Source organism: Budorcas taxicolor, chromosome 3 (assembly GCF_023091745.1).
Source record: "Budorcas taxicolor isolate Tak-1 chromosome 3, Takin1.1, whole genome shotgun sequence".
NCBI classification, from domain to species: domain Eukaryota; kingdom Metazoa; phylum Chordata; class Mammalia; order Artiodactyla; family Bovidae; genus Budorcas; species Budorcas taxicolor.
Genome location: NC_068912.1, coordinates 34,795,787 through 34,905,735, shown reverse-complemented (window position 1 = coordinate 34,905,735; position 109,949 = coordinate 34,795,787). Strand labels below are relative to the sequence as shown.

The following is a 109,949-nucleotide window of genomic DNA, read 5'->3' as shown; positions in this document are numbered from 1 at the left end:
GCAACTGCCAAGAGAAGCTAGAGGCCTGAGAAACTCTCCCATTACACACAGGAAAACAGGTTCTGTAATTATTACCATTATTTTTGTGTCTGCTTGCAAAATTTTAAAAGGATGTTTTGCTGCCAAAGGACAAGCTACATCCTTAGAATTGTAAAGGGCCCCTTACAGGTAGCTGGGAGGAAGTGGACCATCTTCCCATGTCAGTATTCAGCTCTGTCTTGAAATCCAAAGACGTATCCAAGAGGTTCCGATCAGAACCCAACAGAACATTTCTCTAGAACCCAATTTGATTTACTGAGTTCAGGTGAACCTGTGTGGGGCCATGGCTGCTTTTGCAGCTATCCTAACCATTATGTGCTCAGCAATAGCTCACAAATCACCCTCCGAGAACACTTTGAGCAAACGCAGCCAGCGCCTCACAGTGACCTGGCCCTGAGGAAACAGCTCAGTCATCCCCTAATAGGGATGAACAGCAAAGTGCTCACCATGCTGACATCTATTCCCTGTGTGGTTTACTTTATCATGAAGTCTGAATTTGGTGCCAAAATGCTGGCCTGACCTCACTAATATCTCTAGTTTAAGAGAAGAAGATAGCTATGGCTGGGGTGACTGTTAATCTGATGAAATCAACTAATGTCTATAGATGGAAAAACCAAGACTCCTTAGTGATGGAGTCCAAAGATGGTCAGGGAATCATTGTTTCTGGCTGGTAGGTGATGTTTGTTCTATTTACCAGGCCCATTTAGTGGTAAAACAGATGTTACACATGATGTTATGTATCAGAGGACTGTTTTCACCTTTGAAGAAAAACTGTGGGGCCATGTGGCTGTGTCAGTCTCTTAACCTCGTCCCCATTACCCTCTGGGTTTAGACCTCTGCTAGCCTCTATCAGGGTGTATTTGGCCCAGAGGCAGAGGAAAAACAGGCATTCTTGCCACCAACACTTCCCTGCCTCCTTCCACTAAGGACCTTACCACTCAAATCCTGAACCACACACTTCCAAGATCCACCCTACTGACTGGAATGAAAATAGGGGCTGAGAGTTGGAGGCAATGATGCAATAATCCAAAATCTTCTTACTTCTCTATATGTGTGTTGTTAAGAATGTGCCTAGATTACAGTTAGGAGCTTTAAGTACAAGATCCAATGATACTTTGAACCCATAAATCAATACTCTCAACACGAAGCAGTAAGATGACAGCAGTAGCCAAAGAAACTCACCTCCATCCTGGGATCTCTAGAAATCAAGCAGTGAGCTGCTTGAAGGCTCTTGCAATACAGATGAGCAATCCTGTTATTCTAAATCATCTTTCTTCTTTCCTCAGTAGTTGAAAGTTGGCTGCAACTGAATAATAGAACAAAGTCTGAGCTTCAAAATCATGCCGTGTCTGCTGCTTCTGGGTCCCTTTGACTGTAAGAAATCAGCTTTGAAGACTACATGAGGAGCCTCTGATGTGATCTAAGCTTGTCATTTTTCGTTGTCTTTTAAAAGCATTCAAAAATACTTAGACTCTGTTTTAATTTTCAAATTTTCTCTATTCCTAGCTCAAGATTTCTATTTACCCAAAGCAAATAGGAAATATCTCGGAGTAGTATATCCCAGGCCATGCCTGGGATAGGTCAGGTAGTCATGGATTTTGTATCCAATGTATGGTGTTTCTAGATTAAAATATTTTCAAAGGTCATGTGATACAAGGCTCCCGCTGCTCTGGCTGCATTTGATTATGCTCTGGTAGTCCTTATCCGCTAACTCTATCTCAGAAATGTGGAGTGCTCATGAATGCAGTGTCTGTGGCTGTAACTACACACCATCCCGCATGGCCGTCCGGCTTCATCTTGCTATTGTCGAATGGCAGAAGGAGAACGCTGCGACCAGCCCAGTCCTCCCTCGAGAGCCGATGTATTATTCACAGTCAGTCTTAGTGGTGTGGGCCTTCCATGAGTATATGTGAATCTGATGACCAGCTGCTACAAGTTATTTATCCTGAAACTATTTTAAAAGAACAAAAAAAATCCTTTGAAACTGAGCAAACCAGTCTCTGCAGAAGCTTCCTGTTGGTGTTTACCAGTAGCCTTGGCTTGTTTTTCTTGCCCGTTTTGGGTGAGCGCTGTTTTTTTAATCTAATTTTCCCATTGACATAGCCATGTAATCAGCATAGACTGTTGTTGATTTGTAAACAATGGACCTTTGCTGTGCTTTCAGAATATTTAGAAAACTCTTGCCAGTTGATTTTCTAAAGATAATTCTCATGACAAATTTTAAAGCATACTTGAGTTAAAGAAGTATAATATTTTTTAAAATATCTCATGCTTTCCCTAGACTTTCTAGCAGTAGTTTGGCAACCTCTACCTAGAGATAAAGAAGGGCCAGAATATTTTAAGAAAATTCTTTATCATTTGTTTAAAGACTTAGCCTTTTCCCCACCTTTCACCTACTTTCTAAAGGAAGAAAATTCACTTGAAATTGTAAATGTTTTAAAGAATATAATGTCAAATACATTATGTACTAATGCTTGATCTATGCTCCTCAAAATAATTTCTGAAAGTTAAGATTTTGATGAAAAGTATAACCTTACATTTAAAAAAATCTAAAGTATGAAAAAAAATAATAAAAAAATTTAAAAAAATTTAAAAATCTAAAGTATGAATACCAAAATCTCTATGTGGTAGGATTACAGGTAAATTTTATTTTCTTAATAGAGCAGTCCCTTCATTCCTTCTCTAGGGGATCTTCCCAACCAAACCCAGGTCTCCTGCATTGCAGACAGATTCTTTACCATCTGAGCCACCAGGGAAGCCCTTCACTTATTAAACAGATATTTATTGAAAGTACCTAGTAGGTGCAATGAGCTATGCTAGGTCCTAGACTGAAAAGGAAATGTAGAAAATGGTTGGATATGTAGATTTTCGTCCCTGACTGAGCTTGTAGCTAGACTCTGTTACTTATTAGTTGTGCAGCTTTGGACAAGTTGCTTAACTTCTCTGTTCCTCAGTTTGTCCTCTGTGAAAAGGTGACATTAATAGCACAAGTAGGGTTGTGAGGATTGTGGGAGTTTTGTGTTTTTTTTAATTATCACTTACATAGTACTTATGTGCCTTATACTGCTCTAAGCACTTTACAAGTACTAATTCATTAATTGCATGCAAAAGATTTAGAATATTTTGTGTTATAAATGGTGGTAAGTACTATGAAAGATACGAAAAGAATGTAAGAAAGGACAACTTTCCTGAGATAAGATAGGCAGGGAAGAACTCTCTGAGAACATACTTTTCAACCTGGAGCCTGAAGGATGCAAAGCAGCCATGCAGAGAGCTGGGGCAGAGTGTTCTGGGCAAAGACCAGAAGATGGAAAAAACTCTGTGTGTTGGGAAAGCTGAAAGGACCTAGCTTAGGTGATGAAAGTGAAGATGAAAGAAATGGATGTTTTCAAGACAGTGACATATTTGGGAGGAAAAATCAACAGAACCCAGCACTGTGCTTGTGAAGGTACTTGAAGGTGAGATAAGAATTTGAATTTTAAATCTGTTAAAAACTAAACCCTTGTAGAAAAATAATAGCACTATTTCCCTTTCCCTTTTCTTATACTGATTAAAAACACAAAGCTTTTATTTTAAAAAAATATTTATTTTTGGCTGTGCTGCCTGAGGGCTTTTTCTGGTTGCCAGGAGTGGGGTACTGTCGAGGTGGAGTGCGTGGCTTCTCATTACAGTGGCTTCTCTTGTGGAGCACAGGCTTTAGAGCACGGGTGCAGTAGTTGTGGCTCATGGGCTTAGTTTTACCAAGGCCTGTGGGATCTTCCTGGACCAGGAATAGAACCCTTGTCCCATACATTGCCAGGCAGATTCTTAACCACAGGAACCCAGGAAAACTCACAAAGCTCTTTAAATAGTTCTCAATTAGACTTCCCCCAAGTACCTGGTGGCTCAGAGGTTAAAGCGTCTGCCTCCAATACGGGAGACCCGGGTTCAATCCCTGGGTCAGGAAGATCCCCTGGAGAAGGAAATGGCAACCCACTCCAGTATTCTTGCCTGGAGAACCCCATGGATGGAGAAGCCTAGTAGGTTATAGTCCACGGGGTCGCAAAGAGTCGGACACGACTGAGCGACTTCACCACCACAAGTAAAGTAAATATTGCCTAATCCAATGTTAAAATGCCAAATTGTATTGGGCAGTTTTAGTTGCTGTATTAAAATACTGGAAGTGACACCATATACAAAGTAAATAATACTCAACATTTAGCTTTTTATGATAGGCTTATGTAGGCTTGAAAAGTGAAAAATGTTAGTTAATTAGTTAAGACTCACAACACTCAGGTGACGTATCTTGTCACCCTCTCAAGTAACATCATTATCTCAGAAATGGAACTTTAGTATAGTGCTGAACAATTTAGGACAGGAAATAATCACCTACTCAAAAGATAACAGAACTTTGCATCTAAATAATACTTTTTAATCGAGAGTATCTAGCCACATTACAAACTCTAAGAGACTTCATAAACACTCTTGGAGATTTAACAGATATCTTCCTTTAACCTCATGAAATAGGTTGAAGGAGAAGAAGCAGTTTAGCCAAAATTCACAGCATGTCATTAGCAAGAGAGTTTAGTTTCTTCAATCAAGTTAGGTGGGAAGTAAAGAAAATGATTATTTATTGAGGGTATACTATGTGCTGGGCCCTTTGTGTATGTTGTTGTTGTTCAGTTGCTAAGTCATGTCTCTTTGCGACCCCATGGATGCAGCATGCCAGCCTCCCCTGTTATTCACTGTCTTCCGAGGTTTTCTCAAATTCGTGTCCATTGAGCTGGCGATGCTACTTAGCCGTAACCTCTGCAGCTCCCTTCTTTTGCCTTCAATCTTTTCCAGCTTCAGAGTCTTTTACAATGAGTTGGCTCTTCACATCAGGTGGCTGAAGTATTGGAACTTCAGCCTTAGCATCAGTCCCTCCAATGAATATTCAGGGTTGATTGCCTTCAGGACTGACTGTTTTTTTATTTTTTTACTTGACAATACTGTATTGGTTTTGCCATACATCAACATGAATCTGCCACGGGTGTACATAAGTTCCCACTGACTGACTGTTTTGATCTCCTTGCAGTCCAAGGGACTCTCAAGAGTCTTCTCCAGCACCATAACATGAAAGCATGAATTCTTCAGTGCTTAGCCTTCTTTATGGTACAACTCTCACATCCATACATGACTGCTGGAAAAACCATAGCTTTGACTAGACAGATCTTTGTCGGCAAAGTGATGTCTCTGCTTTTTAATATGCTATCTAGGTTGGTCATAGCTTTCCTTCCAAGAAGCAAGCATCTTTTAATTTCATGGCTGCAGTCACCGTCCGCAGTGATTTTGGACCCCCCAAAATAAAATCTGTCACTGCTTCCACTTTTTCCCCTCTATTTGCCATGAAGTAATGGGACTAGATGCCATGATCTTAGTATTTTGAATGTTGAGTTTTAAGCCAGTTTTATCACTCTCCTCTTTCACCTTCATCAAGAGGCTCTTTAGTTCTTCTTCACTTGTATCTGAGGTTATTGATATATCTCCTGGCAATCTTGATTCTAGCTTGTGATTCATCCAGCCAAGAATTTCCCATGGTATACTCTGCATGTAAGTTAAATAAGCGGGGTGACAATATACAGCCTTGTCGTACTTCTTTCCCAATTTTGAACCAGTTAGTTGTTCTATGTCCAGTTCTAAATGCTGCTTCTTGACCCACATACAAGTTTCTCACAAGAAAGGTAAGGTGGTCTGGTATTCCCACTTCTTGAAGAATTTTCCACAATTTGTTGTGATCCACACAAAGGCTTTAGTTTAGTCAATGAAACAGAAGTAGATATTTTTCTGGAATTCTCTTGCTTTTTCTATGATCCAATGGATGTTGGCAGTTTGATCTCTGGTTCCTCTGACTGTTCAAAACTCACCTTAAATATCTGGAAGTTCTCAGCTCATGTGTTGAAGCCTAGCTTGAAGGATTTTGAGCATAACCTTACTAGCATGTGAAATATCATTTGTGTATATCATCTCATCAATTCTTTCTTTGCCCCCCAAAGATAAATACTGCATCTCCCCTCCTTTAGGACGAGGAAATGAGCTCAGAGGAGCAGCTGTGATACGTCAGTCTGATTCTGCATCCAACCTGCTTCCGCTCCTATTAGATCACGTGTCACAAAATGGAAGAGAAAAGAGAAGTGGTCAGATTCAGCATTTAAAAAAAATTTTTTTAACATGAATTAGCCATAGGTGTACGTAGTCCCCTCCCTCTTGAACCTCCTTCCTACCTCCCACCCTTTCCCACCCCTCTAGGTTGTTACAGAGAGACTCAGCATTTTTAAAAACAGGATTGGTATTTTTATCAGTTTCCTATTGCTGCTATAACAAATTTTCACAAATTTGTTGCTTAGTGGCTTAAAGCAACAAAAATTTCTTATCTTTTGTTTCTAGAGGACAGAAGTCCAAGAATAGGTTTCTCTGGGCTAAAATCAAGGTCAGCAGGCTGTATTCCTTTTACAGGCTCTAGGGGGGAATCCCTCCCGTTGCCTTTCCCAGCTTCTTAAGGCTGTCTACATTCCTTGGCCTGTGACCCCTTCCTCCATCTTCAAAGCCAACATCAAAGCATCTTCAGTCTCTTTTTGACCCTGTTCCTCCTGCCTCCCTCTTCCCTTACAAGAACCCTCGTGATTACAAAAGGACCCCACTCAGATAACCCAAGATAGTCTTCTCACCTCAAAAGCCCTATCTTAATCACATTTATAAAATCCCTTTTGACATGTAAAGTAGTATTTTCAAGATTCTAGGGACAAGGATGTGGACATATTTTGGTTCCATTGCTTTGTTTATTACAGTACTCTTATATTTCAGAGAATTCTTAGAAAACTAAGATCTATGCCTCATCATTTCTTCCGCAAACAGTATCTCATAGTTCCAGGGGGGATTATTATCCCCAAAGCGTCTCCTAATGTGAAGCAAATTTGTTATCCCATGGAGCAAGTTTGTGGAGATACAGTAAATACTGAAGGAGAACATAGGTCAAAGTGGGAAGTTTTTTTAAAAAATAAAAAATGGTAACTATTGATACATGAAATCACATGGATGAATCTCAAAATAATTATGCTATTTGAAAGAAGCAAGTGGCATTAGTAGTAAAGAATCCCTCTGCCAATGCAGGAGATGTAAAAGATGCGGGTTCAATCCCTGGGTTGGGAAGATCCCCTAGAGGAGGGCATGGCAAGCCATTCCAGTACTCTTGCTTGGAGAATCCTTGTGGACAGAGGAGCCTGGTGGGCTACAGTCCATGGGGTTACAAAGAGTCTGACATGACTGAGCATCTGAGCACCAGCACCAGACCAAAATAAAAAAAAAAAGAGTACATATTTATGTAAAATTCTACAGTAAGCTAACTAATCTATGGTGACAGAAAGCACATCAGTGGTTGCCTAGGTTTGAGATGGAGGTTGGGGGAGGGATTTCCAAGGAGCACGAGGAAATCTTTATGGATGAATATGGTGACTGTATTGATAGTTTCATAAATGTATATGTATGTCATATAAACATCAGACTTAACAAACTGTGCACTCAAAACGTGTGCTGTTTGTGATTTGTCAGCTATACCTCAATAAAGCTTTTTAAAAAATTCATGGAAAGAAACTTTAAAATCTACCGAGGCACACAGGAACTTCATAAGTGAGGTTATAGAGTCAGGGAGAAACTGTGTCACACTGCCATGACCTTATCTATACAGCTCTTTAGAAAAATTTTTTTAAAAGTTTGGTGAGTGAATGAATGATTGAACAGATTTTCTGGAAGCTGTATTTTATTTTTTATTATTTTTTGATCATGATATATGGCGTGTGAAATCTTATTTCCCCGACTGGGGATTGAACTTGTATTCCCCTCATTGGAAGTGTGGAGCCGTAAATACTGGACTGGCAGGGAAGTCCCTAGAAAATGTAAACATCACATTCAGATGTTGTCATTTCAGGATGATTGAAAATTTGCAAGTATACCACATTTAGGAGTTTATTTTGCATGTTCTCCCAGCTCCTAATCATGGCAAGTGAGGCCCTTGGTGAACTGTGGCTGCCCCTCTCTCCAACCTGCCACACCTCGACTTGAAATTCATGCTTCAACGATGCCAAGCTCTTTACAGGTGCCAAGCTCACTGGGTATATTATGTCTCCATAAAATGTGCTGCTGCCTCCTCAGCCTGTAAAATGTCCTTCCTCCCTGGCCTCGTGGGCCAGGAGAGGTCATCACTTCCTCCTCTGCCTCCTCTGCCCCTTGTGTAAGCTTTCTTAGTTGTGCTTTCCCACCGTACGGTCAGGTGTTGTTTCACATCTGTCTCTGTCACTAGCCTATCTGTACTCCCAACCTTGATACATAGCAGACTCCACAGTTACTGCATGGAATTAAAATGCCCCAGGAGACTTCCCTTGTGATTCAGTGGCTAAGATTCCATACTTGCAATGCAGGGGGCCTGGATTCCATCCTTGGTCAGGGAACGAACAGTTCTGCATGCCACAACTAAAGATCCCACATGCTGCAACTGAGACCTGGCAGAGCCAAGTAAATAAATAACTTAAAAAAAAACCACTCCCAGTATGTCATAGAGACAAACATCAGCGCCATTAAAATGTCTGTAGGAAGGACATCTAGCAGAAGAGGAGTTTGGATGTTGAGAGAGGAAAGGATAAAGAAGTCATGAAGTTGGTGGCAGTGATTCTTGCAGCCCAAACTAGAGAAAAATTTTCTCAGTGGGAGGCAGAACCACTCAGGAGGTTTCAGAAATGTGCAGGGTATTTTGGGTCATCATAGTGCCTGGACTAGGGGGGAAGAAGTTGCTGCTGGCATTTATTATCTGGAAAAGTGAAAGTGAAGTCGCTCAGTCATGTCCGACTCTTTGCAACCCCATGGACTGTAGCCTACCAGGCTCCTCAGTCCATGGAATTTTCCAGGCAAGAGTACTGGAGTGGGTTGCCATTTCCTTCTCCAGGGGATCTTCCCAGCCCAGGGATTGAACCCGGGTCTCCCGCAGTACAGGCAGATGCTTTACCATCTGAGCCACCAGGGAAGCCCTTATTACCTGGAGACCAGTCTGAAAGAAAGGGACAGAGCAGTCTTGTACATAGATCAGTCACATCCAGTGCCGATAGGGCCTTCGTTAAGGAACACTACTCCAAAGGTAAAAGTGTTTTCTCGGTGAAGACTGAAAACACTCCTCTTCCTTAGTGCTTCGGGTCAGAGTGAAATGATTCAGTGAAGGCCAGGATCCTCTCCCCCAGCTACAAGCACTCACTTTCCTTGGCCCCGGTCTGCCTCACGGACTGCTGAGCTCCACTCTGCCCACCCCTGCACTTCATTTCTTCTGCTCCTCCAACAGCCCCACTCCTTTCCACCTTGGGGACTTCCCTTCATGCTCTTCACTCTACTTAAAAAGTGTCTGTTCCACCTTCCTTCTTTCCACCTGCTTCTTTCTTTTTTAAAAGAATGTTTATTCTGTACTGGAGCATAGTTGATTAACAATGTGTGTTAGTTTCAAGCGTACAGCGAAGAGATTCAGTTATACACGCAAACTCTTTCCCCATTTAGATTGTTACAGAATATTGTTCTGTAATATTCCATTGCCTGTGCTATACAGTAGATTTTTCCACCTGCATAGTTCTTACTGGTCTCTTAGCATTCCTCTTCCTCCAGAACCTTCCCTCATGTCCTGCAGTAGTTCTGGTTCATGTGATATGAGCCTTCAGAGCACTCTGTGTGAAACCATTTGGGTGGTGTTTCGGTGGCTCCCAAGAGCTCTGGTACCGTAATCCTTTATGTCTCAGTGTGGATAAAATTCAGCGAGAGGTAAAGTGATCGATAAGAAGGGATCTATTAGAATTGGATGCTTGTGAAGCTTAAAAGCAGTCTTTTTCAAAATCAAAGGAAAAGTGGGGAGGAGGAGAAAAGCTCTTTCTTGAGTAGACATCATGCCTCCATTATCAGCTCCTCCTCCAGGCTGAGCAGGACAGTTTTCTTGTCCCTTCATGGTCAAGCTAGGTCCACAAATTGTTTTTTATGTGTTCAGAGGGCATGTCCTAGGGATCATTAACTTAGCTCACTGGGCAGGATGTGCCTCTCATGCCACCATCGTTTTATTGTTTGGGGGCATGCCTTGTGCCCCTGCTGCCTCGTTTTGTGGCTTAGCAAGCCTGCTTGGTTGTGTGTGCCTCTCTTGGGTAATCATTAACTTACAGGGCCTCCCATAATTTCTCTACTTACAATCCCCTAGTGGGGTTAACTGTGTAATCACCTGCTTTATCCCTTTACTCGGTCCCTCTCGTATCTCTTTAATGACATTGATCACAATTATGAAATTTTGGTGGAAGAAAGGAGGGAGAGTGAGGAGGAGGAGGGGAAGGAAGGAAGGAGAAAGACCCATTTGGCTGTTTGATAAGAGGGGAAAGAGCACACATGTTAAGAAAAAAACCAGACTCTTAGCTCACTACTCGTTAACTGAGGACCTTGACTAACTTTTCTGAATGATCGAAACCTTGGTTTTCTCATTTACAATATGAGGATAAAGGGTATTGGTGGGGATTAAATGAGGTAAATATAGAGAATGGTTTGCTCAGTGTCTGTCACATGGGGAGGTTCTCAATGATTGTCCAGTCTTCTTTCCCCTTCTTCCTCTTCTCTAGCGGAAGGACATATACATATCTAAATTTAATTGAGAAAGTTGGACTTAAAAGTTAGCCTTTATACCTTGCATGACAGCGTGGAGATATCTCTAAGCCACCTAAACAGGTTCAAGGGACTCTGAGAACTCATGAATGTCTTAAAGCCTGATGGTCAATGTTACAGCCTAACAGCAGACCTGGAGGCTGCCAGTTGGCAAAGCAATCAGTCAAGGGCTCTTACTTCACATGGTGCCATGTGTGAAAGAAGCTGCAGCGGGTGGGCAGCTGTAATCGGCTGTGAATAGAAGCAATGAAGGGAATTTACAGACACTAATGTGGAGTCGTTGCTCAATCTTCTTAAATTCAATATTCTTAAAAGATGTGCTCTTTTCTGCACAACCCCCCAGCAAGCGAGCTGGCAAGTATCTGTAGGATGATTACACTCAACTTCTTGGGAGGAATTTGAGCTAACTGGGAAGTAGGGCATCTCCAAAAGTTAACTGAGTCCTTTGTGACTCTGATTTCCCGGTCCTACTGAGGTCCTACTCAACAAAATGGAATGACGGTTTGGAAAGTGTCAGTGACACCTGTCTGAGGTGGAGTCTAGTTATTATTAAAGGTAGAAGGAATTCTAAGTGAATACATTTTAGATTTGCATGATTCCCTTCTCAAAGGGAATCTCTGGGCACATTTGCAATCCCATAATTAAAACTGATAACAGCATTATAAAACATGGGTATTATCTTCAGAGGAGAACTTCTGAGTACTCATACTATCCCAGAGACAAATAAACTCTTAGAAGTCAGGCAATAGGGGAGTCATAAGAGTCTTGCTTCCTTTCTAAGCAATCCACCCTCCTAAGTGACCTTCGGGAATAATAGGGTAGTAAGTTTCATTGTGCAGCTTCTTTCACACATGATGCCATGTGAAGTAAGAGCACTTGACTGTTTTGCTAACAGGGAGACTCCAGAACTGCTGTTATGCCACGATACTAACCATCTAGCTCAACTTTAGAGAACCCCAGGAGTTAACTCTGTTACAGACCACAGTTGTTTCCTGATTAAAGCCCTGAAAACCACTTCTCTTTCTCAGACAGGCTTCTTACACTTACCTTCTTTCTTCCACAAGCCCTAAAGGTTGCCAAACTCACCTGTCTTTACCAATCCTGTCCTGATTTAAGAGAAAAAGTTTGGCATCCTGCGGCTCCCTCAGTCCAGAAATGGTTGGTCATCCCAGCTTAGGGTGCATTCCCTCACCCCCGCCAGACTCCGAAACTCTGTGATCCCCTCACTCCTAAACTATTAATCCCATTTCATATCTAAGTAATTTTTATACAAAGCCACCAGAAGGAAATGACAGAGATGTGCCCTTATGGAGGGGATATACAAATCCATAATAATTTTTCTTCATTTTTAAACTTAAAAATATTCCTGTTTTTCTTTCATAGAAAATGTGAAAGTAGCAAAAACTGTAGAGTCAGAATGCTTCAAATTCTTTCTTCAAGTGTCAGTAGCTCAGTTGTGTCAGACTCTTTGCAACTCCGTGGACTGCAGTCCTCCAAGCACCTCTATCCATGGGATTTCCCAGGCAAGAATACTGGAGTGGGTTGCCATTTCATTCTCCAAGGAATCTTCCTGAGCCAGGAATCAAATCCAGGTCTCCTGCATTGCAGGCAGATTCTTTACTGTCTGAGCCACATGTTTTATATTGTTGGGGTCATAATATACAAACAGTTTTGCAACATGCTTTTTTCCACTTAACACCAAGAATATTTCCCTGTGTTATTAAAAACTTTGAAATAAATACCTTTTAAAAAATAGTTATATCCACTCTATAGCTATACTGTAATTAATCATTTCCCTAATGACAGACATTTATGTTGTATCCAGTTTTTCAATGTTTTAAAATAACCTAATAGTAAACATTCTTGCTCGTATTTTACATTATTTCCTCTTGAAATAATTCTTAGGTGAGAAAGTATTAGAACAGAGTATAAATATGTTAATGCTCTTAATATATGTACTAAATTAGTTTCAAAAGGCATATATTCTCATCAACAACCTGGGAGTGATATGTTGATATATACTCTGCAACACTAAATAGTAACAATTAAAAAATCTTTGTCAAAAAAGTAGTTTCAGTGTTGTTTTAATCTGAAGTACTTTGATAACTGGTGTGGTTGGACGTTTTTCATATGCTTATTGGCCATTTTTATTTCTTTATTTGTGCATTATTTCAGTTGTTTGCTCATTTATCTATTATCTACAGTATGATCAGTTATTTTATTATGAGTAACTAAAAAGTAATGAACATATTATAAAATGTTAGAACATTAATATTTATAGTTTTATTACGTGCTCTGTTTAAAATTTTTATTTATTTATTTATTTTTGTCTGCACCAGATTGCTGTGCTTTGCAGAGGCGCAGAGTTTCATTGGCTTTGGTTTGTTATAGAGCACAGGCTGTAGGTACGTGGGCTTCTGTAGTTGCAATGCATGGGCTCAGTAGTTGTGACTTGCAGACCTTGGAGCTCGCAGACTCCAGTAGTTGTGAGTATGGCCTTAGTTCTCCATGGCATGTGGAATCTTCCAGGCCCAGAAGTGGAACCTGTGTCCCCTACATTGGCAGGGGGACTCTTTACCACTACACCACCAGAGAAGTCCATAACACGCTCTTTAAAGAACTCAGTCCAATACACTGAGAATATCTTTCTATGCCAACCAGCCATAGTTTTTAATGGCTACATGATATTCCATTATATGGATTAAGAAGAACTATTTTCATCAATCCTCTGGGCATGTAACTTGTGTCTGATGTTTCCATATTAAAAATGATTGTGTGATGAATGTAATGAACATCTGGTTCATTTATTTTGGGCACTTGTCCAATCATTTATGTAAAATCCTAAAAATGGAATTATTTGGTCAAGATGTACAGAGGTTTTTTATATGTATTACAGAATCTCCCTCCACAATGGTAATACCAATTTCCAGCCCCAACAGCAGCACATGAAAGGAGTAATTTCACAGACTCTCACCAACAGTATTATCATCCTTTAAAATCTGCAATATAATAGGCAAAAAAGATGTCCCATTGTTTTAATTTACATTTATTGAAACACTAGTGAAGCTGAAGTTCATTTGTGGGCTCATTGTGGTTTTTTGAATTTCCATTGTAAAGTGTTGGTCCCTGTCCTTTGCCTTTTTATCAGGTTGTTGCCTTTCTTTTTCCTGTTGGGTTGTTTCATTCATTGTAAGAGCTCTTTAAATACTAAGTATTTAGTACCAACCCTTTGTCAGTCACATATGTCTCCATTTACCATTTTCCTTTTGACTTCACAAGAGGCAGTATAGGGAGAGACTATACTGGCTCTGCTATTTACCAGCTGTGGTGGGTGCTATATAGAGGCCCTATTCAGAGGCCCTTTACTAAGTAAACATTTCCCATCTGCTGTGAGACTGGCTCCTAAGGATTACAGCTGCCCTCCTCTCTGGAGTTTGTACTAGAGGGAGCTGCCATACCTGGGGAAGTTATATTTCGGCCCATCCAATAGAACAAAAAGTCAGCACCCTTCTCTAAAGTGAGGTTTATGCTCTAGACTATAGAGCCCTCCGTCTATGAATCGGACCAAGGCTAAGATTTCCTTGGAGTTATTCTTGCTCAGTTCTTTTCTGTTCCCTATCCCTTTCACTGCTCTTTATAGGTTCCTCCTGTAGAGGTCTCAATAAATCCTGTGGCTCTAAATCTCTGTCTCAGGATCTGCTTCTAGGGAAGCCAATCTTATATTCTGTAAAATGGGGTTAATATTAGTACCTACTTCATAGGGTTGCTGTGAAGATTAAATACTAATTAAAACAATAGTAACAGCAAAAAGTATATAGTATTTATATGCACTAGGTATTGTCCTAAGCAATTTACATGTATTAATTCATTTAGTCCTTATGTCAGTCAAGGTACAGGTATAATCCTTAAGTATGTAAAGTGCTTAGAACTGTGCCTGGTGCATATTTAGCATCAATTAATCTTAGCTATTATTATTGATTGATTAACTCTCCATTTCAGATCACAGATTAAGCCTGTTAATAGGCTGTTTCCTCCTGCATTTTGAAGTCTCCTTCCCATGCCCCTTTTCTTAGGTGTTCCTTTAGAAAGCTCTTTCCCCTTAATTTTTTCTGCTTTATTCCAGAAGGTAGAGCTGCCATGCTTACATTCTTGCTGAGGAACCTCCACACCCATCATTCTTTCTTTCAGTAAAGGGAGCACTGTTATTATTCTCTGATAGATTTGTTGGAAATGGAAGCAACAGGTGTTATCTACCTGGTTATTCAAATTTGTATTGATTCAATGGTGTCATTTATAACTCAGGGAAAAGTCCGGCTATCCAACTTCAGCTTTAAAAAAAAAAAGCTAAGCTTGATCTATCCTGAAAACCCCGGAGGTTTAAGGTTATACACACTCATTGCTCTCTTCCTTCTGCAAAGCACTGGAAAAGGTCAAGGAAGCCTGTGTTTCAGGGGGTCATCTAGAAATGTGCAGTAAGAACACCACTGCTGTTTTCCTAGGATCCAGCATAGTGTTTGCCACACAATAGGCACTTCAACCTATATGTTATTGAATAGATGAATGATTGAGTTTACAAGGTGAGAAAGAAAAATGACATCAATTAATAGTTGTTTATATGTATTTATTAATATTTACCAATTAATATAGTCACCATTTCCTTCCTGCATCCTTAACTATCCATCTAAGATCATTTTCCTTCTTGACAGAGAACCCATACAGCTTCAGTCAGTGAGGCTCTGTAATGGCAAAGTCAGTTTTTGTTTACCTGAAAATGCCTTTATTTAATCCTCATTTTTGAAAGATATTTCCAGTGGTTAAATAACTTGAAACTGACGGTCATTTTCTCTGACCATAATATCAAAGATATTCTTCTTCTGGTTTACTTTTTTTGCAGTTGCAAAGTCACATGTCTGCCTCATTTTTGTTCCATTGGAGGTAATTGGTCATTTCTCTCTTGATGGTTTTAAGGTTACTATTTTGTTTTCAATGCTCTGCATTTTTGTTATCTCATGTCTAGGTGTAAATATTTTTTTTAATCCTGCTGAAAGTATTATCTGGTTTTCTTATCTTAAAATTTTAATCAGACATGTATTAAATCTTCTCACTCTACCCTCTGTGATTCTTTTATTTGAAAAAACTAGTTCAGTTCTATCTTCCAATTTGCTGATTCCCTTCAGCATGTCTAATCTGCTGTTAAACCTGTCAGTGAATCCTAAATTCTAATTATTATGGATTAAAAAAATTTTTTTAAGTCTAGACTTTTTTAAACCTGCCATTCTTTTTTGCAGAACTTTGTTATATTTTCTTTTATCATATTAAACATACTTATTTATAATCCATGGCTATAATCCATTTCAGTTTTAAAGTCTTTATGTATTTGATTCTGTTATCTGAGATTTTTAAATTCATTTTTGAGGTTTTTTTTTTCTGTTAATTCTTATACAAGATGTCTTGTCTCTTTGTATGATTTGTAATTTGACTTAGAGTTCACTTTTCTTGTAAGTTTTTCTGTAAAAATGTTTGGGATATGGGTTAAGTTGGTGTTACAGTCAACTTGGGTTGACAAAATACCATAAAGTAAGATGCCATAACACCTATTCCTCCTAGTTCTGAAGCCTGGTAATGCAAGATCAAGGCGCTGGCAGACTCAGTGTCTGGTGAGGGCCCATTTTCTGATTCATGGAAGGCCATCATCTCACTTTGTTTCACATGGTAGAGGGGTGAGGTTGTTCTCTGAGGTCTTCTTTATAAAATTCTCTATGCTCATTCACAAGGGCCCCACTCTTAGGACCTAATTACCACCCAGAGACCTTATCTCCAGATACCATCACACTGAGGATTAGGTTTAAACATGAATTTTGCAGGGACACAGACATTCAGCCTATAGCATTTAGATTTCTCTAAACGCAACCTGGTTTACCTTTGCCAGCTATGTGAGAGTACCACCTCCATCCTACTGTAAGGCTGCTTATAGGTAACTTTCTCTTGTAGTCTTCTGGAAAGAGGCTGAAGAGACCTTCTGGGGGATCCTGACTTTATGTGTGGAGTCTCTTATGAAATTTGTCATCTTGGCAGGAACGTGGCCTTTGTTTCTTCTTTCTATGCCTCATGAGACCATGACAACTAAAACTCTAATTCATCTGGTTTAGCCAAGACAAAGCTTGGTTTCAGCATTCTACTTATCTCTTACTAGTTTTTGGCTTCTGAGTAATCAATCCTTACTTTCATGCTAGCTTATAATAACAAATTTTCTATTTTGTAAAAAAATATTTAAAACCATTTTAAGTTGCGTTCAGTCTGAGAGTGGGACTGTTTCATTACTGTCAGAAATGGAAGTCTACAAAGTGATTTTCTTCCAATTTTTTATTCTGAAAAATTCCAAATTTCCAGAAAAGGTAAAACAATAATATACGAATAGTATAGTACAAAAATAGTGTGTATATGCTATAGTTTAGTATACATACTACATATATATACACATATATATGTATAGTATATAGTATAAGAATAATATTATACAATAGTGCGAGAATAGTATCTCTCTCTATATATATTGTTGTTTAGTTGCTAAGTTGTGTCCAATTTTTTTGCTACTCCTATGGACTGTAGCCAACCAGGTTTCTCTTTCCATGGGATTTCCCAGGCAAGAATACTGGAGTGGGTTGCCCCTTTCTTCTCCAGGGGATCTTCCTGATGATCCAGGGATTGAACCTGCATCTCCTGCATTGGCAGACAGATTCTTTACCACTCAGCCACTAGGGAAGCCCTACACATACACACACACACACACACACACACACACACACACACACACACCGCCATATATCTTTATCTAGACACACACACACCTCCCCATATATCTTTATCTAGACCCATTTGTTAATACTTGGTTTGGGTTCTCTCTCTTTTGCTGAGCCATTTGAATATAAGTTGCAGAAGTCATGGCTCTTTACCCTTAATATTTCAGCTTGCATCTTCTAAAAATAAAAAACTCTTCTATATAGCCATAATTCCATGTCATATGTAAGAAACTGAATGGTAATTCCATAATATTGTCTAATATACAGTCTATATTCAAAATTTCCCAGTTGCTTTTCAACTGTCTTTTATAGTCACTTTTCTTCAACTCTCTTTTTCTGTCTCTATCCCCTACCTGCCTCTGATTTAGAACCCCATCAAGATTCCTGAACTTTTCCTGGTCTGTTTTTTGTAAACAATAATGCTTACCAAGAGTCTGGGTTAGCTGTCTTACGCTGCTGCTGCTAAGTCAGTTCAGTCGTGTCCGAGAGAATGTCTCAAATTCTAGATTTATTCCATAGTACTTTTAAAAAATATATAAACAGATGAAGTTATTCCCATGTTTAACATCTCTTACTGGCTCCTATAACATTTAAACAATAAAGCCCAAACACATTTCCCTGGTTTACAAAGGCCTACTGGAGCTGTGGACCTCCCTGTGGCTCAGACGGTAAAGCATCTGCCTACAATGCAGGAGACCCGGGTTCGATCCCTGGGTCAGGAAGATCCCCTGGAGAAGGAAATGGCAACCCATTCCAGTTCTCTTGCCTGGAAAATCCCATGGAAGGAGGAGTCTGGTAGGCTACAGTCCATGGGGTCACGAAGAGTCGGACACGACTGAGCGACTTCATTTCACTTCACTTCACTGGAGCTGTAAGCTCTCCTCAGCCCCCTTCCAGCTTCTCAAACACACAAAGCTACTCCTCACATTAAAATTTAGTCCTTGCATTGGAGGTTCCCTTCTGCCTAATGTGCTCTTCCCCGAGTTGTGCTGGAAACTTGTCTCTTTTTGATTATTAAAATCTCAGTTTGAATACTGTCTTCTCAGAGTGGCCTGTCTTACCTTGACCCTCAATGTAGGGCTGTCATTCAGTCACTCGCACATTCCCCTGCTTTGAATTCTCCTCATTGATATCATTCTTATTTATTTTAATTGAATTCCAGGAGGGCAGGGCTGTGTTCTGTCCTGCTCATTACTATATTCCCAGCACCTAGGGCTTCCCAGGTGGCGCCAGTGGTAAAGAACCCTCCTGCCAATATAGGAGACACAAGAGATGCGAGTTCAATTCCTGGGTTGGGGAGATCCCCTGGAGAAGGAAATGACACCCCACACCAGTATTCTTGCCTGGAGAATTCCATGGACAGAGGAACCTGGTGGGCTACAGTCTGTGAGGTTGCAAAGAGTCAGACACAACTGAGCTGTACACACAGAGAAAACAGTTCCTAATACATAGCAAAAACTCAGTAAATATTTGCTGAATACTGTGATGAATAAGCTGAAGGCTGAGGGCTAAAAAGAAGCCAAGCATTTAAAGAGCCCGGGGAAAAAACTTGCAGAGGGAACTGACAGGGAACGCCCTGAGAGAACCCTGAGGCTTAGTCTATTCTAGGATCTGAGGAAAGTCCTGTGTCCATGGAGGGAAGTGAACCCTCTGGAGGGAGAAATTCAGGAGAGTGAAGAGGTGGGCAGGGGAAGATGGAGTAGGGTTTTGTGGGTCATGGTAAGGATTTAGATTTTATTTTAAATCAAATGAAAAGTCACTAAAGGTTTTCAAGGAAAAGAGTGATATAATCTGATTTACACCATTTAAAAGATATTCAACTTGAGTAAGATGGAGGTAACTAATATGAGTGACAGAAAGTCATACGTGTAAGAGAAGACTTCAAAGGGGAAAATGAGGAAATGATGATTCATTTTGGACATGTTGAATCTGCTGTACTTCCTTTGTGACTTTCGAATCAATACCCCAAAAAGATGAGTAAGAAGGGATTATAATACCTGAAATAGTTCAGTTCAGTTCAGTCGTTCATTCGTGACTGACTCTTTGCAACCCCATGAATTGCAGCACGTCAGGCCTCCCTGTCTATCACCAACTCCCGGAGTTCACCCAAACTCATGTCCATTGAGTCGGTGATGCCATCCAGCCATCTCATCCTCTGTCGTCCCCTTCTCCTCCTGCCCCCATCCCTCCCAGCATCAGAGTCTTTTCCAATGAGGCAACTCTTCGCATGAGGTGGCCAAAGTACTGGAGTTTCAGCTTTAGCATCAGTCTTCCCAATGAACACCCAGGACTGATCTCCTTTAGGATGGACTGGTTGGATCTCCTTGCAGTCCAAGGGACTCTCAAGAGTCTTTTCCAGTACCACAGTTCAAAAGCATCAATTCTTCAGCGCTCAGCTTTCTTCACAGTCCAACTTTCACGTCCATACCTGACTACTGGAAAAATCATAGCCTTGACTAGACAGACCTTTGTTGGCAAAGTAATGTCTCTGCTTTTGAATATGCTGTCTAGGTTGGTCATAACTTTCCTTCCAAGGAGTAAGTGTCTTTTAATTTCATGGCTGCAATCACCATCTACAGTCATTTTGGAGCCCCCAAAAATAAAGTCTGACACTGTTTCCCCATCTATTTCCCATGAAGTGATGGGACCAGATGCCATGATCTTCGTTTTCTGAATGTTGAGCTTTAAGCCAACTTTTTCACTCTCCTTTCACTTTCATCAAGAGGATTTTTAGTTCCTCTTCACTTTCTGCCATAAGGGTGGTGCCATCTGCATATCTGAAGTTAGTGATATTTCTCTCAGCTTGATTCCAGCTTGTTCTTCTTCCAGCCCAGCATTTCTCATGATGTACTTTGTATATAAGTTAAATAAGCAGGGTGACAATATACAGCCTTGATGTACTCCTTTCCCTATTTGGAACCAGTCTGTTGTTCCATGTCCATTTCTAACTGTTGCTTCCTGACCTGCATATAGGTTTCTCAAGAGGCAGGTCAGGTGGTCTGGTATTCCCATCTCTTTCAGAATTTTTCAGTTTTTTGTGATCCACACACACAGTCAAAGGCTTTGGCATAGTCAATAAAGCAGAAATAGATGTTTTTCTGGAACTCTCTTGCTTTTTCCATGATCCAGCGGATGTTGGCAATTTGATCTCTGGTTCCTCTGCCTTTTCTGAATCCAGCTTGAACATCTGGAAGTTCATGGTTCACGTATTGCTGAAGCCTGGCTTGGAGAATTTTGAGCATTACTTTACTAGCATGTGAGATGAGTGCCATTGTGCAGTAGTTGGAGCATTCTTTGGCATTGCCTTTCTTTGGGATTGGAATGAAAACTGACCTTTTCCATTCCTGTGGCCACTGCTGAGTTTCCCAAATGTGCTGGCATATTGAGTGCAACACTTTCACAGCATCATCTTCCAGGATTTAAAATAGCTCAACTGGAATTCCATCACCTCCACTAGCTTTGTTCATAGTGATGCTTTCTAAGGCTCACTTGACTTCACATTCCAGGATGCCTGGCTCTAGGTGAGTGATCATACCATCGTGATTATCTTGGTCATGAAGATCTTTTTTGTACAGTTCTTCTGTGTATTCGTGCCACCTCTTCTTAATATCTTCTGCTTCTGTTAGGTCCATACCATTTCTGTCAGGTCCATACCATTTCTGTCCTTTATCGAGCCCATCTGTGCATGAAATGTTCCCTTGGTATCTCTAATTTTCTTGAAGAGATCTCTAGTCTTTTCCATTCTGTTGTTTTCCTCTATTTCTTTGCATTGATCACCGAGGAAGGCTTTCTTATCTCTCCTTGCTATTCTTTGGAACTCTGCATTCAGATGCTTATATCTTTCCTTTTCTCCTTTGCTTTTCACTTCTCTTCTTTTCACAGCTATTTGTAAGGCCTCCCCAGACCAGCCAGTTAATTCAAGTGTTTATAAGGTAGGGTATTTAGGGTAGTGATATTTAGGGTAGTGGTTGACAATAATGATAATAGGTACCATTTATTGAGCATTCAGGTTAACCACTTAAAACTTACCTCACTTAAGTATCACAACCACCCTTATTCAAAGAGGATCTACTATCTGTGTTTTACATTTGAGGAAACTAAGGCTAAAAAGGATAAAGCTAACCCATTCAAGAAGAAGGAAATGGCAATCCACTCCAGTATTCTTGCCTGGAGAATCTCATGGACAGAGGAGCCTGGCGTGGGATCGCGAGTCGGATACAACTTAGCGACTAACCCACCAACCTGTTCAAGGTCAATCAACCAGTAAGTGGCAGAGACAAAACTCAAATCTAGGTTTAGTTTGATGCCAAAGCTGTTATTTTAGCCACTTTTCCGTAACGCGTTCCTAATAAGAGGAATGTTGCTTGAATCACTGGTTACGGCCATCTTCCAGAGAGATACTGAAACTGGAGTTTTCTTAACACATTCTTAAGCCTGTAAAAACATTTCAACTTCATTTCAGTGGAGAAAGATATATTTGAGAAATAATCCGATTAAATTCATCAGATAATTAAACCAAGAGAGACTATAATCTTAATATTTTTGTAAAGAACAAACCCATTTTTCAGTTAACTTGATATGAAGAGGAAATGAGCGGAAATAAAGCGTATTTGGAATGGAGCTGCTTAAAACGCAGCAGAGATGCCTTCCAATTTTTCTGGGAACCAGCGATTCTGCAGTCAACACAAGTTTGCTTTTTTAACAGCTGGGAACACCAGGAATTGTCACAGCCTCAAGAACTGAGGCTGCCTTGTTCAAACTTTCACACGGGGCCCTCTGTTCCTTACACAGAGCCCTCTTTTTCTAAACATCCCACAAATGCCGCTGGGAGACAGCCTCTGGGCCGGCACCAAGCCTTCAGGGCAGGAGGCACTTGTTTGGGATTCCCGTCTTTCAGTGGTCTTTCTGGTCTCGGCCAGACCCGTCTGAAGGACGCTTTGTGGACGATATTTTTTCGCCCACTCGCCAGTGCCTGAAGAAGAAACGGGAGGGCAGGAAAGTATTAATAACTTCGGTTTGGTGGTTGAGGACAGACCCTTGAGCAACGGAGGGACTAAGAGCCCACAGGCCCCCCCTCAACCTGACACGCAGAGCCCAGCCCAGCCCGGGGGGCGGAGGCAGCGCGCCGATCGCCCCGCCTGCCGCCGGCCATTGGCGGGTCCGAAAGACGCGGGGCGTTGTCGGTTTGAATGGGCGCGTCTGGAGCTGGGCGCAGGCGCAGACGGGGGGCGCGGTAGCGCGCGGGCGGCGCTGCGGGACCCTGGCGTGGCGGCCGGCGCTGGGGGCGGTGAGGAGGGATCGGGACTTCTGGGCCACGTGACCTGGGGGCGGGGGGCGCGCGCCGGCCTCCCGCCGTGCCTCTGCTTGGGGACCTGCCGCGGGAGCGGCCGCTGCCACCCGCCTGTTGCGCAGGTGGCCGCTGCTGCTGCGGCTTCGCCGTCTCCGCCGCGCTCCCTGCACTCGCCGGCCCCCGGGAGGTGAGTTTGGAGGGGCGTTTGTGGACGCCAGACGGAGGGAGGTGACAGGGAGCGGGGCGTGTGAGTGAGTGGGGGGCGGGCTCTGTGTCCACGGTCAGGGGGCGATCTCCTTTGTTCGCGTCAGGAGGGGGCTGGAGTGGTCGCGGGGACGCAAGTCGAGAAATCAGAAATTCGGGGTGAGGAGTAGCCCGCTCCGGGTCGAGCACTCAGTTTCTTTCAGGTTGGACATTTAAAAATTAGAGTACATCCTAAGGGCTTTCTTCCCTAGTTTGTTCATTTAATAAAAAGGACAGTACGATATGAGGACAACTTACGTATTCTGAGTGTGAGTAACAAAAGCGCGCAACCCCGTGGAATTAAATCCGAGAAGGATGGCGTTTCTTGAAGTGGTGAGTTTGCTGTCTAGAGCAGGCAGCCTTTGTCAGACACCTGCGTTTACCATATTGAAGTTAATGGACTCTGGGGAAATCAACCTGTCGCTTTACCATAGAAATGGATAGTTGCTGCAAAAAGTTTTAGTAAGCATTGAATGTCAAGAAAGCCCTTTCCTGAAAATCTAGAGTATCTTGGAATAATAAGAAATCTATAGTTTCCTTGTTTAATGGTAACCAGTTAGCTCATTTTTAAACTGGTATCATTTGAACTCTTAAAGAAAACGACTAAGGGTGGAAATTTTATTTGCTTTAATGTATAATATAACCCTCCCGTGGAATTAAACGAAGTAGATTCTTGGCTTTCCTTTCACTCGGCTTGTATTGGAGTCTCTGGTGGCCTGTGTGGGAAGCTGAATTTTGAAGCTGCCACTTTAGAAGGGTGCAGGGAAGATTTCCGGCTTGATAATCACCTGTGCGATTACCTGATAAATGCCATTTTTGCTTGGCTTGTCGTTATTCAAGAGGCAGCGTTGGCTGACCGTTTAGAAGTCACTAATCTTCGTTTAAAGGGGGCAGATCGCTTTTGGTTGACGTGTGAGTGTGAGTGTGTGTGTAGTGTGGAGGCTCAGGGGAGGAGGGACAGCTTACCTTGAAGTTGATACAGAGTAAAAAGTTATGTGTTACTGTTTTAGAAGGCATTCCCTCCAAATCCTCTTTGGCTGGATAAGCTGTTTAGTTGTATTAACTTCTGTTATTAAATCAGACATGCAGTGTTACAGTGTTTTAATATAAATCTCAGACTTGGTACTAGGCTAATTAAAACAAAGATAGAATATAGTAGTTTTTAAAATGGCCTTGTTCTTAAGCATAAAATGCCTCTAATCTACCTAAAAGATAAAAACTTTGTAATTAGATCTCTGGAATTTTAAAATTGAAAACATGACATAGATTTAGACTAGCATTCTAAATCTAATAGACATGTGATTTTTAAAAATAACAATGGCAATTATGATTATTTCTACTATATTGAGTACTTTTGTTAAGTACCAGAGCCAGGCATTGAGGTGCTTTTTGTGAATCGTATCTCTAATCACCAAGACACATGTTGGATAAGTTTCACTATGCCAAATCAACCCTGAGAGTTTAACTAGATCATTTAAGTAGTAACTAGTCACTGTGCAGAGATTCAAACCATGGCCAAGTCCCAGCTGCTTCTGTGTGTTTCTTTAAATCTCCAGGTCTCTGGATTCCATTTGTAGAGACATAATCCCACTTTTAAGATGCCTGTATATGATGTGTTTTGCTGTGAACTATGCAGAAATATTTCAGCCCTTCTCTTTGGACAGCTGTTCTCCTTTCAATACTTTATAAATTACATAACACTTTCAATATCCTTCTAATTGTCCTTATAAAAACAATAAAAATATAAGAGTAAGATTCTTCCTGAGTTATTTACATAAATATAAATATCCTTTTTACGGTGGAGCAGAAATGTACTCAAGTCTGGTTTTCTCACTACCATACGATTCTTTGCCTCTTTACAGTTCTTATCTTCTTCAGGCAAGAAATCAAAAAAGTTTGTTGGACATTGATTCTGTGCAAAGCAGTTTGCTTGGTGTTGTGAGATGAGGAGAGAAGGCTTTATTTTCAATAATGGTTTCTGGAGTTTTTGAACTAACTTTCTTCTGTCTGTCAGTTTATCTTCCTAACACAGGTCCAACTTTTCAGTTCCTTCTTTGAAAAAATCACAAGATTTCTCATCATACAAATACAAGGCCAAATACTCCTTCAGCCACATGTATATTCAGAGTCCCTCACAATTTAGTGCCTTCTTAGACTTCTCTTTTCTGACTCCTAACCCCAGAAAGTGGCACACTTTCTCTACAGTCCCACCCCCTTTGCTTTTGTGTGAGCATTTCCCCGTGACTAAAATGCCTTTTCTCAATTTACCTAGTAGTAAGATTTACCCATCCTTCAAGTTGCAGAACAGATTTCCTTGCTTCAAAAAAACTTCTGTTAGTCCTTTTAACTTAGAATTATTCTTCCAATATCATCTCAAAATATTACTGAATTGAATAGAAACATTTTCACACAGAATGATGATAACTTTTGGAAGGAGAAAGCAGTTATATTTTCCTGTGAAGAATTCTGAATTCAAATGCTCTAGGGATTCTTTTAAGGCATATATAATCATTTTACATTTGGGATTTATTTCTCCTTAAAAATGTGTTTGAAACCAGTTTTGTCATTTCGGAGTTTTTCTGTTAAGAGAACTGATTCATTGTCATTTACTAATTCAAGAACAAGGCTCAGTAGAAGGAACCACTTCTTTTCTCTTTCACTATTTAGTTCTTCATGTATTAATTGGTTTAAGCTGATGGCTGACCAACATTGGTAGTAGTAAAAGGCTGTGAGTCATATTTTCTGGTGACTTGGTGACCAGTTTTTCTCCAAGTTATGTTCTCCCCGTTGTTTACAAGTAAGTATTTCTTTTTTTTCTGTCATAGTATTGTGTTCATAAGATGATGTTTATTTTGTAGTCTTTGAGCTCCTATTAATTGCATTGTTTATCCAATAACTTATTTATTAGCAAAAGGTACAGATTGGAAAGGACAAGGATTAATGTATATATTTAGGGTATTTTTATTTTAAGGAAATCGGGCTTAATGTGAATCATAGGGTTTTTGGATTGCAGACAGTTTTCTTGTGATTACCTGGCCTTATAACCTGAGTAGTCATTTGTAACGTACTGAAAATATAATTGGAATTGATTGAATTTAGAATTTAAAAAAAATTATCATTGTGTCTTCTATATATAACCTTGATATTAAAATACTGTTTTGTATCCAATTTTTCATGTTTACAGTAATTAACTAAAGGTCACTTATATGTTTAATTGAAACTCCTCCAAAAGGTTATTGATTTTACTAATGATTAAAAGTACAGTATATTCAAAATTTTTTATAGGAGGGAAAATTAACATTATTTCTAAACTCTGGACTTCACTTTGAGGAGAAATAAGACCAAGTAATAGGGAGAAAACTACTAATTTTATTCTAATGAACACAGATGAGACTTTTCTCCTTTAGTTGGACATATTTATATTTTTAAATATAAGTAAGTAGTCTTGTTGAAATAGGATTTTTGATTCATTAACTGCTTTGCAGGGGGAAAAGGTAACCAAGGTTAGAGCTGTTGCATAAAAGAAACTTCCTTTGGTTCTTGAAATTTTTAGGCAACTACCTCATATATCCCATTCAGCAGTTTCAATGATTAGCGTGGTCACTGGCATGATTCCTATTGGCTCCATATATAATCTAAAAATAGATCCCCTTTCTAGTCTATCACCTTCCCCTCAGGAAAATATTCAGTATTCAGCTTCTTTCTGTTTTATCATGGGCTGCCAAACCCTAAGACACTTAGGAGGCTGCCTGTGCAGTAATGATCGTATCTGTAGCGCTTCATGTAGAGACTGTTGGAAACTTTTGTTGACTATGAACATTCAGCATGTCTCTTGTAAGTAGCCTCATACACTTGGTCCTTCCTCACTCTTAAACAGCGGTGCTGAGATGAAGGCTTGAACTAGTGAAATCTTTCTTCTAGATTCCATTTTGTTTTAGTATGTATCTAATTTGAAATTTCATGTATGACTTTTTTTAGTATTTTGATTATCCAGGGAGCATATTCTTTGAAGTCCTTTTAGCTTTATATGATGGATAGAAATATAAATATTCTTCACCAAAATGGAAGGTTATGTATACTTTAGTTGTTTAGAATGGTGAACTTTTAGGTGTAAGCCTTTGAAAACATGATGGGGAATTCTTATATTACTAAAATTGCTTTTGGATTATACCACTTTATGATGGGGAATCCTTATATTACTAAAATTGCTTTTGGATTATATCACTTTATGATGGGGAATCCTTATATTACTAAAATTGCTTTTGGATTATACCACTTTATGATGGGGAATCCCTCTATTACTAAAATTGTTTTTGGATTATACCACTTTGAAATCGTTGCATTCATTGTTTTGGCCTTTTAATGTCCACAGCCCTGAACCTAAATTTCTTTTGTTCTCATCTGCCAAGAATAAATGCAAGAGTTTAAAATCAATAGTGCTTTGACTTTGCATGTATTTGCTGTTTTTCAAAATGATCCATGAGGATTAATTTCAAAATAAATAAGAACTCTTCTGACTGATGGTGTGCCTTTAAGATATAGATTTACCTGGAATCTAGAACTATTATTCTAATCTATTCTTTGAATTTATTCTTTTTATTTTGCTGATCAGTGGTCACAAGCAGCTTATTAGAAAATCTTTATAATAAAATATATATTTAGTAAGCAGTTACACTGTTAGTTATTGTTTTTTAACCTGACTTGGCCTAACATCTTATAGACTTACACTGATTGTTGCAAACTTAAAGGTTAGCCATAAGATGTAACCTTGGTTGATGTACGTACTTTAGGATTATAGATTTGCTAAAAGAAAACTTTATTGATACAGCTTTTATAGCATACTCTGGCAAATTTTCTCCAGAATGATAGAGAAAGAAATGATCTGCTTTACTATGCACTATTATTTTTTTTTATTAATTTGGAATTATGTAATTTACATTGGATATACATGACAGTTATCAGTTAACACTAAAACTGTATGTAACAGTATAGATAGATATAGATACACAGATGCGTATAATCTGAAATTATGTTTAATTCACAGTATTATGCAACAGTTATATTATTGGTAGAAAATATGTTGAATAAAGAATCAGACTTTTTTTGCATTGCCTTATTTTTTTATCCCTTAGCAATTTCTCCTTAATTTTGCCACTGAATCATCACAGTTTTTAACATTTGAATCTCATTGGTACTTTACAAATTTTAATCTAAGAAATATTAATTTTTCATTCTACTTCCCCCACCCCCATCCTTCCCCATTTATCAAGTTTCATCTGATTTAAAATTATCTTAAGTTTGATATCTTTTTGTTTCTTGTGAACATAGCACTTACCAAGCACAAGTGTAATATAAATATTCCATTTATTTCATCTCTGAAGTATGACTGTTACAGTCCAGTTCATCAGTTACTGTGCATATTGCTACTGTTCCACCTATCCTCATAATTGGAAGTCTTGGAAGCTGCTGTCACTGTTTGACCTTTGCCCCTCTTCAAGCCATAGGGCATTATTTTCATTTTTCTGTAGGTACTCTTAGCTAGGTTACTTAATCAAGTACCTAGTCATTCTTGATCCTGACTGCACTTTCTTTAGGCACTAATTTCTCACATCAGTCTTATATTCTGATGGCAGAGTAATTTTTCTTTGATTGGCTCAACACCTGCCACACTGAAATCAAGCTCTGAACTCTTGTTGGACTTTGCTTACTATAGCTTTTGCTTTTTCTTACACTCTGCATACTCTAAACTTCCTGCTTTTACCTTCCTACTCTGAATTTTACATGCATTGTTCCTTATACTTGCCATCGTGTTGCCTCTATATCCTTCAGATAAAATGTAACTAGAAATAGATGGATGGATCAGATGACAAGCCATATTTAGACCATCTACAAATAAATTAGTGTATGCTTACAGATACCTAATTTGACAGAAAGTAGTTTACCTAAGGTAGTTACTTGAGTTTATTTTATAAGAGGATGTTTCGGCATCCTACTTTGCTACCCCATTAGCACTATGATGTGTATTGTTGCTCTAACCTGTACCCTGAATTCTAAAGTGGAAGAATTTTATTTGAATATGTCCTTCATTCTTCCTCAATATTTATTCCAGTTCTAATTTATAAACAGCTACTATGTCTGATTTGAAACATCACAACTGAAAGGGATTTGGGGAATTTGAGTATTGTACTTTAGAGGGAATTATTAAGATAAAAGAAGATTAAAGAATTTAAATTATCAAACCTGGAGGCAAGAAAAGTAAGTTATATTTAATATCAAATGGGTTTTACTAGTATATAGAGATACATGAATGAAAGAACCAGACCAAAAGTTATTGGCATTTAGGTTACAGTCAGGAGTAGATAGTTTAAATAAATTGAAATGTGTATGTGTTAGTCTCTCAGTCATGTCCGACTCTTTGTGACCCCATGGACTGTAGCCCACCAGGCTCTTCTGGCCATGGGATTCTCCAGGTAAGATACTGGAGTGGGTTGCCATTGCTTTCTCCAGTAAATTGAAATAAGTACAAGAAATACACAGTTAACTCTTGAAAACTGTGGAGGTGTGGGGTGCTGACTCCTTTTGCAGTGGAAAATCCATTAATAATTTTACATTTGGCCCCTCTGTATCCATGGTTCTACATCTGTGAAGTGAAGTGAAGGGAAAGTTCCTCGGTCATTTCCGATTCTTTGTGATACCACGGACTGTACAGTCCATGGAATTCTCCAGGACAGAATACTGGAGTGGGTAGCCTTTCCCTTCTCCAGGAGATCTTCCCAACCCAGGGATTGAACCCAGGTCTCCCACATTGCAGGCGGATTTTTTACCAACTGAGCTACAAGGGAAGCCCAAGAATACTGGAGTGGGTATCTTATCCCTTCTCCAACAGTGTGGATGGCACCCCACTCCAGTACTCTTGCCTGGAAAATCCCATGGACAGAGGAGCCTGGTGGGCTGCAGTCCATGGGGTCACAAAGAGTCAGACACAACTGAGCGACTTCACTTTCACTTTTCACTTTCTCCTGACCTGTGGAGTTCAGACCCATTCAAAGATCAGGTGTAATTGTAACTGTCTATCCCGTTTTTCCTAGTCACCTAGTTTGAAGATACTTTGTTGCCAGTGAAGTATATCAAGTCTGGGATTTATTGTTTACTCTGATTGCAGCGACTTCACTTTCACTTTCATGCATTGGAGAAGGAAATGGCAACCCACTCCAGTGTTCTTGCCTGGAGAATCCCAGGGACGGGGAGTCTGGTGGGCTACTGTCTATGGGGTCGCACAGAGTCAGACATGACTGAAGCAACTTAGCAGCAGCAGCTGATTGCATACCTTGGACAGTGTCTAGAAGTCTGACTGGGTATGTAACTGGGGAGTCTGCCTGTTTTGACTTCCGAATCAGGTAATTAGACATGAGGCAGTCTACATGCTTCTGTCAGTTTCTAGGATATGGAAAATACTTAATGCTTTCTCTTTATCTATAGTCAGACCAAAAAATGCTGTAAGTTAACAATTTTGTTAGTAGTGTGGTTTTTGGAGCATTGCTGTTAAACCTGGGAGGTGCTTTTAAGGGCATATGTGTTCTTTGTAAATTATTAGTTGTAAGTCTTAATGGAGGTAGAAGTTAAACTTGATGACTTCTTAATATTCTTTCAAACCTGTAATTTCCATTCCATTTCCTGGTCCTGTTATTAAATTTTCTTATCTTAATGAAAAATTTATGATTTAATATTATTGTAAATTTTATTAGTGTTGTACTAGTAATATATAAAAATATGCAGTAAGTTTGTTAACTCCATGTGGAGCATGAATGAACATATTGTTAATAAACTGGTTAGAGATTTTTGCAACATGAATCACTGAATAAAGAATTACTTGTTTGTTCAAGAATGTACAGTGGGGCAAAGATAGCCTCTTCAATAAGTGGCGCAGGGAAAACTGGACAGCTACATGCAAAAGAATGAAATTAGAACACTTCCTAACATCATACACAAAGATAAACTCAAAATGAATTAAAGACCTAAATGTAAGACCAGAAACTATAAAACTCTTAGAGGAAAACATAAGCAGAACACTCGATGACATAAATCAAAGCAAGACCTTCTATGACCCACCTCCTAGAGTAATGGAAATAAAAACAAAAATAAACAAGTGGTACCTGATTAAACTTAAAAAAGCATTTGTACAGCAAAGGAAACTACAAACATGGTGAGAAAACACCCCTCGGAATGGGAGAAAATAATAGCAAAGGTAACAACTGACGAAGAATTAATTTCCAAAATACACAGCAGTTCATACAATTCAATATCAGAAAAACAAACAACACAATCAAAAAAGCGGGAAAAAGACCTAAACAGACGTTTCTCCAAAGAAATACAGATGTCTAACAAACAAATGAAAAGATGCTCAACATGGCTTATTATTAGAGAAATGCAAATCAAAACTACAATGAGATACCACCTCACACCAGTCAGAATAGCCATCATCAAAAAGTCTACAAACAGTAAATGCTGGAGAGAGTGTGGAGAAAAGGGAACCCCCTTGCATTGCTGGTAGGAATATAAACTGATGCAGCTGCTATGGAAGACAGTATGGAGAGTCCTTAAAAAACTAGAAATAAAACCACCATATGACCTAGCAATCTCATTTCTAAGCATATACCCTGAGGAAACCCAAACTGAGAAAGACACATGTACCCCAATGTTCATTGCAGCACTATTTACAATAGCTAGAACATGGAAGCAACCTAGATGTCCATTGACAGATGAATGGATAAAGAAGCTGTGGTACATATATACAATGGAATACTACTCAGCCATAAAAAGGAACACATTTGAGTCATTTCTAATGAGGTGGACAAATCTAGAACCTATTATATAGAGTGAACTCAGAAAGAGAAGTATAAATAGCATATACTGACACATATATATGGAATCTAGAAAGATGGTACTGATGAATTTATTTTCAGGGGAGCAGTGGAGAAACAGACATAGAAAACAGACCTAAGGACATAGGGTGGGGGCGGGGGGAGGAGGGAGGGGGCCGAGATGTATGGAGAGAGTAACATGGAAATTTACGATACCATAAGTGAAATAGATAGCCATTGGGAATTTGCTGTATGACTCAGGGAACTCAAGCAGGGGCTCTGTGACAGTCTAGAAGGGTGGGGTGGGGAGGGAGATGGAAGGGAGATTCAGGAGGGAGGTGTACCTATCGCTGATTCTGGTTGATGTGTGACAAAGCCATAAAATTCTATAAAGCAAATATCCTTCAATTAAAAAAATAAAGTGGCAAAAAAAGAATTACTTGTTTGTTTGGTGACTAAATGTAAGATAAATACTACTTAATTGTTACAGAGATTGAATTTAAGAGTAACTTTTGGGGGATACTCTCCCATGAAAATAGTAAAACCATTTATAAATTGTCTTGGTAAAATGGTGAATTACATTTTTTACAGTTCTGTATGCAGTCCTAATCAAGTAAGGTATTTTGGAGCACCATTTATACATTTGTTAATTTAATTAAATACTTATATTTTAATAAGTATGAAGTCAACTTTTTCTTTTTTTAAATACTTGGTGAGCTTGGGGATTTCATTATGATACCACGGCTGGAAAAATATTTCAATTAAATTGTAATTTAACTTAATTCTAATACCTCACCTTCTGCCCCATACTATAAATAACCTAAACCTCAAAGTGGTAGTGAAAAACAGTTTAATTGACAGTTTAGCTGTTGTGTAATTTAAATGCACTTTGGAGCTCTTGCTCTGAATATGCTAATTCCCTTAATGTGCCTGCGTGCCATGTCGCTTCAGTCATGTCTGACTCCTTGCAACCCTGTGGACCATAGCCTGCCGGGCTCTTCTGTCCATGGGATTCTCCAGGCAAGAATACTGGAGTGGGCTGCCATACCCTCCTCCAGGGAACCTTCCTGACCCAGGGATTGAAGGAATTGAACCTGCATTTCTTATGTCTCCTGCAGCGGCAGGTGGGTTCTGTACCACAAGCACCGTCTGGGAAGCCCAGTTCCCTTAATGTACTTTATTAAAGAAAAAAAGTACAATGGAATTCTAAACAAAAGGAAAAAGAGAAGATTTGTTGGTTTAATAACCGTTACCCATCTTTTCCTCCTTTCTTAAGATACTGCTTCATTTGTTGGCCAAGAGAGAGGATAAGAGGAGTAATATTTTGTGTTTCTTATATGCCACATTGGTTATTAATACAAAAACCTCACTTGCTCTAGGAAGTCCCTCTAGACTAATCCTTTCTACCTTTCTCCCCCTGCTCTGTTCCCTACTATCCTCTCTAACTATAGTTAATTAACAAAGCAGTGAGTGTCTATTAGTTAGAGTATAGTTTATGTTATAGCTGAAATACTTAAAGGGATGTTATGTGGAAAAGGAGTTCGGCTTTACTGGATGGCAGTAGAAGAGAGAAATAGATAGAAATGGAAAGATTCCTCAAAATATGGAATAGCTTGCTAAAAGGACTATTCAAAATTAGGATTAGCTGCCTTGTAACCTTTCTGGGAATGTTGTAGTAATATGTTGGACTAACTAACCTATGGGGTTGTTTATAACACTGGATTCCAGGAATACATACACACTCACACAGACACACATATGTAAAATTTTATTTATGTAAGCACATATATTTTATTTTCACCTTGTTTCTCTTAACTGTTACCTTAAAGGTTGTAGTTCAGTTTCCTCTTTGACTCCCTTGTTGATCCATTGGTGTTTTTTAGTAGCATGTTGGTTAATCTCCATGTAATTATTTTTTTCCTCATTTCTTCTTCTGTGGTTAATTTCTGATTTCATGCTGTTATGGTCAGGAAAGATACTTGAGTTAATTTCTATACTCTTAAATTTGCTGAAGCTTCTTTTATGCCCTGGTATGTGATCAGTCCTGGAAAATGTTCCATATACACTTGAAAAGAATCTATATTCTGGTTTTTTGGATGTACTGTCCTGAAAATGTCAATTAAGTCTAACTGCTCTGTTATATTATTGAGTATCTCTTTTGCCATGTTGATTCTCTGAATGAAAGATCTATCCACTGAAGTGAGTAGAGTGTTGAAAAGTCTCCTACTATTATTGTATTCTTATTCATTTTTACCTTTGTATCTATTAGTATTTGTTTTACGTATTGGGTGCTCCCTTATTAGATGCATATATGTTTAATTTTTTTTTTTTAACACCAAAAACATTTTGTATTGGAGTATGGCTGATTAACAATGTTGTGGTGGTTTCAGATGAACAGCAAAGAGACTCAGTCATACATATACATGTATCTATTCTCCCTCAACCCCCCGACTCATCCAACTGGCACATAGCATTGAGCAGAGTTCCATGTGCTATACAATAGGTCTTTGGTGGTTATCCATTTGAAATACAGCAGTGTGTACGTGACTTTCCCAAAGTCCCTAACCTGTCCCTTCCCCCGGCAACCATAAGTTCATTTTCTAAGTCTATGAGTCAGTCTCTTTCTGTTTTGTAAATAAGTCCATTGGCCCGATTTCTTTTAGATTCCTTATGTAAGGGATGTCGTCTGATATATCTCCTGGCTGACTTGCTTCACTCAGTATGCCATTCTCTAGGCCCACCCATGGTGCCTCAGATGACCCTATTTCATTCTTTAATGGCCGAGTAGTAGCCTATTGCATATGTGCACCACATCTTCTTTATCCATTCTTGTGTCAGCAGACATGTAGGCTGCTTCCATGTCATGGACGTTGTAAACAGAGCTGCAGTGAACATTGGGGTGCATGTATCTTTCTGGGCCATGTTTTTCTCTGGGTATATGCCCAGGAGTAGGATTGCAGAGTCATATGGTAGCTCTTTGTTAAGGAAAATCCATACTGTTCTCCATAGTGGCTGTACCAGTTTACATTCCTGCCAACAGTACAGGAGGGTTTCTTTCTCTCCACACCCTCTCCAGCATTTGTTGTTTGTGGATTTTTTGATTATAGCCATTCTGACTGGTGTGAGGTGATATCTCATGGTAGTTTTGATTTGCATTTCTTTGATAACTAGTGATGTTGAACATCTTTTCATGTGCCTATTGGCTATCTGTACGTCCTCTTTGCAGAAATGTCTATTTAGGTCTGCCCATTTTTTGAGTGGGTTGTTTGTATTGATGCTAGTAAGCCTAATAAGCTGTTTTGTAAATTTTGGAGACTTAATTCCTTATTTGTCGCATCATTTGCAAATGTTTTCTCCCAATCTCTTCATTTTGTCTATCATTTCCTTTATTGTACAAACGCTTTTGAGTTTAAGTAGGTCCCATTTGTCTATTTTTGCATTTATTTCCATTATTCTGGGACATGGATTAAAAAGATGTTGCTGTGTTGTATGTTAGAGTGTTCTGCCTATGTTTTCCCCTAGGAGTTTTATAGTGTCCAGTCTCACATTTAGATCTTTAATCCATTTTGAGCTTTTTTGTGTGTATGGACTTAAGGAATGATCTGATTTCATTTTTTTTTACATGTGGCTGTCCAGTTTTCCCAGCACCATTTGTTGAAGAGACTCTTTCCAACATTGTGTAGTCTTGACTCCTTTGTCATAGATTAATTCACCATAGGTGCATGGGCTTATTTCTGGGTTTTCTATCCTGTTCTGTTGTCTATATTTCTATTTTTGTACTGGTAACATACTGTTTTGATGACTGTAGCTTTGTAGTATAGTTGGAGGTCATGGAGCCTGATTCTTCTAGCTCCGTTTTTCTTTTAAATATTGCTTTGGCTATTCGGGGTCTTCTGTGTCTCCATACAAATTTTGAGATTTTTTTTTTGGTGTTACTTCTCTGAAAAAATGCCATTGGTAATTTGATAGGGATTACATTGAGTCTGTAGATTGCCTGGGGTAGTATAATCATTTTGACAACATTGATTCTTCCAATCCACGAACATGGTATATCTTTCCATCTGTTTATGTCATCTTCAAGTTCTTTCATCAGCATCTTATAGTTTTCAGAGTACGGGTCTTTTGTCTCCTTCAGTTCAGTGCAGTCACTCAGTTGTGTGTGACTCCATGGACTGCAGCACACCAGGCTTCCCTGTCTATCACCAACTCACAGAGCTGCTCAAACTCGTATGTCCATCAAGTCAGTGATGCTATCTGATCATCTCATCCTCTGTCATCCCTTTCTCGTCATGCCCTCAATCTTTCCCAGCATCAGGGTCTTTTCCAGTGGGTCAGTTCTTCACATCAGATAGCCAGAGTTTGGGAGCTTCAGCTTCAGCATCAGTCCTTCCAAAGAATATTCAGGACTGCTTTCCTTTATGATTGACTGGTTTGATCTCCTTGAAGTCCAAGGGACTCTCAAGAGTCTTCTCCAACACCCCAGTTCAAAAGCATCAATTCTTTGGCACTTTTTTAATGGAAAACTCTCACATCCATACATGACTACTGGAAAAACCATAGCTTTGACTAGACAGACCTTTGTTGGCAAAGTAATGTGTCTCTTTTTAATATGCTGTCTAGGTTGGTCATAGCTTTTCTTCCAAGGAGCAAGCATCTTTTAATTTAATGGCTGCAATTACATTCTGCAGTGATTTTGGAGCCCAAGAAAATAAAGTCTGTCACTGTTTCCAGTGTCCAGTCCCATCACTTCATGGCAATTAGATGGGAAAACAATGGATACAGGCTTATCGTATATGGCCTTTATTATGTTGAGTTATGTAACCTGTATGCCCACTTTCGGAGAAGGCAGTGGCACCCCACTCTAGTACTCTTGCCTGGAAAATCCCATGGACAGAGGAGCCTGGTAGGCTGCAGTCCATGGGGTCGCTAGGAGTCAGACACAACTGAACGACTTCACTTTCCCTTTTCACTTTCATGCATTGGAGGAGGAAATGGCACCCCACTCCAGTATTCTTGCCTGGAGAATCCCAGGGACGGGGGAGCCTGGTTGGGCTGCCGTCTATGGGGTCGCACAGAGTCAGACATGACTGAAGCGACTTGGCAGCATGCCCACTTTCTGGAGAGCTTTTTTTTTTTTTAATCATAAAAAGTAATTTTCTTTTTTTGTGGTATCTTTATCTGGTTTTGGTATCAGGGTGATGGTGGCCTCATAAAATGAGTTGGGAAGTTTTCCTTCCTCTGATTTTTTGGAAAAGTTTCAGAAGGATAGTTGTTAACTGTTCTCTAAATGTTTGACGGGCTTCCCTGGTGGCTCAGCTGGTAATAAATCCACCTGCAATGTGGGAGATCTGGGTTTGATCCCTGAGTTGGGAAGATCCCCTGGAGGAGGGCATGGCAACCACTCTAGTATTCTGGCCTGGAGAATTCCATAGACTGTATAGTCCATGGGGTCGCAAAGAATCAAATGTTTGATAAAATTGGCCTGGGAAGCCGTCAGGTCCTGGACTTTTGTTTGTTGGGAGGTTTTTAATAATAGTTTCACATTTAGTGCTTGTGATTGTTCTGTTCATATTTTCTGTTTTTTCTTGGTTCACAGTCTATGGAGATTGTACCTTTATAAGAATTTGTGCATTTCTTCCAGCTTGTCCATTTATTGGCATGTAATTGTTCATAGTAGTCTCTTATGACCCTTAGAATTTCTATGGGGTGAGTTGTAACTTCTCCTTTTTCATTTCTAATTCTGCCGATTTGAGTCTTCTCGAACCTTTTATCCTTGATAAGTCTAGCTAAAGGTTTATCAATTTTATCTTTCCAAAGAACCAGCTTTTAGTTTCATTGATCTTTGCAATTGTTTTCTTTGCCTCTATTTCATTTATTTCAGCTCTAATCTTTATGATTTCCTTCCTTCTACTAACTTGAGGTTTTGTTTGTTCTTCTTTCTCTAGTTGTTTTACATCCAAGTTTAGCTTGTTTATTTGATGTTTTTCTTGCTTCTTGAGGTAAGATTGTATTATTATAAACTTCCCTCTAACTGCTTTTGCTGGATGTATATATGTTATTCTTTGAAAATAGGACTTCAAGCAAAACATTTGTATTCCTTTTGCAGAAATGTTGCTGAAGTGCTGCTGAAAGGGCCAGAGATGCAAGGATTTGGGACACATTTTGAACCTTTAAGCTGTCTGACATTGACCTCCTTTCATTATTAATAAAGAAGAAGCAGGAGCTTAGGATGTATTAACACCAACTCATTAATATACTAACCGGACAATGTTCTGCAACAATTCTACATTGTAGAGCTGGATTGGCACAAAATAAAATAATTTCTTAGTATACCCAGCTTATAATATGACTCGATGGAGGAAAATTTGATAAGCATGAGAGAAGACCATTCTTTTCATGTTCGTTACAGGTAAGACTGCTGCTTTCTTAGTGGGTAATTTTAATACTTATTTAAACATGTGTTTAACTCTGATCATTTGAAATTTAAATATGAAAATATTAAAAATGTACTAGCCATAGTTAGTATCTCCTTTAAACAGTGATTTTGTTGTTGTTGTTGTTGTGGTTGTAGTAAGTTTTTATATCCTTTCTGTAGGAAAATGGTAGTAGAGAACAATTATATTCTATAGTTTGTTTATTAATGTTCTGTGGAAGAGTTTATGATTAGTTATTTTAAACTGTGTTACTCTTTTTATAATGCAAATATAAAAGTGAAATATATTTCTAAATCTTCGAGGGTAGAAGATAGATTTTGTAGTGTGGTTGGCTGAACGACCTAATTTTTGTGTTACAATTAAATAGTGATCTTTTATAAATGAGCTTTTAAGAAAAGGGGTGTTAATGTTGGAATGGGTAGGTACTTTCTAAACATGATAAACTAATAATCAGTTTAATATTTAGTAGTAAAATATTAATGATATTTCGGAGACATTTAGGAACAAAGCAAGAATATGTACATCATCATTGTTTAACATTTATTTTGGAAGTTATGCTCATTGTCCTTAACTGTAAAATAAACACAATATTAGAATGGAAGACTTAATTATCAGGTGATTAGATATTAATAGATTCCTTATCAAAACTGTTATGAGTCAATATTAAATAAACATCAGAACTTCTAGCTTTGAATAGCATTCTTATCCCTAATGAGTGAAGATGTTTGATACCAAACCTTAGGTATCTTAGCACTTGCAAAGGAAATAGTGAGATTTACTGTCATTTGCTTTGGAGCTGATGGTTCATGTTAGGGCACGGTGCCAAGAAAGTTTATCTAGGTAAGCTGAGGGCATTTTTATTGCAAATTTAAAAGTTTCAAATGAAAGAAAATGGAAGACATTCAGTATAATTTAAATGAATTTTTAATAGAAATGCTCTCGCTCTACCCTCTGGGGCATAGTTCCAGAAACCTCTGTGTCTAGTGTGAAGTCTTGCCAGTTTTACTTCCTAAATGCTGCTCAGATTCATTTATCCATCTGGCTTCTCTCCACCAGTGTGGAAGTTCAGTCCCCCATCATCTTCCTTCCAGACTCCCTCCATTCTCTATTCTGGCCTCCGGAGGGCTCAGGCTGCAGATACAGAGTTAATCGTGCAACTTCCACATGGTCTCTTTGGTGGCTTCTAGTCACCTGCAGGGTGGGGCCATGCTTAACGTAGGACACAGGAGCTTGCGTTACCTGGCCTCTACGTGTTCCTTCATCCTTACTTCCTGCCATCCCTCACCTTGCACTTTGAGCTCTGGTTCCCTGTACGTGACTCAGTGCCCTTGCTCGTGCTACACCCTACGACTTGAATGCCCTTCCTACTTTCTTGGTTTAGTAATTCTACTCAGTATCTAGGAATTCAGCTCAAAAATATTCTTCTGGAAACTGTTTCTGAACTCCATATTTTAAGTGCCCTTTCTGTGCTCACATATCCTATGCATCTCTCTTTCTTAGCACTAACTATATTGAAATTCAGTGTACCTGTTTACATGTGTTTGTCTCCTCCTCCTTTGCCACTCCCCACTTTGACTATTGGCTCCCTTTGGGCAGCCGTGATGCCTAGCTTGTTGTCTGGCTCCACATTTGATGGAATGTCCTTTGAATTGCATTGGATGTAAACATCAAATGAACTTGATGGTTCACTCTTGAAAATGTTTAATAAGACAGGTAGTAAGATGTTTATCTTTCTTGCTAAATATTTTCAAGAGTGGCTTACTTCTTTTTTAAAAAATTTATTTTAAATTGAAGGATAATTGCTTTACAATATTGTGGTGGTTTCTGCCATACATCAACATGAGTCAACCATAGGTATACCTATGTCCCCTTTCCTCTTGAACTTCCTTCCCACTTCCTACCACATCCCACCCCTCTAGGTTGTTACAGAGGCCAGGTTTGAGTTCCCTAAGTTATTCAGCAAATTCCCATTGGCTCTCTGTTTTACATATGGTAGTGTATATATTCCCATGTTTTTAATATTGTAACAATTGATGAGGAGTGGATTGTACCTGTGCCTATAGGAAGATCTTAGATTTATTGTTTTTCATGATATAGCATAGGTCAAACATGGTTATATATTGATATAAGACTTCATCTATAAAAGAAATGTAAAACTTTTAACTATTTTTAGTAAGACTACACCAAACAAATCTCTGGTTTTGTCAGTCCTGTAAAATTAGCATTCTGTGTACTGACTGGATTAGTATATAACTGCAGGTAATAGTTTGTATCCCTTGTTTTAGATGTCATGTCCTTGTATAGGTTATTTTTCTATTCTGGTAAACACTTAGCATGTAATGTTTTATCCATCTGGTTCTTTCATCGAGGTCCTTGTCTATCCCTGGAGGAGTTTCTGTGGCACAATGTGTTTGTAAATTTTGACATGGAATAATTCTTCAGATACTAAGAAACCTAAGAGATATCAAAATGCTTTATGAAATATTTTGCAACTTATTTATGAAGGTAGAGAGAAATGGAGACCGACAGAAAATTGGGATTTGTTTCTAAACTTTTAAAAACTGTTCAACTGATTTTAAATAACTATCATTAAATTTTTAGGATTGATAATAGTACTGTGATTGTATTTTTTGAAAATGACTCCATATCTTTTAGAGGTACATACCAAAATATTTACAAATGAAATTCTATGTTTTCTAGAATCTACTTCAAAAGTTGTAGAGTGAGAGTGGAAGTAAAGATGAAATATATATGGATAATGTATCATATATTGGTAATTGTTGATGTAGAAAGGTAGATATATCAGGTTCATTATATTAATTTCTCTAGTTTTATATTTCTTTGTTTAGCTTGTTATATACTTGTTTAAGTATAACAAAGAAATATGAGTAAATATTTTTATTTACTTATATAATTATACTTTGTTTACTTATATATTTATAAGTAAATTATATAAGTAAAAAATATAAGTAAACAAAGAAATTTCCTTGTTTATACTTGTTACTTTGAAGAAAAACATTTCAATACTTTAATATAAAAATTAGGCTATTGCAATTAAGTTGTGAAGGAATGCAGTTTTAATATTGAATTTTTCAATTTTGCTAGGTAAACATAGTTATTAATAATGTTCTTTCTGAAGAATAGTTTGAGGTAATGTGGAGTGGTGGATAGAACACTGGATTTAGAGACAAAGACAGGATTTCACCTCTCAGCTTTGCCATCGTATGATCTTAAGCAGGACACTGAGCATCATTTTCCCCTTCTATAATAATACCCATCTCACAGCATCATTTTGAGGATGAAATTTATTATAATGTATAGAATAATCACTTTTAAAACCAAGTTACCGATCAGAATTTAAATTTAATGCAAGATAGTTTTGCACTTTCCCTCTGACAAAGTAAACTAGAATAACTAGATATATGTGGTAGACTGGATAGATGAAAATTGTTTATGGCAGCTAGGACTGGTGATAAAAGGACCTCTGCCCAATTAAAACACACAGAAGGTGGAACTAGGGGCCACAGTGGGCCAGTCGACAGCCACAGGAGACAGCGCAGTGAGAAGGTGCAGGGCACTCTTGCTTTGATCTTAAGTCCTGAATCCCATCATTCATTCTTAATTAGTATATAAGCCTTTGACGGGAAGTCAGATTTTGATGGAACTGGTTATTAATTTTTTTAATGTAGCATCAAGATTTTAATCTTCTTTTGCTTTCATTGATATACTGTAAACACAAGAAACCAAAAAGAAGGAAGTAAAGAAAAAAATCAAGTTGTAGGAGAAAAGTAAAAAATAATAAAACATAAAAGTTAAAATAAGTTGAAATGATGTGAGATTGTATAGAAGATGAAGATTTAAAGCTGTAATGTTCAATCTGTTGACAAAAATGTAAACATTTCAGTCAAAAATAGTAGTGCTGTCTTTATACTTACTAGAAATGTACTTTTTTTTTGATTATATAATTCAGTGGGCCATTAGGAAGAATGAAAAGAAAACTTTATATGTGGGATATATTTTAATGGAGAGATATTTTCCTGAGTTGTCTTCTAATCTTCGTATGTTCTTTGTTTTCAACCCAACTGGTAAACATGAAGTAATTCTATTCTCTCATAGAGACAGAGAGGATATGAAATTACTTTCTCTGTTACTATTTAATGATCTTATAAAAAATTTATAAACCAACCTTCCTTCACTATTTTGCAATTAGCTAAATTTGAGGTGTTGGAGACTTTGCCAGAACATTGACTTCTCTTCCAATAAAATATATCAGAACTATACTATATGTCAAAATAAACTCATAAGCTAGAGAGTTGGAGCTTTATTTTGAACATTTGTTACTGAAATGATTTTCTAAGGTAGATTGTCCTGTAGGGCATTCTCACCTTTGAGGACTGCAGTGTAGCCAGCAGGGTTCCAGGTAGCTATCACTGTTTGCAATGAGAATTATGTAAAATACCTTTAAAAAAATTTGTAATCCTTAGGGTGCCATTCAGCCTTATAGTTGAGTTTTATGGGGTGCAACAGCATTTGGATCGATGGTTCCATTATAATGTTCTGTAAATTTAAGTTCAGAGGATCAAATGTTTGTGGCGAAGATACTTATCTGAAGAAGATGCTTCTCTGTTTTATATAGATATACTGTTATTAACTTCCAATTTTTACACATCCTATATATGAACAGTTCTGACAAAAAAGTTAATCATTAGTCAATCTTAGAAGGAAAGGGAAATTATTTGTGCTAACTGGAGGATTATAACTCTGGAGACAGTCTTTCAGACAGCTTTAAGGACTACTCTGCCTGAGAAGTCAAGGCACAGTCATACAAGTTTTTGAGACAGGGAGAGTTTTACATCAAAGTAGCATGTTGACAGTTTACATCACCCAACAAGGTGAGTAGTGGATTATTGTGACCCCTTACAGGACTGAGAAAAATGTTTTCTCTTAAGGAGTTCTGTGCTAGCTCCAGGAGTATTTGCCTTCTGGTCGGGGGAGGGGCAAGTCGGAATTCCTGTGTCTTCTAAGGGGATCCAGTTAATGTATGATGCAGATACACAATGCACGAGGTAGTGGCTCAAATGGCAGAGAAATTTTTATGTGAATTTTTTTGTCCCGCTTTAAAAATAAATTTGTTTCAATAGCCTTGTTTTTTGTTAATTTCCTGGCCAGCAACCTAATCATCCTGGATTGATGGTTCCGCAGGTGACGACAGTTTCTCTCTCCCTTGGTGAAGCCATGTGCCATCACTAGTATTCTGTCATATGGTGGCATGTAATTTTTTAAACCAGTACTCTATTGATGGGCGTTTAAACTGTGGTTTTTTGCTTCTGTTACCATCCTTTGAAATTTGTATTGATGTAGCTTTAAAATAAACTCCTAGTGGTGAAATTGCTCAACATATAATTTTTTCCATAATTGGTATTATGCTTAAAATTTGTTAATAGAAACAGTAATGTATTTTATGTGTAAAAATGTCTTTTCCAATTTTTCCCCCATGGTAATTCTTAGAAGTTCAGTGGTTTCCGTATTTAGACAAATAAAGATAACTAGCTCAAGTACTGCATCTGGCAAAAGAACCCTTTGATAAAACCATGTTTTTACATATTAATCTTTTGCTGACTCGTTTCTCTTCACACATGCGATACACCAGTAACCTCATAAGACCTTAAACAAAAGTAATCTTTTTTCTTTTATGAATTCTTTCATATTCAAAAACAAAGGAAAGTTTTCACTTGTAAAAGACAAATAGGCTTTATTAATTTGAAGTGACCTATAAAGAAATATAAAACAGCAATTTAAGATTTCTAGTAAACTAATTTATTTTTCTATGTGCTTTAGCTCTCCCCACCCCATCCCCACTCTAATGTTAAAGCAAAATATTAAAAAGAGGTTAACTTGCATTATTTTACCTTGATTTATAAAGTGAGGGTGAAGTCACTAGTCTAACTGTGAATAAGCAGTTTAGCCTTTGGCTAAATTATTTTTAAAAAAAAGACACTTGGATATGAAACTTAAAAATTATTTCTCAGAGATGACTACTTTTATCTACTTATTCTGAGCGAGAATTCTGCTTTGAACCTTTGGCTCTGTTAGTCTGGATTTTTCATCTAGCTTCATCTGATTTATTTTCCACTTTTACAACCCCATTTTAATTTATGACTTTAAGGATCCTTGAAATTTTATAGGCTAAAGGATAGCACCTGAAGAAATGTATTAATTGACCTGCTACAAAAAATACAGAACATCATCATATTTCAATGAGTTTAGGATGAGTGGTGATTTAATTCACATTTCCTGTTACAGGAGTGATTCTCAACCCTGGCTTGTACACTGGAATTACCTGGGAGCTTTTAAACAATTCTGAGGGCATACCTCATGCCCAGGAGAGTGGGACCCAGAGTTGAGTTTTAACAAGTGCTCCACGTGAGCTCTACTATTGTGCAGTCGGGGTCAAGAACTCCTGTGGAGTTGCTCAAAGACAGTTCTAGTAAGAAGTAATTTAGTGCTGCTCTAAACATTAAAATGCTTGATGAGCTAAATCAGAGTCTTCCAAAGGGTGGTGGTATACCACTGGTAGTACCTAAGTTTATTTTACTCACTTTTTTTTTTTTAAATTGAAGGCTAATTACTTTACATTATTGTGGTGGTTTTTGCCATACATTCACATGAATCAGCCATGGGTGTACATGTGTTCCCCATCCTGAACCTCCCACCCACCTCCCTCCCCATCCCATCCCTCAGGGTCATCCCAGTGCACCAGCCCTGAGCACCCTGTCTTAATAGTTACATATTTGTTTTGATGTGCATTAGAAAAGTGAGTATCACATCAAGCTCAATTTCATGGATCCTGCTTCATCCTGTAGCAGGATGAAGCTAGATTTTTTTTTTTTTTTTAATGTGCTATGCTTAGTCACTGAGTCATGTCCGACTCTTTGCAACCCCATGGACTGCAACCCACCAGGTCCCTCTGTCCATGGGGATTCTCCAGGCAAGAATACTGGAGTGGGTTGCCATGCCCTCCTCTAGGGGATCTTCCCAACCCAGGGACTGAACCCAGCTGTCCCACGTTGCAGGCAGATTCTTTACTGTCTGAGCCACCAGAGAAGCCAGTTAATGGTACATGCCAATTGAAAGGAATTTGCCAAATACAGAAATACATTTAAGTGAATGATTATGTGGTACATAGACATGGCAGAAATCATGAAAATGTTGAAGACCCACCATGGCAACTTTGGTGAAGAGCACCTACTAAAGTGTAGGATTAGAATTACAAGTATTGGCGTTTTTTCTCTTAGATATATTTATAGTAACTTAATTCTTCTGACTTTTAAAATTTAGTGACAGACTTTGAGAATTAGAATTCTGCAAATCTTTAAATCATTGCTTTCTAACATAAGGTTTCTTAACACTTCTTTCATGGAAATGTACCTTGTACCTGAAGATATTTTGCTCTTCTATTTTTCTACAGTATAGGTGATCCTGTGGTGGTAAGACAAGGAAGGAGTGTGTGTGTGTGTGTGTGTGTGTGTGTGTGTGTGTGTGCGCACGCATGCTTGCACGCATATGAGTTCACCTGAGTATGATGTAGAGATGTGTGGTTGGAGGGGCTGAGTAGATCACCTGCATACCTGGATAGAGAAGAGTATTACTTAAAGGACTTCTCCTCCCACAGGCATTCCTTTTCTCCCCAAACTCCCAGAAAGTCCGTTAGTCTGCCATAACTCAGAACAGTTTAGGAAACACTATTTTAGATTCTCTCATTGGTAAAACAGGTTGCTCTGGGTGAGCCAATTAGAATGAGCTCTGTTGACAAAAAAAAACTAATCCATGGGTCTAAGAAAGAAATGAAATATTTTATTCAAGCCAAATTGAGGATTATAACCTGGGAACACCTCTCAGAAAGCTCGGAGAATTGTTCTGCCCCTTTGAGGTCCAAGCACTGTACATTAGACGACATATTACTGACATTTTTCACAATCCACATCTACCTGTACAAAGCAAGAAATGTGTAATGTGATCACTGTGGCTCCTTACAAGACCTCCTAAGGGATCGTTGTGACCCCTGATGAGACTGAGAAGGAATCTTATCTCTAAGGAGGTCTGGTTAATGCAGATGTGCAACACACACAAAGGGGAGGAAGGAGGCCAAACGAGCAGAAGAAGTCTTCCTCCTCTTGCCATAAAATGTGAATTTTATTTCATCAGCTCCATATAGAGATGTTTGGCTATCCTATAAAAAAAGACGTCTTGTGTTCTTTTCCCCATGGGGGCCCAGTGTGCAGTGGCTGCATCAGCACCCTCCTCGGTAGTATATGCAGCCTGTTGCTCTCCAGGTTGTCCTAAGGGACCTTGGAGACACCCCTTTCTAGTGGACACTCATGACTGGCTTGCTGTCCCCAGTCTTGGCTCCAGACAGGTATGCAGAGTGCCTTTGGAAAGCCCCAGGGCGCAGTGGCCACGGTCCATGTTGGCCAAGTCATAACATCCATCTGCACCAAGCTACAGAACAAGGAGCATGTGACTGAGGCTCTCTGCGGGGCCAAATTCAAGTTCTCTGGCCACCGGAAGATCATCTCCCCAGGAGTGGGGATCTACTAAGTTTAGTGTCGATGAACTTGAAAACACAGTGGCAGGAAAGTGGCTTATCCCAGATGGCTGTGAGGCCAAGTGCACCCCTGATCGCAGCTCTCTGAATAGATGGCGGGCCCCGCACTCATGAGAGCCCTGGTGCTGTCCCCTCCTCACTCAGGCCCACCAATAAACCCTACTTCCTGCCAAAAAAAGACCTTTGTGGTTGAGAGACATTTGAATAGGCAGATTAGCTTTTACTATAAAGTTTACTGTTTTATCAATAGTGTGTATATACTTCAGTTGTAGAGACAACTGTTGTAAGCAAGAATTGCCACAGTCCGCATTGAAATTATATTGTTGGAAGTTAAAGACACTGTGATGCAGTTGTAATGTAATGTTGTAAATGTCTGTCCTATGTAATTTTATAGAATGGAAGCCTCTTGCCTTGAACTGGCCTTGGAAGGGGAGCGTCTGTGTAAATCTGGAGACTGCCGTGCTGGTGTGTCATTCTTTGAAGCTGCAGTTCAAGTCGGAACTGAAGACTTAAAAACTCTTAGCGCTATTTACAGCCAGCTGGGCAATGCTTATTTCTATTTGCATGATTATGCCAAAGCACTAGAATACCATCATCATGATTTAACTCTTGCAAGGTAATTAATTTAAGCTTTTTCATACTTCATCCCTAAATTAACTGTCACTTTAAGAAACATTTTCATTCAATTAAAAAAATGAATAGTACATTTAATGAGTTTTAATTCATTAGCATTCCATTTAAAAACTAATCTTTAGGCTGAACACAGTTTAATTAAGTAAATGAATAGTGGTGAAATGATGTTAGAGTTTAATTAAGTGAATGAAAATTATATTTAAATACAGAAATGTAAGTTTAAAATTTTTATTTAAAGTGGGTTTTAAGAATAATGAGTCTTTCTTACCTTAAGCATGTCAACTGTTCTCTAGGGAAAACTGTATTCTGGCTGCTTTATATTTTAACACATTGTTTTCTTTTCTTTAAACCCCAGGACTATTGGAGACCAGTTGGGGGAAGCTAAAGCTAGTGGTAATCTGGGAAATACTTTAAAAGTTCTTGGGAATTTTGATGAAGCTATAGTTTGTTGTCAGCGACACCTGGATATTTCCAGAGAGCTTAATGACAAGGTAATGAGGAAACCTTAGATGGCAGGCCAAATGTTTTCATTGAAATTGGTTTGTGTTTTAATCCTATTTAATTATTCTGTAGTTTATCTAAAAGTTAATACTAAAAAGAAAGTATAGAAAAATGAAAGAAGAGAAACAAAAAAATTTTTAATAGATGAGAAAAAGAAATCGTAAGAGGTCCTTCTTTCATACATGGTCATATGTTTTGTGGTTCTGTATGGATGGCTGATGTAAACATTTTTTTCTCTTGACCATAATATCAAGGATGTTACAAATAAGTATATATGATAAGCATTGTAATACTGGCCTCTGATTTCAAAATGTAAACTGCTGATATCTTCGTCTAGGTGGGAGAAGCAAGAGCACTTTACAACCTTGGAAATGTGTATCATGCCAAAGGGAAAAGTTTTGGCTGCCCTGGTCCTCAGGATGTAGGAGAATTTCCAGAAGAAGTAAGAAATGCTCTGCAGGCAGCCGTGGATTATTATGAGTGAGTAGCCCTGATGCAGTCATGTGGTCCACCTCAGACAGTAGTAAAGTTTTTAAGTTTAGCAGACATTTTAAAATCATAGACCAGTAAGTAAAATAAACCATCAAGTTGCTGCTAAAATGTTACAGTGTTCTATTAGTAGTAATCTCCTCCCTACCCAGGAAAACTTTCATTTAAACTGCAGACCAGTGCCACTTAGTGGCACAAATAAGAAATACCAGTAGTGAGTCTTAGGTTATTCAGAGTCTTTTATCAACAGACTTTCATAGAACTTCTTAGCTGTATAGGTTCTAAGATTACTCTGTCCTGGACTCTGAGAAGAAACCTACCTGAATGGTTGAGTAAAATATTCCCAGTTATTTCCTGTAACCACCCTCCAGCATAGACATATCATTAAAATCTGGCACATTATGGCTGTAAGCTATTTACATTTTTTTTTTCCTATAAAGAATTCAATTTGTAGGGAAGCTCATCAGTAGGGCTAGGAGCCGAGTGCACTTAGTCACTCTATCCCATGTCCCTTGGGAAGGTCTGAGACTAGGGCCATAGAGCGGCCCTAACGGGGCCTTCCTTGAGCTTCCGGGAGGTAAGTTCCCAGAGAACAGGGCTCCGTGTGAGGGCAGACTGGGCGGGAGATGCTATGGACCTTGCCCTTGCAGAGGGGCCTGGCAGATGCCTCCTTAGCTGGAATTTGGAACAGACTCACCACCAGCGAAGTGAGTTCTACGGCTGAGGTGAGGTACCCTGCGTGGGGGCCTTATAACCCAATTCAGACTACTCCCGCCCGTAAAAAAAAAATAATAAAAGAATTCGATTTGTAAATAAAAATCAATAAATGGTTCTTGTTTGTTTGTTTGTTTGTTTTCTAAAAACTCTTTGTTATCACTTAGGGAAAACCTATCACTAGTGACTGCTTTGGGTGACCGAGCAGCCCAAGGACGTGCCTTTGGAAATCTTGGAAACACACATTACCTCCTTGGCAACTTCAGGGATGCAGTTATAGCTCATGAACAGGTACGGTAAGGCTTTGGAGACAGAACATTTTCCTCATTAGTGTTTTGAACAGCTTTCAGATTTTCTTTAGTTTTGTCTAATCAAAACTTTCTGTTTCAGCGTCTCCTTATTGCAAAAGAATTTGGAGATAAAGCAGCTGAAAGAAGAGCATACAGCAACCTTGGAAATGCGTATATTTTTCTTGGTGAATTTGAAACTGCCTCTGAATACTACAAGTTAGTCTAATATTTCTGTAGATCAATGTAAAATGGTTAGTTATGCAGTCCAATAAATCATAGGCTTTGGGTTTATAACTTTTTTGGTGCATTTAAGCAGCAGGACCTTTGGCTCTGTAAGTCTCAGTCTTCTCATCTGTAATCAAAGATATCAGTACTTTGCTCTGGGGATTGTTATGAGGACTGAATGAAAGAATACATTAAGCACTTACTTAGCACAGTACTTGGCACACAGTGCTTGATACGTATTATTGTTAACAGTAGCAGCAGCATAGCCCCTTTATATTTTTATTAGTTTTTATCTTTAAAACTGTTTTCAGTGACATTCTAAACATGTAAAGTCTTTTACACTGGTTCAGCATGTATGGTGTATATATTTACATGCTCCCCCACCACCAGTTATGGGTTTGCAGAGGCCACATGAATCCTGGTAACAAACAGATGCCCTAGTTTCCTCTAGCAATTGCTGAATTTCCCCCATCTCATCCTAACATCTTCTCGAGTACTTCTCCCACCCTCTCTGCCTATCTTTGGTTCTCTCTATAAGCTGAGGCCCTGTTCACTTGAGTAGCACTGCCAGCTTCTGCTGAGACAGAGTCTTTTTAAGCTATTGGTAGGCTTGAAACATATATGATAGCAAAGTTTGGACTGCTTCATTTTGCCTGATCTTTGCTTTCTAGATTGTTTGGTGTTTTCTCTAATTAGTGGGAATTGAAGGTCCATACAGGCCTTAGGCAGAAGCCAATATGACTGAACCAAAGACACAATGACTGATTTATATTTTGTTAAAAAGTCTAACGTGAGAGAGATCTGGAAAGTTTATCTAAAAAAAAAAAAGTAAAATTGCTTTAGGTCCATGTTAAAAACTAGAATGTCATCCCATTTAAACTTCAACTAATGGTTGGTATTTGTTGGTTGACCAGTTAGATGTGAAATAACCTTCTAAATAAAATACATCACTATACAAGGAGTGTATATTTTGATTTTAAATATAAAAGTTTCTTATATTTTAAATCCAAAAGACGTAGAAAAGTCTTAACAAATGATGTATTTGTATTAAATGCTGAAAAGTTCGGTAATAAAGTAGAAATGGTGGCTGTTTGACTAAAGAAGCATGAGTATAAAGTAATGAAACTTACTCCTGCCCCACACACCCACAAGCAAAGAGAACCCAGAACTTCATACATGTTACAAAAATACTGGTTAAAAATATTTTTGGAACTCTTCTTTGGAATTGTTTTCAGAGCCACACTATCTTAATATTATAGGTCTTTAATAGAAAGGATAGAAACAGTAGTTGGTAAACCTACTTTAGTAACAGAGTTTGGTTATAGAAAGACTTCCAACCATTTTCATATTAACTGTATTCTCAAAGGATAACAGTATGCCAGAAAGGATTGTGTCACAGGATCAGAAGACAATTCCAAAAGTCTTCCAAAAATGTTTGCAAGGACAGGCAATGTTCAAGTAAGTGTGTAGCCTCGCTGGGTGACAAATTTGAAAGTATCATCATTAAATACATAATTTCAGGTTCGTTTGCTTAATAGAACTATCACATTATCATATACTTATTTTTCATATAGTTATAATGATACGAAGTATTTATACTGTTTGGCAGAAATTATAGGAAAGAGTCATTTATATTATTGGCTCCAAAAGCATCTGTAGATTGAAGCACTGATGATAATAATAACAAAACACTAACGTTTATTAGCTTCTGCTGGGAGCAAGATGCTATGCTAAGCACATTATATATACTAATTCATTTAATCCTAACAAAACCTATTTTTTACATACGAGGAAACTAGTGCAGAGAGAGGGTGAGTGACTTGTCCCAGTTACAGATGTACTAACTCACAAAGCTGGGGTTTGAACCCAGTCAGCCTGGCTCTAGGGCCCATGCTCTTAACTACTGCACTGGCTTCTCATTGGTGATTCCACAAGGTAGAGTTTGGTTAATATTTAAATGTGGCATTTCATATTTTTCATGAATTGGTGACTTATGGCCTATACAGAGCAATTTACATTAAGTATTTTCAGTTTTGACAAAATGTAAAGGCAACAGTATGATGTATGTAGACAAACTGACTTAATGTTATTGCACTGCAACAGGGAAGTTCAGTTCAGTCGCTCAGTTGTGTCCGACTCTTTGTGACCCCATGGACTGCAGCATGCCAGGCCCGGAGTTTACTCAAACTCGTTTCCATTAAGTCGGTGATGCCATCCAACCATCTCATCCTCTGTTGTCCCCTTCTACTCGGGCCTTCAGTCTTTTCCAGCATCAGGGTCTTTTCAGTTGAGACAGCTCTTCACATCAGGTGGCCAAAGTATTGGAGTTTCAGCTTCAACACTAGTCCTTCCAATGAATATTCAGGACTGATTTTCTTTAGGATGGACTGGTTGGATCTCCTTGCAGTCCAAGAGACTCTCAAGAGTCTTCTCCAACACCACCGTTCAAAAGCATCAATTCTTTGGCAACAGGGAAAGGTTTTTTAAATGTTAAAAATACTGTTAATCTTTAGAGGCACTTGATCTCATGGATCAATTCTTCTTTTATCTGGGGAATTAATAGGACTCTTATATTTATTCTAAAAGTCTGGATTTGTTTTATGTGTTTCAAGGACGTCTTTTCATTTTACCTAGAAGTAGTGGAGAAAGTATGGGATATTAGGCCCTAAAGTAGATTTACTTTAAAGGCAGGAGGAAAAGTGAGTTTTATTATATGTTTACTATAGCCAATAATAAAAATGATCTTTATGTAAGAATTAATTTGTTTTTTCAGAAAGACTCTACTATTGGCTCGCCAGCTTAAAGACAGAGCTATAGAAGCACAGTCGTGCTACAGTCTTGGAAACACATATACTTTACTTCAAGACTATGAGAAGGCCATTGATTATCATCTGAAGCACTTAACAATTGCTCAAGAGCTTAATGATAGGTAAGTTCTACACCTTTTTATTGTTGTTATGATAAAATATAGATATATTGTTGAATCCCTAGAATTTTTCCTTTAAGTTTCTTTTTTGGTTTGCTTTCTTTTTAATTTCTTTATAAGGTATCTTCTCTGTTTCAGTAGCATTCTCTGTATGCTAGCATATGTTTTGAAGGGCTAGCACATATTAGAGGATTTGACTGGTTCCATATAATCTTGAACCAAGATCAGTAAATAGGTCACAAATTCACATGCCTGCAAAGGTCCTCCTGACTAGATCAGTATGGAAATTGTGGTGAAATTCGATATTACTCCTAATGTTAAGGGGACAGCTGCTATTTGACTCCAGCTAAGTGTCACAGGCCAGGAATGAGGATCCAAAGCCACCTCTTTTTTCAAGAGAAGGGAGAAGTTCTGAGTTTTATATAAAATATCCTGATTTTTAAATGTTGATGGCTAATTCTTTTTGTTTTTTTAACTATATGAGAAAACAGAATTTTTGTGCAGGACTTTAGTTTCTGACATTTGCTTTAAATAGGATAGATTTTTATTTCAGTGTGAAGAATTTATATATTTATTTAAAATGAACTATGCTAATTCAAGAGGTAGTGAGTTCTGTCTTCCTTGTGGTGAGTGATTACCCAGTAAGGCTGTCATAGAAAGAAAATGGGGTATTTGAATTACAAGACCTATCCCTGGGACTTTATTTATAATACACTACATGTTTAAAAAGGATCTTTTCCATTTTAAAACTTGACTCTGAGTTTAGTATTATCTGGATATTTTAACACAGTTGTCCCTTGATATCTATGGTAGTTAAGATTCCAGGACCCCTGTTGATACCAAAAGCCATGGAGACTCAAGTCTCTTGTGTAAAATGGTGTGGTACAACCGGCCCTCCATATCCAGGAGTTTCTCAGATCATGGTCGAATCCCCAGATGCAGAACCTGAAGCAGACCAACTGTATAGCTCTAGTATTATGACAGTTTGTTCTTTATAAGAAAGACCAAATAAATTCAAAAAATTGTTTTATACCTTTAATTACTACTTTATAGATTTTATTCTTCACATTGACTTCCTTTCAGATAACTGTATGTTAACTTTGAATGATTTTGTAGAATTGGTGAAGGAAGAGCATGTTGGAGCTTAGGAAATGCATACACAGCTCTAGGAAATCATGACCAAGCGATGCATTTTGCTGAAAAACACTTGGAAATTTCAAGAGAGGTATGAAACTAAAAAAATGGTTATTTGTGCTATTGTGATTCACAGATCTGCAGCCCTATTATTTCTCTAGAATCCTGCTATATGGCTGAGTAATAAATTTAATTATATATTGTTCCCTAGGCATAAGAACTGAAAGCATTTTAAGATACAGATCAGAGGTATGTTTGCACTGGCCTTGATGTAGGATAGAGGAGTGAGAGGATTAGTGACCTATCTCCACTGTCCCCCATCTCTATGTGGAAAAGGAGCATGGTATGAAAGGAAGAAGATGGCTTTTAGAATCAAGGACTGGTTTCTGTTACAGTTCTGCCATTTGCTGGCTGTTTGAGCTTGGAAACCTTTTCTGAGCATCATTCTTTCATCTGTAAAATGGGAATAATCACTGCTTTGCAGATTGTTATAAGGATTAGAGATAAAGCATATAAAAGTGCCTAGTATAAGGTCTAGTGCTGGTTTAATACTGTTACTACAGTATGGAAATAAATATTATAAGGAAATTCTGTTCATGCGATGCCAAGTTAACATGTCACAGAATAACCTACATTATTATTTAGTTGATCACAGAGATTGAGAGCAGTCTAATATTTAGAGGACAGTTGATAAAATATATTCATCAGCCCTACTGCCATAGTTTAGAAACTTTCCTTTTCTTTCTTCTTTAAAATAGTAGTAATGGAAAAAACCATTTCATTCATAGTATTATAATTCTAAAATAACTATTTTCATTTCTCCGTATTTTCTTCCAGTTTTCGGTTCACAATATTTTCAACTAATCTTCACCATTCTTTACTTTGAATACTACTCTAAATATATAAATAAATGCTTGTGGTTGTAGGTTGGAGATAGAAGTGGTGAGCTTACAGCACGACTGAATCTCTCAGACCTTCAAATGGTTCTTGGTCTGAGCTACAGCACAAACAATTCAATGATATCGGAAAATATTGAAATCGATAACAGTTTGCATGGTAAGTGTTAGGTCTTCAAAACCCAATTTCTTTATCCTTAAGATTCATATTTAAATTACTTATCTCAAGTTTACCATATCCAGAAAGATATATAACATAGGAACTTTTAATACCCTTTTGCTTTACCACTGTCCCATTAATTTATCAATCTACCCTATTTTATAGCATTTATCATGAATATGGTGAAGGTATAGTTTTTTTGTAAAAATACATTTAAATTCTGTATCTGTAGGCTGGTTCAAAAATTTATAAACTTGAAACAAAAATTAAAAATTTTACCTATTTAACCTTTTAAATTTTAATGTCTTTACATATTTAACATTTGTTTAAGTTTTTTCCCCTTATTTCGTTTCTAAGGGAAAATCTCCTAGGATTTTTTTTTTTTAATTCAGAAAACCTAGAAATTTTCTTTAGATGCTGATTTGGTTTTGATGTTGTCACAGGAAAAAATATGCTACTGTTTCTAAGTGGGAAAAAACCCTTTTGATTAAAAAAATAAAATTAACAAGATTAGAATCACAGTTTTGAATACCATTTATATGTAATTTTATGTGACTTCCATTAAATATTCAGCTTAGGCTTTAAAAATTCTCAGTCTGAAAAAAATTACTGACACAGACATGTTTTGAACTTGAAAGTCAGTGAAAAATCTAGCTTTTATCTTTGCAGTATCCTCCTCTAACCCATACAAAGAAAAGCAAGAAGGAAAAGAAAGAATCAGTGGCTAGTTACCTGATTAAGACTTTGAAAGAACATTTAGTTGAAAAATGATAGTGAAGCATGAACAGTATGGTAAACTCAACCGTGTACTTTGTAATTGAATAATGGACTAAAAGGTTTTCCTGTGTTTAATTTTCAAGTAGGTTAAGTTGTAATAGCTTCTCATATTTTAACAAATGATCACGTGTCCTCATGGATCCCTCTAGCTATAGATCAATTCCTTTGTTCCCCTCTATGACAAAACTTGAAAATAATATCACTGTTCCTTGTCATATTCTCCTCCCTTCTCCCTTCAACCCACTGGAGTCTTACTCAGAGTCACTGGACTCTTGACTTTGGCCCCATGATGACACTAAGACCTTTTCAAGGTACCAGAGACCTCCATTTTACCAAATACAATGGTCAGTTTTAGATGTCAGCTTATTTGATTTCTCAGCAGTATTTCCTACAGCTGATCATTGCCTCTTCAAATGCTTCATTCATTTGGCCTCCAGGCTTAACTTCTCTCTGGTTTGCCTCCACCTCACTTGACCACCCATCTTCATAACTCTCCTCTCTTTCTCACCTTTCCATCCTTGACATCTGTGGTGCCTGGGGTTTGGTTGCTGACCTTTTCTCTTCCCTCTCTCCTTTTCTATTTTCTGCCTATTATATCCTTCCTTCCTTCCTAATGTTATCCTTTTCCCTCTTATCCTACACTCTAGATCCATGCTAATAGAACTTTCTGTGAAGATTAAAATGTTCTGTATCTGTGCTGTCCACTAGAATAGCCTCTAGCCATATGTAGCTGTTGAGCACTTGAAATGTAGCTGGTGCAAAAAGAAGTGAATTTTTAAATACTATTTAAAGTTTTAAAAGCCACATATGGCTAGTGGCTAAAGGCTTCCCTGTGGCTCAGATGGTGTCTCCACCTGCAGTGCTGGAGACCCAGGTTCCATCCCCTGGAGGAGGAAACGGTAACCCACTCCAGTATTCTTGCCTGGGAAATCCCATGCACATAGGAGCCTACTGGGCTACAATCCATGGAGTCTCAAGGGTCAGACACGACTTAGCGATTAAACCACCTACATGTCTATTTAGGTTTTTTGCCCACTTTTTGACTGGGTTGTTTGTTTTTCTGGTATTGCGTTGCATGAGCTGCTTGTATATTTGGAAACTAATCCTTTGTCAGTTGTTTCATTTGCTATTATTTTCTCCCATTCTGGGGGCTGTCTTTTCACCTTGTCCGTAGTTGCCTTTGCTGTGCAAAAGCTGTTAATTAGGTCCCACATGTTTATTTTTGCTTCTATTTCTGTTATTCTAGGAGTTGAGTCAGAGGATCTTGCTGTGATTTATGTCCTACAGTGCTCTGCCTATGTTTTCCTCTAACGGTTTTATAGTTTCTGGTCTTACATTTAGGTCTTTAAGCCATTTTGAGTTTTTCTTTGTGCATGGTGTTAGAAAGTGTCTAATTTCATTCTTTTACATGTAGCTGTCCAGTGTTCCCAGCACCAATTATTGAAGAGACTGTCTTTTCCTCATTGTATATTCTTGCTTCCTTTATCAAAGATAAGGTATGTGGGTGTGTCTCTGGGCTTTCTATGTTGTTCCATTGGTCTATATTTCTGTCTTTGTATACCCTCTTGATGGAGAAGGCAATGGCAACCCACTCCAGTACTCTTGCCTGGAAAATCCCATGGGCAGAGGAGCCTGGTAGGCTATAGTCCATGGGGTCCTGAAGAGTTGGACACGACTGAACGACTTCACTTTCACTTTTCACTCTCATACATTGGAGAAGGAAATGGCAACCCACTCCAGTTTCTTGCCTGGAGAATCCCAGGGACAGAGGAACCTGGTAGGCTGCTGTCTGTGGGGTCGCACAGGGTCAAACACGACTGAAGCGACTTAGCAGCATACTCTCTTGATGACTGTAGCTTTGTGGTGTAGTCTGAAGTCAGGAAGTTGATTATTCCAGCTCTTTCTCAAGACTGCTTTGGCTCTTCAGGGTCTTTTGTGTTTCCATACAAATTGTAAAATGTTTTGTTCTAGTTCTGTGAAAAATGCCATTGGTAATTTGATAGGGATTGCATTGAATCTGTAGATTGCATTTGGTAGTGTAGTCATTTTCACGACGACTCAATAGTTTTCACAGGCTCAGTAGTTGAGGCACATGGGCTTAGTTGCTCTGCCACATGGGGGATCTTCCTGGACCAGGGATCAAACCTGTGTATCCTGCTTTGGCAGGTGGATTCTTTACCACTGAGCCACCAGGGAAGCCCAAGAGAATTTTTAAAAACCCAAAAATTTAGTTAAAGACTAACAAATCTACAGCAAGATTATTTGAGGGAAAAAAAAAAAAAAAGAGAGAAAGAAGGGATATAATGTAGCTGCAGCAGACATTATAAAGAGATTATCCTGAATAGTTTTATTTGAAAACCTAGAAGAAATGGACAATTTCTTAAAAAAAAAAAAAAGCTTACCAAAACTGAATCTAGAAAAATCTAATGGTAGAATGTAATGTGAATGGATGACATCACTAATGCCTAAAACCATAGAGAAATTTGGTCCATTATTTAAAATCCTTCCACTGAGAAAATACCTGGCCAAGGGGATTTTACAGTGTGATCTCCCAAATGTTTAAGAAAATTGATTCCAACCTTCTGTAAAATTATATAGGTAACTGGAAAAGTAGAACACTATTGGTCTTTCTGAAAACAGTATAACCTTGATATCCAAACTAGACAAGAACAGCATATATAAGAAAGGGAAATTACAGGCAAATTTTTACTCATGAACATAGATGGAAAAATTCTAAACAAAATATTAGCAAACCAAGCCCACAATGTATTTAAAATAAACAGGAATTCAAGTGGACTGAATATCAGGAAATCAATTAATATTCAGTTCAGTTCAGTCACTCAGTCGTGTCTGATTCTTCGTGACCCCATGAATCGCAGCACACCAGGCCACCCTGTCCATCACCAACTCCTGGAGTTCACTCAGACTCATGTTCATCGGGTCAGTGATGCCATCCAGCCATCTCATCCTGTCGTCCCCTTCTCCTCCTGCCCCCAATCCCTCCCAGCATCAGTCTTTTCCAATGAGTCAACTCTTCGCATGAGGTGGCCAAAGTACTGGAGTTTCAGCTTTAGCATCATTCCTTCCAAAGAACACCCAGGACTGGTCTCCTTTAGAATGGACTAGTTGGATCTCCTTGCAGTCCAAGGGACTCTCAAGAGTCTTCTCCAACACCACAGTTCAAAAGCATCAATTCTTCGGCGATCAGCTTTCTTCACAGTCCAACTCTCACATCCATACATGATATTATATATTAGTAAACTCAATAAAGAAGAAAATAGCTCAAATATCCAAATATGTCAGTAATTCTATTCAATGTAAATGTTCCATTTAAAGGAAAGGAGTATCCAATTGGTAAAAGAGCAAAATCCAACTAAATATGTAAGTCTGACAGTAAAAGGATTGGAAAAAAAAAAGGGTACCATGGAAAAACTAATGAAGAAAAAGCTGGTACAGCTGTACAGCTGTATTAATAACAGACAATATGTACTTTGAAGGCAAAAGATCTTGTTAAGAAGACAGTCACTTCACAATGGTTAACAATTCAATTCAGCAGGGAGAAAAAAGCCTTATGTATGTATGTATGATACCTGGTAAGCCTAATAACGAAACTTCAATGTACAAAAGCAAACAAACTAAACTGAAAGGGAAAATGAGAAAATCCAGCATAAAGGGAAACTTGAACACATTTCTGTCAGGAACTGCTCCTGTCAAAAAAGTAAATATTATAGAAGATGTCGGTTCTTCCCAAATTGATATATATTCATTGTGCTGCCAAGAAAATCATGACAGTTTTTTCATGGAACTCGGTGAGGTCAAATGGGCTAAGAACTCAAAGCCAAAACATTCCCGATGAAAAATAAGAAATAAGAAGTGCTTTCTGTACAGATATAAAAATTATAAAGCTAATTAAGACAGTGTTATTGGCATAGAGACAAATAGCTCAAATAGGATATAGAGCCTCCATATTTTTTAATCTTTGCATATATGGAAATTAGTATCACATAAAAATTCTTGATGGGCCAAAGATTTAAATATGAAAAACAGATTTAAAGCAGTAATTATGATCAGCCATCCAACACTTGCTAAATGCTTACTACGTACCAGGCATTGACTGACCCCTCTATAAGTGATGATACATTTATCATCACATAGTGATATATAAGGTAGGTATCATTGTTCTTTACAAATGAGAAAAACAGAATGATACAGAGGTAATTGCTCAAGGTCATATCACAGTGAGTGATTGGTCTGTTCAATCGGTATGCTATCTCTGAAAGTAAAGGAGAATATCTTCATGATATCAGAGAGGGGAAGGATTTCTCAAAACACAAAAACAAAACCATTAAGACTGACACTGAAATTAAGAACTTCCTTTCATTAAAAGGAACCATAAAGAGAAACCACAAACTGAGAGGACATTTGCAACACAAATGATTAAAAAGGATTTGTATCCTCAATGTATAAGAACTGCTATGAATTAAGACAGATAGCCTAACTAAAAGATAGGCAAAAGTGATGAATAGAAGAAATACAAATAGCCCATAAATATATGAGAAGGTGGGCTTCCCTGATAGCTCAGTTGGGAAAGAATCTGTCTGCAGTGAAGGAGACCCTGGTTCAGTTGGGTCAGGAAGATCCCCTGGAGAAGGGCTAGCCTACCCGCTCCAGTATTCTTGGGCTTCCTTGTGGCTCAACTGGTAAAGAATCCACCTGCAATGTGGGAGACCTGGATTCGATCCCTGGGTTGGGAAGATCCCCAGAAGGGAAAGGCTACCACTCCAGTATTCTGGCCTGGAGAATTCCATGGACTGTATAGTCCATGGGGTTGCAAAAGTTGGACACGACTGAGCGATTTTCACTTTTTAACCTATTTAATCAGGGAATGCTTCCCTGGTGGCTCAGCTGATAAAGAATCTGCCTGCAATGTGGGAGATCTGGGTTTAATCCTTGGGTTGGGAAGACCCCCTGGAGAAGGGAACGGCTACCCACTCCAGTATTCTGGCCTGGAGAATTGCATGCACTATCCATGAGGTCGCAAAGAGTTGGACACGAATGAGCGACTTTCACTTAATCAGAGAATACCATAGTGAGGTAGTATTGGTGGATGAGGTGGATGAAAATTAAAAGGCCTGATACCAGTTTGAAACAAATAGGTAATAGAAATCCTTATGCAGTGTTGACAGAAGTAGAAGTTGTATTTAAAAGAGCAGTCAGGCAACATTTTGGTAGAGTTGGAGATGTATCAGCCGTATGATCCTGCAGCTCCACTCCGTTACACGTCTGACATGCAAACAAGAACAAAGCCTTGCTCATGTATATGAAGTATTTCCAAGAATTTCCATAGTAATATTGCTTACAACAAATAGTTGGAAGCAACCTAAATATCGGTCACCAATAGAAATGGTATATGCTTTCTTAGTCCTATAAATCACATGAAAACTAAACTACTCGTAGCAACTTGGATGAGTCTCACAAACATGAGATTGCTCAAAGGAAGCAAGTTAGAGAACACATAGTACAAGACCATTTCTATAATGTGATATAACAAGTTCCATTGCTTAGAGATGTATCATGTGTAATGAAAACATAAAAAATTATGGAGGAAGAGGGATTTTATAGGGTGAGTTACAAAAGGGGGAGTTAATGTGTTGGCCATGGTTTTTTCCTTAAACTGGGTATTATCATGTATTTCTTGGCTATAAAAACTTTTCATATTTAATGATACCTTTTTGGAAAGGGTATTTGAAGATCTTTTTATTAAACTTTTTTCCTGACTGGCAGTAAATCTATTGTCAATGGAGATCTTAAAATGGAAACAGATAACTGAGAAAAGTGTATTGGGGATGTTATTTTGATTCTTACCTCAAAATTGAAGGCCTTATGCTTTCCTTATGTTTTTACTTTTAAACTACTCTACCATTTGGGTAGATTTTAGGAGACTGTGTGTATCATATAAAACCAGTTATTATGAAATGCCTTTTCTAAATTAAGGGGTAATGTTAGTAACCAAAGTTAGTTTCCAACCAAAATCTTAACTTCCTTACATCAAAATGTTTTATTCATTTAGTTCATGTGGAAAATTATTATTCTTGAAAGAATATATGTTTATACATGTTTCCTCCTTCCATATGGGTTTGTGTAGCAGACTTTAAAGAACATAGTGATGCTAAATTTGCAGTCTTAAGGGCTCCTTAGTTTATTTGAATTAACTTTTTTTTTCCAAAGGTGCACGCCCCAAGTTTGGACGTCGACACAGTATGGAAAACATGGAGCTTATGAAGTTAACACCAGAAAAGGTTGGCAGTTTTTCTGTTTTAAATTTCTTGAACTGTTAAAATATTTTAGCAACTTTAAATTTAAATGAAATAATTTAAGTCCTGTCATATGGGTATCACTTGAACATTTTCCTTTGAAAAGAAGCAAGTACAGTGCAAAAACAATGTGTACAGTATGGTGCCATCTGTTCAAGAAAACTTTTATGCATATATATCCTTTCTAATTGCATGTAAGGGTATGTAAGATACTTGACAACAGTGATTACCTCTGGGAAAACTGCTATCTGGGTTATAAGAAATGCTTACTTTATATACTGTTTTGAAGTGTTTGAATATTTTACCATGTACATGCACTATTTTGTTTTTCTTTAATTAAAAGATCAGGAAAATTAAAAAAAAAAAAGGATTAAGAAGCTTTTTCAACTAAATACCAGCAACATTATTGGCAAGATTAATGATACTTATAATCAAGCTAGTTTTCCTGGCTGCACTTCTGAAAAGCTTTTTTAAACAAAGCAATAACTCTTTATTCAAGATGCATCTCCTCTAGGATTTTGTTGGTTTTTTAAGTAACAGAGAAGGGACTTAACTGGGAAAAAGGTTACTGAAGAATAAATCTAGGCTGCTTTCTTCCACCTCCATTTACAGTGCTATGGTTTGCTCTTATTTGTTTATGGTGTATTGATATTTCTTAAAACACTTTTTATAAGATATATCTATTATAGTAACTTGGGAAACTTCCAACGAGGAAATTAAAATTATCAATACTCACACCTTCCAAAAGTAAGGAAAATTAGTATTTTTGCATTTGTTCATCTTGCATTTTATATGAATATTAACAGATACTATAATACATAGTACTATATCAACATCTTGTGTCATTAAATATCTTTTGCTCTATTATTATATGATTTTTGAATATTGACATTTTTTGTGTAAGTAGTCATCATGAGACCAACATCTGATTTGAACTAATTTCCAATATATTTTTTTAATTACAAATGGGTTTTTTTCCTAACTTCTGGTTAACTTCTGAAGGGCTTTGTGATTTTCTCCAAATCTTTACCTCTCATATTGTGAGTGTGATTCTCAAATCTTTAAATCTATAGAGTATTTTTTTAAAAAAATAGCAAAGAAAAAACTTTTAAGTCAGTTTAGATCTTCCCTCTTCTAGTAGGTAGGAACCTAGTAATAAGCAGCAAAATTAATTTGGTGCATCTCTAAGTGGTACTAACAGTAATTCCATGAGAAGCTGATCAGATTCAACTCTGTAATTTTCCAACAGACAAATGATAAAGCTTTATTGTGATTTTTTTTTTTACCGAATAAAGTCAAAGAGTTCAGTAGTTTTATCAACAAAAAATTACTACTGCTTTGTAAGTTTTAGATGTCAATTTTTAAGGTTAAAAATTCTAGATATTCAAACTTTCCAGCTGTAATTGATTTTCAGGTGACTCACATTGAGAATAAAATTTCAGCTTCTCTGACCATCCAAATTTTATTTTTATGACTTTTGGCAAACTTATTAAGATTTCTAAAAACCTCCACTTTAATATTTTGATAATAAGAAATTCATAGCATACATTTGGTCCAAGCTTTTGAAAACAGTGAGATATATTGTCAAAAAGGAATTGAACTAACCCTGCCCCCAGTTACTGATTTTTTTTGATGTCCTGTTTTCCATTTATAATTCTGTAGGTACAAAACTGGAACAGTGAAATTCTTGCTAAACAAAAACCTCTTATTGCCAAACCTTCTGCAAAGCTCCTCTTTGTCAACAGACTGAAGGGGAAAAAATACAAAACTAATTCCTCCACTAAAGTTCTCCAAGACGCTAGTAATTCCATTGATCACCGAATTCCGAATTCTCAAAGGGTATGTTTAAAATAAGTTTTAGAGTATTGTGTTTTGAGTTTTTTATATTCATACTGGATTTTTATAATTTATTATTAGATAGTCAATGTAAAATATCTTTCTTATTCAAAGTAGTCTTCTGTATTTTCCTTTTCTGTATTTTTCAAAGCTAGAAACTAAAATGTCCTCCATTCAGTTTAGAAGTCAGAACAAATTAAATTCAGATGTTCAAGGATTTTTAAATACTAATTTAAAGTGAGAACTGCCTGCATGCATCAACTTTTATTTATTTCTATTACTAAAATTCTAATAAAGTTAAAAACAATTTTGCTTAAAAGTGAGCATAGGACTCATATTATTAAATATAACAAAATATTTAGAAATTTAAAAATACCATTGGATTACTGGTAAGTATCAGGGGTATCTCTAAGCTACCCTACACTCTGATAAAAAAACATCAGATAAATTACAAAGAAGCCACTTCAAATTACCAAGTCCATTTTTCAAGCAGTGAGAACCTTTGAAAAAACTGTGGTAGTCTTTTATTTAACAAATTTCTATTGATCTTGTTGTCAGGATTTTATTTATATCTGCACCCTGTAGTGTTTGCCTTGATTCTATCAGCTTTTTACGTGTTTCTTACACATGTATGACTAACAAAAGGAAACATTCTGAGGTGTATAAAAATGGCCCAGGAATATTTTTGTAGATCCACAGCACAACTGGAAGGCAGTATCTTAGTCCAAGGTTTGAGGTCTTAACCAAGCACAATTAGCCTAACTGAAGATGTCTATATTTTTGGAGCCTTGTTGTCTTTCAGTGTGCAGAATTATGAATTAAGAGGCTTCATGCTTCTAGAAAAAGTCTTTTTGTTAGTGATTAATGCATTTGACTGTAGCTTATGCACATACTTATCATCCCTAAACCTCAGGCCCTCTCGTTTTCCTTCTTTCAGTAAAAGGGATGCTCTGTATGTACACTGTCACCCAGGCTGGGAACGCAGGCGTCATTCTAGACTCCTCCTCCTTCCCTTCCAGTTAATCCCTAAGAAATCTCTGCTGCTGTGTATTAGTTCTTAATGTACTACTTTATCTTACCCATATTTCTTGAACAGGTACCTGCAGTGATCCCTCTCCCTGCATTATTAACCTCTTCAAACCAGGAAGGGCCAGATTTCTGTACAAAACTGCTTAAAGTTGACTATTACCATGCCTCTCTCATTTCACATAGGATAAGCCTTTATTAGCTTGTTAGCCTGTCATATCATACAGAGGCCTTTGTCTTGGCCTCCTCTTCTCCCCTTCTTCAGTACCCCTGCCTGCCCTTCAGTTCATTATCCCCTGAACACTACAAATCTTTGGAATTGCATATTAATCAGTATGAAATATCTTTACCCTGCAAATGCTTATGCTCAGGAACTCAAATATCACGTAAGCTTTTGCTGTTTCACCTAAGAATTAATTGCACCTTTCTCCTAGGGCTCATAACATTTTGTATATATGTACTTCAATAAAGACTATCATTGTGGAAAAATTACCTTTATTAGTCATTTTAGTTTTGAATCTTTCCAAATAAAGTATAACAGGTATCCCTCTTTCTCAAGTATTCATTTGAAGTTTATGTTTTTTCAGGATCTTCAAATCTTTACAGTAAAAGACCTTAGAAGTCACTATATCAAGAAAATATACACACTTTCTTAGTTTATCAGTTCTTAGTTTACTTAAATTCTGTTGTAGAAACTAAGAGCTGAACTTGAACCTGGGGCACATGTTCATATCACTGATACTTGGGTAATTCATTCAGTATCTGTAACAGTTTCCCTAAGTCTGAGGTACACTTATTTAGCTTTAGAAATACAAGGATCAAAAAGTAAAATAATTAGAAATGCTTTTTGTTAGTTGGACTGAAATAACTATTACCAAGTGGTACCATCTTACACAAAAAAATGTCAACTTTTTACTCTAAATCTTCATCCTTTGCATTTGAGGTAGATGATATTGTTTCACTGATGATCTAAGGATAATGCTGGAATATTGAGATTTTTCTCTCTCAATATTTTAGAAAATCAGTGCAGATTCTATTGGAGATGAAGGGTTCTTTGACCTATTAAGCCGATTTCAAAGCAATCGGATGGATGATCAGAGGTGCTGCTTACAAGAGAAGAACTCTTCATCAGCTGCAGTGGCAGCTTCTTCCACTCCCCTCAAAAGGATGCTAAAAAGTAAGTTATCTGTGCCTCTCCTGCAGTTTGAGTAGTTCTCTTTGATATTCTTGTAGTTATTTCTGAGAATTTAATTCTTATCATAGGAGGTATAATCAAGGAGCCTGGTCTTGTAGTTATTTCTGAGAATTTAATTCTTATCATAGGAGGTACAATCAAGGAGCCTGAATCAAAGTATATCTGAAATGCTGGAATTTGTACAGTTTTAAATAAGGTTTTGTTTCAGTTCCCCTGCGTGTATCTGTATTTCTATCTAGTGTGGTGTACTTTCTAATAACTATATCATACTGCCTCCTGAGCTTCCTAGGGGTTGGGGAAAAGACAATCTATGTTAAACAATAATGAAAAAACTTTAGTTATACATACCTTATGATTACATGTAAAATACGAATGCTTCATACGTGGTTTAAAAAAGAAAAGCTCAGACACACTGAAGAGGAGCCTGTGGCTATGGCTGCAGCTAAGGCTTGCCTGAGCCTCAGAAAGATTGAAATAGGCTGGCTACTTATTTTCTATTTCAGCTACCAAAAGACTTCTCCTAAAGATCAAGACTTGCCAGCAGCACTTATAGTTAGCTAAATGTCCTAACCAGAGCATGAAATAAAAATACTGTCTCATTCATCCTTGGCTGAGAAATTATGTAAGAAAAGCTATTTACCTCCAAAATCTAGCCCCATATCTCATAAAGTTACATAGTAGGTGCTATTAGATAAAGGGAAATACAGTCAAATCTGAACAACCATATGAAGTACTCTGAAATTGATTCTCCCTTCACCACCCATCTAGTCTGGCCCCAGCCTATCAGTGACGCTCAGCAACAGAGCTAAAGCAAGAGGGCAGGGAGGGTGCTGGGACTGAATAAGGCAGAAATAAATTATATGTGTATAATATGCTTAAATGACTTAGTTTTGGATTTTTCCCCCTCTATCCATAGCACCACCGGTTTCTGTGGTATCTCCCAACACAGATGAATTTTTAGACCTTCTTGCCAGCTCGCAGAGCCGCCGTCTGGATGACCAGAGGGCCAGTGTCAGTAATCTGCCCGGGCTTCGTCTGACACAAAACAACAGTCAGTCAGTACTTGGCCATCTGATGACTAACGACAACAAAGAGCCTGACGAAGACTTCTTTGACATCCTCGTCAAATGTCAGGTATGTCTGCATATTTTTGTCATTCTGTATATAGCTCAGATGTTGTTGAGAACTTTTGCAGTATAATGATTCTAGCTTGGAAAAAGCTCATTGTATATTAGTGAGGCAATCAGTTGATTATTCGGGGAGACATGCCCTTGCGATAGCTTCTTCTTTTGTGTTCCCTCTGGCTGTGAGGTGGGGTGTTGCTGATGACTCCCTCTGAGCTGTGGTAGACACTGCAACAGAGACCTGAATAAGGTAAAGCAGTGAATATTTACTGAAAGAGCATTCCGTGCAGAGACAGCATGTTCAAGGAGTGGCAAGGTGGCCAGTGTGACTGGTATAGAGTGAAGGGTGGAGGAGAGCTTATAGAATGAGGGCGGAGAAGTAGTCAGAGCCTAGATCACGTAGACTCCTGTAGGCCATGATGAGGTCTTGTATTCCAGATGTGATAGAAAGACATTAGAGGGTTCTGGGGGATCATCCTAACACCTGCTGAAAGAATGTGATGGCAAGGGTGTCAGAAGGAAACTAATGTGGTAATAAGGCAAAAAATATTGGTGACTTGGACTAGTGTGGTGGGCCTAGTGGTAAGCAGTCAGAATAGGGACCTATTTTTGAAATTAGGATTGGTTGGCAAGATCTGTTAATAAACTAGATGGAGGGTAAGAGAAAGAGAATTCAGGATGAGTCCTACCTTTTTGGCTTAAATAACTGAGTAAATTTCAATAAATTGAGTAAATTTCAGTAAATTCAGTGCCATGTACTGAAACAGAGAAGAAGGGGGAAAAAAAAAACCAACTCCTGACAAAAGAAAAGCCCTGGACTTAATGGCTTCATGGGTAAATTCTACCAAATGTTTAAACACCACCAATTCCAAGAACTGAAGAGAGGGAACACTTCCTATGTCATTCTGTGAGGCAAATACTGCCCTGATACCAAAGCCAGTTAAGACTATAGGAAAACTATAGACCCATATCCTTTTCGAATATAGATGCAAAAATTAACAAAATACTAGCAAACAGAACCCAGCACCATGTTAAAAGGATTATATGCCATAAAACCTAATGGGGTTTATTCCTAGAATCCAAAGATGGTTCAACATATGGAAATCAAACAATGTAATATACCATAATAATGAAATGAAGGGAAAAACAATCATCTCAATTGATGCAGAAAAATTATTTGATAAAACTCAACACATTTTCATGATAAACAAACTAGGAATAGCAGGAAACTACCATGACGTAATAAAAATCACTTACCCCAGCCATCATCATATCATGCTCAGTATGTGTGATCATCATACTCAGTGAAAAAAGACCGAAAGCTTCTCAAGATCAGGAACAAGACACGGATGCCCACTTTGCCACTTACATTCAACACAGTACCAGAAGTTTTAGCCAGTCATGTAAGGAAACAGAAGGCATCCAAATTGGTAAAGAAGTAAAACTGTCTCTGTTTTAGAGATAACAGGGTCTTTTTCTTTTCCTTTGGCTGCACCACATGGCATGAGGGATTTTAGTTCCCCCAACTAGGGATTGAAGGCATGATCCTGCAGTAAAAGCGTGGAGCCCTAACCACAGGACCACCAGGAAATACCCTGGAGATGACAGGATCTTATGTGCAGAAAATCAAAGGTTTCACCAAGAAAAAAAAAGTTAGAAAGTCAAAGGTTAAAAGATATAATATCAACATCCACAATCAGTTGTGTTTCTATAAACTAATAATGAATAGTCCAAAAGGGAAATTTAAAAAACAGTTCCACTTATAGTAGGCTGCAAGTAGTATCAAAGAGAATAGTTAGGAATTAACCAAGAAGGTGAAAGACTCGTACAGTGAAAACTACAAAATATTTCTGATAGAAATTAAAGATGACCTAAGTCTCACGTTCATGGACTGTAAGACTTTTTTGTTCAGTGACACTTTTTTACAAAAATAAAAAATCCATCCTAAAATGCAGATGGAATCTCAAGGAAACCCAAATAGCCAGAACTGTCTTGAATAGGAAGAACAATATTGGAGGACTCACACTTCCAGATTTCAGAATTTACTACAGAGCTACAGTAATCAAAACAGTGTCATACAAGCATAATGATACATAGACAGCCCAGAAGTAAACACTCATATGGTCAAACAATTTTCAGCAAGGTTGCCAAGACCATTCAGTATGGAAGGAATCTTAACAATTGATGCTGAGAAAACTGGGTATCTACATATAAAAGAATTGATGCTGGGAAAACTGGATATCTACATACATACATACATACGTAATACCATATACAAAAATTAACTCAAAGTGGATCAGTGACCTAAATATAAGAGCTAAAAACTATAAAACTCTTAGAATAAAACATAAAGCGAAAGCTTCATGACTTTAGATTTGGCTCTGGTTTCTTGATTATAACACTAAAGGCACAGTGAATAAAAAAGAAAAGGACAAATTGGACTTCACGAAAGTTTAAAACTTCTAATGCAGCAGATATGATCAACAAAGCACAAAGGCAACCCTCAGAAAATATCTGCAAATCATGTAACTGATAAAGATTACTCCAAAATAGAGAGAACTCCAAAAGCTCAACGACAACAAAAAACCTGATTCAAACTGGGCAAAGAACACAAATAGATACTTCTCCAGAGAAGATATACAAATGGCCAATAAGCACAGGAAAAGATGCTTGACATCATAAATCATTAGAGAAAGGAAGATCAAAACCACAGTGACATACCACCTTACACCCATTAGGATGGCTGTCAAAACCAAAAAATGCAGAAATTAGCAAATGTTGTTGTGGATGTGGAGAAATTGGCACCCTTGTGCATGGCAGGTGGGATTATAAAATGGTGAAGCTGCTATGGAAAACTTTATGCCAGTTCCTTAAAAAATTAAAAACAATTATATGATCCAGCAATCCCACTTCTGGGTGTGACTGAAAACAAGGACATGAACAGATATTTGTTCACAATATGATACACCCATATTCACAGCAGCATTATTCACAACAGCCAAAGTTGGAAGCAACCCAAGTGTCCACCAATAGATGACTGGATAAACAAAATGCGGTATACTTACACAATGGAATATTTTCGGCCTTAAAAACACTCTACAACATAGATGAACCTTGAAGCTATTATGCTGAGAAATACAGTCACAAGAGGACAAACACTGCATGATTCCACTTGTATGGGTCAGTTAACAGAGACGAAGTGGAATGGTGGTTGCAGAGGCTGGAGGGGAGGGGAGGGCGGGGAGTTGTTAAGAGGTTTAGAGTTTCAGTCTTGCAAGGCTAAAAATGTTCTGGAGATGGATGGTAGTGATAATTACACAATATGAATGTACCTGATACTGAACTGTACACTTAAAAATGGGTAAAGTGGTAAATTTATGTTATGTTTATCTCAGTTTTTTAAAAAATTATTTACTGGAAGAGTACTGGAGAGCCTGATCTGGAAAAATAGGAATCAGTGGTCAGCATGGGATATTAAAGTGATTTCAGAGATGGTGCCGTTTATGAGAATAACTATGTCTGACCTATGACCGTGAGAGCCAATGGATAAGGCAGAGGGTAAGGATGAGAACACCAGGGGAGAGGAGGTCTAGGAACTGAAGTGCCTGAGTGCTGGATGAATTAGAGGACAATGAAAGGACCAAGAACTGTGACAGAAGAGATGATGAAGAGTGAAGGTGTGTGTGCACCAGGGTGGTGCTGACTAGGCGGCCAGTCCCCCACTGCATCCTCACGGGATCGCGCAGCTAAATGCCAGGCACATGAGTACACAGCGCCTAGCAACACAGAGGGCACTCAGAGGCCAGCTGTCACATTCCTACTCTTCGTCTTAGGCTACAGTACCAGGCACTATCCTGTAGACTTTTAAAGTGCTTTTATTTTTTATTTGATCAAAAACATTTCTAACATACTTCTAAGAACCATAAACTAGAACTTAAAAGATTTAAATGCTTAAGACCAAGGGTAGGCAAACTTTTTCTGTAAAGGGCCATAGAGAAACTATTTTAGGCTTTTTGAGCCCTTGGGCCTTTGTTGCAACTGCTCAACTCTGCCACTGTAGCGGCAAACAGCCATACACAGCTCAAAACAAACGAGCACAGTGTTGAAATCAAAGTACTGTTACAAAAACAACGGGCAGTCGAGTTATGGTTTGCTGACCCTTGGCCAAAGACAATATTATAAGGAAGCGATGCAGAGTTTCTATACCTCGCATTATATTCCTGAAGATTTGGTAAGTTTTATTTGGTGATGCCTATTATGGTAAGATTATAACCTTGAACTGTCATCGTGGACACAGGTGACCTTGTGTCTTAACTACTCTTACCGAAGCCATGAAGCCATGGCTATACTTCTGTGTGCTATAGCATAACCGGCATATTCCGATTATATAAGTCATTTCAAAGAGAAGGTCTTACTAGTTTTCAGATCTAAAGACTGAGTAAATTTCTAAGCAGTTCTAAGAGGCAGTATAAACCGTTAAAGCTACATTTCTTATTGTGAATGGTAGAGATAACATACCTTGGTGCTCGCCTTATTTGTCTTTTAATCTCTTACTTGTGGATTTCTAGGGATCCAGATTAGATGATCAGAGATGCGCTCCACCACCTGCTGCCACAAAGGGACCAACAGTACCAGATGAGGACTTTCTTAGCCTTATTTTACGGTCTCAAGCAAAAAGAATGGATGAACAGAGAGCTCTTTTACAAGGAGATCAAAACAGAGACACTGAATTTGGGCTCAAGGACCTTTTGAAGAGTAATGCTTTGTTGGAACTTGAAAATTCTGGGAAAAAATAAGCGAACCACTAGTATACTGTTGAATTTTTTTCTTTTTTTTAATGACCTTATTTCCTTTCAGAACACTGCAGGGAAATTCAATCTACTACTTTTTTTTCCTCAAAAGGAGAAAGTATAGCACTGTACTACAGCTTAAAAAGTTTTTAGCATGATGTAAATATTTAACCTTTAAGAGCATAGTGTTAACACTCCTCTGGACACTCACTCGTTTCTGAGTGGAAGTGTCTTGAAAGGTGCTTCATCAACTTTTGTGATTACTGCTTGGGATTATGTTCTTTGACAACTTGTTAGACGCCTTTACCTAGTATTTGTAAAGTAAGAAGTTAAAATGAATCTAGACTAGGATTTAATCCTCTTGTTGAGGTAACTTTTTTACTCTTAATTGATAATGGCAATTTTCTATACCTAACCATGGATGTAGTGAGAAATTACGCTGTTTCATAAAAATAATATACTTGACCAATGTGTAAAAAATTATATAGTCTGTTAAAGAATCTAGATTTTTTTTTCCACTAAGAAAACCTCTATTTTCAATATATTTTTAGGCCAAAGCCATCATAAAAGAATTTAAGAATAAACTTCTTTTAGTGTGGTTTGCCCTCTTTATATAAGTTTTAAAGTAATTTATGTGTATATATATACATAGGTATGTATATATGTGCATCTGTGTGTGGGGGGTGGTGTGAGTGTGTGTGTAATGGTTTAAAATTGTATGTCCTGTTGCACAATACTATTGTAAAGTTTTTTAGGACCCAATGTCCAAAAAACCCCCAAAACCGTTATGTGACTATGTCAAAAACCTAGGCCAGAAAAATTAAGTATGAAAGATGTAGGTTACGCCCTCAGTTGTCATTAAGCCTCTTCCTCCTCTTTCCAGAAAGTGAAGGTGTTTTGCAAGGGGACATAATGTGACATGACGTAAGTTTAGCAAAAGCAAGTCAACCAGGACGGGACTGAGCTGGGTCTGGACTAAGCCTGAACTGCATAATACAGTGCCCACATCTGGAACAAGCTGGCAGCTCATTCACTTCTGGTTGCTTCTGCTTCTGCACAGCTGCGATGGGATGTAGGCCTCTGTTCATTCTAAAAATCTTTCAGGTGATTTTGATAGGCAATGAGAACCAGTTCTCCAAATGGCCAATGTTTTAAAAAATGAGAAATCTGGACTCACATTAAGAGCTCAGGAGGGGGGTGGGGGGGAGATGATTCTTGGTTATAAAATCACACAAATTTTGTCAAAGGTACTCAGTTAACACTTGGATTATATTATGTTTTATATGTGTTATATAGGGTATAATGTCCTGGATTAGCACCCATTTAAAACCAAAATCTGCACTTAAATTTTGTGGGGCTTTTTCTTACAAGCACATTTATTGAGCAAAGACAGCATACCAAAACACAATAATGTAAAAATAAGTGTTTATTTTGTGTAGCTCTTAGACCCCATAAACATTCAGTGTTAGCCATTCCACTTAAAAATTGCTTTAAAAAAGCTATCTGCCTCAGTCTGCTATTCCTAAAACCTTGTTACTATAATCCTTGACTTTAATGATAAATGTTGGCTAAACAATAAACAAGCCTATTTCTTTTAGTTATAAACTGACCTTAAATATTCAATTTGCTTTAGTAAGTCTTCCCTGAACTCTGCTGTTACCTTTCAACAGCAGTACCTTGTTGCCTTGCTAGCTGTCAAAAGTAGAGTTCATCCCCAAACGGTTATCTGTAATTAAAGAATACAAAGGTGAACTTAAATTTTCTTTTAAAGATTCATTTTTGGATTGATAGGCAGCAGTCAGAAGTGCAAAATAACCTTAACTCTACTCTCACAGTTACAGTCTATCAACTGAGGCATCCATTTCACCGCTCAGAGGATAAATAGCACCTTGGGAGCACATTCACCAATAAACAGACCTGGCCCCCGAGAGGACTACTTTATATGCGTCGATGTTCACAAGTCTATCCCAAAATGCAGACATCCTTACATGCCTGTGTTGTAAAGTTTTATATAAATCATTTTGCATTTATTGGAAAAAATTACCTTTCTGATGAAATACTAATGTTGTTTTGCAATACTAAGCTAGAAAATAATATTAAGACATAAAATTAAATTTATTATAGGCATCTAAGTGATGCTTCTGGGAGCCAAGAAGGGGTATTCTGCATTTCATGTAAAAAAACATAGAAAAGCAAATGCTTTAATCTTTTCTGAAAGAAATGCCTGCATGAAAATTTTAAAACTACTCGTAGTATCATTTTTAGTAAGCAGCTGACTGGAACTTGTAGTGTGAAGGTTAAAACAAAGAATACTCAAATGTGTTTAATTGTGGCTTCCTAGCTAGATTTTGTGCAAAATTTATAAATTGCTTTTTTAAGTTTAAAATGAATTGTTTAAAAATCAGAATAACTAAAGTGTGGATTATATCACCTGTCTAGGGTTAAAAATCTATTTATCATAGTATTTATCCTTCTCTTTGTATAGATCTCTAAAATTTAGAACTTCATATGGCTTGGACAATATGGTTTACTATGATGCAAGATACAGTAATATCTAATAACCTCAAATCTGGGATTCTGAGTAGCAAGGAAACACACCTTATAAAGCATGTGCACTTATTTGCTGGGGAAATAAAGCCATTCTCAAAGTATGTAAAACTGAGATTACCAATTTAACAAGCTACGTAACCTAAATTCCCCTGACAGTCTTCAGTTCTGTCTTAGCTAAAGATAAAGTCAAAGGGGTGATAAAGAAGCAGGCCCAGTAACAGCTGTACGAGTTGAGAAATGAGGTTGGTCGGTGGGCTGCCTAGAGGGGCTTAGACTGCCACTGCGTCACCAGTGCCGCAGAGTGTGACTTTAGGGGTAAACTTCGAGGGTGAGCTCGACTACAGTGACTTTCCTTAAATGCTGTTTTTGAGTCACTACCATTTTTAGAGATATTCTGGGTCCGATGCACAACTAACAAATAATTCTATTAGCTAAAGTAGGTATCACAGGACTTCCAAAAGGCAAAACACACTTTGGTGAATTGGTTCCTATATATGCCTGTAAACAACTACTTCTTTTTCAACATCCCCCGTCTCACACGGTCTTTATCATGATTCAGAATCATTAATACATGCCATATGTTCATCTATGAGATCCTGTTCCAAAATTAACACTTCAAAAACTTTATGGGATGCATCCTAATATCAAAGAAATGAAATTGGACAGAGATACATGCACACTTGGTAATTCTGATTATCAGTAAAAATACTGATGTTTGAAGTGGGCACCTATGTAGTAAATATCAGAATATTGGCAGAAGAAACAGCTGTGAAGATTACTGTACAGAGCTCGCAGATGACCTCAGAACTGTGGCCCGTGTCTGTGCTCCTTTAGCCGCACACTTCCACTGCGGCGCTTGCTGGGCTGCAGGTGCTGCCTTCCTCTGGGCCGCCTGCGGCATCAGTCCTGCGCTGGGCCTTCTCCACTGCAGGGCAACCTTCTGCACCCTCTGACACTTTCTGGCCAGAGACAGGCTTAGCTGGCTGGCTGCTTTCAGTACTGCTTTCTGTCGGAGTGCTTTCTCCTGGGATTTCACCCATCTCTTTGGGCTTCGATTCCAAATTAGGTGATTTAAGCTACAAAGGAGAGAATTACAGTGTTGTAATTGTTCAATTGACATAACATGAAGGTTTGTAATATATATGTTCAACAAGTTCCCACAAATCTGTTATAGCAAACATTGAATTCTTTCAAGTCCTCGTCCCAGTGCTGGACTGTAATTACGTAAATGTTAAGCTTTAGAGGACTGTCTATGGACACAGAAGACAGACTTGTGGACACAATGGGGAAAGGAGAGGGTGGGACGAATTGCGAGAGTAGCACTGAACAGACACAGCTACTGCTGCTGCTGCTGCTGCTGAGTCGCTTCAGTCGTGTCCGACTCTGTGCAACCCCAGAGACGGCAGCCCACTAGGCTCCCCCGTCCCTGGGATTCTCCAGGCAAGAACACTGGAGTGGGTTGCCATTTCCTTCTCCGATGCATGAAAGGGAAAGGTGAAAGGGAAGTCACTCAGTTGTGCCTGACTCTTCGCGACCGCATGGACTGCAGCCCACCACGCTCCTCCGTCCATGGGATTTTTTCAGGCAAAAGTAATGAAGTGGGGTGCCATCGCCTTTTCCGGAAACAGACACTGCCACATGTAAAACAGATAGTGGGAAGCTGCTGCCTAACACAGGGAGCTCAGCCTGGTGCTCTGTGATGACCTACAGGGATAGGATGGTGTGGGAAGGTTCAAGAGGGAGGGGAGATATATATATACAAGATTTACCTTGTTTTACAGCAGAAACCAACAACTTTGTAAAATAATTATCCTCCAATTAAAAACAAACATTAAAAAAAAAACTGTCTATGAAAGAGTGGGACACTCAGGATATGCTAGGTGGTCTAGTGACCCAGCTTAGGAAGGGTCAGGAAGACTGTGACCAGTACTGTTAACTCCTCTTGCCTGGGGAGAATAATTCATTTCACAAATGTGCACTGAGCATACCTTAAGTTATAGGTCCTAAGGATACAAAAGACAGCAAGCAAATTGCTGCCTCCTTCCCTGAACTTACTGGGCAATAAATTAAAAGTATCATGCTGGGGTTGGGAAGGCTGAATTGCTGTTTGAATTAGCGTGGTCTGAAAAGATGATATGAGTGAAGGCTTGAGGAAATGAACCTTATGCATATATGGGAACAGCATTCTAGACAATGAATAGCAAGTACAAAGGCTGAGGTCAAGGAGCAGACAGGAGGAGGCCCTTGTGACTGAAGCAGAATGAGCCTGGAGGGAGCATGGGAGGGGAGAGCAGTGGGAGGCCCTAGGCCATTTTGATATCTTTGGCTTTCCCTTCAAGTGAGCTGGGAACTGGAGTATTTCTGAGATTAAGTAACAATAACCAGTGGCTCCGATGGTAAAGAATTTGCCTGCAATGCAGGAGACTTGGGTTCGATCTCCGGGTCTCTCTGGGTTGGAAAGATACCCCGGAGAAGGGAACGGCAATTCACTCCAGTATTCTTGCCTAGAGAATTCCATGGACAGAGGAGCCTGGTGGACTACAGCCCATGGAGTTGCAAAGAGTCAGACACGACTGAGTGACTAACAGTTTCACGTGCACTTTATTAAACTGAAAGGAACATCGTAATTTTCGAGACCGATGCAGATATGTTTTATCCTTCTCAGGAACTCCATGGGAAGGATTTTTCAAGTTCCTAGATTCTACTGTGTTTGTTACGGTTTCCCAAAGGTTTACATCTGCAACATTAACCTTGCAAATGACAATACAAATTCTTCTCTCAAAACAGAAATGGAAATGTCCCTTTATTTAAATGGCCAATAATGGTGGAAAAGAGGCCTGACCATTCCCCAGATAAAAAAGTTAGTCTCGCCAGCCAAAAGATTTGGAAAAGCAAGGTTTCTGATCCTTCCCCAGCTCACTCTCCCATCTAGCTTGGTTCCAGGGCTCTCCTGTGGGCCAGCTCCTGAAGGCTGCAGCCTCAGGGGGTAGTTCTCTCCGATCTCTTCAAAGGTAGCAACTTCAGTCATGGTCACTTGTTGGTTTCCTATAAAACGTCACATGAATTGCTTTCTGTTCTAACAAATTACCGCTAACTAGTATTTAACACAAAAATTAAATCTCATTTCTTCTGAGGCTGGACTAACTTGACCAGAATGAGGGAAACAGAGTGAATAATTACATCACTGGTGATATAATTAACCAGGAAAGGTAAGAGCAGAACACTTAACCGAAAGCTTAATAGGAAGCACTTAAGCCTAGCATTACAGACAGCAAAATAAACAGTTGCTGACTCACACCAGGTGCCACCTTGGGATGCTCTCTCACCTCTGCTTCTTGCAAATCAAATGGCCGAAGCACTTCAGGGCTCTTGCTGCCAGTCTGAAATCTCAAGCCAACATCTCTCTCTCTCAAAACATCTCTTCTACCCTCATATGTTTTGTCATTAGGGCCTTGCTCAATGGGGCTAATTTGGCCCCTGTAATAGAAATCTGCATCACCTGCTCCACCATGGGGTCTATAATCAATTTTCTGCTGCCGTCTTCTTTCACCTGCCTGAAGTGCCTCGGGTGGTTCTCTTTCAGGACCACCCACATGTCTCAGCATATTAACTGATTTGCCAGCACCATAGCAGAAACTCTAGAAGGAAAAGAAATACATATTCCTGAGTACTTAATGATTGACAATGAAATTTTGAGGTGATTTCCTTGATGCCACAAAATTATGTAATTTAACTTGTGTTATTTATAGACATAAACATGTTAGTTTCACTGGGTTTTCATTAAAGATCTCTTCTCTAGATTAATACAGAACCAGAATAGCCCATAACAAAATTTGAGAAATCGTTAAGTATTAAGGAGATGTTTCAATCAGCTGGACACATTTTTATTGAATTATATAATGGCAGTTACGCTAAAGCCTAGAAATTTAAAAGGTACTAATTGTCTGATCATTGCTCATATGCTGTCTATAGTCACATCCATCATATAAGGTAGATGCTGAAAATTAAAGTTGCATACCATTATACAAATATTCTCCAGTAGGTTTATTTATTTTATAAACTTGCTTTAGCCACAGCTAAAATTCTAAAAGTTTTGAGTCATGTTCCAAGGAAAAACTAGGCAGCGTTTCTCAAAGTGTGCCCAGGGACCCACTGGGGGTCCTGGAGACTCACAAATCTGTGAGGTCTAAACTTATGAAAAGATGTAAGTCTTCTTCACTCTCCCCTTGTGAAAAGTACAGTGGAGTCTTGTGGGGCTAGAATGACCCCTTCACTCTGATGGCCCATGCACTGTGGGCGTGTGGATACCTGTATTTTTAAAATTTCTGATAAATATCAATAAATAAACCTCCCACAAACAAGTGCTTTTGTGGTGTTCAGGTTTTAAGACTACAGAAGGGTCCTGAGAAGAAAAATCTGAAAACCACTGTACTAGAGATATGACTCTTTAAAGATGGAGCAGCAAAAGGCAGCAGATGAAGCAACAAGCAATAACAGGGTTTTGCTATTAATTTCAGTCTCAGAGACTAAACTACTACTATACAACTAATGTCACCTAACAAAAACAGATCCCTGAACCGATGAGTCCTAGTCACAAGCCAAACAGCAATACCAAAGGAGTAACCTTTTCTAAGTAAGCAGAACATAGTAAATTTCACATCCTCAAGGGAAGAGAACTCTAATAAACTTCCCATGGCACATCTGAGTTCTCTGCATTTTGTTTTACGGGACAACTACTTTATTAGGGTAAGGGCTGAAAATCAACCCAAAAAAGAGCTGAAGAGACCATGGACGAATGACAAGTAACACTGTAAGATTCCTTATAAATATCTGTTCCTGGATCCCCTAAATTGTTTCTCAGTACATGCACCTCTTTCTACATCCCTCTCTGATTCTATGTTAAAACCAATGTTCTCTGGTTCTCAGTGTGGCAAAAAAGCTCACACTGAAATAATGCCCCTTTTCTCAAAGAGGACATAAGCAACTGATACCATGTGTATTAATTCACAAAGTTTAAAAAACAAATGTTAAAAGAGGGTACTATTCTAAATCACTACTTTGACAACTATAATCAAACTTGAGAACCATTTTCTTACTAAGATGAACAGACAAATATAAACAAACATTTATCACTTAAAAAAACATCTTTTCATGCCATTAAGCATGATTTAGCCCGATTTACAACATTAAAAAAAAACCCTAATAATCCTAGAATTGCCTTTTTCTGTAAATCCTATTAATTGTTAACAGTGCTAAGTACTAACCAGGACAGCTAATGCCATAATTATCAGCACTGGAATGTGCAGTAACACTGGGATCTCCTTCATGAGCGCTTTAATAAATTCACCAGCTCCTTTTCCAACATGCTTCAATGGTTCCGTGACAAAGTTGGTGAATGTAACTGCCAGTGCCTACAATGAAAGGTAAAAGCAACTTAATTTTTTCGCTCAAAGGATTGAGGTGCATAGAGTAAGTCAAATCAACTGTGCTGAAGCTGAAGTTACGAAATTCCACAAATGTTATCATATGTGGAAATGACTGTAATGGAAGTATTTTTCCTAGAACAAAGGTTTATTATTAGCAATGTGACAGTTAAAAAAAAACAATTTTTAATAAACAGAGACTTTTTACTCACTTTGTTTAAGTAATTTTCACAAAATAAATTCTAACCTTTGTTGGGGGGACCAGCCAAATAGGGTTGACTAGTAAGAGCTCGTAGTATTTCTGGCATGGGTCATCCTTATAGGTCCATGAACTTCTAAGCCATTCTGTTAGAAGACAAGAAACAGTCTTTTTTTAAAGTTGCATTTCATTCCCAAGTAATATTTTAGTTTTAACTCTCCTTCCCCCCACAACCCCCAATTAATTATACAAGTCTTATAGAGAAAATATTTTATAAAGATTTCTAAAAGGTAAGTAATTAAAAACAGTCCTTTACACACACCAAGGAATCCAAGAAAAAACTGGAAAAATCTGAGTAAGATAGCTGGCATGTATCAAAGTTGATACCCTGGCTATGGTACCGCACTAGTATAATTATGCAAGATGCTATCAGTGGGGAAGCACGGGCAAAGAGTCTGCAGGGTCTCTCTGTATTCTTACAACTACCTGCGAACCTACAACCATCTGAATAAAATTAAATTCAAAGTCAATTCTTTACTTATAAAACAAAGCAGAACATTAGTTCTCTTCTTCTAAATCAGACTCATGTATAGTACTTTAACTGTGGAAAATTCTGAAAGAGATTTCTGGGAGAAATATCAATAACCTCAGATATGCAGATGACACCACCCTTATGGCAGAAATGTGAAGAGGAACTAAAGAGCCTCTTGATGAAAGTGAAAGGAGAGTGAAAAAGTTGGCTTAAAGCTCAACATTCAGAAAACGAAGATCATGGCATCCAGTCCCATCACTTCATGACAAATAAATGGGGAACAGTGGAAACAGTGGCTGACTTTATTTTTCTGGGCTCCAAAATCACCACAGATGGTGACTGCAGCCATGATATTAAAAGACGCTTGCTCCCTGGAAGAAAAGTTATGACCAACTTAGACAGCATATTAAAAAGCAGAGACATTACTTTGCCAACAAAGGTCTGTCTAGTCAAGGCTATGGTTTTTCCAGTGGTCATGTATGGATGTGAAAGTCAGACTGTAAAGAAAGCTGAGCACTGAAGAACTGATGCTTTTGAACTGTGGTGTTGGAGAAGACTCTTGAGAATCCCTTGGACTGAAGGAGATCCAACCAGTCCATCCTAAAGGAAATCAGTCCTAGGTGTTCACTGTAAAGACTGATGTTGAAGCTGAAACTCCAATACTTTGGCCACCTGATGCGAAGAGCTGACTCATTTGAAAAGACCCTGATGCTGGGAAAGATTGAAGGCAGGGGAGAAGGGGACGACAGAGGATAAGATGGTTGGATGGCATCACCGACTCAACGGACATGAGTTTGGGTGGACTCCAGGAGTTGGTGATGGACAGGGAAGCCTGGTGTGCTGCAGTCCATGGGGTGGCAAAGAGTCAGACATGACTGAGTGACTGAACTGAACTGAATAATATTTTATGTACTAGTATGAGCTACAGGAGACGTTCAGTTATTTCCTGAGGCCAGGAAGTAAGGCTGGGCTGAGTTAGCTCCCATATCTTTTTAAGAAAATTAATTTTTTGGACATCTTGATTTGCTGCCAAAATTCTATTCTGAGTCAGTCATTGTGTGGACTTTTATTTACAAACAGCATTTGATCATTAAACCACTCCCATTGTTAGGTACATATAACTAAAGGCAGTCAACATTAGTGAGAATGCTTATAAAATCTGAAGGAAGAGTAAAATAATTTCCCCTTTAGTGAAAAAAAACATACAGTGAAGCTACAATGTAAGATTTCACAAGTCAATACAGAGATGAAATCAAAGATGGAAAATATACTGGTTCACTCTAATAAACTTCTGCTGAGGACCCAGAACATGCTAGACACTGTGCTAAGAACTAGATGAACACAAGAGAGTCCAATTCAGGCAGACAGATAATATCAGAGCTGCCACATACATACTTTCTATCCCTTTCCTGTGACGTTACATAAACACAGAAGTCACTGAAGCCTAGGACTCTGCCTGTTCTAACGATTCAGTCATGGAAAGCCTCCTCCTGGCATTTTATCATTTGTTTGTAATTATTAAAATATGTTTCCTCATTCTCAGAAACTCTACTCAAAATAAAGCCAAGAGAACCAATATCTTACCCCAGAGACTTCCACTCCAGTTCATCTTCTCAGCACACACGTTGTTAAGTGGCTCCATCTTGGCAACTTCAGCCTGATGCTGTGCAAAAGCGAGCTGACCAACACCAAAGGGAACCATGAGAGGCTACTAACAATGAAGATTATGCCTACTCACCCTAAAAACCACACTTCAAAGCGTGTCTTCACCATTCATCCAAACCAGATTATTTAAAATTTTTTCACAGAAAAAAATACATATTGTTTTAAAAGAGTGGCTCTTTTCAACTCACAGCAAAACACATTCAATAGGTAAAGAACTAACTACAGTTGCCTTCTTTTAAAATAATTATGAGGAGGAATTCTAGAAAACCTTCTTACTGAGAAGATTGTTTTAAAAATTAGTTCAAATATAGCTCTCATGTCATGCCCCAAAACGTAACTATACATATTAAGTGCCTACTCACTCTCTTAAACAATTCATGACAAAATGGTGTTTTGCTTTGAATGATTTTCAGCACAAATGGACAAAATGTCTTTTATAATTCAAAGCCCTGGGGGAAATCACAGATAATTTTCAACCAAACTTTCTTCCTTCCTCTAATATGTAAATAATTAGTTCTAGAAGCTACAGAACTTAGAGAGAAAGGTTTAAGAAATATCACAAAGATTTAATCAGATGAATTCACTGAAAATAGCTGGTCACTTGACTCATCTTGCTAAAAAGCTCTAAAATTTTTCTTCAATGATTATGCTAGTTTGACAGGAACAATATGTCAATTTGTCAAGAAAAATAATGCTTCTTCCAAATTCAATACATAACGTGGCCCTAATTTTTAAAGAATAAAAATTAGGGAAAAGTTTATAAATACATCACAACATCAACAGTGGTTATCTTAAGGTGGTAAAATTATAGACTTTTTTCTGGCCACTCCACACAACATGCAGGACTCTTAGTTGCCCAAACTTGGATACCTGGCAGTGAGAACACCAAGTCCTCATCACTGGACTGCCAGGAAATTCCCTAGACAATTTAAAAAAAATTAAATTTCTCTGTATTTTTCTATCTTTTCTATATTCTCTGCTATAAATATACCATTCTTATAGTCACAAAATAATCTAACTTTAGAAAATAGTATTTTGGCATCATTGCTAGCAAAGAATAAAAAAGACATACCCTTACCAACATGAGAATTTTTCATGTCTCCACATAACTCTATTCTAATTTAGCTGTCCAGAAGCCACACATCAGCAGGATGAAAATCAGGACTGCACATGTCCCTCCACTAACTTGGTCAAGGACCCAAAAAACCAGGGACATCTGAGCAGCTGCCAGTTTCCTCACCAACACTCCAATCACTGCCTCACACCATCACCCGAGGTATACACTAGCTCTAAACAGCTTAGTCTTCTTTTATGAAATAACACTTTAGAGCTTTAGAAACTTCTACTTACATATTACCTTATATAAATACATCCAATTCCATCCCAAACTGATGAGAAAACTGATGAATAAAACACGTCTCAACTGGGTATACCAACGCACGTAGGTCCAGAGCTCAGTAGCTACTAACACCACGATGCAGAGCAGGCACAGAAGCACCTCGAAACAGAAGCACAGAGAGTCACTGCCAAGCCATCCTCCCCATCACAGAAGTGACTGAGAGCAAAGAAAAAGAACTGGACTTGAATATGCAAAATCACTTGTACTACTGTGCTGCATGTTCATAAAGCTCTATCAGTGACTTAGTGCGAGTTCTCACTATAATTATGGTGAAGTTTTTAAAGTATTTTAAAAAGTAAACTGTTAATCAGGTGCCCCTCATCCCATCTTACCATCAACACATTATACGGATCCACTCCAAAAAAATCTTCAAATCGCCACTTCCATGTTTCAAAATCATGAAACTTAAAATTAATTAAAATATCACTTAGTGCATCATCCAAGGCACCTGGCTTCCAATCCTCTCCACTGAGAAACTTTTGTATTTCTAACAAGGTTTGTCTTTTAAGGATAATCTCGGCATCGTAATGCATGTCATCTTCGTTTTCATCAGGCTGAATTAAATTTGCCAAAAAAAAAAAAAAAAACAGGAAAGGAGAATTTTATCATTAAATGAAACATTAAGATAAAACCAACTTGGAACTAAATATATAATTAGTTCACGATAGTTCCCAGGTATAAAATAAGAATAATAATATCTACCTGTCTATCTCACAGGCCAACATGAAAACCAAAGATAATAAATATGAAAAACATTTCGAAAGTACAAAATTTTCAAATTTAAAACATGTTTTTAAAATTATAAAACATTTCAAAATTATAAAACTCTATACAAGTAACATATAGTACATTTTACTAAATTATAGTTGATTCCTGCTATCTGTAGTACTTACATTCTATAAAGTCACCTTGAACCAGTTAGCAAATACTGAACCAAGGTTCCTAAAGGAAATATGGGCTTAGTTTCTTGCAACCATATTTTCATCAACCAATCAATTCATAACCTTTTTATGTTACTGTTTAAAGATACCTAATACATACTGTGGATCCATTAATGCTAAGCTCATAGCCAACAGCACTATGACTCATGACTGAAGTTAACTTATCTAAGGGCATTTTTCTCTAAGGCACAGCTCAGCCTCCCTGTGATTAGGAGCACTAGACAGAAAAACACTTGGGAGATTTTTAAACAGCAAAAGTTTAAAAATTGGAAATAGCCTGAAAAGATAAAGAGATCACAAAATAACATGACAGCTGAAAACAGCCTTGTTTCACCTCAACTGAAAGTGAGTTCATCAGGCAACTGAAATGTTTTGCTACTCTGAGCGTGTTTAAGAGTGACACAAAAGCAGGAGTACTGATTCTAAGTTACGAATAAAGTTTAGTATTCAAAATATTACAAAATATGAATCCAGCAAATAATGAGGATAAACTATCATTATTTTATGATTCAGTTCATGTCTTTCCATTTGCTGACACAGCTTTCAAACAGCCTAAAATTTAGAGTGTACCAATAAGAAAAACAAAAAGGATCTCAAAAAAGCAGCAAAATCTGGGTTTCCATGAACATCTTTATTGGTGTGAGTACAGGTCAGCAAAATCTCTATAAACATTAAATAGTTAACATAAGAGAAAATTATCTTTTCTAACAGTAAATACTGATTTTTATATTACAAAGGAGGTATTAAATGAGAAAAACCCAAGTGTCATGTAATATCACAAATCATCAGTAAGCATAAAAAAGTGCCCCGGATTAAATATTTCTACAAAACCAAAAGCTATTCCAAGCTTCTCCATGTGGAATCTTTTCTAGCCCCACTGGTCCCCTCATCTATAAAGCGGACTCCCTCCCACCTTGCACTTGCACTAAGACTCCTAGCTGAAGGCCATACATATGACCGCATCTGCTTTTCCATCTCCAAGATAAGGTGGGATTATTACTCATTTTTAACACTCCCTATTTAAAAATTTTCTAGGTGTTTCAACTCCCTGAAGGGAAAACAATGACTTGAAAAAAGGGAATCTTAACACTAATCATGAAAAATATGTCCATGACATGTAATTCTATAAAGCAGCCCTTGCCACAATAAACAGCTAGGGGAAAAATCTTAAAACCCACTTTTCTTTTTCTCAATATATAATGATGTTACATCATTTGAACAAGGAAGTGTGGAAATGATAGAAAAGAACTAAGGACTGGAATAGAATTTCCTTACCAAGTCATGAGTTTAAGTTTGCAACTGATCAGCAAAGTTCAAAGAGCAAATTTAAAACAATCTCCCTCTCCCCCCAGCTCAATTAGGTGGTACAGCAGTGCACAGAGTAAGTAAATCCCCATGAACTGTAAGAAAAAGAGGAAGGGCCAGCACTGCTCACTTGCCTTCCACCAAATCAGCAGGTTGCTACCTTCTGCTGATTAAGGTTTTGGTAAAAGGGCGAGACAGGTATTCTCTGTAGAAGTATAATGATGCTTTATCAGTGCTGATATAACGTGAAATTAATACGTAACAAAAATATCCACTACACTGATTAGTATCACATCAAATACTCACAAGTCCAAGCTTTTTGGTTTCAATCAAAATCTTATTTAAGTACCTCCTAAAAACTGGATTGCTTTGACTTTCATAGTCTTTTCTCTTTTGCTTTTCACATTCATCAATCTGCAACCACAAAACAAATACATTAGTTAGTGTCCGAGTTTAATGTAAGGGTCAAGTTTCTAGCCTAGTGGCCCCATGGAGGTCAAAGTGAGGAGGTGGTTATTTTCATCAAGCTTGCATTAAAATGTAGAGCTGGCCTGCTTTCTGTGGGTTCTCTTTGCAAAAAGTAGGCAACAAAAGAGCACCAGGAGTCCCATACTGCACCAACTGGCAGTTTTCTTGCTGCCTTTCAGCAGTTTTAAAGCTGAAGATCATGAAACAAGGACGCAGAGATGTGGATAAGCGGAACTTCTGGACCAGTCTGCCCCTTCCGAATGCCAAAGTGACGATTTAAAGAAAGAAAAGGAAAGGGGAGAAAAAAATAGAGAGAGAGAGCACAGCCAAACAGAAACAGAGGCAACATGAAGCTAGAAGATGAAGGACACGCAAAGATTTTCGTGAATGTGTGCATTACTTTTTGGCCTTTTACTGATTTTTCCTGCCAACTATCAATCACGCCCTACCACATGGCAGGAATACTTTGGCCACCTGAGGCGAAGAACTGACTCCTTGGAAAAGACTCTGATGCTGGGAAAGATTGAAGGCAGGAGAAGAAGTGGACGACAGAGAATGAGATGGTTGGATGGCATCATCGACTCAAAGGACATGAGTTTGAACAATGAGTTGGTGATGGACAGGGAAGCCTGGAGTGCTGCAGTCCATGGGGTCGCAAAGAGTTGGACACAACTAAGCAACTGAACTAAGGCCTCTCCAGATGTCCACACACGGCAGCCCGTCTGCACAGAATCCCTCATGAGGACAGAATTCCTCTGAACTCAGGTCTATAATCACCAGAGCGGCTAGTTTCTGAGTGAGGGTAGTGCCCGTCGTAAGACATTTAGAACCTGCGATAAGCAACTTCCACTTATTACTTGAGTGTGGAGCACAAGCTGAGTGGAGCACTGGAATGGGCTTCAGGTGATAAACATGTAATAACTGAGCAGCACACACAGGCCCAGGACAGAACGACACTCCAGAAGTCACAGGGCACTGCTCGGCTTTCAGGCAAGGTTTACAAACCTTAAAATTTTGTAATTTCTTTTTAAGAGTAAAAAAATTTTTTAAAACAAAGACTAAAGACTTCATTTTACTAATCATGTTTTTACAATGTCAGACCCAAAGTCACAAACAATAGAATGAAAAATTTCAGCAAAAGGGCATTTCTCCATTTCCTACCATGCAGCCGAATTAGCTCACTACACCACAAAATGCAGTTAAGACTGAAGCAAATTTCATCCAAGCCTTTCTTTGCTAGCACTCAGATGAGACAACATTCACATTTGGTAAGAACCACAAGCAGCTGCTTATAGACCTCACTGGGATACATCTGGATCTCAAGTAGCAAGCTCCCCCAGCCTCTCAAAATGGAACCCTCCCCCATTCACTCCAGCTCTTCCCGATGCTCAACCACCACAACTTGCCTATTCCACTACAGAAAAGTTTTCTCTTCACCCAGTCACAGCCTCAGTGTGAGCCTTCAGCGTTGCTGCACCTCTGCCCTCCCCCATCCCAGCCTCCTCCACACTGCCGCCAGCACCCTGCCTCAAAACCAACAGAGGTGGGTTCTGGCAGCATAACCTGTGCTCAAACCAACCAACAATCTTGACTTACTTCCTTTCTCAAACTCTACTGCAGCCACAGAAATAAAAGGACTGAATAAATGAAGTAAGAGTTACCACACACCAGATTATAATAATCCCTTATACTTGTAGGAGCAACTGTTATGCTTATACGCTAGCAGGAGAGACATTTCTTCATTTGCTATACTTGTCATGAGTTATTACAGTCCAGCATTGTGACAGGTGATAGAGCATCAAGAGTGAATAAAATATTCTTTATCCCAAGAAACGTTCAGCCTGGTAAAGAAATAATTACAACAGAGTGAGATAAATGTTATTACAGGAAAATAAAAGTACAATTTTTAAAAATTCAAGGCCAGAGTAAAGAGAAACCAAGGCTAGGGTAATTAAAGAAAAAAAATTATTTATATATTTGTAAACTGTACTTTAGATAAAAACACAAGTTCAGTTCAGTTGCTCATTCGTGTCCGACTCTTTGCGACCCCATGAATTGCAGCACGCCAGGCCTCCCTGTCCATCACTCAAATTCACGTCCATCGAGTCGGTGATGCCATCCAGCCATCTCATCCTCTGTCATCCCCTTCTCCTCCTGCCCCCAATCCCTCCCAGCATCAGAGTCTTTTCCAATGAGTCAACTCTTCGCATGAGGTGGCCAAAGTATTGGTTTCAGCTTTAGCATCATTCCTTCCAAAGAACACCTAGGATTGATCTCCTTTAGAATGGATTGGTTGGATCCCCTTGCAGTCCAAGGGACTCACAAGAGTCTTCTCCAACACCACAGTTCAAAAGCCTCAATTCTTTGGTGCTCAGCTTTCTTCACAGTCCAACTCTCATATCCATACAAACACAAGAAATGTTAGCAAAGACAGAAAACACAGAACAATTTAACATACCATAATACAAAAATCATGAATAAAAAATCCTAACCTTATAAGTTAAAGAATCAAGTCTGTTGTAACATTCTGACAATTCATCAGCATGTGATAAGTCAGGACTGACCTCTTCTTTCTCTGATATACCATATTTCACCTGGAGCAGAGTAGAGAGAGGTTTTATTTCTTTATGTTCAGTTGTAAAAATAATCTACAGTTAATGAAGACTAAAATTTTGACTCCATCATTTTATGGCTTTGCTTCAACTGTATTAAACCACCAGAAAAGTAATAGCCTCAAATTTATATACTAGCTAAGAACAAATGGGTTTGCTTCTTGATCAGCTTTACATTCAAATCTGAAACAGAATTAAACAGGTGGGGTTGAAGTCACCTTAGGCTAAGAGACAGGAAGATATTCTGCATGGTCATGAATCAATGACACAGGACTATTTCACAGCTCTGTGAAAAACAATAACAAATGTAGACTATTTCCATCACAGGACTGGTAAGGTATTATACACACATGGAGTTTTGTAAATACCTGAGATTTTCTCATTCTTCCTGAAGCAGCATCATAGTTAAGCATGTCTGTGGGATCAATCCATTCATCATCATGGGCATAAGCAGTTATCAGCCACAGACATTCACAGAGGAGCAGAGAATACAGCATCCTGCGTGAATGCTACAAAAATTAGCACATATATTGAAGTATGATTACTTTTAATAAAAACAACCTACTTCTAGTGTTACGATAATGCTTTCTTAATAACTGAAATAAAAATACTTAGTAAAATGGTATTTGTATATAAACACATACATACATGCACACACAGTCTCATTGAGACTATATACATTTTTTTTTTTCTAAACGATTTTCTAAATGATTCAGCAATTCCATTCCGAGGTATATACCCAAGAGAAGTGAAAATATGTCAACACAAAAACCTGTACACAAACATTTATAGCTGCATTATTCACAATAGCCAAAGTGGAGAAACAACCCAAATGTCTATAAGCTAATGACTATCACACAGTGGAATATTATTAGGCCATAAAAAGGAATGAAGTATTGATCCATGCTACAACATGGGTGAGTCTCGAAAACCTTGTTGTTCAGTCACTAAGTCATGTCCAACTCTTTGTGACCCTATGGACTGTAGCCCACCAAGCTCCACTGAGGATACTGGACTGGATTGCAATTTCCTTTTCCAAGGAATCATACCCACCCAGAGATCCAACCCTGCCTTTCCTGAATTAGCAGGTGGGTTCTTTACTGCTGAGCCCCCATCATGCCATCTGAAAATAGCCAGTCACCAAAAACCATATATTATGATTCCATTGATATGAACTGTCCAGAATAGGAAAGTCTACGGAGACTGGTAGGTGGATATAAGAAACTGAGGATATAAGAGACAGAGGGGTGGGAGTTAAGTGGTACAGAGCTTTTTTTTTCATTGAAGTATAGTTGATTTACAATGTTGTGTTAGTTTCTGCTGTATAGCAAAGTGATTCAGTTATATAATATGCATACATTCCATTTTATATTCTTTTCCATTATGGTTTACCACAGGATATTGGATATAGTTAGTTCCCTGTGCTATACAGTAGAACCTTGTTATTTATCCACTCTAGGTATTAATATAATAGTTTGTCTCTGCTCACCCCAAACTCCCAATCCATCCTTCCTCCAACTCCCTCCCCCTTGGCAACCACAAGTCTGCCCTCTATATCTGTGAGTTGTTACAGGGTTTCTTTTTGAGGTGATGAAAAGTGATCTAAAATTAACTGTGGAAATGGTTGTACATTATCTGTGAATATACCAAAAAACTGCTGAACTGTACAATTTAAATGGATGAATTGTATAGTATGTGAATCATTTCTCAGTAAAGCTGTGGGAAATGGGAAACTTAAAAGGTGCAAAATTAAGATTCAAATGAGGTGACCAAATTCTCAATCAGAGAAAATAGCTTGCTTCATCTAAGCCTTTGCATAAACAGTCAAATTGTTTCAACAACACACTATCTTCTCTATTCAACATAGTCCAATACAGCAGCCATTAGCCACACATGGCTATCTAAATTAAAATTACACTGCAAATTATTTCCTTATTTTCACTAGCTGCACTTCAAGTGCTCAGTTGCTACATATGGCTAGTGTCTTCCAAACTGGACAGAGTGGTTTCCAAAATGGACAGTGCAGATACAGAACATTACCATTACTGCAGAATGTTCTGTCAAACCACCTCTGTGAATAAGGATCAGGTAAGGCAGTTCCAAGATGGGAATGCCCTGGGCCCTGCCCAGTAATGGCTTACAGTGTAGCTGTAGGAATAAAAAGTAACTTCAGGCTAAACCAAACACTTCTTTGTGTTCCTGGTGAGCTGTTTCTTCTAGCATAACACACACTGAAATTAACCACTTACTGGTCAGTCTCGCCCCCTGCCACAAAGGCTCTCAATCCTGCATTAGAATCACCTGGGAAGTTTCTAAATTTTCCAACCTTATGGCCACCTCCCAAGTCAACTAAATCAGAATCTCTAGGTGAGGAACCATTGTCTACAAATTGGCACTGGCCTGTCAGATGACACCACCCTTATGGCAGAAAGTGAAGAGGAACTAAAAAGCCTCTTGATGAAAGTGAAAGAGCAGAGTAAAAAAGTTGGCTTAAAGCTCAACATTCAGAAAACGAAGATCATGGCATCCGGTCCCATCACTTCATGGGAAATAGATGGGGAAACAGTAGAAGCAGTGTCAGACTTTATTTTTGGGGGCTCCAAAATCACTGCAGATGGTGACTGCAGTCATGAAATTAAAAGACGCTTACTGCTTGGAAGAAAAATTATGACCAACCTAGATAGCATATTCAAAAGCAGAGACATTACTTTGCCAACTAAGGTCCGTCGAGTCAAGGCTATGGTTTTTCCAGTAGTCATGTATGGATGTGAGAGTTGGACTGTGAAGAAGGCTGAGTGCTGAAGAATTGATGCTTTTGAACTGTGGTGTTGGAGAAGACTCTTGAGAGTCTTCTTGAGAGTCCCCTGGATGAGTCCCTCCAGTCCATTCTGAAGGAGATCAGCCCCGGGATTTCTTTGGGAGGAATGATGCTAAAGCTGAAACTCCAGTACTTTGGCCACCTCATGCGAAGAGTTGACTCATTGGAAAAGACTCTGATGCTGGGAGGGATTGGGGGCGGGAGGAGAAGAGGACGACCGAGGATGAGATGGCTGGATGGCATCACTGACTCGATGGACATGAATCTGAGTGAAATCCAGGAGTTGGTGATGGACAGGGAGGCCTGGCGTGCTGCGATTCATGGGGTCGCAAAGAGTCGGGCACAACTGAGCGACTGAACTGAACTGAACTGTCAACTACAAACACGCACTTGCCAAAAGCATTTGCCAGTGACTGAAAAACAACAGGGGTGTTTGCCCTCTGCCTCTGCAAAGACTGAACCCTGTGCTGCTGCAGCTGCAGACCTTCAACACCCTCTGAGGGGAATTCAGGGCAGAGAATGAGGCGCTCTGGGCTCCAGGGAAACAGTGGAAGAGGTCTTCAGACAGATATTTTCAGGAACTGATTTCATGATCCCAACCCTTGCATCTCCTCATATCTAGAAAAGCACTAAATCCCTCATGGTGACATCAGCTCCTTGTGACTAGCAGAAAACCTTTTGTAAAGTAAGCACCTGATTACACTGAACTCCCCCTGCATCAAAATCATATATTTACCTTCCCCTGGGGGCTTCCCTGGTGCCTCAGATGGTAAAGAATGTGCCTGCAATGCAGGAGACCCAGGTTCGATCCCTGGGTTGGGAAGATCCCCTGGAGAAGGGAATGGCAACCCACTCCAGTATTCCTGCCTGGAGAATCCCATGGACAGAGGAGCCTGGAGGGCCTCTTTGGAGCAGTCTCTCAGAGCTACCTGAGGTGCTGTCTCTTGGCTGCAGCTCTCATTTTGTCCTAAATAAAACTTAACTCGCAACTCTCAGGTTGTGCATCTTTTTAGTCGAAACTAGGTGCAGGGATTTTCAAAGCTCCCCTACTGGTTCCATCACACAATGAAGGTAGAAAACCACAGCACGATAATGTGAACTTTTCCAGGGAAGGTTAACTCCTGACTCAAGTCTGAAGTCACCTTCCTAATACCCTCTCCTCCATCTTGCCTCACCCCTCTCCAAACCCAACACCCAGCCAGTGGCCAGCAAGTGAAAGACACTCAGTAAGGTGAGCAGCAAATGCCAACAATCAAGGCCTCAGCAGGGATTCAAAGAGCTTCAGGGGCTGAAAGGAGGAAACAGCACATCTGACTGGGAGCAACCGGGAAGATTTCACGGAGGAATGGGCATGGGAAATAGACTCTGAAGTATGGGCAGCATTCTAAAAGTGCGAGACACAGGAGGCAGAAAGCAACAGGTTCGTCTCAGAAACCGGAAACATGAGGATGCACGTGGTGGAACGCGGAGCTGGAGAGGTGGGCTGCGATGACTCTGCCAAAGTAAAAAGCTTATAACTGACTTCACCTGCTATCAATAGTTTTCAAGGGAGATGGGAACTATATTTGGGGAAGATGATACCAGAGTTAACTGTACTCTCAATTCAAAAGGAGGCTGAGGTAGAAAAGGATGTTGATCTGAAAGAGTGGTGGCAATGAGACCAGAAAGAACCCACCGGACACATTTTAAAGATTAATTCTACAGACCTTGGCAGCTGAATGCACATAGAAGGAAAAAGGAGAACGATGACAGACAGGACTCTTTAAGATTTCAAGGCCCACCATCAACAAAAACGGTGATATCATTAACTTAAAGAAATTGAGAATGAGAATACAGCCTGGGGAAAAGTTCAGCACTCCTTTGTTCAACATTTACAAAACACCTGCTGGATTCTACGCACTGTCGTGATGGGGCTAATAGGAAACTAGATCAGTCAGGCTGTCTTTAAGAAACTTACATTCTAGTGGGGGATGACAATAAATTGACAAAAAAGTAATCTCAGACAGCGGTAAGTCCTATGAGGAAAATAACACAAGACAAAGGTGTAGATGGCCTGGCCCACCCTATACCAGGATCAGCTGCTTCTACTTTACTACTTTGGAAGACTTGCTTTTGGGGGCCCTCCCATGGAACTCAGCCACCATGCTGTGAAAAGGTTAAGTCACCAGGAGACTCCACGTCTCGGGGCACACTGATCTCCCAGTTGGCACCAACATCAACAACGAGTCATGTAGGTGAGTCCTCCTGGTGGATCCAGTCCAATCCCTTGGTAACGGACCTGGTGATCTGCCACCATCATGCGGGAAAAATTGACTACCCAGCTGAGTCCAATAGAGTCCCGTAAGCCACAGAATTATGAGATGAAAAAAGGGTTGTTTAAAGCCTCTAAACTTTGGGGTGGTTTGCTACACAGTGGTACATAACCGATTAGGCAGAAAAATAATTAACTGTAGAAAGACTGGGGAAAAGAAAATTCAGAGAGAGGAGATAGCAAGCATAAAGGCCCAGGTAGGGATTATGTTTGAAACATTCAAAGAATGGGCAAGAAGGCTAGAACAACTGTTTTTTTACACCACGAGGCTGTGCTATCCACATTAACACAGAAATGCACTGCAGAAATTGCTGGTAAATTGGATGAGAAAAGATTCAGGATGATGCCAAGGTTTGTGAACTACGTCTTGTGAATGAGCTGGAGGGGAGAAGGGGAATAGGCCATAGTAACGAGTATGGTTTTTACTTCAGTGTAACAGGAAGTCAGCCACTAGAGAGTTTTAAGCACAGAAATGATAGAATCAGGATTACGTTTTAAAATCACTGGGCCTGCTATGTGGAAGCCGGAACAGAGGGCAAAAGCAGGAAACTAGAAAGAAGGCATGTGGCAAAGTCCAGCTAACAGGTCACCAAGCACGTTACTTCTTTCTGAATACATGGTAACAAGTGGTGTCTTCCAGTTAAGTATGTGACAACTAAGTCCTGGTCAGCACAACAGCAGGGGAAGAAATATGCACCACATCCATGAAAGCCTCCTGCTTGAACTTCCATCAGCTGGCCCCCCAGCCCCCACCAGGCAATGGGGAGGACGCTGAGCCCTAGAGGAGGGCAGCCTGACTATGGAAGGAGCCGGGACCCTAAACAACCACATGCAAGGCCACCTGTTAAGTGGGAACATGTTTTTTAACTTTCACGTGAATGAAAATTAATTTATTTTAGGGTAAGTCCTAAGATTTGGGGGTTGGTTTTTTTACACCATCTTGTGCTACTGTAATTAATATAGAAATGCACTGCAGACATTCTGGTAAATTGGATGTAAGAAGTAAGGACAAGAAAAGATTCAGGATGATGTTAAGGTTTGTGACCAGAGCAACTGGGAGAATGGGAAAAGACTGAAGGACACTCAGGAGGGCAGACAACAAAGTTTGGATATAACAAGAGTTCTGCTTCGGACACAGTGCATTTCGAATGTTTACTGATATCCACATAGAGATGTCCCATACACAGTATGGAGGTAAGGAGAGAAGTGGGTCTACAGAAATACAGGTGAGAGCCTTCAAGATGTAGCTGAGCTATTTCAAATCCTAAAAGATGACACTGTTAAAGTGCCACACTCAATATACCAGCAAATTTGGAAAACTCAGCAGTGGCCACAGGACTGGAAAAGGTCAGATTACATTCCAATTCCAAAGAAGGGCAATGCCAAAGAATGTTCAAATACCACACAGTTGCACTCATTTCACATGCTAGCAAAGTAATGCTCAAAATCCTTCCAGTCAGGCTTCAACAGTACATGAATCGAAAACTTTCAGATGTACAAACTGGATTTAGGAAAGCAGAGAAACCAGAGACCAAACTGCCAACATCCACTGGATCACAGAAAAAGAGAATTCCAGAAAACATCTACTTCTGTTTCACTGACTGTGTTAAAGCCTGTGACTGTTTAAGTGAAAGTGAAGTCGCTCAGTTGTGTCTGACTCTCTGCAACCCCATGGACTGTAGCCCACCAGGCTCCTCAGTCCATGGAATTTTCCAGGCAAGAGTACTGGAGTGGGTTACCATTTCCTTCTCCAGGGGATCTTCCCAACCCAGGGATCAAACCCAGGTCTCCCGCACTGCAGGCAGATGCTTTACCGTGTGGATCACAACAAACTGTGGAAAATTTTTAAAGAGATAGGAATACCAGACCACCTTACCTGCCTCCTGAGAAACCTATATGCAGGTCAAGAAGCAACACTGAATGGAGAGTAACATGGAAACACACATTACCATATGTAAAACAGATAGCCAAAGGGAATTTGCTTATGACTCAGGGAGCTCAAACTTGGGCTCTGTAACAACTTAGAGGAGTGGGATGGGGAGGGAGGAGACGTATGTATACCTATGGTTGATTAGTGTCAATGTTTCGCAGAAACCAACACAATACTGTAAAGCAATTATCCTTCAATTAAAAATAAGCTTAAAAAAAGTGAGAACTGTACATGGAACAACGGACTGGTTCAAAATTGGGAACGGAGAACATCATGGCTGTATATTGTCACTCTGCTTATTTAACTTATATGCAAAGTACATTATGTGAAATGCCACGCTGGATGAAGCTCAGGCTGAAATCAAGACTGCCAGGAGAAATATCAATAACCTCAGATACGCAGATGACACCACCCTAACGGCAGAAAGTGAAAAGGAACTAAAGAGCCTCTTGATGAAAGTGAAAGAGGAGAGTGAAAAAGCTGGCTTAAAACTCAACAGACAAAAAATGAAATCACAGCATTTGGTCCCATGACTTCAAGGCAAACAGATGGGGAAACAATGGAAACAGTGAGAGGCTTTATTTTGGGGGGCTCCAAAATCACTGCAGATGGTGACTGCACCCATGAAATTAAAAGACACTTGCTCCTTGGAAGAAAAGCTATGACTAACCTAGAGAGCTTACTAAAAAGCAGAGACATTACTTTGCCAACAAAGGTCTGTCTAGTCAAAGCTACGGTTTTTCCAATAGTTACATATGGATGTGAGAGCAGGACCATAAAGAAGGCTGATCGCTGAAGAATTGATGCTTTCGAACTATGGTACTGGAGGAGACTCTTGAGAGTCCCTTGAATAGCAAGGAGATCAAAGCAGTCAATCCTAAAGGAAATCAACCCTGAATATTCATTGGAAAGGCTGATGCTGAAGCTGAAGTTCCAATACTTTGGCCACCTGATGTGAAGAGCTGATTCATTGGAAAAGACCCTGATGCTGGGAAAGATGGAGGGCAGGAGGAGAAGGGGATGACACAGGATGAGGTGGCTGACTCAATGGACACGAGTCTGAGCAAGCTCTGGGAGTTGGTGATGAACAGGGAAGCCTGGCATGCTCTCTGTAGTTCATGGGGTCGCAAAGAGTCGGGCACGACTGAGCAGCTGAACAATAAAGATGTAGATGAGATGGATAAACCATGGACTGGCTAAGATCACCGCAAGATCTACTGTGAAGATAAAAGACTGAGACCTGGAGCATGCCAACACTTGGAGGTTGGAGAGAACAAGGGAGTGCTAATCAGAGATGATGTCAACGAGTACTAGTGAGGCAGGAAGAAGACCAGGAGAGGCTGTTATTCCAGAAGCCAAGTGAAGAAAGATGGGAACAGATAACTGTATCAAATGCTGCTGAAAGATCAAGCGATCAGAGGACAACAAAATGACCACCGGGTTTGGTACAGCAGTTTTTAACAAAGTGGTAGGGACAAGAGTCTGGCAGTTAGAAAGAAAACGTTCAGGTAAAGGATTTAGGTCAGGGTAACATAGTGACTCCATGCTCCAAAGCACTCCCCAGACTCCCACTTCTGGCCAAGATGGAGTAACAGGGACCAGATTTACCTTCCTGCCTGAACAACCAGGAAAGAACACTGCACAAAATATATGAAATGGTTTTCAAGACACTGAACACCAAGCAAGAAAGGTGATCCTTGCAAGACAGGAAACAAACATGGATAACCCTTCCACTGCCCCAGCTTACTGTCTTGAGAGTCTCTAGACCACAGGCACCCAGAGAGGGAATTCAGGCAGAATTCAGGCAGCTGAGCTCCTTGAGGAGGTTTGAGATGAATTTGAAGAAACCAAGGGAGCTGGAGGTAAGTGGGAAAATCTGCATAGAGACAGACCTCCAGAGGTCTGCAGAGGGTCCCTGCAATACAGTAAAGAATATCTGATCTTTGTTCCCAGTTCCTCCAAAACCCTTGAGATTTCCTAACTGACAGGACTGAGTTAATGCTAATAAGGTGACTCATGGTGGGCTCCTAGATAGTTTCAGGTTGGGGACTGTTCACCAGAAAAACCAAGCAGGACTTCCCTGGTGCTCCAGTGGCTTAGAGTCTGTCTGCTAATTTAGGGGACATCAGTTCAATCCCTGCTCCGGGAAGATTCCACATGCCAAGGGGCAACTGGCCCCATGTGCCACTACTGAGCCTGAGCACCTTAGAGCCTGCGTTCGGCAACAAGGAGCCTGCACACCCAAACTAAAGAGAACCCGCACACAGCAGCAAATACCCAGCAGAGCCCAAAGTAATTAATTAAAAAAAAAAAACACCAAGCACATGATTAGAGGACTGGAACTTGTTTAGTCATCCAACCTCTGGGGATGAGAGGGCCGCTGGAGACTGAGTTCAGTCAGGTTGCCAATGAATCAATCATGCCTATGGAATGAAACCTGATTAAAAAAACTCTGGACTTTCACGCATCTCCTCCTGCAAGAGCACCAAAACGGCAACTAGATGTTGAACAACCATTGACAAGGGATGCTAGAACCCACCAAATAATGATACCCCACATCCAAAGACAAAAAAGCCGCAGCAAAATGGTAGGAGGGGCACAGTCACAATAAAATCAAACCCCATACCCACTGGGTGGGTGACCCACAAACTGGAGAACAATAATACCAGAGAAGTTCCACCACTGTTGTAAAGGTTCTGAATCCCACATCAGATTCCCAGCCTGGGGATCCAACAAAGGGACTGAGAATCCCCAGGGAATCTGTCTGTGAAGCCCAGCAGGATTTGATTATAGGACTTCCACAGGACTGGAGGAAACAAACTCCAGTCTTGGAGGCACAGACAAAATTGTACACACACCACGACCCAGAGGAGAGGAGCAGTGACCCCACAGGAGACCAAACCAAAACTGCCTGCTAGTGTTGGAAGGCCTCCTGTGGAGGCGTGGGCTGGCAGGGCCTGACCACAGGGGCGGGGCACTGGCAGCAGTAGTCCTAGAAGGTCCTCCTTGGCACAATTCGTCTTGAAGTTTGCCATTAACCCTACCACAGAGCCCACAGACCCCAGGGCTAGGTTGCCAAGGGCCAAACTAACAGGGAGGGCACGTAACCCCACCCATCAGCAGATAATTGGGTCAAGCTTTACTGAGCAAAAGGCCATGCACACCAGAGCAAGACCCAGTTTTTCCCACAGCCAGTCCCTCCCATCAGGAAGCTTATACAAGCCTCTTAGCCTCATCCATCAGAGGGCAAACAGAAGCAAGAAGAACCACAATCCACAGGAGCTGGAGCAAAAATCACATTACAGAAAGTTAATTAGGATGTAAAAACAGAAAGTGATGTCCCAGATGAAGGGACAAGATAAAACGCCAGAAAAGAAACTACATGAAGTGGAGACAGGCAACCTCCCAGAAAAAGAATTCAGAATAACGATAGTGAAGATGGTCCAGGAGCTCCAGAAAACAATGGAGAAGATGCAAGAAATGTTTACCGAAGACCTAGAAGAACTAAAAAACAAAAAACAGAGATGAATGATACATTAGAAGAAATTAATAGCAGAATAACTGAGGCAGAAGAACGGATAAATGACCTGGAGGACAGAATGACGGAAATCACTGCCACGGAACATAACGTAAAAAAAAGAAAGAAAAAACAAGGAAGACAGCCCAACAGACCTCTGGGACAACACTAAACACACCAACATTTGCACCATAGGGGTCCCAGAAAGAGAGGAGAGAGAGAAAGGACCTGAGAAAATATCTGAAGAGCTAACAGATGAAAACTTCCCTAACATGGGGAAGGAAGTAGTCAACCAAGTCCAAGAAGCACAGAGAGTTTCAAGCAGGACAAAGCTAAGGAGGAACACACTGATACACACAGTAATCATAAAGACAAAGGTAAAATATTAACAAGGAAAAACAACAAACAACATACAAGAGAATGCCCATAAGGTTATCAGCTGATTTCTCAACAGAAACTCTACAAGCCAGAAGGGAATGGCATGATATATTGAAAGGGACGAAAGGGAAGAACAGACAACCAAGGATACTCTACCTAGCAAGACTCCCCTTCAAATCTGATGGAGAAATCAAAAGTTTTCCAGACAAGCCTAAGTTAAGAGAATTCAGTACCACCAAAGCAGCTTTTCAACAAAAGCTAAAGGAACTTCTTCAGGCAGGAAACACAAGAGAAGGGAAAGACTTACAGAAAAAAAACCCAAAACAATTAAGAAAATGGTAACAGGATCATGCATATCAATCATTACCTTAAATTTAAATGGATTAAATGCACCAACCAAAAGACACAGACTGGCTGGGCAGATGAAAACATGTACATAGATGCATTTCCACTTACCACAGCACTCTGCTTGAGTTTCCAAATTGTATGTAATTATTTTACACTGGGCTTCTCTGGTGGCTCAGATGGTAAAGAATCCACCTGCAATGCAGGAGATCTGGGTTCAGTCCCTGGGCTGGGAAGATTCCCCTGGAGGAAGGCATGGCAACCCACTCCAGTATTCTTGCCTGGACAGAGGAGCTTGGTAGGCTCCACGGGGTCGCAAAGAGTTGGAGACAACTGAGTCACTAAGCACAGCACATGTTCCCATTATGGCTTGCAATTGTGCTTATCTTTTTTTTTGGTCTGGCTATTGATTGTGAAAACTGATAAACATCTTTCACTATTGTGATTATGTAACTAGTACTCAATACCACTGTATCATGACTGGTCAACAGGAAAATAATAGAATTCTGTATCACCAAAACTACCATTTAATATAAAAACCTTTAATCACTTTTTAAAATCCTGATACAATTGCTCAGGTATTGCTTTTTTTTTCCTCCAGAGCTCCAGATATGTTTTTAACTAGCAGCCATGTTTATTTAAAAAAAAAACTGGACCATACGATGATCTTTTACTTTTATCTAGTTTTACTTTCTCTATTTCATATTCAGCACTCCCATTTCATTTAGATTATGTTTTCCAATTTCTCCATCTTTTTTTTGATGTTCTTTCTGAGGCCTTTATCAAGCACAGAAAAACTTTTATATTTATATTTATATATAGTATAGCATAATATATGAATATTATACTGCTGCTGCTGCTAAGTCGCTTCAGTCGTGTCTGACTCTGTGTGACCCCATAGACGGCAGACCACCAGGCTCCCCCGTCCCTGGGATTCTCCAGGCAAGAACACTGGAGTGGATTGCCATTTCCTTCTCCAATGCATGAAAGCGAAAAGTGAAAGTGAAGTCGCTCAGTCATGTCTGACTCTTCGCGACCCCATGGACCGCAGTCTACCAGGCTCCTCTGTCCATGGGATTTTCCAGGCAAGAGTACTGCAGTGGGGTGCCATCGCCTTCTCTGGTATATTATACTATACTATAATAAATAGTATGCATAATATATATATTTTAGAAAACTTATTAATTTTGCCTAACTAAAAATTTTTTTGACATTTTGATTCCACTCATTTGATTTAGTATGAACAGAATGCTAGATTTCTAATTTTAAAAAATAGACATGCAACAAGGGCTTACTGTATAGCACAGGGACCTATAGTCAATATCTTGTAATAATCTATAATGGAAAATAATCTGAAAAATAACATATGTGCATATGTGTAACTGAATCACCTTGCTGTGCACCTGAAACACTGTAAGTCAGCTATACGTCAATAAAATATATATAGTCAGAAAAAAAAAAAACCTCTGGACACTGCAACTCAGAGGAGCATCCTGGCTGGTGACACACTGATGTGCTGAGATGATGAAACACCTGGCTTCCATGAGGACACAGGAGCCCTGCACTCTCCCCCAGAGACCTGCCCTATTTGTCTCTTCCTTTGGCTGATCTTCGTCTATATTCTTTGTGATATGACCATTAACTGTAGTGCTTTCAGTCATTTTAGTGAATCATCTGATCTGATGGGGTTGTGGGAACCACTCAATCTATAGTTAGTTGGTTAAAAGTACAGGTGGCCTCCAAGACATGCATCTTATGTGGGCAAAGTCTTGTAACCTTATCTTGCGGGGTGTACACTAACTCTGGATAGGCAGTGTCAGAACTAAACTGGCGGACGCCCAGTCTGAGAGAACTGGTATCAAAACAGACCCCTTTGAGTATTCAGCACAGTGCTGACCAATGCACGCATAAGAGGAAAGTAGCTGAGGCCTGAGAAATCACCACGGAAAGAATTCAATGCAAAAATAAAGAATAAAAAGAAATAAGAAAACAGGTAATAGGGAAGATGATAAAACCAAAACTTGGTTCTTTGAAATGACGAATAAAACTGATAACCCTATATATAATATTAACAAAGAAAAAGAGAAGGCCCCCAAAACCAGTATCAAAGAAGGAAAACTCATTCATGACTAAAAGAAAACATTTAGCAAACCAAGAATAAAAGAAACTTTGTCAGAGTACTATAGCAAGCACTACACTTGGTAAATATTGAGACCCTTCCTTCTGTGATCAGGAATGAGACAAGGGCACTGGCAATGTTCTACTCCTTAACCCGGACAGTAATTACACAGGTGCTTGCTCTTCAGTAACTCGCTAAGGTGAACATTTGTATTTTACACACTTTTCTGTATGTATGTCTATTTCACATTTTACAAAAGGTTTTTTTTCACCCTATGGGAAAGACTAATTAAGCTACTGTTATGACCTAAACTATCTCTCTCCAACCAAATTCATATGTTGAAGTCCTAACCCCTAGTTCCTCACAATATTTGAAGGCAGGATCTCTAAACAGGTGATTAAGTTAAAATGAGGTCATCCGCATGGGCCCTCCTCCACTCTGATTAGCGTCCTTATAAGAGGAAATCTGGTCACAGGCAGGCCCGAGGGAGGATGACATGAAGGCACAAGGAGAAGACGGCCACCCGCAAGCCAGAGAGACCACAGGAAACCCACTCTGCAGACACCCTGACCTTGGATTTGTAGCCTCCAAAACTGAGAGAAATTTCTGTCGTCTAAGCTGCCCAGTCTGGGGTACTCTGTCATGGCAGCCCTAGCAAACTAACACAAATTTCCTCAGACATAAAAAACTAACAAAGTCAACAACCCACAGACTCTTGATACGTTAAAGAAGTTTAACTGCAATGAAGAAAGGTGTGACTAAAAGAACCAAGGAGTATGGGGACTAATCAAGTATACTGATCAACTTAATAAACAACTGAGAGTTTTTTGAAAAAACTAACTTTTTATGTTTAAAAATGTGAAGTCAAAACACTAGATAACAATAATGATGGGAATGGCCTCCTAAGATCCCTCTGACGCTCCAGAGATACTTAGAAATACTGGATAACGGTATACTTTATTAGGGAAGAAAGGACTTAAGCTAAGGAATAAAGCCTTGAGAAGATTCAAATATAAAAAAGGAGACTCAAGACTAATGAGAGTAATCGAAGGCAAGCTAAAAACATGCAAAGTGCAGAATCCAAGAGGGGCTTAATCTGAAGGAGCTGTTAGTCAACTATATTAAATACTCCTGAGAAGCTGAGAAAAATAAAGTCTGAAAAAAGTCACTGGATTGGTTAATTAGTTGGTCATCTGTGAAATGACTTTCATAAAATGATGAAGAGCCTAATTCTAAGCAGTTAAGAACTAAGTAGGTGAATAGAAAACACACTTGTGGTTGCCGAGGGGGAGGGGGTGGGAGAGGGATGGAATGGGAGTTTAGGGTTAGCAGATGCAAGCTACTATATGTGAAATGGATAAACAACAAGGTCCTACTCTACAGCACAGAGCGCTATATTCAGTATCCCATGATAAACCATAATGGAAAAGAAAAAAGAATGTATATATACACACGTATAACTGAATCACTCTTCTGTAGAGCAGAAACCAACACAACAATGTAAGTCAGCCATTTTCAATGAAAATAAAAGAACTAAGGAATTCCCTGGCAGTCCAGTGATTAGGACTCTGCACTTTCATTGCCATGCTGCTGCTGCTGCTGCTAAGTCGCTTCAGTCGCGTCCAACTCTGTGCGACCCCACAGACAGCAGCCCACCAGGCTCCCCCGTCCCTGGGATTCTGCAGGCGAGAACACTGGAGTGGGTTGCCATTTCCTTCTCCAATGCATGAAAGTGAAAAGTGAAAGTGAAGTTGCTCAGTCGTGTCCGACTCTTCACGACCCCATGGGCCGGGGATAAATCCCTGGTTAAGGAACTAAGATCCATCAAACTGCAAGGCGTGAGTAAAAAAGAATACATTTGAATCAGTTCTAATGAGGTGGATGAAACTGGAGCCAATTATACAGAGTGAAGTAAGCCAGAAAGAAAAACACCAATACAGTATACTAACACATATATATGGAATTTAGAAAGATGGTAACAATAACCCTGTATGTGAGACAGCAAAAGAGACACAGATGTACAGAACAGTCTTTTGGACTCTGTGGGAGAGGGAAAGGGTGGGATGATTTGGGAGAGTGGCATTGAAACATGTATAATATTATATAAGAAACGAATCGCCAGTCTAGGTTCGATGCAACATACAGGATGCTTGGGGCTGGTGCACTGGGATGATCCAGAGAGATGGTATGGGGTGGGAGGTGGGAGGGGGGTTCAGGATGGGGAACACGTGTACACCCGTGGCGGATTCATGTTGATGTATGGCAAAACCAATACAGTATTGTAAAGTAAAATAAAGAAAAAAAAAAAACCTAACAGAGGGAAGCTGAGTCCATGGACAAATAAAAAAAAAAAGATTGAGGGAATGCCTATGCTTTTTGGGACCACACAGAATTGCACTTATGGTCAACCAAAACACTTTCAGGCCGTAGCTTAGCAACCTACATGCAAGGAACAATTTGCATTAGTGCTTAAAAAATAAAGGTTGATAATATTAAAAAAAAAAAAAAAAGAACTAAGTAGCTGACAATGACAAAGAGAGTCTGAACTGAGCAGATTCAGAAAAGACGGCAGTGTATGAAATCATGGCTACACTTAACAATTTTCAGAGGCAACAAGGTTTACATGACTTCATCAACAGAGCTTTTCTGGTAGGACAGTTTGCCACCTCTGGGGCTTTACTGCTCTCATGATTTCCCTGGGATATAAGAGGGGTGCAGATCCTAGATCTTGAAATGTCTGAATCAACTGTTCTGAGGTGACGCTAGTGGTAAAGAATCCACCCGAGGATGCAAGAGAGGCAGGTTTGATCCCTGGATCAGGAAGATCCCCTGGAGAAGGAAATGGCATCCCATTCCAGTATTCTTGCCTGGAAAATTCCATGGGCAGAGGAGCAGGCTACAGTCCACAGGGCCACAAAGAATTGAGTGACACAACTGAGTGACTGAGCACATCAATAGAAACGAATGAGGAAGGATGGAAACAAAGGCTCGAAAGCAAAAAGAGAAGCTCAGAGTTCACTGTGATTATTAAAAGGACAGAGAAAAAGACCACTGGAAAACCCGGACTGTCTCTGTGCGCACAGGTGGGATGGAGAATGGAGATTTGGAAAAATAGGAGGCATTCTGCAAAGGGAGATAAATCAGAAAACAGTCAAGCAGCTGAGTTTTGACTATGAACCCCACAAGGTAATGCTATTGGCAGCTATGCTATTTTCTCCAATATTGATCAGCAGCCCTAGGGGTAGGGATCAGCAATGCAGAAATGATACAAGACCAGGAGGTGAAGCAGAATAATGGAAGCAGCTGCAAATCTGCCAAACCCCTCCAGTCCCTGACTTGAGAAATCTCACAGGTGATCTCACACGTCCTCCATACAAAGCCGCATCCAAACCTGGTGGAGATCTTGTTAAGAAACAGCTTCTGACTGAGTAAATCGGAGGTGGGCATGAGCTTCTGCACTTCTAACAAGCTCCCAGTGATGGCAGAGATGCTGGCCTTCAGACTACACTACGAGCGCAAAGAGTGAAGCCAAAGTGTTAGTCGTTCAGTCGTGTCCAACTCTGCAACCCCGTGAGCTGCAGCCCTTCAGGCTCCTCTGTCCAAGGGATTCTCTAGGCAAGAATGCTGGAGCGGGTTGCCATGTCCTCCTCCAGGGGACCTTCCCAACCTAGGAATTGAACCCAAGTCTTCTGCATTGCAGGGAGATTCTTTACCATCTCAGCCAAAGTGTTAAGGAAAAGCACCTTATGTTGGTTTAGTTCAGTGGCGCTATCTGTGATTCTATTATTTGTCAGTCATTAGTCTCTCTCCAGAGAAGGAAATGGCACCCCACTCCAGTATTCTTGCCTGGAGAATCCTGTGGATGGAGGAGCCTGGTGGGCTGCTGTCCACAGGGTCGCACAGAGTTGGACATGACTGAGGCGACTTAGCATGCATGCACGCATGCATTGGAGATGAAAATGGCAACCCTCTCCAGTGTTCTTGCCTGGAGAATCCCAGGGACGGAGGAGCCTGGTGGGGTGCCATCTATGGGGTCACACGGAGTAGGACATGACTGAAGTGACTCAGCAGCAGCAGCAGCAGCAGTCTCTCTCCCCTAGTTCTTATTTTTTTAATCAATTTTTTCATCTGTCAGTCTTTGATGCTAATGTCAAAATTGTTAAATAATAGTAGCAAGCAAAACCTATTACATTCATTCATTTAATCCTCACAAGAACTCTTAGAAGTAGTACTATTGTTATCTTCATTTTACAGATTAGAAAAACAAGTAACTTGCCCAAGACCACTCAGCTATTATGTGGCCCAACCGAGACTATACAGTCCATGGAATTCTCCAGGCCAGAATACTGGAGTGGGTAGCCTTTCCTTTCTCCAGGGAATCTTCCCAACCCAGGAATCGAACCCAGGTCTCCCCCATTGCAGGCGGATTCTTTACCAGCTGAGCCACAAGGGAAATCCAAGAATACTGGAGTGGGTAGCCTACCCCTTCTCCAGAGGTTCCTCCTGACCTAGGAATCAAACCGGGGTTTCCTGCATTGCAGGCGGATTCTTTACCAACTGAGCTATCTGGGAAGCCCTCCAACCCATACTGGCTCTACCTAAAAACTGCCTCTCCAGAGCAAGATGCCAAAGGTCCTGAGGGGCTATTCTGAGAAGGCGGAGAGGAACTGCGGGATCCCATCTCTACAAAGTGGGAAATGCAGAGTGGGCTGTAACAGGAGATACTCGTCTGGGCAGCTACCAACAAAGAGATCTCCAAAAAGATTGCCAGCCACTGAGTGGAAATCGGCATAAAAGAGGAGCATCTGATTTCAATGAATTTACACGTGAAATGAGTAAGAAAATTAACTTGGATATTAAAGTCAACTGAAGGGCATAGGAGTCGGGGGTTGCAATTTAGTTCGCGTGCATTTGTGTAGTTTCCTGGAACTGTGGTTCTCAAACTTCAGAGCATTTCTAACAGTTCTTAGATGAGGACGACGATGATAGTAATGATGATAAAGCTAGTCTGGGGACCACACCTTCATAACCACCATCATTGTGAAAAATGTCATTGTTTTTCACCACCCACTGATAAATATTCATCTCTAATTTTAACATTCAAATTAATTTGGAGTTTTTGAAAACTACAACCAAATCCGAGCCATTCTGCTGGCGGTATTCGTTCAGATTGTTTTTAAAGTTTTCAGAGATAACTGAAGCCAACAAAAGTCAACGTTTGCTCGCGTCTCGTTTTGCGCGTCTTGCCCCTTTCCCGGAGGACGCCCTTCGAAGCGCGCAAAGTGAGAGCAACCGCGCGGCGACCAGAGTTAAGGCCGTCAACTGGCCGGTAAGATAAGGGGGCAGGTCGCTCGCCCACCCCGGTCGACGCCGCGCTCCGAAGTCCCCCGCAGGCCCCGACAGCGCCCCTGGCCTCGCCTGCGCCGCCGCCCACGGAACCCGCCCGCTGCACAAACGCAACCGACCTCGCGGACTCACGTCTCGGGTCGCCCTCCTGCCTCTCCGGGAAGACAGACACCAGACTTGGCAGCTGGTGAAGACGGCCAGCCGCCCCGCAAGCCGCCGAGCACTTCAGCTGGGGGCCTGCCTGGCGCGCGTCCTCATCGATTTGCTCGGCCGGCGGCTGTACGTCCTTCCCGGACGCGCGGCTGATTGGCCCGTCAAGGGGGCGGGGCCGGCCTCCGTCGGCCTGTTTTAGGCCTGCGTTTCTTTATCCTCATAAGCTGGTCGCTGCAAGTGAAATCTTACTTCGAAGCCAAATATATTAAACGGGTACGAAGCTTATTTTCTTACCGATTTATTTTCTCTAAGTTCTCGAATACTTAACATTTGCAATAAAACATAAATCTATTCTGAGCGTAATTTTTTTAATGGGGCATGGTTAATGACAACAGTAGTCCTGTAGTATTGGGTACTGGGGAGGGTTCGGAGAGTGCACGCTTTGTGGTAATTGGAAATAGTAAGTTTTGCTTTGATTTTTGTCCTTAAGTATTGGCCTTGCAGGTTCAGAAAATTCTCCAAAGAGGAAATAATGAATTTTACACATTAGGAGGAATGAGAGGTGTCCGCAAAATTTCAATTTTGCTGAAATTTGGCAGCAAATTTCAAAGTATGTTAAAATTTGGCATATTATGTGGTACACTTGAGTGTGCATGTTGCTTTTCACAATTTTTTTTAAAATATACACCTGACACAAAATTTATCATCTTAACCATTTTTAAGAGTAGAATTGTCACTAAGGACATTTATATTGTTGTGCAAGTATGACCACCACCCATCTCCATAAATCTTTTCATCCTGCAAAACTGAAACTGTGCACCTTGTAAAATTCATTATTTCCTCTTTGCCCAGGGCAATCACCAAAGATACTCATCTCTGTGAATTTGTCTACTTCAGGTACCTTGAGTGGAATCATACAATATTTGTCTTTCTGTGACTGGCCTATTTCACTTAGCATAATATCCTCAAGGATCAACCATGTTATAACATGTATCAAAATGCCCTTCCTTTTTAAAGGCTGAAATTATTCCATTGTATTGTATACCACAGCTTATTTATCTGTTGGACTCGTTTCTTTCACCTTTTGGCTCTTGTAATGCTGCTATGAACATCAATGTACAATATCTCTGTGACCCTGATTTCGGTTATTTTGAGCATATATACCTCTAAAGTGGGATTGCTGGATCAAACAGTAATTTTCATTTTTTTAAGGAACCACCATACTGTTTTCCACAATGGCTGCACCATTTTGTATTCCCTTCAACAGTGCACAAGAGTTCCAATTTCTCCACATCCTACTTGTTTTTTGGCCACACTGCGGTAGCATGTATGATCTTAGTTCCTGCATCAGGGATCAAACCTGTACCCCCTGCATTGGGAGCACAGTCTCAACCACTAAACCACCAGGGAAGTCCGTTATTCTTTTTTTATATAGTGGATCTCCTACTGGGTGTGAGGTGGTTTTCAGTTGCATTTCCCTAATGATTAGTGATAGAGTATCTTTTCACATGCTTATTGGCCATTTGCCTGTCATCTTTGAAGAAATGTCAAGTCTTTCGCCCATTTTTAAATTAGATTTTTGATAGGAGACCTTTATATATTCTGAGTATTAATCCATTATCAGACATGACTTGCAAGTATTTTCTCTGATTTCATGGGTTACCCTTTCACTGTTACGTCTTTTGGCTTATCTCAATTTTTAAAAACACTTAAACATTAAAAAAATGAAATTTGGGTAATTCCCTTAAGTCCAGTGGTTAAGACTCAGCAAATTCATTGTCGTGACACAGGTTCAATCCCTGGTCGGGGGACTAAGATCCCACAAGCTGCATGGCATGGCCAAAAAATAAAATAAAAATGAAACTTGAATCAGACCTCTGAAGCTTCTGCCAGGGAGAAATCAAGGTCTGTACCACCCTCCCATCCCCACTCTCCTTCCATGAACCCCCCAAC

General features: G+C 39.2%; 2 protein-coding genes and 1 non-coding gene across 4 annotated transcripts; 2 read left to right on the top strand and 1 right to left on the bottom strand.

Annotated features, from left to right (window-relative positions):
* Positions 1–38,083: 38,083 nt before the first annotated feature.
* On the top strand, positions 38,084–72,507 carry GPSM2 (G protein signaling modulator 2). Its single transcript, XM_052637468.1, has 14 exons — positions 38,084–38,325; positions 47,350–47,571; positions 47,944–48,079; positions 48,427–48,569; positions 49,460–49,583; positions 49,683–49,798; positions 52,581–52,736; positions 53,850–53,958; positions 54,794–54,923; positions 61,929–61,999; positions 63,677–63,853; positions 65,894–66,053; positions 66,988–67,205; positions 71,764–72,507. Exons 1-14 carry the CDS (start codon positions 38,270–38,272, stop codon positions 71,989–71,991), a joined length of 2,046 nt encoding a protein of 681 aa, XP_052493428.1. The 5' UTR covers positions 38,084–38,269; the 3' UTR covers positions 71,992–72,507.
* Positions 46,581–46,711, top strand: LOC128045865 (small nucleolar RNA SNORA70). Its single transcript, XR_008199196.1, has one exon. It is a non-coding gene; the product is annotated as a small nucleolar RNA SNORA70 (small nucleolar RNA).
* Positions 72,508–73,400: 893 nt separating the features above from the next.
* CLCC1 (chloride channel CLIC like 1) lies at positions 73,401–108,091 on the bottom strand. 2 transcript variants are annotated; one of them, XM_052637000.1, is made up of 11 exons: positions 107,963–108,091; positions 89,448–89,588; positions 88,960–89,061; positions 86,306–86,413; positions 84,086–84,307; positions 83,712–83,852; positions 82,274–82,367; positions 80,206–80,303; positions 79,800–79,946; positions 77,862–78,173; positions 73,401–75,611 (listed from the first exon to the last, which is right to left on the bottom strand). In XM_052637000.1, the coding sequence occupies exons 2-11, from the start codon at positions 89,574–89,576 to the stop codon at positions 75,366–75,368; spliced, it is 1,599 nt and encodes a 532-aa protein (XP_052492960.1). In that variant the 5' UTR covers positions 89,577–89,588; positions 107,963–108,091; the 3' UTR covers positions 73,401–75,365. The 2 variants fall into 2 exon arrangements, with proteins under 2 accessions (XP_052492960.1, XP_052492961.1); XM_052637001.1 differs by lacking the exon at positions 73,401–75,611 and adding an exon at positions 77,444–77,580.
* Between the last annotated feature and the right edge of the window lie 1,858 nt (positions 108,092–109,949).

Bases quoted from the DNA above. Each gene is read 5' to 3' on its own strand.
- GPSM2 (XM_052637468.1), top strand. From the start codon at position 38,270: ATGGAGGAAAATTTGATAAGCATGAGAGAAGACCATTCTTTTCATGTT. The intron at 47,572-47,943 runs GTAATTAATTTA...TTTAAACCCCAG, and splicing joins CATGATTTAACTCTTGCAAG to GACTATTGGAGACCAGTTGG. The intron at 53,959-54,793 runs GTATGAAACTAA...TTGTGGTTGTAG, and splicing joins ACTTGGAAATTTCAAGAGAG to GTTGGAGATAGAAGTGGTGA.
- CLCC1 (XM_052637000.1), bottom strand. From the start codon at position 89,576: ATGCTGTATTCTCTGCTCCTCTGTGAATGTCTGTGGCTGATAACTGCT. The intron at 84,308-86,305 runs GTGAGTATTTGA...AATTTAATTCAG, and splicing joins AAACCAAAAAGCTTGGACTT to CCTGATGAAAACGAAGATGA. The intron at 78,174-79,799 runs GTTAGTACTTAG...TTTTCCTTCTAG, and splicing joins TTATGGCATTAGCTGTCCTG to AGTTTCTGCTATGGTGCTGG.